This window comes from Lacerta agilis, chromosome 1 (genome assembly GCF_009819535.1).
Source record: "Lacerta agilis isolate rLacAgi1 chromosome 1, rLacAgi1.pri, whole genome shotgun sequence".
Lineage (NCBI taxonomy): Eukaryota > Metazoa > Chordata > Lepidosauria > Squamata > Lacertidae > Lacerta > Lacerta agilis.
This window is the reverse complement of record NC_046312.1, coordinates 108,525,752-108,669,930: the sequence shown is the minus strand read 5'-3', so window position 1 is coordinate 108,669,930 and position 144,179 is coordinate 108,525,752. Positions and strand designations below refer to the sequence as shown.

The window sequence follows — 144,179 nt, the reverse complement described above, 5'->3', positions numbered from 1 at the left end:
AAATCAGTCAGTTACACCACCACTACACCACGACTGTGGTGTAGTGGTTAGCATGTTGGACTAGGACCAAAGAGACCCGGGTTCCAATCCCCACTCAGCCATGAAACTTACTTGGTGACCTTGGGTCAGTCACTCATGCTCAGCCTACCCCACCCTCATTTATGAGGATAAAATGAGGAGGAGGAGAACTATTTATGCTACATTGAGCTTCTGGAAGGAAATGTGGGGAATAAATGCAATAATAAATAAATAGTCTTCAAGGTGCACTAGAGTATTTGTTGTTTTTCCTGTAATGGCTATGCTTTTGAAAACAAGAGACTCCTCTAAGCATTCTCTATAGCTTATTAGATGTGGCAATACACATACTTCACTTCATAGGCCTGTTCTGGCAAACACTGACCACTGCAATCAACACAATCTAAATACATACATTGCAATAAGTTGGACTAGATGACCCTCAGGGTCCCTTCCAGCTCTACAAATCTATGATTCTATGTTTGCTCACTGATTTCTCACCCAGAAATGCTTTCCATACAGGAAACACATCTGAAGCAGCCCTAACTTAAATATACTTACCATTTTATTTCATAAAATGCCCCCCCCCCCACTGAGCAAGGCAAGTGGTGAAATGTACTCACATCTGGCAAGACAAACTAAAAGAATATTTACCCTATTCTTTAATACTTTCTGTAGTCAACTTGAATTTCAATGTTGGTGAAATAAAATTATATCTTGGCCTTTGATTTTGGAAGATATTGTTTCATAACTGCAGGTGCTGAGTTGATGGCTTGGTTTCCTTGAAATTCTGTCTATTAAAAGGTTGCAATTAACGAGCTATGATCAGCACATGCAAAACAGATTGGCTATTAGATGATTAGCTCAATGGTAGGCCCACATGAAGCCATTTATCAAGGTAGATTTTCCTGTCAATTCTCATGCATTTTCTGTTTGCAGAAGCACAAAAGAGGTGGCAGTGTGACTGACATCCAGTCCAGTGCACGTAGTAATTTTCCAGTGGCTGACAGCCTAAAGACACGGTTTCACTGAAGTGTTTTCTTTCACAGAGCTCCAGAGGAAATTTAGTGAGATTAGGAGAGACACAATGAACCCATGGGAAGGTTACTGACATTTTTATACCAGAAGCGCATTACGTAAACAATAGTGACATCTTCTGGCAATGTATAAGTTTCAAACAAACAACTCTTCATACAGCTTTTCCAAACCAGGATGCTCAAGTGGCTAATGCACATGGCAAAATGCCACAGAACAGCAGCAAATAGGAGTGGCGTAGGATGGATGGAAGAATCCATCAATTTCAGTTTCTCGCAGTTTCTATTTTTTCAATCTTAATTTGCCCCGCTGTTGCATCGGTTTCCATTTTTTCTTAAATCCTCATGAAAATTCTTCAGCATTTTAGCACACATTTCACTTTATATACACATTTTTGGATAACATACACATCCCCCTAACACAATGTATTTTAATATATTATTTGAATTAATATATACATTTTTATGCACGCTTTCTTGTTATCTGTTTTTGTACACATTTTCTGCTTAATGAGCTGCTTTGCAAAATTGCAAATTTCAGTGTGAATTAGGTAGGTTCACATAAAGAAAAGCAAACCAAATTTCTCCCTCATCCCTACATGGAGGCTTTTTTAAAAATGCTGTTTGTTCAAAGAAACTAAGTTGCACTTAGTTTCCATTGAAATTAATGGAACTTCTTAAAATCATGACTAACTTTTCACATTGATTTCAAAGGGACATAAAGTCCAATTTAACAATGGGTTGGATCCAGTTTAGCATGTAAAGAGAAAGAACATAGGTAAAGTCTCAGGGCACTCCAGGAAGCCACATAGTTACTCTAAGACAGCCTTCTCCAAGCTAGTTCCCTACATAGAAGCATATGTTGCTGAAATACAACTACTGTACCATCATCCTCAGCCAGCGTGATCAAATGGATAATGGGAGTTAGTCTGAGGTATTGGGAAAACCCCAGTTTTTGAAACTTCAGCTTCTTACAGGAGTGAAGGCATTCTTCTGTCAATCCTTGAATATAGCATCTGCAGTGGTACCTCGGGTTACATACACTTCAGGTTACATACAATTCAGGTTACATACTCCGCTAACCCAGAAATAACGCTTCAGGTTAAGAACTTTGCTTCAGGATAATAAAAGAAATCATGCTCTGGCAGCGCAGTGGCAGCAGGAGGTCCCATTAGCTAAAGTGGTGCTTCAGGTTAAGAACAGTTTCAGGTTAAGAACGGACTTCCAGAACTAATTAAGTACGTAACCAGAGGTACCACTGAATTTGTTCATGCTAGTCCACACACATCTGGGTATGTGTGTGTATATACAGTATACAATGAGAGATTTTCTCAGCACCTAGTCATTCACAGCTTAACGTATGAGCTAACATCATGCTTCTACTTATGCAAGTTAATATGAAAATTCTGTAAGTGAAGGTTGAGCCTACAATGGTTCATTCACCCATGCAAGTCATCCTTCTCAAGCCATGAACATACACATGCTGCCTGTTATTTTCTCATCACAAAAGTGGCAAAAGACCCTGCTTTTCTAGTAGTAAATCTATTATGAGGCCAGAATTCCAAAAGATAATGCCAGAATGTTGTTTTTGCCTTTTTTCTACTTTATTGACATTTTTAAACAAAATAAATACATTGTTAACCTCGTAATGCAGTTTAGCCAGTATGCAGAGGCAGAAGGAAGCTTCGATATAGCTGGAAGCATATCATAAGCCAACAGATGCACCCCTAGTGCTAGCTAAATGTCAGTGATTTTGGCTTAGCACCTCTTCCAGTTTATAGGTATAAAGATGATTTGCATCTGCAACAATGTAATTGTTTACAGTATCCAATCCCATGCTGGACTTTTTTGCCTGAGAAGCAATTCTTGTGCAACCATTAATTCTTCCATGCTTTTCCCATTCAGTTTCTAACAGCTATAACAGCTGCCTGTGCACATTTATCATGAACCCACAGGAGTTGCTGTGCAAGAAAGAAACCAAATTGATTCTGCTTCAGAATCAGCTCACCAGCATCATCTGCATAAACTAACCAGCATACCTGCTTTTAACCAGGAGAAGGAAATGTTGCTCCTTAATGTTGCATTATACAATTATTTGCTTTTTCTCTAGTCTTGCTTTAAGCAATTTATAAGCTTCTCTTTTGCTTGGGCCTATTAGCTTGCTCATGCAGATGTTTCCTTTCCCCTGTACTCCTTGCTTTTGATTCAGCACAAGTAGCTGTCATTTATTTATGGAGACCTCTGGATTAGCTTCCTCAGGAGCTGGAGGTGTTACCTAGTTAGAAAATGCTTTGAGGGAAAGGATGTTCTCATTCTATGCCCACCTTCTCCAATCTGATGCTTTCCAGATGCTGTCACCCAACAACACCTGGAGGGTGCTAGGTCAGAGAAAGCTGCTCTGCACAATGGCCACATCTATGGCTGCACTAACTGCAGTTAGAGCAGATGACACCAGTTGCCATTTTGTTTCTAGGCTAACCTAGAACCTAGCTCATTTAGGGTTGTAATCTTAAGGCTTGCCTTCACTCTTATGAACTCAGTAGAGTGTGAAGTAAAAAAAACAACAACCAGAAGAGTCTCTGAGATACACTTGGCACAGCCAGCATACAAAGTCAAGTCCATTCTGATGGTTGGGCAAACAGCAATTCACAGAGTCAAACAATCCAGAGGTCAGGGAATGCGATGATCATGAAGCCAGAGGTCCAGATGGAGAGCAGGAAGTAGCAAGGTAGGACCAGGAACCAAATGTGTTGTTTCCAACATCTGACTACTGCTGAGAGCTGTTTGAGAAGACTGAAGTCAGCTGGTTCTCATCCATGCCTTCTCTGTGTCCTTGAAGGTTGATCAGCTGCAGGTGGAGTCACTCCTCCTTCTCCCCCTTCAGGCTGATGTTCAGCAAGGGCCAAATATGGCCCTTTGGGGCTTTCTGTTTGGTCATTTCCAGGCCAATCCTCCTCTCCCCAAGCTACATTATTCAGTGGTCCTGCTCCGCATCCTCCTTGAGTGTTTTCTCCTGGCTGGACTGTGTCATTGAACTGTGATGCTTGTCCAGATGGAGGAGAGAGATGTGGTGGCAATATGTAGAGACCTCTGACATTTAATGTACAAAGGTAAGAGCCATACCTGTTGCTCCACTTACATTTGTCTCTGGTGCCACCCATCACTGGCATGTGACTCCCCGAAGGTTGCACATGAGAGAATGCACCAGTTGGGCCAAAAAAGGCTTCACACTCCTGTCTCAAGCAGACATTTTGCTTCCATCTGTTTTGCACCATATTTGTAAGGCATTCCAAGGCTACCATGCATTGGCTTGAACTTCCTGTTTCCTCAGCTCCTTCCGTTGGCCTGAGTTCCAAATACTCATTTTACTCCTCTGAAATATCTCCAGCTGATATCATTCTCAACCTATTCAAATCAATGCCAGCCAAGTACAATGCAACCAGGTTGCTTTTAACACAACCCTCAATGCTTGTCACCTTTTCCTGCCTTGTCCTTCTTGACTATGCTAAAGTTGTCAACAGTGCTATCCCAGTCATGACAATTATCTTTGATCTTCAAAGGGAGACTGTAGGGCAATCCTCTCTTAATTAGATTTGGAAATGCTCCTTAAATAGTGTCAAGGAAACAATGACAACAATCACATTAGCAGCCCGTAATAATTAGAAGGGATGTTATTAACATTTCAGAAAGCATTGAAAGAGAGAGAGGACATTTGTATCTCAATATGGAATCATGCATTGTCATGGTTACCTTGATTTCCCACTATATGAACTAAGAAAATAAAATTGACTTGAATTCTGCTCCTCACATGGAAAGGACAGCGGGTGGAGGCTTCTGTTGTGCTGGGGCTGTAAAGCAAGGCTGTAACATGTGATCTTAAGGTCCCTTCCTTATCCCACAGGAGTATGCAGCATCCAACATGCATATGCCAGGATCAACAGTATCTTGCTCCCAGCAAGTTGGATGGGAAGGGATGAGAAAGGGGAAGCTGGGTTGACTTATCCCTCCCTTCTTTCCATACCCTTATCTTTCTGCCACTCAAAATGTCACTCCATAAGTAGGGGTAGGAATGTATAAATCCATCCATTTTGATTCTTTCAGTTTGTCATTTTTTCCCAATCTTAAGTTCAGTTCTCTAAATCGCCACATCATTTTGCAATGTTTCATCATGATTTTAATGCAAATTTATCCTAATATGGCATTTCTGTATTTTGCCTAATACACATACATTTTTGCAAAGAATATGTATGTTATTTTCACTAACATTTTCATCTCATGCACACTTTACCCCAGTATGTGCATTCCTGTCCTCTCACTCCCGTCAGCAATCATGCTGCAGCATTCTGCAATAATTGCAGGTTTTGAACAAATCACAAGAGAGGCCACACAAAGAGTGCATTGCAGCAATCCAGTTCCGAAGTTACCAATGCCTGGACTACTGTGGTCAAGGTATCCTGGTTGAGGAGTGGTCACAGTTGCCACACCAGTCAAAGCTGGTAGAAGGGGCTTTGAGCCACAGAGGTCAACTCCTAGACTGCATTACTGTTCCTTCAAGTGGGCGATTTCTCAGACACAGGAACCACCCAGCCACAGTGCTTCTATATTGCCAGGATTCAATCTCAGCTTCCCACCCCACTCCTCATCCAGTCCATCACTGTATCCAGGCATTACCCCAGAGCTGAGTGTCATCAACAAACTGAAGGTACCTTGCCCCCAAATCTCCTAATGACTGATCCCAAAGGCTTCATACAGATATTAAATAGAAGTGGTGATAAAACAGTGCTCTGTGGTACTCCATAATGTAACTGCCAGGGGACCAAGAAGCACTTTCCCAAGCTACTCTCTGAACGTGATCCCTTAGATCAAGAACCACTGCAAAGTTAGCAGTAAGCATAGTGCCCTAAACTTTGAACATGAAAATAAAATAAAATAAAATAATAGGGAGAGAATCTTAGTCACACAATGAACTGGGATATTTAAGTGTGAATAGCACCATCACTTCCCTACAGCATTTCTTGCCTGTCTGTCTAGGGAATGCCAGCATTTGGGGGGTGATAAATGGAACTGACTATTCATTAAGAGTAGGTGTTAAGGTTAGCTTCCAGCATCAACGCTCAAGTAGGTCATAGCCTTTGAACACAGGAGAGTGTGAACGGCTCAGTGTTGCAGGTCATCATTTAGCTGTAGTGTTGGAACCCCCTAAAGGGGAAGAGGGACAGAAAGGATGCAGAGTTAATTGCTAAAATGTAGCATCTCTAAACTACTTTTTTTTCCTTTGTAAGCAGCTACGAAAGAGTTTCATTCCGCACCGCCACTATGCACAAGGGATGGATACCCACCACACTGTACAACTGAATAGTGCCTATAGAATCGAAGTCATCTGATACCCAATCCTTGTCAGCATCCTATACATGCAGCAGGATTGTATACATTCTCAAGAGAATGAGCATATTCTCTATGTTTCATACCCTTTTCGTTTCTGTCTCTAGTTCAAATGTGAACAACCCATTGCCCACAAACTAGCTGCAGCTGTCTAGTTTTATGCAATGTATGTTGACCCCTCCCACCAACCAGCTGAGCAACTCAGAAAAGAGGGTGTGACTGCAGCCTCCTTTTCTCCACTGCTCAGCTGTTCCCTGCCAACCCTCCGCTCTAAAAAGTGGGAAGCAGGAAGGGATACCTTGTGCTATATCTATCTCTCAAAGCAGCACAAAGGTGGACACACGTTCTTGAATACAATCATAGGCAAGCCAGGAGCTGCATCATCCAATAGTAAAAAAGGTAACCCAAGAAGACTGCCCTCAGCTTTCAAGGGAGCATTCTCTTGCAGAGCGCCCTCTTGACTGTAATCAGAAAAGTGCTAAGACACTTCCCATGGCACCAGCTGCATATTTGGTAGTTTTAATGACTCTGACCTGGTTTCTTTTCTAAAAAAATAATCAGTGTCTTGATTGATTTTTGTATATATCTTATTTGGGAACTTCCTTTGCACAAGGTGCTATGAACACATTCTTTTGACCTGCCTACAACACAATATATTAGATTGAATTCTGACCCTGCCCACCTTTAGCAAACATACTAAACTTTTAATTAACTACTAAATGTGATTTGTTTCCCTTTGGGTTTCAAGTCGCTCAGCAGATCAGAGAACCTTTTTGTTGACTGTGGATTGCGGAAGTAACTGTGGGTTAATTGCATGCCTGTCTTTCTGAATTAAATACAACCAAACACATGGATAGCACTCTGATCACAGAAAATGCTTGATGGTGGCCTCCCCACCACACACATACCTCTAAGCTAAAGGATTTAAACCAGGGTTCAGAAGCACATACTATGAATCAAGTTTGTCAACAGTAATTAGTCCTCTGAGGAGACTGTTGTAAAGCAGGCTGTTGGATTATCATGCAAACCGTAAGAGAACCACTGCGCAACCTTCTCCCAAGTGAGAATTCATTGCACAATTCAGCAGCAATGCTACATGATGCAGGTAGCTGTTTCCCAGGCAATATCACCATCTCTCCGATACCAACTGCTTGATCAAGCTGACCCCCAACTCAACAGGTTAGTTGTCATCTTGATTTGTTTTTGTTGTGATTTTGTTGCAAGCTGCTCTATGTTCTTTTGGGTGGAAAGTGGTATAGAAATGGCTAAATAATTAAAATATTGTGCCTAGTTTCACTGAATTATATTTCTGTGCTCCCTTACGGATATCAGTAAAGTAAACTGCTGTTGCATCTCTCCCATCCATCCAATCTTTTGTGCTCAAGGTGTTTTTCTTCCACTTTTCTTCAGCTGTGCAGTTGATTAGCTGCTTGGCCAAGAGGCCACGAGCAACATACAATTACAGCCTTACAGGTACAAAAAGAAAAACAACTCACAGTCCTACAACTCCATAAACCAGGTGTAAAACAAGGAAGGAAGGAACCTCCATGAACTTGGCAAGAGTGTTTGGATCAAACTATTTGCCATATCTAAGATCAGGAATTGATTTTTCTTTCTCTCCCAATGAGATTTGGGCTGCAACCCTGGGTGGCTTGTTTTGCTTTTGGCCTTCTGAAACAGAATGTGGCTTAGAACAATTGCTTGCAGGACTCTCTGTTCTGTGTGTGGCAAACATAAGATTCTAACTATACACTTTTGTATTGTGTTGTTGCACATTTTAATTCTGGAGGTTTATTTTAATGTTTTGATGGTCGCGGACACTTTTATTGTGTACAGTGTACACTTTTATTGTGTACAGTGGTACCTCGGGTTAAGAACTTAATTCATTCTGGAGGTTCGTTCTTAACCTGAAACTGTTCTTAACCTGAAGTACCACTTTAGCTAATGGGGCCTCCCTCTGCTGCTGCCGCGCGATTTCTGTTCTCATCCTGAAGCAAAGTTCTTAACCCAAGGTACTACTTCCGGGTTAGTGGAGTCTGTAACATGAAGCGTCTGTAACCAGAGCTACCACTGTATTTTGATGAAATGTGGGGGGTGGGTGTTGTTCGTTTTAAAGGTTTTATCCTTGTAAACTGCTTAGAAGCCGCCTTGGCAATTAAGCTGTATATCAATTTTTTATTATTATTATTATTATTATTATTATTATTATTATTATTATAACCAGGATCCAAGATTAAGAATTCCGAAGGCTTCCTGCTGAAAGGCAAAGAAAGTAAGAGGTAAGAGGTAAGAAAGAAAGACATGGCAGCTAAAAGGAGCCTCTGCAGAGCAGCTATCTCTTGCTGCTTCTCTTCTTTGCTTCCTCGGTTCGTCCTTCATCCAACTGCTAGGGCAGTGGTGGGGAATGTGTGGCATTCCAGCTGTTGTTGAACCAACTCCCATTGACCCCAGCCAGCATGGCTAATGATCAGGGATGGTGGAAGTTGGAGCCCAGCAACAGCTGGAATGCCACATGTTACTCATCCTTGTGGTAGGGGAAATTAGCAGCAGAGAGAATAACAGGGATGTAAAGAAGGAAAGGACACAGCCAGCATCCCATCCGATTTCAATCTCCTCCACCTTCAATCATCTTTGCTGTTGGCATGGAGACTTCAGAATCTTATCAAGTCCAGGCTCCTTTTCACAAGGTAAGCATAGAGTGTGTAGCTAGGTCATTATTTAATCACTCCTCCACCCACCTCTTGGTACAATAGAATTTGGTTTGAATGGATCCCACAATTCTAATGAGTTGGGTAAAAAAAACCAACCCACCCATTTCTCGAAAGGCTGGTCAATTCTAAATTGTTCTTACAGGGCTTGGAATCAACAGGCTAGTCACAGACTCTCAGCCTCAGTTCTTCACCCATAATAGGAGTGAACTTTTATCACAGTGGCAAATATGACAAAAGTATATGAGCTATGAGGTGCATAACACAGTTCATTACCTCTAATGGAATGCTTCTGCAAATATATTGATATATATTCAGGGTTTGCACAACATTTGAATTCTCTAAACCAGGGGCAGGGAACCTGCAGCCTTCCAGATGTTGCTGAACAACAACTCCTTTCACCCCTGCACAATGCCCATGTTGGCTGGGGCTGATGAGAATTGGAGTCCAGCAACATGGAGGGCCACAGGATCCCCCATCTGCCCACTCTAAATCTTATTAAAGACAAATCTCCAAATCAAGCCTCCAAATCTTGTGACGTATACAGCCCGCCCCATGTGCACACATAAGCACACTGTGGGGGTGATAAGTATCTGGTTTTGTTGCTTGCCTGGGACTGCAAAAACAAGAGTGGGTGTTCAGGCAGCCCACAGGCTGGTGGGCTGTATGTGGCTTGGTGATTGGCAGCCTATGGTCCTCAAGATGTCATCAGTCTCCAACTACCATCAGCCTCAGCTAGCATAGCCTATTGTCAGGAATAATTGGAACTCAACCCAACATCTGGAGGGCTACAACAAGTGCATCACCTCTGCTCTAAATAAAGCTTGACTCACAGCCTTGCAAGTTAGTCCATATACATTTAGTATTAAAGCACCCACTATATTTGCAGAGTAGCCGGTGTCACTGCAAACCCTTCCCAACATTTATTACAACTGCAACTTCCGCAGTGGCATTTTATATGGACTTAACCGACATCGCCGACAACTCATTAGCCTTTCATCTTCTACGTGCACACATTCTCTTGTGCTCCTGTAACAGATGCATCTATTTTCCTTCTGTAATGACAGCATGCACCAATGTTCATAGGATGCTCCTCGATATCATGGACATTGTTCGTTGACATTTTCCTGCTCACCCTTTGACAAATGAAGCAGTCCCGAGATGCTAGAACAGGGTAATCTAGACAGATTGTAGCCAGTCATGCTGAAATATATGCATAGACATGCAATTGCATGAGCAAGCAAAGAGAGGCCTTGTTGAATAAGTGGGAAGAAAGCTTCAGCTGGATAGGCACTTCATCCTTAGCTCAAGGAGATTAAGCAAGGGATTTAGATGAAGGATGCAGGTAAGGCTGGCAGCAGATGATGGGACCACGCATTGGTCCAATCCATATGTAACACTTGAATCCCAGGAACAGTGCAGAAATGACACTGCACATCCATATTGCAGAAGTATTGTAATGAAATGGGATAATGCATTTCCCCTGCCAAATTGAGAGGCTTCTTCTTATGGTAAACTAGGAGTCTACAATTTCCCATCAGGTATACACAGTTTTGACGACACACACTTGGATGGATATTAATGCCTACTTAAGGGTCAGTTCATACTAGCTGGCAGATTCTAACAACATATTCTTTTTAAAATAATTCATCTGTAGCTGAACACACAACTCTCTATTACTACTTAGTAAATTAATTGTTCAGTTCAGGTACTAGAAATGTTTGTGCACAAAATAGCACTCTTTGGGTCATTATCATTAAGTATATTATAAGTACATGGAAGTTAATATCAAGTTAATTAACAAATAATTCACTTAATTTTGAATATAATCATATTCAATAATTCTAATAAAATTGCTTATGAGTTCTTTCCCTCTCCTTTTCACAGCACTCCATTTGGTTTATTTTAAAGGGGCAGTAACAAGTATATTAACAAGTAGCAGAAGGCAAAGCAGACAACAGAATTAGCAGGAATTTCAGTCATACTATTCATACCACGCTGATCACTACAGCATTTTTTCTTAACATGTTGAAGTCCACCCTCCACTTCTTTAAAATAACGATGATTAAATAGCAGTCTACAAATTGAGTGTGGTGTAGTGGTTAAGAGTGGTAGACTCGTAATCTGGTGACCCGGGTTCGTGTCTCCGCTCCTCCACATGCAGCTGCTGGGTGACCTTGGGCTAGTCACACTTCTCTGAAGTCTCTCAGCCCCACTCACCTCACAGTGTTTGTTGTGGGGGAGGAAGGAAAAGGAGAATGTTAACCACTTTGAGACTCCCTGGGGTAGTGATAAAGTGGGATATCAAATACAAACTCCTCTTCTTCTCTGGCTGAAAATTGCAGTCAACAGCCTCCCACCTGGCAAGCCCCCACCCCCCACCCCACCCAGCCATCTCTGAACCAGAGAAGCAAACTACCTTGCACACTGCTGCTTAAAGACACCCCAAGTGCTTTTGCATGGTAGCACCCAAGAGAGTCAAGGTGCCCTTGTCTCAATTACTGTGTCACTGCTAAGATGAATTCTGCCTTCCTTTGCAGCTCCAGATGTAATAGAAAGGCTTGGAACTCATCACACTTGCTAGAGGGAGGCACCACACTTGCCATGGCAAGTGGAGTTGTTGAAGGCCGCATATAAGATCTGCCTCCTCTACCCTCTCCATCTTTTGATTCCTTTGTACTCTAACGCTACCCTAGGCTCCTTTGAGAAGAAGTATGGAATATACATTTGATAAATAATAATATAGAAGGTATGTAGCTGTTAAACATTAAAAAGCCAGATGAGGAGTTGTACATGGGCCCAAAGTGCTCACGCTCTCTACACAAATACTTGAAAGAGAAAGCTAGAGTGAAATGCCTATAGACTAGGGATTGGCAGCATGGGGCCTATGGGCTCCAGTGTGTCTGCCAATATGTCCTATGGCACCTGCAAAAAGATGGTGCAGATCAAAGGTCTCAATAAATATCCCTTCAGAAACCCACAATGCATGAGGTACTGTTTTCTCTTCCTGCTCGATTCCTTCTTGCATTGGAACATAGGAAACTGCCTTCTGCTGAGTTGCATCATTGATCCATCTAGCTCAGGATTTCCTGCACTGACTGGCAGCAGCTTTCCAGGATTTCTGACAGGATTTTCTCCCAGTCTTATCTAGAGATGCCAGGGATTGAATCCTCTTCTGCCTGCAAAGATGATCTACCTCAAAGCTAAAGCCCTTCCCCAAGGTTCAGCCTTTTCTACACATGCCCTTTAACATACCCACATTTCATAATTTATTATATTACATTTAGGATACATCTGAAGGCAGTGCTGTATAGGGAAGCTTTTTAAAGTTTAATGTTTTACTATGTTTTTATATATGCTGGAAGCCGCCCAGAGTGGCTGGGGCAACCGAGTCAGGTGGGTGGAGTACAAATAATAAATTATTAAATTATTATTACTGGCTGCCAAGGCTGGATACTCAGCCATTGAGACTGAAAAACAGGTAAGTGGCCAGCAGGAGCTCGCCATCACCATAATAATCACTGAGTGTCCAAAAATATATAGGAGGGAAGGAAGCAGATCTATCTTGTTCAAGTTCCTACAAAATCTGGTGCCAGGAAATGTCTGCACCTCCAACTAAAAGAGCTGATGCCAGGAAGTGTCTCTACATCCAACAATAAAAAGCAACTCAGTCAAACAAGATATTGCCATTACCTTACAATGGTTTGTGCTTCCAATTGGATCCTGTCTCCCGCTGACTCAGCATTTACAGAATTGCAGAAGGAAATCATTAAACTTAATTTACAGCCCTAAGATGCACAACTCCTCCTATCTGCATGTCATTTCAAGAGAGATAAGCACTGAGAGACTGTAATAGGTTCTTATATTTGCTTTCAAATATTGCCCCTTACAATATGCAACTTCTTCACTTTTCCTAACAGCACAATCAAAATATTTTTACTTACCGGTACCCAAAATTTGCTGCAGGGACTAGTACATCTAAACTTTACATTTTAGATACATGTGTGTGAGCATACCTGTATAACATCTTTATTAATCCTGTGCTTAAATAATATCCATTCTAGCAGATATTTCTAATAGTGTGAGAGATTTATATCATTTTCACAGCTAAGCAAATCTGTGCATATAATTTTTTCCCCATTGAAGGAATCCAGTGCCTCTTCGTATTTAGAAATAATAGCAAGAGCTCCCCCTACTGAATCAATGTATTCATTTTCTCTGATACTAGCTTGTAAGGTACCGGTACACCCTAGAACTTAAGAATAAAAGGACCTTCCCTTCCAAGAAAGAGGAAAAAATGGCCGAGTAACGTGATCTGTTTAGCACAAGACTAGGCAATGCAAGGCCAAGGCTGTAACCATCCCATCAATGCTTTCCCTTTAGCCCAGTGTTAGCAAACATGATGCTCACAGAAGTTGTTGGACTCCAACTCCCATCATCCCTAAACACTGGCTCTGCTCGCTATGGCTGATGGGATTTGGAGTTCAACATCGACTGGAAGGCTACCCATAACTTAGTCCATGGAAAAGCACATAACTGCTATTTTGATATTGTTTGAGGGAAGTCCCCCTTATCAAAACTGAACTCAGAGCTTCATAAACCATACTTTTTCATCCCCTCTCCCTCAATTAAAATTTGGAATGTTCAGATCAGCTTTTTCTAGAAGCAAAGAAGATTCAGAATGCAACACAAATACACGTGCCAACTATAGAAATCAATTTCACTGCAAGCTGGATCTGGTCCCTATGAATTCCACTGTTCACACAAAAATAACTTCCAGTTTATGTAAACCAAACTGCTAAGGAATATCATCAGTGAAAATAACTGATGAATGTGAAGAATAAAAACTAAAATTGAGTTTTCCCAATTGCTTTAATTGAGATTACATTGGATTAAATACACTGGTATTATATAGGGTTAAGCCACAGAGCCTAGGGCTTGCCGATCAGAAGGTTCGAATCCCCGCAACGGGGTGAGCTCCCGTTGCTCGGTCCCTGCTCCTGCCAACCTAGCAGTTTGGGAAGGTAAATGGCATTTCCATGTGCTGCTCTGGTTCACCAGAAGCGGATTAGTCATGCTAGCCACATGACCTGGAAGTTGTACATTGGCTCCCTCAGCCAATAAAGCGAGATGAGCGGCGCAACCCCAGTCGTCCGCGACTGGACCTAATGGTCAGGGGTCCCTTTATCTTTTTATATAGCCTTTTCACTGCTGAGTAACACTACTACACATCATTGGTGTGCAGCCCAACTGTTTCAAGTAGCATGCTAGGCAACACTCTGCTTGTATACAAGAAGTCCCTGACCAATCATTCCTGGTCTGTCCTCTTCCCATTTTTCTCACCCAGGATGGCTGCACACAAAATACACTGTCTGCAAATGAGACTGGTTGTGGTTTGGCCAAAGCAGAGAAAAAATTAAAGTCCATGCCATCTTACTGGTAGCACCATGTGTCTCAGCCATTTCACTGCTTGATTAAGAAAAGATATGTCACTTTTTCAAAAACATGTCTTCAGATAGCTCAAAAAACAAGGAACAAGATTGTGCCTCCCATAATTAGCTAATGTTCCTTTTGACATCAAAGACTTAATGCAAATATAATTCATTGTGTCACAAAGCCAAAAGAAAGAAATGTGTCCGGCCCCAAGGGCACAGGAGTAGAGGGCACGATCAACAGAATTCTAACCAAGGTTAAAAGTTCTTGCCAAAAACTACTTGCATGGCAACGTATTCACATCTACATGTTAAAAACAACTAAGTAGCTGCTGAAATTTGCTAAATTACTTTTCCCCACCCCACCCCTTAAGAGCATGGCTTTTGCTTCATGCACCAACAAAACACTATTTTTTCTTAAGTAAGGAGATTGAGACAGACAAGCTCCACACATACCTCTGAACAGCCTATTGCATCCAGGTATGACAGCTTGCAATTACAATGCAGCAGTTGTCAGAGGGAAATTGTCATGCAACGAAATGCTTCCATGTAGCAATTACAGAGGCTCAAAAGGAAGCATAATTAACAGTCCTCTTACAAGTTTAATTTGCTACATCAGATACTGTTGTTGTTTCACCAACCTGAACATGAAATAGAGCTAATAGGCATCCTGCTCAATTGCCCTTTTGTTAGGACCCCATTTTCTTTAATGGTGAACATCTCTTCTGAAGTGTTGAAAAGTGTTGAGTCCCCAGCTCATTTTGAATGCATCAGTGCTGCAATTCTGACACTTAAGTTCTGCATATTAGCTCTAAAGGTTTCCCATAATGCTACAGAAACCTCCACTTGCACCTGGCAAGTTACTCCAGAACACAACATATACTGTTTATATACAAGGCAGAAGTGGAGACAGATACCTGGTTATAGGACTCATATAAGATGTGTCTTTTTGAAATAAGCATACATGTATCTGCACAGGGAATATCTTCATGTATGGTATTCAGTACTGTTTTATCTGCTGACAGATTGATGCATATAGAGAAACTATACGCATATAAGACTATTGAATATGCAGGCAATAACCCTTTCACATTTGGATAGATGGTATGCATATAGTACAATTTAGTATCCAATCAGATGCACTTATGTCAGAGTAAGTCCCATTAAACTGATGGGACTTGCCTTTGAGTGGATATACTTAAGGTTGGGCTGTTGAGCTACTGTAAAAAAATTGTTGTCGTAATAGTTCTATAGTTGCCTAAATCATATCATGGCTGTAAGTGAGAAAACAGGTGCAAGTGTGATGGTTCCTTGAACACACAGAACAAGTAGTTGGTTTGCAGTAACTAGAAACTTCCACCTGAGTTAAAATTGCAGAATCCAGACACTTCTCCCAAACACACATGATCATATGGGAAATCACTGAAATCAGTTGAATGCATGTAATACATAGAATATCCAGAACTAGGACTCAATGTATTCTCTTAGCTCCTTTACCAAATGACCTGGAATTGGGTGAAGAGAAAATATTCATCCTGGATGGACAGAATCTTTTGCAAATGAGAACTGGAACTTTTAAATAAAAAAATCTAATAAACAAAATGGTAATTTTTGTTAACTGAGGTTTGAAGAATGAATTTTAAATCAGGCAAGTTCCACATAAGTTTCATAAGAACTGGTGCATGCAGAACTGGGGATAATAATAATAAAAACCCTTTATAGTGAAATTCCTCTCAGGCAGCAGGGCTTTCCTGTCTCCTCCTTCCTGCCTCAGCTCATTAAACTCACCACCCCAAAAGTCACTCATGGGGGTTGGGGTAATGGTTCCATCAGTTATTATCTGGATACAATCCAAAGCCTGTAGTGAATTGTTTGTTTTAATTTTTGCATAGCTAAATATGTTCTTGACAGACAGAGGAAAATGTGGAGAAGTGGTGACATTTTCAAACAAATTACAGAATTACAGAATCTGATTCGACTTTGTTACTTGTGAAGAGAACATAGCGCTGGAGCAATTGATTTCATACAATGAAAAAAATGCTTTGAAGAAAACCAAACACAGCTATTTATGGCTAGTAAGTAGAAAGAGATTCCTAGAGCTGACAACAGCCTTGACAAACTCCAGCCACAAACTTCATAAGCTAAATATCAAGCAGGTAAAATAACTGAAATTCCCAAAACATGTAGCAAAATGACTCTTAATTTACCTGTGTTTGTATTCAAAGGAACTATTATTTTAGATGATTCAAGCTCCCTGGGTATAATTCAGTAATTTTGGCAAGCCTATGCTTACACTGAAGACCCAACCAGTGTGGCTCCTGCTGCCATCATTGCCTTTCCAAATATCATTACTGCACTACCACCTCCAGAATATATAAACAACCACCTCCTTGACAGTACATCGAAGTTTAGCAGTTCTTTGCAAGGTCCAGGCAGCTGCCAGAAATTCATATTAAACAGGAAGATTAAAGAATTTGGATTCAAAATGTAATTTAATTTTGATTCCAGACCAGGTGGCTTTTGAAATCTTCCCATTACCAAATGGGGCAATGCCAAGTTGGTGGGAGGGGGAAAATAAATGGCATACAATTGTTGAATTCATCCAATAAATTGTAAAACTGTCCATACTCTCCCATCTTCTCCACATATAAAGAGATGTACTGTAACATTTGATTCACCAGCCTTGCAGCTAGATCCCAATTGGAAAAACAAAATTGGGATCAGAAGGGTTTAGAATATCATTCTTCTTTTTAAACAAGAAGCTACTGAGAAATCTATGAGCCAACACCCTCCAGCATTGAAATTGTCACACAATGTTCATGAATATTCTAACAAATGTTTATTCATTTTACTTCTCAAGACCTCAGGACTTCCAAACCCTCAATTCAAACCCCAAATACAAATTCCAGGATTTTGACCTAGCAAGAGATTAATCAAGTCACCAAAAGCAGTCACAGTCCTCCAAGCATGACCACTTTGTAGATACTTCTGTCCCATGTACAATTGATACTTTGATTAACTTCAGTTTGGAGAGTTTTCAGTCAAAATCACTGAAAAATCAAAGGACTGCGACTGTGGAAATTAACCCTGTAATAGCTCCACTAATTGAAGCCTGCCAAGCCAATATTCCTGTTCAAGGACCAGTTCAAAGAGATGTTCTCCACTTAAATGGTGTGGTGTGTCTAGACTCTTCATTAGATCCAATCACCTTAGCTACCCAAAGTTTTGATAAGGAATTTGAATTGTGCAAGATAAAATGGGTAATAAGCTAAGTCTTTTTGCTAAACATCAAGGGCCTGGGATTTGTCATTAAGCACTCTTGTATTGAACTGCTGATTTGTAAAGAGCACCCAGATGTCCTCCTTTTGCAGAAATCCCAACTGATTAATTAAATTAAAGGCAAACGGATTAAGTATTATTCTTGTTATCCTGGATCTTCAAAATCAAGGGGCACTGCTCTTATCCTCATACAGAGATGCCCTTTCCGAACAATTGATAGATTAACAGTCTGTAGAGGTTGATACTAAAGGCACATTGGACCCAAATCACCTTACTATTGGCTCTATATATGCTCCAAATGAGTTTCTTACAATGCAGTTTCTTACAATGGTGTTGGAAGTGAAGTGATTATGGGTGGCAACCTAAACATCATGCCTGATACCCAATGGGATGTCTCTGGGTCCCATGCATCAAGGTATCCCCCTTCCTCCAAGTTGTCCAATCATACTGCTAGTCACACATTTTGTTATATGTGGTAGGCTCTGCATTCTCACAATTGATACTATCTGTTGTTTTCAATATGCAAAAAGACTTAGTCTTGTATAGATCTAGTCCTCCCCTTCTCTTCACCGAAGAGCTGCTTTGAAACAGCAGAAGCAGGGTGTATCACAACGTTAGCTCACACACCAGTGTCTATACCCTTGTCAATGATTGATCATGATAGAAGTGTTTTTTTCCTTTCACTTACACCCTGTGCTTTTGACTGATTGGCTAGTAAGGAACAACTAGAAAAGGGCCTAGATGAATTCTTTCAATTTAACCATCTTCCTGAGACATCGATTGAACTGTTGTGGGACTGTGATAAAGGGAGCTTGTATTAAAGAGTCTTCCAGACTGAAAAGATTGAGTAGCAGCCCGAGACTAGCCTTTGTTAGAAATTGCCATTCTAGAAGCTGAACATAAACACACTGGCAGCATTAAAATTTACCAAAAACTATTGAGCAAGAGAAGTGAATAGGTTGCTGCAGACACTAGCAGAGGAAGAGGAGTGTGGGGGAAGTGCACCACCCCCAGCAGTGCGATCCTGGTGGGGTGCCATTGCAGCTTCCTCCCGCCCACTCTGGGCACCACGCCCCTGGGACGCGCGCCAGCCCCACCCCCACCTGCTCTCCGCCCCCCGGTGCTGGAGCATGAAGCTCCACCACTGGCTGCAATGATTCATACAGTACACAAATCCATAGGCTAAGATGTACTGTGAATTTGGCAATAAAAGCTCTAAGCTTTTAGCCAGAACATTATGTAAAAACAAAATCACTAGAACCCAAGTCACCAAGATTCAGAATGCTAAAAGCGAGATGTGTTATAGAAATAAGGATATTTGACAAATGTTTGCAGGATATTATACAAACCTTGGTACAGGGCCATATAAGCAAATGAAACAGAGAGCACTTCAACATTTTTTTAAAAAGAAAGCTCCTGGCATTGATGGATTTGGGGAAGAGTTTTCTAATGTGTTTAGAACCAAGTTGATACCATTTTTGTTACACCTTTGGCATTTTTGAGGAAGTGGTGGTCCCAGATACATTGCATCACTCTAGGCTGTTATCCAAGCTGTTATCACTCACTGGGCAGATAAGAGCACAGACAGCTTTCAGAATACACATCCTTTTGGAACCATTTCATGCTGAGGTTGCCACAAGACACAATCACAACCATGCAGAGAGTAGAACAAATATATCACAGCCGATGTGCATTCTGCTCAGCAAAGTGTTTAGACAAATGAAAGGGAAGGAGATACAGCAGCTACGTTCTATGTACTACATTGTGCCAAGTCTTTGCTTTTCATCTATAATGATAAAAATCTCTCTAGGTGCAATCTGATATCTTTAAAAAAACACCATTGAGTGTACCCAATTTCCAAATCATCAGAAATAAATAATCAATCTCCACAGAGGCTACCTCCCTTCTTCAATCAGGATAGAAACAGCTGCAAGTTGGCATCAATGTTGTGGGCCCAGAACCCACTGTGGAGTCAGAGTGGGACAACTCTGAAGCTGTTATGCCATCAGCTGAAGCGCTGGGCCACACTCCGGACAGTGAGCCTGAACTCACCAAATGAGGAACGTCACAAGCACCTTCCCTTGAGATAGGAATAAAGTGTTTCTGGCACTGCCATCTGTGCCCAACAGACCAGAAAATGCATGCGGTGCAAACAACTATGCTCCCAAACATCTGTAAGACCACCTCCTGCCCTACAGACACTCTTGGGTGCGAATATCAGTAGTGGGAGCCTTCTTAATTGTTCCATCTCCCCAAGAAGTTCAGGGGAGTGGCTTGGGAGACAGCACTCTCTACGGCAGCCCCCAAGTTGTGAAATTCCCTCCTTCCCCACAAAGGCACAGCAGGCTTCTTCACATACAGTTTTGTGTGAATACTAAAAATGCTCCCCTTTATCCTAGCCTTTTGACACTTGAGATGTGTGTTATTAGGACCCACCCTATTCCTATGACTGTAACCTGTTTATCTGTTTTTTTATTTTAAATTGTTGTAACCTCCCCTGAAATCTGGTGGTGAAGCACAAGTAATACTAACAACAACAACGTACCTGTCTTGAGGCCAAGCATTGTGCCTCTTAAGAGCTTCCATTCTTTGATCAAGTGGATGGAGTTTGGGAAGGGCAGGCTGGCGACAGAGGCTCATAAAGCCCTTGCCAGAACAAGTTGCTCACTCTGAGCTATCCATGGTACATTTATCAAACATGCATATAAAAATGTGTTTATCAGGAAAAACACACACTAAAATGCTGAAGGGTTTTCATGAGGCTTTTTTTTTTATAAAAAAAAAGGTGAATAGCAGCAGAAATGTGAAGAAACAGAAACCAAAGCTTGACAGATCCTTCCATTCCTACCATGAAATAAACCCCACTGAACTCACTGAGGGGTTTGTTGCTGAAGAGCTCCCAATCAACTGTAATTATGTTACCTGAATTAGCCAATATGAGTAAATCCCACCCAAAATTGTGACAGTCTGGAATTGCCCTGAGGAGAGAGGCATAAGACTGCACTGTGGGAAATCTGCACTAGCCGAATCTAAGGCCCATTCCAGATTGGCATTTTATCATGGGTGAATTCTGCAACATGTCATTGACACAGTAATAGCACATTAATAGCATATTTATTCTGCTTTAGTTTGTTCTGCGATGGTTTTCCAACACTACCACATTTTTGGTAGGGGCTACAGAGCGACAAAAGTGGAACAAAAATAAACCAGAGTTGTGAGATTTTAGCAGGAAATTATTGGATATGCCCTGATTGGAAATGAAGCAATGGGGCAACCCCAAAACCTTTGAAAATGATATTGAAAGCAGGATCACCTGGGACTGCCTCAATAGCATTTTGAGTACAAGCCATCATGAATGTGCAATAAAAAAGATGTCTGGAGGAGTCCAAAGGTGAGTGTTGCCTATAGATGGCACAAACAACCATTTCCCCCATATAACTGCTGTGCAAATGTTCTCTTAAACTTGTAAATGGTTGCAGGCCAAAGATAATACCATTCATACTAGAACTGACAGTTGAGCATAAGTTTTTCCTCTCCTTCTGAATTCTTGCGTGTTCAAATCATCTGATATTTTGTTCACAAAGAAATTCTATTGCCGAGTGCTCACATTTTTATCTTGACATTTGTCCCTTCAAGCTCCCGAGCATTTCCATTAAAATGGGATTGCTAGATTGCTAGGTAAACACATTTTTATGAAGCCACATCCTGTTGAAAATCAAATATGGCCTCAACAAGAGCACCGTTCTACATTGGATCAAACTGTTTCACAGGGAAATAGCTCAGGGGGTGGGAGAGAGAGGGGGAGAGAGAGAAAGAGAGAGAGAAGAGTGGCCTTTCTATAAATAGATGTAACATTCTGGTGTATTTCCCAGTAGGAAACTTAATGTAACCCAGCCAGGATCAATTTGTTTAAAATGCCTTTAAAGTTAAGAGAGTAACATTTAAATCAGAAGCCTTATGCCAGAGGTAGACATCTGAAACAGCTTTAGCACATGAATATGTCCTGGCTTTTTTGTTGCTGAACCTTTTGGAGCGTAGTCCTTTGTGGAGCAAGCACACGCAGAATTCACTGAGCTCAAGTGCACTTATGCCTAGTGGTTTCAGTGTGACTACTTCACAAAAGATGCTTCCTAAGGGTCAAACCACACAGGGTGCTAAACACATCATTTGCAACTGTCAAGTTATTTGTTTATTTAATAGCATAAAAGGCAATGCTTATTGGGACTGCAGCATGTAAGCAGGGGAGATTTAACCCTTTCCTCCTTGGTCTCAATCCCATTCCAATTCCACACAGAAATCAGATAGTGGTGTGTCCCCCCCCCCATTCTTTTCAGTGAATCCCATCAGGGGACAGAAGGAGCAATCAATCATGTCATTGCCACATCAGAGAATAGAGACAAAAAATATAGCAAAGAATAGATAAAGTATTATCATTTCTCCTTAGCACTGGCTACTTTAATAGTTACCTGAAAGAAAGCAAAATAGCTGGCGCTGGAAGAAGCATATCTGGCAGTAGAGTTCTTGCCTGTTGCTGAGTGGTACATCACCGGATTTGGTTAAACTATCCAAAATGGAGAGCAGCTACTATTCAGAATCATACTACTCCTGATCATGGAGGCAGAGCATAGCCATCATGACAAGTAGTAACAATGGATAGCTTTATTCTCCAAGTGGAATGATGCCTGAAAACAGGGCAACAGAATTCTGCAGAGGCCAATGCTGTGTAGTGGTTGGAGAGTAGGGCAAGGACTGGGAAAATCCAGGCTTAAATCTCCACTTGACTTTGAAGTTTACTGGGTGATCTTAGGTCGGTCATCATCATGGGAAAGACTGGCATTGCCTCTATTTTGCATACAGAAGATATATCCAATCCACAGCACCTCAAGGTGGAGATGGGAAAGATTCCCTGTAGACAGTACTGAGAAGACAGGCCAATAGCCTGATTCATCATAAAGCAGCTACCTAGATTCTACCCACAGGTTTCTTGTAAGGATCATATACACCAGGCATGTCCAACAGGTCGATCGCAGGGGCATTCCCGGTTGCAGGATCAAAGAGATCTCCGTGGCACTCCTGATCGATCCCTAAACAAAGCTCAACAACTCTGAGCAACCCTCCACCAAAAACTCTTGGCAATGACAGTGGATAGATCACTGCCAGTATTTTTATAGTGGGAGTAGATCGCAGTCTCTTGGGAGTTGGATGTGCCTGATATACACCATCATGAACTCTCAGGATGCATATGCACCATACATTTTAAACCCATTCTCCAAAGAATCCTGGGTACTGTAATTTACCCCTCACAGAGCTACGATTCCCAGTAATCTTCACTAACTACAGTTCCAATTATTCTTGAGGGGGTGCTTTAAATGTATGTGTACATAGCCCTTAAGGGAAAGGTTGGGCATGAACATTAATAAACAAACATGTGTAACATGCACAGGATGCTGCATTTTCCCTAGTAACCATTAACAGTTTTGAGGAGTGGAGACAAAATTCCAGACACAGGGTTTTATTTAGCACTGCCAGATAAAATGAAGCCAAGATATAGTCTTCTCCACTAATAAATGTACTTATGCAAACATTTATTCTGTGTTGTAACCTTACTAATGGGAGCTTTTACACTTAGATAAGACAGTCCTTAAGGAGGGGGGAAAGGCTCCGGTAATTTTCCACAACTCTAATCCAACATCTTAATTATGGCAGCCAAAGGGATGAGTTATATCAGAGGAAAATTGTTGAAGTGTGCCTGTTGTCACTCTTGTCCTTATTCAGACAAAGTTCCCATTCCATCCACTATTTAACTGGACCATGATTGAGTTTCTATCAGCAGCAGCAGCATTTATTAATAATTATTATTATTATTATTATTATTATTATTATTATTATTATTATTATCATCATCATCATCATCATACAACCACCACCATGACTGAATTTTGAAGTTGCTCTTATAGTGACAAAAGACAGACATTGGTTAAAAGCCTCCATTTAATGAGATGTATGATCTGAGAAGTATGGAGGAGCAGAGGGAGGACAATCCTGAACAGCAGTTTCTAGAATTGGAGACAACATTAATTTAAGACTGCCACCCTCCAGATACAAGATAATACAGTTGCCAAGTTGCATACACACATAAAACTATTGATTACTATTACAGCCCAGAAACATTTCAGAGCAGTTTACAGTTTAAAAGCTTCTGGAGAACTTTTAAGCTTTCAAGTAGAGAAAGAGTACATACATTCCTATTCACAACATAAAGACTAATTGGCATGCTTCTTACCTAAAATAAAGTTTGGCCAGATGCTGTAACACCTGCCAAGATTTCCAGTTTTCCACACACATGTGAGCGGGAGGAAATCCAAAGCTGTGTAATAGCTTCTGATTTTTGATTACCTAATTGCAGGGTTGTTAGCTTAAGGAGAAAGCACATAAAAAGAGTGTCAAGGTGTTTTTAGCTGCACATCATTGCTAACTATCATTGGCTCCTTCTCAAATCACTGTTTCCATGTTGAGTGGCAACTTATTCTCAAGCTGCAGATAATAAAATAAAATAAAAATAACCAATAGCTCTCCAATGCTTTCCTCATTCAAGCCCTTCACCCTGAACTCAGAGCAACCTCAAGGTTCCCACCAAGACACACTGACATAGCCCAAGCTTGAACCAAGTTCAGAGAGTTGAAATAGAGAAACAAAACTATGCAGTAAACATACCTCACACCTTCTTCCTGTTCTCTGTGTATATATATACCTCTTGCTTTGGAGTACAGACTTACATACAGTACTAGTCAGTGCATCTGACTTTTCCAAGCTTCTCAACATTCAATATTATTTCACTAGTATGTTATAAGAGAAAGCTGGTTAGGTATTTCATGAATAGCCCCTCCCAAATAGTTATTTTAAAAAATCATGAGAAATTAAACTTTACTGAAAGATATAGTCTTGAAAAATGTATAGTATTCCAGCTGGAATAAGAATAATATGCTTTGGGCCAAACATTGCTAACTATGAATTGATAGCTTGGGATGTCACCTATTTTATATTATTAGAAGTGCAATTGGATTTAATAAAGAAAGCTGCCAGACTTGTACCTTCACTTCTAAGCGCACATCCATGCGCACATTCATCACTCACGTGAGAGCACAGCGCCAAAAATGTGTGTCTTTCGAGGTCGCAATCTCACAGGAGCCAGGTGACTTGCACAAGACCACAAGCCCCCAAAACAGGGTGTTCTGCTTAAATCAGGACAGTTGAGAGGTATGTCATTAACCACAAAACATACCCGGTAGGTAGTTGATCTGATTAACTGGAAAATAACATACTGGTAGTATTCACAATCTGTTGGTTAAGCAGATCAGTTAACTTTCTATTCCCTCTAAGAATGTCCCCAAAATTAGAATATTAATTTTCGCCCTCTCATTCACATTAAATGTCATAAAAATAAATATTCACACTTTTTTTTAAAGACCTAGATTAACTCTAGGTAAGGGCTGTCCCCATTAGCCATATTTCAGCGATGGGCAATGTCCACTGCAAGTAGTACCGGTAAGTCAGACCTGACACCTCAGCTAGGGAAAAAGAATCTCCAGCCAGCAACGCGTAATGAAGAATTGATTTAAATGTCCAAGAGTAAGAACAGATACAAGTACTGCAAATATCTGCTTCGATCCAAAATCATTCTTCAGAACTATGACTTTTCAAGTGAATTATTAGAATACTGTCCCTGCTTTTTACCTGGTTACGTTAAAGCAGAGGGTTCTTGCATAACAAACAGATGTCACCTACTCTGTTATTTTCTTTCTTTAGGAAGGAGCAGTTTGCAAATGAGAAAATGCCATTCCTGCATACAACAGTCTACTACTGCATTATTCGTCTCTCCCCTTGCAAGATGTCCCAAGGAAAAGATGTCAGACAGGTAATGATTTTTCTCCCTCTAGAGTCTGTGCCTTGTCAGATTCCTAAAGCATTTAAATTGGTGACTTAGAAGGCTCCTCCCCCCCCCCCCCCGAAGAACCAGTCTGTGACATGCTTTTAAACTTCTGATAGCCAATCAAGGTTACTTTGTCAGAGGCAGTTCTTGCCCTTGATGCTAAGTGACTGCGCATTTTTATTCATTTGCAAGCAAGGCCCCGCAGAAGAAATTGTTACATCTACCAACAAAATTGTGTAGGCCTGAAAATACGGTATACTTGCATGAGTTAGTATTCACTGGAGCCTGAGATGAGAATGCTAAGAGGCCAAGTATGGCATTGTGACATAAAGATGTAATGGGTTTATATTGTATATAAAATGTTAGAGCCTCCTTGACTGCAAAATAGCCTTCTTGGCAAAACAAACCTGCACCGGAGCAAAAAAAAAAAGTGAAGCTTTCCAAATTAAACTGACTTTTGTTCCAGCAATACACATTGTGAAACAATTAACACTTATTCTATAGTTTCTGTTTTGAACTGAACTCAGTTTTGTTTGGTTTGCCAAGGACTAGCTAATTATCTTAATCAGCTCTCAGCTGTTCTCTTTCCTTCCCCGCTCCCCCAACAAAAGCAACATGAGAACATTTCACAAGGAATTTGGCCATTATTGACTCAGAAAATTATTTATTTAATATATTTGCACGCCAACTTTTATAAAATAGTAAGGTGGCTAACAACAAAATCAAGAAATAATTTGATCATTTAAAATACCAGTTACAGAAACATTAAAACAATAGTTTTTTGTTTTTTTTTAAACCTATCAAATCAGTAGATTAAAGCTAATTTAAAAAGTTGTCTGCAAGCCAAAATCCTTCTTAAAAGGGGAGGGGTTTTTTGCCAGATAACATCTAAGAGGGGCTGAGGCATGCCTCCCAGTTGAGATGGAGACCCAAAGTCCAGATGCAGCCACAGAAATGACTCTTCGGTTCCAACCATCTTAGGAGATGTTGGAACACAGAGGAGATCTTAGGATGATCTCAGTAGGTGGGGAGACTTGCACCAGCGATCTGTTCTTTCCCCCATGAGATTGCAATAGAACACTAGATTGAAGTTCTTGTTTCTGTTTAGGTGTGCCTAACCAAGGTTGGAGGTCCATAATTTACATGCCAGGTTGACCATTTCTATGGGCCGCTGTAGAAACCTGATTTTGCATATCTGGAGTTTAGCTTATCACATGTAGGAGCCACATCCATTGGACCACACACTATTGCCTCTAGCCTTGCTCACTTTTGCCTCTGGTCATACCCACTATTGCCATGTGTCCCCCCCCCCCAAAAAAAAGGTTATGCATGACAGAATGTGACTCCCAGGCTATAAAAACCTGGGAAGTAGGTACAGCAGCTCTTTCTTTTCTCAGCTCCACAGCTGTTGTGCCTTGCTTTCCTTTGGTCAGTGCATCTCCTCCATCTATGATGGGACATACCTAAAGTTTTGCATGCTATAGCAGGCAGAAAAAGGAGAAAGGGTAAGAAAATCCCTTTCTCCCTAATGTCTCAACAAACAAAAATGATGTGTAAAAATGCCACATGGAAAAATGCAAGAGAGACATTACATATACCTTTGTAAAACAATAAAATCAATAAAAAAGGAAAGAAAATCTAGGGAGCATAGTAGCTTCATATTCTTTCTTCGTACCCCAGAACTTTTAAAGAGACATGCACCATCTCCGAGTGAAGACCTGGCAGTCTGAATTTGTGCTAAGTTGATTGAAGGTATCTGATACAAATCCATCAACAATAGTTAATGTCTTGCAGTGATTAATTGGAAGTCCTGTGCCCCTTTTTGCATAATTCTATCTCCCAGCTACATATGTGCTTCCTTTGTGATTAATGAATATAGAACAGAGAGATGCAGTACATCGTGCAGATTTTGCCTTCTTCTGCCAGTTTCATCTCTACTTAGCCATTCTCATTTATTATCTCTAAATACAGGATGCAACTCAATGTGAGCCAGGACACATGCATGATATAATTAATACTATTGATCAGCATTTCATTAAATCAAGGCCTCTCATTCTTCTTAGGAAATGAAACACATTTTCTGGAGATCCAAAACCACTAGTGGCAGTACTTTAAGAAAACAGACCAAATGAAATTGACAAACTAGATTTGTGTCATATTTACGAATGAGCATACCATTAATAGGCAATATTTGTAATTTATCACAGTCCAGATTACAGTAAACAGAGGATCTAATCATCACAGCCTTAGGGAGAAAGAGAAGAAAATATATGCTAGCTGGCAAACATATACCATAACAGATTTGCAAAGAACAATCCAATAAAGCAATTAGGAATAGCAGTGGCCACTAGGAAGTCCAAAGACACCTTCCTGAGAAAGAGGCTTACGGCAGCAGGAAAGTTGTGCCTATTGGTGAAGGGGACAGTTCCCTGTTGCTAATTATTCCCTGTTGTCAATTCTGTGTTGTGAATGCCTTTTAATGCTTTAATGCTTTCTTTAGCTTGTTTAAATATAGTCTTTAAATATATTTGTGTATATTCACAGCACTACAATATATTTCTCTGTATTGCTTAATATTACAAGCCTCCGTAAAGAAGAACAGTTTAGAGGGCCCCTTTCTGGGAAGCAGGCCAAAATCGGCCGAGGTTAAGAGATAAGCGATGTCTGGAAGAACAAAGAGCCTTAGAGGAGTCTTGAGTTGTCTATTAATACAAAAATAGCACCCGGCCTGTGAGACAGAGGAAGAGGCCCCTTTGAAGAATGGAATGTGTCTATAATATTGAGCCTTATGAGTTAGCCTTATTAATCAATCATATTATAAGCATCATGCTTGTTCGAGTTATGTACCTTTGTTATCCTTGCTTTATTGATTTATACCTTTGTATTCTAAAGCCTAATGCAATGAGTTTATTGCCAGTTAATTGAAATTATGCTTTCTTTGTTGATTGGCAGTCACACATGTCCTATGGATAGACTCAGTCTTCAATAGACAATAGGGATCTGTGTGCTCATTACCTTGGAGGAAGCTTGCCAAGAACAAACTCCCTTTGCATTCTCAGACAGGAGGGTGGGCTCTGGGAGGCCGGATAAGTTTCTATTTTCGGTTTCCTATAAATCACATGATTTCCCGTAATTCACGTGTCCTAATCATGAATTAAGTTTCGAATTCCTATTATCATCTATAAAAAGAATGCACGCTAGTCTCTCAGCGTGCAGTTGGCGAATTATTCCCCTGCACCATTTCTTTTGCTTTGCCTTTGCTTTGCATATGCAATTCAAAGTAAACCTGTTGTATCCTGCATGGTGTTTGCCTCTTTGTGTTCATGCTCCAGCACTCAAGAGCTCAAGAGCCCAAGAATGGTCTTACATTGGGCCTGTATTTCCCTATTACACCTGCTGCTTCTTGATTTTTACAACAGTCATTCTTCTTGTTGCTTTGCCAATCAGTCACCATTACGCTTTTTGCCCTGGGAAGCAAGTATGTAGCGCAAGATATTTCTGAGACATCTGACAATGTCTTCTAAAAGTCTGGTAGTTGTTTTTCTCTTTGACATCTGGTGGGAGGGTGTTCCACAAGGCGGGTGCCAGTACCGAGAAGGCCCTCTGCCTGGTTCCCTGTAACTTGGCTTCTTACAGGGAACCACCAGAAGGCCCTCGGCACTGGACCTCAGTGTCCGGGCAGAACGATGGGGGTGGAGACGCTCCTTCAGGTATACTGGACCGAGGCTGTTTAGGGCTTTAAAGGTCAGCACCAACACTTTGAATTGTGCTTGGAAACGTACTGGGAGCCAATGTAGATCTTTCAATACCGATGTCATGTGGTCTCGGCGGCCGCATTCTGGATTAGTTGTAGTTTCCGGGTTTAAGTGAGGGAGGGATCATATTCTGGGAACGTTTGACAGAGGGAGGGCATATTATAGCATGGGCATACCCGGGGGGCAGATGTCCCCCTAGAAGCAAGCTGCCCCCTCCTAGAAGCAAAAATGATCAGCGTGCGTCGCCGGGCGAGACGAGCCGCAGCCCGGGCTGCAACCAGATCTCTGGCTCGAGGCCTGTCTCAGCCATAGAGCCGACTGGCGCAAGGCACCAGGGCGCCATGGCCTGGAGGGCGCCTCAGCCACGCCGTGGAGAGTGCCTCCACCCTCCAGCCCCACCGGCAGCACCCTCCGGCTGCCTGGCGGAGCGCGAGCTGAAGCCGTGCTGCGCCCTCCGGCGGAGCATGGAAGCACGAGATGGCTGGCCGCACCGCACCCTCCAGCTGCCCAGCGGAACGCGGGAGCGCGAGATGGCCACACCCTCCGGCTGCCCGGCGGAGCATGGGAGCGCGAGATGGCCGGCCGCACCGCGCCCTCCAGCTGCCCGGTTCTGTTGGGAAGGTTGCCACGATCGCACGAGCGCCTTAAACCCGCCTCCCAGCAAGATGGGGCGGCCCGGAGGGCGGAGACTCAGAGCCGGACCTCCCATCCGCCCCCACCTTTTCCGTGCTGAAATGTCACAACCTGAACGACCATGGCTTGCCCCTCCCCCCCCGGTTTTGATCCTGGGTACGCCCCTGTATCTAACAGTCTTAACGGTTTCCTGTAACGCTACAAATATCTAGAGCTAATGGGATACAAGCCCTCTCTCCTCGTTGATGGTAATGGATCAGGACTGCCACCTCATGGTAAGCAGGACAGTTTAAGATGAGGTGAATTGCAGCAGAGCATTACAATGGCTTAAAGTGTTTAAAGAGGGATAAACTGAGTTTTCTTTTAAAGAAAACTTTGCTAAGCGTATGCCCTAAGAAAGTAATCAATGTAAATTTGCACATTTTAATTCCTAAGGAAACAGACAGGTTTGTGATTAATATAAAAGGTAGCATAATATGCAGAGTCTACATGCAAATTTATTGCACAAAGCTTATGGCAGTCCCCGGGCTTCTCCGGCAGTTGTAGATTAACCACTGGCCTGACGCACCAAGCAAGCAATTAATAGTAAATGCATTTTCTCCTTTTAAATATTTAGTAAGTTTCTTGCCAGTAGAATTCCCTCATCAGTTTGAAATCACCTCTGGAGTCTGATAGCCTAAAAGTGCTCACCTGTGAAGTCTCCTATCCTATGATAAGCCTTAGTCTACCTCCGTTTCTCATATTACAAGAGGCAGAAATCGTTTAAACCCTGTGTTTACTTTGAGTCCTTGGGACTCTGTTTCCTGTGAACTTGGGGCAGAGGGAGGGAGAAATAAAAATCTAGGTATTCAATAGAGGAGAAATTGCTTAGCCTATGACAGAGTAATGGAAGACATTTTAAAAAATCAAAAGACAAACCGTTTTTACATTGGGAAGCAGTTTAAACCTCTGTTGGAATCTAGCAATTAGCTTGTATGCATAATCAGGATTCAAGTTCATTTCTGTGTTAAACGAACTTGAAATCCACATCCTTGTCAAATACCTTGGTTTGTTCAACAACCAACCCTGGGGCCCTATGACCACAAGTTCTGGAGTGAAGGTAACCACTTAGAGCCAGTTTACTGGCCATGATATTAAATGTGTGAATCCAAATGATGTTTTTATTTATCCAAATAAAAAAAGCAGTCATGTGGAAGACTGAGCAGCCTTGGGATTATATAGTGGGCAAGGGGGGCAGGGAGAGATTAAATCTTTATTTCCCTCCACAGTCCTGACAAAAATGGCCTTTCCGAAGGTACTACTGGTACTTGCATTTCAAGAGAAGTCACTATTGGCACCAATGGAAGCTTTCCTTGAAATACAAACAGCAACTTCAGATAGGGGACTTTTTGTAGCGAGGTAAGCAGGACTAGATCAGGGAAATAAAAGTTTCACATCATGGAGAGGCCAATCTCCACAGCTGCTGTGCCTGCTGCCCCTACCTTGCCTCCTTTAACGCAAAAAAGCTTGCAGGTAACAAGTGTGTGTTGTGCCCTGGTTTAGTGCTGAAACCCGCAAGGAAAATAGGACAGCTGGCAGACCACAGACAGCTCCAATTGAGCAACTTGAAAGCTCACTGAGACTTTGTCTGTCTCCAGACTACCTCCTTCAGGCTCCACCCACTTGAGAAAACTTCAGAGCCTTAAAGGGCAAACCATCTAGCCTGAAGATGGGCTCCCCTCCTTTGTTCCATAGCTTCCCTCCCAGTGGTGTTGCTAGCCGCTCGGACAGCACAGAGCTTGCAGGCAGTCCGCCCGCCACCTCCCCCTCAGTTGTAGGGCAGAAGCCTGAAAGGGAGGCAGGAGGCAGCAGGCAGATGCAAGGCACATGCTGTCCTTTGGGCAGTGCAGAGCCTGCAGGTGTCCAAGCCACCGTGTCACTCCCAGGAGAGACGTGTGGCTCGGGTGCGCTGCAGGCCCTGCAGCAAGTACTGCCCCTGCGGTGTGGCGCCCAGTGCCTCCCCCTAGCTACACCTCTGCTCCCTTCCTGATGCACTCCTGGAGCTGCTGGACTGGTCATGCGTGGTGGGGGTCATCTGGTTCTTCAGGCTCAGTGGAAGATGTTTGCAAGGGTCCAGACTCTGGCCTTATAGGCCCTGGTGGTCTGAGAGGCTCCTCTGGGAGTTCTTGTCCAACTGCCTCAGGAACAATCAATTCCCTATTTTCCACAGTCAGTTCCTGGTCTTGACCCAAACCTGGCTCCCATCTTATGCCTCCAACTCTGTGTCCAGATCACTGCTGTATACAGGGGGTCATTACGCCTTGGCTATGAAGAGACCACAGAAACACACCCTGCAATCTGACACACAGCATTCACTCAATTATTAAAAGCTTCAGTGCATCCACACTTGGGTAACATGTGATTTTATGTTGCATATTTTCCCTTTTCAGATTATCCACAGATCCGGAAATTCTAATTATTTGGGGGAAAGTGCAAGTTGCCACTTGGATGAAGAAAACACAATGTGAACATCGGAGGGGGGAAAACCACAAAACCATACACACACAGGATGCATTGTATTCACTTTAAACTGCCTTGTATCCATGCCCTTAGTGTTGAAGGGCCCATAGCATCACAGGTGTTTAAAAACAAATGGAGGGTGTGGAGTCACTGGAGGGACAGATGTGGCACAAAACAGGGAGACTGCCCCAGGAACCGAAATCTCAAATTCGGGCACTAATGTGAAATGAACAGAAAGATATGGGAGAGTGCTATGCTAAGCTAGTGGCAATCATGGATTTAAAAGCTGGATGTGTTAGCTGAGCAAGGTGGTATAAAAAACAGGATGTATTGCTCATGGTCACACTAGTCTTACCTTGTTTGAATCACAAAGTGTATTTGTATTGGGCACAGAAACAAAGAGCTGCAAGTTGCTATTTGCAAAGAGACAACATTATGGTAATAAATTAGTAAACCATTTTAAAAAGAGATTAAAAAGAGACCACCGATTTTTTGTTTCAATAAGTCTACTTCTACAACATGAAAATCTATTTCATTTCATGATCAAACAAGATGTGTGCATTCATTATACACATTTCATGACAACCTACTTTGAAAATTAACCCACAGTTTCAAAAGTTCTAAATAACCTTAATTAAGAGACTGAGAAGGGATAGCTCAGAGGAGCCATTACTAACATTTTGATCGAGTAGCTCATTAGTTATCATTATGTAACTGGTCCAAGTTTTGCTCCAAAGGGCATAAATTATTCCATAGCTGCCTCCAAAATGGAACCTAGACTCACTTTTTCAGGCTTATCTATAAAGTATTCCAAAACCACAATTCCAAAAAACCAGAGTGCAGGTATCACTGTAGCAAGTTAGTACTCTGGACTTAAGACTGGTGGGGAAGCACCAGTTAATGTGCCTACAAGCTAGAAACTACCATCAGGTACGTTAGACTTTGTCAAGGTCATCCTAAAGCTTTCCAGCTTGTAGGATGACCTTGAAAAAGTTAACCTACCTCACAGGGTAGCTGTGAAGATACAAGGGGAATGCTACCTATGTATGCCAGCCTGCATGCCTTGTAGAAAAGGCAGGATAAAAGAACATTCAAGGAGAACATATTTAGGTTTTTAAAAATTACATCCATTATGTTTAGCATCCCTTGGCCAGTAACGCGAGATGAGCACCGCAACTCCAGAGTCGGACACGACTGGACCTAATGGTCAGGGGTCCCTTTACCTTTACCTAATCCAAACCTTAGTACAATATTATTTAATAAGAATTTGATTTCAGACTGGGAAAGCTACCAAGCTTTATTTCGAAGTACTGTGATACCTCGGGTTACAGACGCTTCAGGTTACAGACTCCGCTAACCCAGAAATAGTACCTCAGGTTAAGAACTTTGCTTCAGGATGAGAACAGAAATTGTGCAGTGGCAGCACAGCGGCAGGCCCCATTAGCTAAAGTGGTACCTGAGGTTAAGACAGTTTCAGGTTAAGAACAGACCTCCAGAACGAATTAGGTTCTTAACCCGAGGTACCACTATATCACTAACATTATACGTTCTAGTCTTTAATAATCCATATCTTAGAGCACACTTTCCCATTCTGGCGGCTTTCAGATGTCTTGGACTACAAAACCCATCACGCTTCAGCAATTGCCATCATGGCTGGGAGCCTGGGGCTAATGGGAGTTGCAGACCAACAACTTCAAAAGGGCATCAGGTTGGGGAAGGCTGCCTTAGAGTAGGAATGACTGGCCCTCTGGTGGTATAAGAGCTGGTTCTCGGCCCCAAAAGAGGTTTTACCTGACCCCCCCCCCCTCAGTTTTAAACATGGTCCAAAAAATGCACACATTTGAAGTTGTGTGAAATAAAGAAATCCTATCTACACTTTTAAGATTACAACTCCCTTTTGCATTTTGTATACAATATGTGGGACTTGCAGCAAAAAGTCCCAGCATGGAATACTCCAGTTGAGGGTTCCAGCTAGCTAGCTAGCTAGCTAGCTAGCTAGCCAGCCAGCCAGCCAGCCAGCCAGCCTTCTTTCAGGATACTCCATTCCATTTCCCAGTCCCTCCTGGTTTTCCATTCCAGCGCATGATAGACATCAGTATTCTGTGGCCACTGGGCATGATCAATTCCTACTGGACAGCATGGTTGGTTGTTTTTCCTTCTTCCTCTTAAAATTTTATTTTCCCTTAGAGTTATTTTTTCCCCCTGACTCTGCTCATATCTCTCTTCTTTTTGTGGATACTAGTGTTTTGGCTTCATTTTGAGAGTGAATATTGTATATTCTCAAGCTAGGACTGAGGATTTGTGCTGTACTGTACTTGACAATGGTGTAGTTCCGCTACAAGGTGCAAACTTTATTATAGAACCTGACCGATGATGAAGGTGTTGGTCTTTGCAGCAAATGTTGTAGCATTGGACCCCTCCCTGGAGAACTGATCACCCCGGTTTATTTTATTTATCAGGCAAATTCATAGCCTGCTATTGAAAAATTGTTCTCCATGCAAGTTAGACTTAAAGAAAATTGCATGTCGACAAAATTATTTCAACAACCAAACATAACAGTGAGCTTTAAAATAGAAGGCAGACATGAAAACATACACTGCAATCCTATACACAATTATCTATAAATAAATCACGCTAAGACAACAGGGATGTACCTCCGAGAAGGCTTGCACAGGATTGCACTGCAGAGAAAAATATTGACAGCTCATTTAAAAGTCTCCTGGATCTACCAGAACTTGAAGATCTTGGTTATTCCCAGAGGTTGAGCTGTGACAGGGTGGTCACTACTCAACATCAAAACTATTCTGTTCCAGAGCATTCAGCACAGCTATTTCACCTTCTGCATATTTAAAAGTAAAAAAGTGACTGCAAAGTACTAGCACAGTGTTTTTCAACCTTTTTTTGGGCAAAGGCACACTTGTTTCATGAAAAAAATCACGAGGCACACCACCATTAGAAAATGTTAAAAATTTTAACTCTGTGCCTATATTGACTATATATAAAGTAATTTTCCCACGGCACACCAGGCAACATCTCGCGGCACACTAGTGTGCCACGGAACAGTGGTTGAAAAACACTGTACTAGCAGACTCCAGACCATGGCTAAGTCTTTTCTTCAACTCTTGCCCGCAGCATGAACTAAGTAATTGGCTTTAGCTAAGCAACTGCCCTGAGCCTTCAAATGCAATCCTGAAATATCAGATTAATACTACTGACCTATCTTATAAGATTGTTGTAATGATCAACTGAAATAATGCATGAAGAACATTTTGAATTGTAAATTGCTATGCATAGCAATTTACAATTTTTGAATTGTAAATTGCTATGCAAATGTTAAATAGTATAATCTTATTACTAAAAAGCTTCTGAGAAAATTCTTTAAACTACAGAAGAGTGAATCCATACCAAGGGGGGGGGGAGGAACACTCCCAAATAAAACTGTATGATATAAGGGACCTAAAGGTTATTTCACTAAGCAAATCCCCAGCTTTTAGATTAATCTCTTATACACAAAGTAATTTATAAATATCCAGATACGGGAATGTCTTAAAAACTTTCCTCCTTTTATTCTAGCAGTGTTCATAATGGCAATCATTTGCTTTTCAAACAAGCATTGAGAAGGAAAACACATTAAAACGATCACAATGAAGCCGCTAGAGTATTATTGCTACCATTGGAATATCAAAGAATTTCGCAAGCACTGAGGATTTATTGTCATACGAAAACATTCAAATGTTAATGATACCAATCTGCAATAGGATATTCTCCCTTTGATTAGATGCCATGCATCAATCTGACACCCTTAATACTTTTCAGTTAGGCTGAAAAATGAAATCAATTTTAAATTACATTACACAGTATGCCTGCTGGTTAATTTAGAAATAAAATTATTTCCTTATAAATCTTAAGACGATCAACTAAGCAAGTGTAAATAGCCCAAAACAAAAGTTTCTCCAGGGGTTGTACTTCTCCAGGGGTTGGTGTATTCTCTTTAAAATAGTAATAGTGACACTTCTAAGCTCAGAAATTGGGCATTATGGGAGATGTGTGGCTGCCATAAATTTTGCAGTGTGCTTCTCCAAACAAGATGACCAGAAATACACTTATTAGGGGAAGAGTTGCATAAGCACCCACATATTGATGAAAACAGCACAAAAATACATTGTATGGTGTGGGGGTGTAATTAGCCAAAACTACACAGGAAAATGTGTTTATTAAATACTGGTGAATTTTTAATAAATTTTTTGATTAAAAATGCACAAATTGCTACAGAAATGTGGAGAAGTGAATTTAAGATTGGAAAAATGAGGGACAGATTTGTCAATCCCTCTTACTGCCCGAAAAAAACAGGTGATGGTCATTGGGAGGCAGCAAATATATAAGGAAGTTGCAGTTGGGACTGGACGATCTTAACTGAACTAATTAAATTCCACCCTAAGAGGTTGTGCTGTTGATCATTCCCTATTGCTAAGCATAGATAATTTATGTGAATACTTTTTGGGCGCAATGTGCAAAATGACATTTCTGCTGAATTGCAGTTCTGCCTCTGCTTTGATCTATAGGGCTCAGTGTGTGCAATAGCTCTTCAGAGATATACAAATAGACAGTCAAGTTGCAGGAAGATGACACATAGCAAAAGTTATGTCGATTAAATGTAATTACCAGACACACATTTTACTTTAGTCGTTTGGAAACGACGGGAAGCGGCTGCAAAATTAAAGCGAAGTTTCAAAAGAGAGGAGTGGGCAAAGAATCTCAGACAGCTGGGCTTTGCTGGCTGAACCATTACAAGATATATCCCAAGCCGTTTCCTGAAGATCAACACAACTCGCTCATCAAGTCTGCAGGAATGAGGCACTTCATTTCTCCCAATTTGAATCAAGTTGTGAAAAACGATGTGCAAAATCTTGTATGTCCTTAAAGGAGGACAGCTAATGGATAAAGTTGCTACCTTCCCACAAATGATTCTGGCATCTGCTATTCTGAAGGCTAGAACCGAATATAATGGCATAAGCTTATTGTCCAGCTAAGTTACCATTGTGCCTCCACCGATACAAGCTGATCAGTAGCCTATACCTGGCTAGCACCGCCATCAAACCAGCTCTGTTATAAGATTAAAAGAACTCCAAACAAAGCAATAATAGCACACCCACTGCAAAAGCCATGGCAATTGCATGCTCCCAGCAGTCATAATGTCATACCCTGATAATTCCGCAAGCAATTGCCAAGGTTACTATATTGTAATGTTACCTTTTTATTAAGGGAGCACTTGACCCACAATTGCCCTAAGCTTATTTTATGGTTCTTTAATGCACAGAAGGCCTGTTTAGCTGTTCTAATATCTCACACAACAAGCAAACCTTCCAGGATTCTAACATGTGTGGTAGGAACATAAGAGGAGCCCTCCTGGATCAGCCTGAAAGTTTATATAGTCTAGCCTTTTCAAAGAATCATGGAATTGTAGAGTTGGAAGGGACCCATGGGTCATCTAATCCAACCCCCTGCAATACAGGACTCTCAAATAAAGCATCCATGACAGATGGCCATCCATCCTCTGCTTAAAAATCTCCAAGGAAGGAGAGTCCAACCCGCCTCCCGAGACAGTCCATTCCATTGTCCAACAGCTCCTACTGTCAAAAAGTTCTTCCCGATGTTTAGTCAGAATCACCTTTCTTGTAACTTGGTTCAGGTCCTACCCCCAAAGGAGAAAACAAGCTTGCTCCAGAAGTCCACAAACAGGAACTGAGGGTGATACCCCTCTCCCCATTTGTGATCCCAAGCAACTGAAATTTCAGGTCAGTGTGAACATACACCTTCATGATGTAACCAAAGTTCCTTCTACGCTATGCTTTTCCTTTTGAAATAGCCATCCTTAATAAAAAAAAAAAAAATAGAACATCCAAATGACACTGTTATGAGCCTACTGATACTTATTCCAGTTGTTTTTGTGTTGTCCTCTTTTTTTTTCTCAGGCTCCACAGCCAGTGATTTTTTGGTAATAAAATGCAGCTGTGGCACTATTCAATCTAGTATGGACAAGCAAAACATTTAAGGGTCATTTTCCTTTATTAAACATTTGCAGGTTCAGTCCATTTTATTGCCGATGAATGCAAGAGGGGCACTTCTTAGTGACAAGCAACTTCTTAATTTCCCCTTGAATAGCCTCCCTTAATTGCTTTGGTGCCAGTTTCTGTTCCTATGTACTAGGGACCTTTGTTATTGGTTTCCTCTCATTATCCCTCTCATTTCTACAGTGAAATAGTGCTTTTACACTACAGTCGTACCTCTACTTATGTATCCCTCTGGATACGGAATCTTCGGGTTACGGCCACGGCAAACCTAGAAGTGTATACTTCCGTGTTTCGCTGCACGTGCATGCCCAGAAGCACTCAATTGAGCCAAGCGCGTGCACAGAAGCGCACCTCTATTTACGTAATTTTCAGGGTGTGAACGGACCCCCGGAACAAATTAAGCTCATATCTGGAGGGTCTACTTTATCACAAAGTTGGAGCAGGAATAGAACTGAGGGGAAGCTCATAATTTCTCCCCTCAAGAACAGAAACTGACACTGGGGTAATTAAGGAAGGCTATTCAAGAAGCTCTTTTAATCAGAAATTTCCCACCTGCAGTCAACAGGAAGCAGTAACACAGGCCAAACCTACAAGGAAGTTTTTTAAAACAACAACAAAGAAATGGAAAGAACTAAATAGTAATTACTTTTCTCAAATAGTGTAAGCAGATCTAGACCAGGAGGGGTCCACAACCCAGCATCCATGGGTACCACTGCTACCACAGAGATCTACCAGGGCACCTGTCAAGCTCTTTAATCCTCACCTGGACACCAGCCACAAATCCAGTATGGATTTCATTCTCCTGCCCACCTTCTAGTTTAATTGGCTAGCTGATGTGGAAAAGAGGAAATAAAACTGTTCTCTCTGCTGGTGACATCCAATTAGAAGAGAGAGGGCAGTTCTAATTGGATGCCACCAGCTGAGAGGACACAGAGAGAACAATTGTAATTGGAGGCTGCCAGCAGAGGGCAACAGCTCCCAGGACAGATAGCAATAATCTAGCAAGCTCTTCTTCATCTCAGTTACAATTCCTCTTCCAGACCATTGTGGGAAAGCAATGCATCAGCTCTAGTGTGAAGCAGCCAGACATCTTTTTGCATGGATCCCAATCAGAATGTTTTAGGAAGAAGAGGGCAGAGCTCAGTTTAAAGGTACTTTTGTGATGCCCCCAGGGGAACCTTCATTCTGTCCTTGGTCAGTAGCCATGAAACAAGATTGGTGCTCCATCCCTCTTCATCATGTTGTTATACATTTACTGCAGAGTTAATCAAATACAACACACAAGTCTGCCTCATGCAGAGGGCTGATATCATCCAAAATTGCCACAACATATCAAGCAGCTATATATCAAGCAATATATCCAAGGCCAAATGTTAACAACAACGATGATTAAGGATTTTGTAAACCTGCGACTGCAGATCTGAATGAAAGGATACTCTGACATCTGCCATTAGCCGGGAGACCAAGGCCTCCTTGGTTGTATATGCGTGCACACATAAAGGAAGGGGGGTCCACCTGCCCAGATCAGACAATACTTCAAGAATTTGTGCCTGAATTTGCTTATTTACCACTTATTTACCTACATTTTCCCATTTAATCCAGGTTTACAGTTTCCATGGAAAATCTGGGCAATTAAGCAAAAACAACATGGAAATTGGAAATGGAACAGGCCCTTTCTCCCACCCTCACTAAGCAAACTTATATTAAGTTTGGAAACAACAGAAAGCACCTCAGTAGCTGAGTGAAGTTCTCAAGTGATTCTTGAGGCATTCTGGTCCCAGATCATTTGGGCCGTTAAAGGATAATGCCATCCTAGCACTTTGAACTAAATCTGAAAACAATCTAAGAGCTAGTGACATATAAAAGGTATAACATGAACCATTCTGCGAGTCTCTGCTATCAATCTGGTTCCGTTTTGAAGCAACTGGAGGTGCAAGCATTCTTTTATTAAATTTTTTATAAACTGCATTTTTAGGTAAAGTATTACAAAGCACTAGAAAACAACCCCACAAAGTTAGCATTACGCTAGCCCAAAGCTCACGCTGTACATATGTCAAGGTTGGGAGAGAACACTATATGCACACACATACATCATCATCATAATACATAACCTGCATTAGTAGGTGTGGCAATCACACAGGGTCCCCGGACCTTTCACAGTCTATTGATCCCTGTGCCACCACAGCGCTTCGCTGCCACCAACCAGGATCACCCCCCTGGTAATCACTGTCACAGTCAGGGTTTGGATTTGAACAAAATAATAAGTGTTTTGGCTTTTGGCTTGGAGGATGAGATGGTTGGACAAAATAATAAGTGTTTTGGCTTTTGGCTTGGAGGATGAGATGGTTGGACAGTGTTCTCGAAGCTACTAACATGAGTTTGGCCAAACTGTGAGAGGCAGTGAAGGATAGGCGTGCCTGGCGTGCTCTGGTCCATGGGGTCACGAAGAGTCGGACACGACTGAACGACTGAACAACAACAATAAGTGTTTATTTTAAACATCAACAAACTTAAGACATTAGTTACATTGGTATCAGTATCAGTATCAAACTTTATTTGCGTAGCCGACTGGCCATAGCAGGTACATTGGTATATATTTATTCTTATCTCAGCCCTGTCTTGATCTTACACTCACCACTCTACCTCACCACCAACCCTCACAATCACCAACCACCCACCAACCGTGTCAGTCAACTGCCCTTAACCAACTGCCTAATACCAAATGACTAACTCCAACTGCCTTTTTTCAGCTGCCCCTAGCTCCCCCTCCCTCTGTTTATTGCTCCGCCTAGGGTCAGCCACTTAACCCTTTACTTACTCCTGCACATTCATATATTCTCCAGGAAGGGCAAACGCCACAGTAGGCTCTGGTCTTATGATCCCTCTGTTTTGTAGCTGATGGATCACATTTATAAAACATACAGAAGGGTCTTGATTCATGCTGAAACTCCAACACACAATATGAGAAAGAGTTCACAAGCCAAAGTTTGCTGTGAAGTCGTGTCAAACGGACAGCATACTCCAGCCTTTTTCAACCTTTGGTCCCCAGATGTTGTTGGACTACAACTCCCATCATACGTAGCTAACAGGACAAGTGGTGAGGAATAATGGGAGTTGTAGTCCAACAACATCTGGGGACCAAAGGCTGAGGCAGGCTGGCCTACACCAAAAGTGAGGAACCTGTGATCCAGTTGTTGGACTTTAGTTTCCATCAGCCCCAGCCAGCATGGTCAGTGGTCAGGGACAGTGGCGTAGGAAGGGCGGGGCAGAGGAGGCAGGGCGCCCTGGGTTCCAGGGGAGGGGGGTGACACTCAGCGGCCCCTCCCCAAACTGAGCCCCGCCGCCCGGCACCCGCCCATACTGTTTTACGGACAGCCGGGGCAGCCCCATGACCCACCACTCACTCTGCGGCTTGCCTGGTCATCACAGGAGCAGCAGCACCAGCCCGAATGAACTGGGCATGCCCGGATTTCCAGGCATGCCCAGTCCATCCAGGCTGGCGCTGCTGCTCCTGCGGCAACCCCGCCGAACAAGCGGTGGGTCGTGGGGCTGCCCCGTCCGTAAAGCAGCACGGACGGGGCAGCCCCACGAGCCCCCACAAGCTCGGCGGCTTGCCCGGTCGCTGCGGGAGCAGCAGCACCGGCCCGGGTGGACTGTGCATGCATGGCATTTCCGCGCATGCGCAGTCTGTCCGGCGTAATGACGTCACAATGCCCCCCCAGGGGGGTGCTTCCCCGCTGCAGTCCCACGCAGCCAAAAGGCTTCCTCCACCGCTGGTCAGGGATGATGGGAACTGGAGTCCAGCAACATCTGGAGGCCTGCAAGGTTCCCCATTTGTGTCCTTCATGTATATGTGAACAGTTTCAGTATATGTACGCAATGTGTGAAACCTGGGACCAACAGGGTGGGTGACTCAGCTTCAGCAAAGTGGAGGGTTTTTTTGCGTACTCTCATCACAGGTGTTACATATAACTGCGAATGCATGTGTTGAAGCAAAATGCACACAAGCCTTTTAGTGTATAAAATATTACACTTATGACAAAGTGTTTAAAAAATACACACACATCATAGCTGTAATCTTAAACCTTTTAAAGAAATGAAAGTGTTAAAAGTTTCCTACTTCAGTTGCTTTCATTCTTAGTAATTACCCTGAAACCAACCCCCACAAAAAAAAGTGTAAAGAAGAAAACACAATAAATTTTGAACCATGTTCCTTTCATTCTGCATATTTAAGGGTGCAATTTAGCTATGTGGACATTGCTGAATTCTTAGGTTATTGAAATAAAGCAAATTAAAAATTAACACTTTAGGATACAGTTATCCATGTTCTAACAGAATGCTGCTACAGTACTTACAGCAGGTTTGGACTGCCATCTTCTGGGATTCTGGAAAATTGCCCCATCTCCTGCTAGACCTAATGCAGTGTTTTCAAGGGCTGAAAGTGATGGTTCTACATGTTGTGCAGAATCCGGATTCACAATATAGCAGTAGAATTATTGACTGTGCTTTAGACTCCAAGTAGAAGAGTCATGTTGTTGAGTGCTCCCACACAAACACACTTCTTGTAAACTAACACATCTAGAAAGATTTTCTATATGGGGCAGCACTCAACAATATAACCTCTCCACATAGAGTCTGAAGGGCAGAGTCCAACCTCATTTTGCTGCTTCTATACTGGAGGTGTAACAGCCATCACAACCTCACATTTTCCATTGCAGAGGTAGCGTTAAAAGTATTGGGGCACAAGTAAGGTGGTGAGGGATGTCAAAGACCAGTCCTCTATCTAAAAGGCTGGTGAAAAGATAAAGAACCATATGATGGGAGAGTCGGTGCAGGCCTTTCTGGAAAATAAATCAGTCTGGGAGAAAGAAGGGGAAGCAATGTGGGGAGACACCAGCACGAAGCAAATTTGGGGGGTGGGGTCACACAACAAATGCAGGCTGTCTGTCTTCCATTGTCTGTCTTTCAAGAAAATAGATAGCATGGACACTACAGGTAGATATAGTTAGAAAAACATTTAGAGGTATAAGGTGACTTGCACTTATGCCCTGTAGTTCTCTTCGTTGCTTTCACAGGGGGTGCAGGGGGTTTTATTGAGAAAGCCTCACTAGCTTCATACATTCCAATTTAAAAAAAAATAAAAAACCACAGAAATGAGGGAGATGGCTACTATCCCACAACATCACCCAGGCACCTCCACTAGCTTCTGCCTGCCAACTTCATCTGCTAAGTTCAGCCTGCCAACTTCCACGGGTTTCATCTATTCATGAATATACACCAGTTTCTTTTCACACATCACATTCATGCACATATGCACACCACTAGCCCCAACACCTTTCAAAATCTTACAATCATGCACACAAGCATACACCAGAATACCAATGGACACAGCCACTCATATTCCACTCACCATTTATTCATATCCATTGCCCAACTTCAATCCACAAATATCCACTGGCTTCTGTCAATCAGCTTCCAAAGGTGAAGTTCAACCAGTTTACATCCACAAATATCACTGTGTTTCAGCCTTGCAACATCCAAATGAGAACTCCATTGGCTTCCACCCACCAACATCTGCCAGCTTCTGCTAGGTCCACCACTAGACATCACACAGCTTGAACCATGGATATCAGCTGCCTTCAAGCAACAATTCCACACTGCAAGTGAACTTGCCTTATTATTGCTCCATAGCATCCTACAGCCAGATGATCATCTCCATCTGCCTATTCACCTCCTCCAGGTGGAAGAAGACTGAACGTCACAGCTGTTGCTTGCTGTGTTCTGTTGGGAAAGAGGAAAGGGCCCACCTTTATATCCTCTCAACTGCCATGTACTATTGTGATGTCACAGGTAGTCTGTAGCCAATGGCAACAGCTGGAGAGGCATCATTATAATCTCTGCAGGCCTCACAATTGTGGGTACATCTTAGCAGTGATTTATTTGTATGCTTGTTTATTGTTAAAAATATTTATAGAGACCAACCTTCATGTGTACTGATACCAGGGAGGAACATAGCATAAAATGGTTGTAGGAGTCCTTTTTCAGCACAATGGTCACATTTCCCTGTAGGGACCCTCGCCACACACACACATCTAGGTACAGTAGGCTTAATTCCAGCTGTGTAATGGCCAGAGGCTCCCACCCACCCACTGACAATCCTTCAATCTGCTTAAATAAGAAGCATGATTGAAGTTCAGGAAAATATTCCAACCAGGCAAAAACATTTTGAGGGGGTACAGCTGGTGAGGGGAATGACCTAGAGAGAGTCCAGTGGTCTGCTCTTGACTTGCGGACTGGACTTCCCCACCCCATAATAAAACCCAAGGATTATAGCCAGCATTATTTGCAATCAGATGAGACCTCTTGAATCAATAGGGTTAATAACTTAAATCCATTTATTTCAATGGATGTACTCCGAGTATGAGATATTTGGATATTGCTCCAATTATTAAAAACACCAGCACACAAAAACACTTAAAAAGGCTGAACAGTAGGAAAGGGTAAAATACTAGCTTCACAGTGAGGGGCCACAATAGTTACCCAAAACGGACAGGACCAAAACATACAAATGCACACACAAAACTACATACTATATTCTCTTTCTCAACACACACAAGCTGCATATTTGCATGTGCCCACATCCACCCATATCTCATTCACACATGCATTACACATGTTCTCACACATAACCATACTGCACACTTAAGAATGGGCTCCCCTCTCTCAGCTTGACTTCATCATTATGTGCTGTATCACTTGCTTGCTCCATTTCTTTCCCATGTACTGAGACAGGGGCTCCCTTTTTTGAGTGTGCAGCAAAGAAGCAGAGCTTAGAAAAGGGAAGCACAACAAACACAGTGATGCGGGGAATGCTTTACTCTAGTGATTCAGGGACATGGTGCTTTTCTTTGCCAGCCCACTCAGTTTCCATACTGTCAAAGGACCTATTCTAAAATGCACGCTCCTGCACTAGATTCAGACCCATATCAGAGGCGCCACACACATGGGCGTACCCAGGGGGGGCAGGGGGCAGCTGCCCCCCCCAGAAGCAAAAAAAAAATTAAATGGTTATCGGCAGCCTAAAAGGAAAAAAAAAAGCTCAACGACTGGTCTTTCTCCCCCTCCCAAAATCTCAATAACAATTGAGCTCTTGCCAACTTGCCAAGGCACAGTTGGCCACTGTGTGTGTGTGTGTGTGTGTGTTGCGCCGGCTGTTTCCCCCTCCCTCATGCCGGCAAAGAGCTGGCGTGCCTATCAGAGACCGGATCCTAGCCTGCACCCTGCTTGGTCAAATGGGGATGCAGGCTGAGACTTGGGCAGTGTCAGGGGGCGAATCCGAGGGCTGACCATCATGGGCGTACCCAGCGAGGGGCAGGGGGGCTGCCCCCCCCCAAGAAGCAAAAAAAATGCCCATGCATGCCTCTGCGCCTTTCCTAACCCAAGCCCCGGCGCCTCCGTCGCAAGAAAACCCTCCTTGCCCCCCCCCATCCTCCCCTTAGGAAAAGAAAGAAAAGAAGTCGCCTCGCGCTGCTCCTCGGCTTGATCCAAAAGCTAAACTTAGTTGGAAAAAGTTAGCAGCGAAAAGGTCAGAGGGAAAGCGCAGGGCGGATTCCACCAGGATCTGGTGCTGCTGCGTAAAGCCGGCAGCCAGACACATACGCACATCCAGAAGGGGTGGACTGTTCTCTCTTTTAAAAATAAAAATACGGTAAATGAGGTGTCCAATGTTTATTTAGGAGGTGGGGGTGTATGCATTTTTAGCTGAGGTTCAGTGCCAAGTCTTGCAGCAAATTAAACAAAACTAAAGCCTTAACATGCAAGGATTTATTTGTTTAGAATCCTGTCCTCTATATAGCAAACCTCACTTTGCTTGGAAAACCCTCTCAAAATGTGGCAAATTTATCTTAAGGGTATTTGGCATAATCTTTATATGCATATATTAGTATAATATGTGTAACTAGAATAAAAATGTAAAAAAAAATTCAAGCAATTAATTGTAATAACTACCGTAATAAAGCACTGCTATAATTATATATAATTTTCTTAAAACTTTGGTTTCATTTGCCTTTTCCGCACTGAAATGTCACAACCTGAACGACCATGGCTTGCCCCCCCCCCTAGTTTTGATCCTGGGTACGCCCCTGGGCACAAAAATGAGAACGTGTAGCCTGAACCATGTAGCTACGCTTTTTGAAGGGAGCAGTGTCTTGCTCCAAAGAAAGGTCCTTGTCATTTATACAAATGGCCACAAGGTGTCAGCTGTCTGTAACTTTAAAGGGGAAATCTGCATTAACCTATAGCCAGAAAAAGGTGGGTGGGGGAGAGGACCAAACAAACACAGATACACACGCACACACACACACACACAGCACAATTCTATGCATACAGTACATGTAGTAAGCACCACTAAACAGTGATCGTGGGTGTAGCCAGGATTTAAGCTATGCACCTATCTGTCGTCATCCTGGCTCTGTCTAGCAGATTCTAAATGAAATGTATCAACAACTGTTGTTTTAAATTACTTTCTTTTGACCGCAAGTGCTCAGAAAAACCTGTCAAAATCTTTCTGCAATGTATACTTTTAGTTAAGTATATATTTTTTACTTATTTACTTGATTTAGTGGGGGGGACACTTGCCCCCCATGACTGGGATGACTACCACCTCGAACGTATAACAAGGGGGGGGGGGGTTGCGCCGTGTGCGTATTTCACCAAAATATTAATTTTCTGCTTCTCTCTATTACACCATCCTTCAAAACTTTGGTAGCTATTGGATTCCATTAACCTTGTCAAAGAATAAGATAGCAGCAGCCACAGACGACGCATCCCTTGTGAGGCTGGATCTGCTGCCACTGTGGGCCCTGCCGCCTGAAGCAGCCGCCTCAACTTTGCCTCAGGACGTTTTCAGATCGCTTTAGGAGGGCCGAAGTCATACTTTTAATAAAGAAGGCTTCCAGATATTTTGCTGTCCTTAACACAAGGCTGTATATTGTCTCCCTGCTTATTTAACTTATATGCAGAATTCATCATGCGAAAGGCTGGACTGGATGAATCCCAAGACGGTATTAAGATTGCCGGAAAAAATATCAACAACCTCAGATATGCTGATGATACTACCTTGATGGCAGAAAGTGAGAAGGAATTAAAGAACCTTTTAATGAGGGTGAAAGAGGAGAGCGCAAAATATGGTCTGAAGCTCAACATCAAAAAAACTAAGATCATGGCCACTGGTCCCATCACCTCCTGGCAAATAGAAGGGGAAGAAATGGAGGCAGTGAGAGATTTCACTTTCTTGGGTTCCATGATCACTGCAGATGGTGACAGCAGTCACGAAATTAGAAGACGCCTGCTTCTTGGGAGAAAAGCAATGACAAACCTAGACAGCATCTTAAAAAGCAAAGACATCACCTTGCCGACAAAGGTCCGTATAGTTAAAGCTATGGTTTTCCCAGTAGTAATGTACGGAAGTGAGAGCTGGACCATCAAGAAGGCTGATCGCCGAAGAATTGATGCTTTTGAATTATGGTGCTGGAGGAGACTCTTGAGAGTCCCATGGACTGCAAGATCAAACCTATCCATTCTCAAAGAAATCAGCCCTGAGTGCTCACTAGAAGGACAGATCCTGAAGTTGAGGCTCCAGTACTTTGGCCACCTCATGAGAAGAGAAGACTCCCTGATGTTGGGAAAGATCAAGGAGAAGGGGACGACAGAGGATGAGATGGTTGGGCAGTGTTCTCGAAGCTACCGGTACTAACATGAGTTTGGCCAAACTGCGAGAGGCAGTGAAGGATAGGCGTGCCTGGCGTGCTCTGGTCCATGGGGTCACGAAGAGTCGGACACGACTGAACGACTGAACAACAACAATAACACAAGCGAGGGACAGAGGAAAAGAAACGGCGCAACGAACGTTACAGCAAGTTGACCACCGCAGACTAACAGCCTCTGAGGAACTTGTGAGAGGCACTCCGAGCCTTTCCCCCTCCCCTTTACCCGGCGAAACCGAACCCTCAACGGAAACCTAAGCCCCGCCCCCGTAACGCAAGCGCACGCCGCGGGGGGGGGTTCTCTGACGGGTGGGGCTTAACTAAGCTCCGCCCTTTGCCTTGTCGTGTCAGGGTTTCGCAATGCACTGTGGGAGCGAGGCGATGAGCGACGAGAGCGGCGGCGGGCCGGGGAGGGAAAGGCCCTTGCGCGCGTGCGCGCTCTCTCGTCACGTTCGGCTTTTTCCTCCTCTCTTCCCGTTCCCATAATGCTCTGCCGCTTCCGTCACTGACGGCTTGTCGCAAACGCGAAGCCCTCGTTCGGCCGGTGGTGGTTTCCATCAGTCTCCCCTCACAGCTTGCCCGCCGCCACCTCTTCACCCAGCCGAAGCACCCCTCCGCTTGGCGGTTAAGCAAAGGCGTGGGGGGGGGGTCCGCTTTTGCTTCTGGGCCTCGGCGGCGTCTTCTTCCCTTCCCTTCCCCCCCACCCATTCTCTTCCCTCCTCTTCCTCCTCCCCCCCCTTCCGAAATGCCCCCCAAAAAACAGGCACCGGCAGCAGCGGGGGCGGGTAACAAAAAGGCAGATCAGAAAAAGAAGGAGAAGATCATCGAGGTGAGACAATTTAGGCCCAATTATCACGCGGGGTGGGAGAGGGTCAAGCTCTGTTTTGGGGCTGTACCTCTAAGGACTGCAGGGAAAGCTTTTTAACAACGTGGCCTCCAGACCTACCCAATGTGTACCTTGCATGTAGAAAGCTAACATTTTAGGGAGGGGAAAGTTTCAGCTCCTGTCATTTATCCCAGACGTGTTCTGGGGTGGTGGGTGTTTTCATCTAGAGAACCAATAAACCAGGAGATCACTCCCCCCGCCCCACTTGTATTGTGATTTTGTGCGATCCAGACACAGAAGTAGGCAACTTTAAGCAGGGTAATGAAGATGCCACCTCTCTGTAATTACCTGCTTCACTTCCCTTGGCTGGACTTGGCACCCAGTACAGGTTTCAGAGGCTACACTGATTCTAGTCCTGAGCCGAGTCCAAGATCCTCAGGTGGCATCATAAACTAGTATTGCCATTCCTGTTTATGTGCTCTCTGCTCCTATTAATTATTACATGGCTTTAAAGCAGGGCTGGGGAACATGTGGCCTTCCAGATGTTGATGTATTATCACTCCCATCATCCCTGACCTTTGGCCAGATTGGCTTGGGCTGATGGGAATTGGGAGTCCCAACAGAATCAGGAAGGCCCACAGCTTAGTCACCTGTTTTAAAGAAGCTATAGGTACTGGATATCTTTTAAACAATGCCAACTTTGGAGTAATGCACAGGACTATATGCCTCATATTTTTCTATCAGTATTATTTTTCAGAGGGCATATTTCAGTATTATTTTGAAAGTGGCATGGTAATAAATAAAAAGGCTGAGCCCAGGCATTTGTTTCCAATGCCTGAACTTAACTTCCTTCTATAGTCAGGTCATTGATTCATCTAGTCTGGTATTGTTTACATTGGTTGGCAGCTGCACTTTTAATGAGGTCTTTCCTAGCCCTACATATTTGCCAGGGATTGAACTTGGACCCTTTCTCATGCAAGTCATACAAAGCATGTACTCTGTACACTGAACTATGGTGGTAAAATTCCTACACATCATTATTATGTGAAAGGCTTCCAGATTCCTGATCAAAGGGTCATGTTTTCAGGTGGATAATCCCTCCAGCATCTCTTCAAAAAAGTAAAGTACTAAAAGGTACAAAACGATTTGTAATGGTGAGATTAAAAGAGCTGTGTACATTTCGGAGTAAGACCCACACAATTTTGTCTGGTTTATTCCTGAGTGATCATGTTTAAACTATCTGAGTCATTGAACACCCTGTTGGGTTTCTACTTCTGAGTGAATATGCATTTGTATGGAATTGTAATGCTAATAACCATATGGTGGTACCCCTTGGTAGGATTCTAAACCAGATGAAATATTGAAGTGAGACTGATAGATGGATTTTGAACCAAAACAAAAATATAATATTTTCCTTGATATTATTAATATAATAATATGATAAAATAAGTGTTCTTTAGACTTTAACCCTGACATTAAAATAATTTAACCAGTACACATGACACACCATATTAAGTTATGACAGTGTTAAAAGTGAAAGGTGAATTGCTATGTTACTTTGCATACATAAGATCCACATGATGTACATCTTTTAAAACTTTTAGATGAAAAGTGTTGGTTCTTTTAACAATTTCAGTTCAAAAAAACTTTCTTTTTTGAATGAATAGGTATTCCTGTTTAGCAGTTCTATATTTCTTAGTGAACAGATATGAATTCAAAGAGAAAAGGCCATATATGTTATATGGGGCAAAATTAATATTGCAGAAAATTTGAAATTATAATTATAAATGTACTGCTATTACAGTAGCAATTGGGACCATGTTACATACACAATATTGTGCCCAAATCAGTTGTATGTTGTTATCAGTAACGTCCTCTGCATGCAGAATATTTTCCTTCCATTTTAATTGGTCATCTAAACATGGTTATTGTAATTCTAAATTGTACTTTGTTCTAATCCATGAACTCAGAAACCTTTAAGTTCTTTTAAAAAGAATTATCACAGTCCTGTAGTTACTAAAATTTTCTTGATAACTGGGGAGGCTCACCCTCCTTTATTTGCATGGCTCTATTGAATCATCAGATTTTATCACTGAAGAGATATTAGATACACATTGCAAGACATGCATATGATTTAAACTGACATGTAAAGAGCTTTCATAGGAGATTTATACTAGAATTGGTGTTTTTTGTCACTAGATAGCAGTTAAAATGTATTTTCTAACAGAGTTAAAAGTAAAAAGTTTTTATTTAGAGTTTTAAGTGTTTGACTAAACAGATGTGCACTAAAAGTGAATGAGTGTTAAACTACATTTTCTACACATTGAAAAGTCATGCTACCTAATAACATTCCTACAAACCTTTGAAATTAGGACAAAACCTTTGGCTTAAAGAATAAGAAAGGAGCAAAACAGCAAAAGTTTATCAAGGCTGTGACCCATCAAGTTAAGTTCGGTCAGCAAAACCCACGGCAGGTAAGTAAATGTTTACTTGGCTTCACTGTTCTCTCTTTGCGCTTGTTATAATGTGATTGCTTTTTCTATTATGTTGCATCTTAAGAGTGTGGAGTGGGACAATTAAGTTAGGTCCTTCTTTATTGGATAGATTTGTGTTATCGGGCAGCCATTATGCTTATGGGTGTATTGTGAGGTTAGGCCATACTCACAGCAGAAAAAGAGGTGACGGGCTATAGATAGCTCTTGGGCTACATGGAGCAGTTTGAAATATATTAATGTGTCTTTTAAAAATTATTATTATTATGTTTATTTATATCGTCTTTTTCCCAGACTGGGACTCATTGTGGTTTACAGATGAAATAGAAAAAGCGAAAAACAAAGAATAATAATTGAAAAGTAATTAAATACTTATACAATTAATATATAATATGTATACGAATATAGATAATGACAACAATAAAATGTCAAAATATGGTTAAAAATGAAAGAAAATGCTTTCAAACTCCTCACAGCTGCACCAGAGAGGAGAAGGAAGCACACAAGCCCAGGTTATGCACAGGCTCGTTCCGCTTATAATGTCTGGTAAAAGGTCATTATTTATTATGTTTTATGGATACAGTGGTACCCCGCTAGACGAATGCTTCGCTAGACGAAAAACTCGCTAGACGAAAGCATTCGTCTAGCGGGAGGCTGCCCCGCTAGACGAAAAAGTCTATGGGGTTGCCTCGCAAGACGAAAAAATTTCGTCTTTTTTTTTTTTCGTTTTGCGGAGCGCGGCTCCCATTGCCGCTCCGCAAGACGAAAACCCCGCTAGACGAAAATTTTCGCGGGACGAATTATTTTCGTCTAGCGGGGCACCACTGTATTGTATCATGCACTTTGTCTTAAGAGTTGTATGCACTTATGCACTCCCGGTCGTCTTTTAAATAAATACCTGTTCTGTGTGTTCTTTTAGGCTGGTCAAGCAGAAGGTGACAAGAAACTAAAAAAAGATGATAAGAAGAAAGAATTACAGGAGCTGAATGAGCTTTTCAAACCTGTGGTTGCTGCACAGAAAATCAGTAAAGGCAAGCTTTCTTTGGATGACTTCCATTTTCTCAGTGCACCTCAGATTTATGTATTACTTGATCTGGAAAGGTACTAAATAATCAGCATATGTTGCAGGTGCCGATCCAAAATCAGTAGTATGTGCTTTCTTCAAGCAAGGGCAGTGCACAAAAGGAGACAAGTGCAAATTTTCTCATGACTTGACTTTGGAGAGAAAGTGTGAAAAGAGAAGTGTTTACATTGATGCCAGAGATGAAGATCTTGAAAAGGGTAGGTTACTTCTTGAAAATTGCAGACAATTTGTTTTTCTGTTGTGGTTTTTAGAACAAATCATTCAGTTTTTATACATACTTATGTAAACGACAAATTGCCTGCATTTCTACAGATTCACTGTCGTCTGTGCTTTCAATTTTTATAAGCATTTAAACCAGGGTTAAAATTGGTTAAAATGAAGAAATGGAGCTTTTTGATCTGGGATGGTGACTCTCCAGCCCATGAGCCAATCTTGTCCTGCCATGGGGTCCATCTTGGCCAGATAGGCCATTTTCCCCATATCATCACCACAATGGGCAGGGTTCAAGGGAATTCTCCCGCAGGTAACCAGAGCTTTCAAATGGCACCTTTTCTGCCCTCATCAGTTGATGGGGGGGGGGAGAACGAAGCATTTTGAAAGCATCGCCTGCATGTGGGATTTTTTTCCCCTTTGCAAACAGCAAATAGGCTTTAAAACAATGCTATACTGGTTTTGAAGTCTCGAGCGGTTGGGACTTAAAAGTGCAGCATCAACTGGCATAGTGATGTCATAACAGCTGCATTCACCTGTCACATTTGGCCCACCAGGATGTGAGGAGACAATGTTCCCTGCCCTTGTCCTAGATAATGTTATCTCTGGGCACTGTCTCATGCTTTTACTCTGGGAGAATGAATGTAAAATAAGAGAGTTGCAGATTGATCAGTGGCTATATTTACAAGCATAGTACTTAGGAAAAGACTCCTGTGAACATGCTTCAGCATCATTCAGACGCAATGCCAAATTATGGTTTGGTGTTACATGAACAAACCTGTGCAAACTTTGGGCTCCTGCACCCAACCCCTTCCTCTGGTGTGGCTAAGAGGAGCAGTTTAGAAGTTTTTCTTCCAAACTTGTAAGTTTGGACTTACTAGTTAGTTGGTTTTGATACCTGAACCCGGTTTTCTAAGGTAATTATTTTGATCTTTCCTTGAATTCATTCATTACTCTTGTTACTTCATCCAAATATTTTTCTGTTTGTCTTCATCTTAGTCCTGCCTCCCTTTGCACTTTTGATTCCTTCTGGCTTACATCTTTTTATATGCCTCTTACAGTATAAACACAAAGGTAGAATTGAAATATTTATATAGGAGAGCTTTGCTGGTGGTGTTGGACAAGCTTTGTCCCCTGCTTCCCTTGTATAATGAAATGTTTTGCTGCTATATGTAGACACAATGGATAACTGGGATGAAAAGAAACTGGAGGAGGTAGTGAACAAGAAGCATGGTGAAGCTGAAAAGAAGAAACCCAAAACCCAAATAGTATGTCTGTCTTGTTTTGTATTGGAATACCTAGTTTAAATCTTATGTATTACAGATCTCATTTGTAGCAGAAAAAAACAGTTTATAAAATGACAGGATATTCTTATTGTGTGACTAGTGGCTGAAAATAAGCTGTGATGCAAGTAAGCTGAATTGTTTAAAAAATACTATGGCAACAGCTTGAACTTTTAACGACAAAATAGCTCAGGGACCATCTGGTGACATTATATGATAATGCCATGGTACAATAAACAATACTAAATAGAATGAGAAATAGCTCAGAGATGTAATTACTTTATGTAGTTATTAGTACAATATAGGTAAAATCCAGTCCATAATAATTACAAGTTTTGAAACTATACTAGTGTTGATCAAAACCTTATGTGTGATAATTAGTTGCATCAGCAAATGGAGACTGTGAAAGTCCAGTTTTATAACCCATTACTATTAAATTTGAGTTATAAGGTGTAATTGCTGTTCACTGTATAGTACAATGACATATAGATGGTGTCACAAAATTATTTCATAGACTGTAATCTCAAACTTGATTTTATTTAAAAGTAGATATTAACCGTAACCTGAAAATCAAAGAACAATGATTGAAACATGATACTACTTTCCTAGGTAAAAATTGTTCCACGGAGGTCTTATTCTTCCAAATCAAGATAAATGTATACTTTTTTGAAGTGTTGACTAAAGGTAACCTTTAAACCAGAGAGCTAGCTCAGATGTACACAAGTTGTTGCATACACTCATTGGGGATTTTACCCTTTGTTGAAATAATGGGCTTCCTATGTCATTTCACCAATTCTTTTTAACTCCTTGAGTTTTTGAAAATGTTTGTCATACAGCCAGAGTGGTAAGGAATGCTGCTCTATACAGCTGAATGTACAGACTCCTTAGGGTTTTTTTTCTGAATTTGCTGCCAAAGTCGAGAGAACTTAACATTTCTCTGTATTGTGCCAGATTCTGCTATGTAACCACTGCATTCAGTCATGATTGATTTATAAATGTCATACATTTAGGGGTTTGGAAGAAATTCAGTGTTGCGCTAGGGTAATAGTTCCATCAGGGCAAGCATTTCAGTTTGCCAGACAGAATGATTCCCCTCTCCTTCCCTTACATGCTGTTGCAGGGGTTCTCTCAGTCCCAGTTTCTGGGGATGCAGTAGGGAGGGGGGATGTTTGTGCCCCATTGCATAAGTAGGTTGTTACACAAAATTTCCACTTATAGGACTCATTGGTTGAATCTCGCTCACTGCATCTGATAACTTTAAAAATAGGTACAGTTGCTGTGTGGATGTAAATTTAATGATCATACTATGGTAACTTCATCCAGTATGTAGTGCAGCATTTCCCAAACCTGGGTCTCCAGCCGTTTCTGGACTACAGCTCCCATTATCCCAAGCTAGCAGGACCAGTGGTTTGGCATAAACACCAGCAAATGTTTGCTTCTAATCTGGGTTTGGTGAACAGAGCCTAAGATTCATTCTGCCTATTGTGTCTATAAAATGAGGACAATGTGTGATAATAAATGTTCCATACAGGTCTGCAAGTATTTCCTCGATGCTATTGAAAACAATAAATATGGATGGTTTTGGGTCTGTCCTGGTGGAGGAGACAACTGTATGTACCGCCATGCGCTCCCTCCTGGCTTCGTACTCAAGAAGGACAAGAAAAAAGAAGAAAAGGAAGAAGAAATTTCTTTAGAAGATCTAATAGAAAAAGAGGTAATGTTGTAGTCATTTTCTCTATAAAAATACAGTAGTTTGTCACTTTGATGTTGTGAGGTTATTTTAGCAATGAGGAGTCTTTAGTTAACTGGATTTTTGTATACCTGAGCCTTAATATGGACACTTTAATTTTTTTAAAGGCTTATTTCAGTAAAATTTAGCAATTTCTGTCTATTGGAGTAGATTTATTGGATTACAGCAGATATTTTGTAATACTCTAGTTAGGTTTTTTTTAAAAAAAATCAATTTCTGCAACATCAGGAATCAAATGAAGTACTGAATTCTTGCCTCCAAGGCACAGCTATGTTTACTTTTTTAAAAATGTGTTCATATATTCAAACTGAATACAGTGTAGCACTTAATGTTAAATATCTGATTACTAATGAATGTGGCTTGTCATGTACTTGGAAAATGTTTACTCAGATAAGAACATTTATGGGTATTAGTGCATCATCTAGTCTTTTTGACATTAGGTAATTCTTTATTCTGACTGTATTTCATGTTTACTAGTTCCTTGTAGGCTTGGAGGAAACTGAGAACAATAATGGAGACTGTTGTTGAGATTCATAGAACAAAAGCTTCTGCCGAAGGACTGTATTTAATTGCTTTAAGGCTTTTTCTTAATGTACTGGAGGGGAAAAAATTGAGTCTTCTAAAAGCATGCTCAGTTAATAATGTTTTGTCTTACAGCGTGCAGCCTTAGGAGCAAATGTTACTAAAATTACTTTAGAGTCTTTTCTGGCATGGAAGAAAAGGAAAAGACAAGAAAAAATTAATAAGGCTGAGCAAGATATGGAAAGAAGGAAAGCAGACTTTAAGGCTGGCAAAGCACTGGTGGTAAGTTCTGTGTAGCCTGATCTATAACATTAAAGTAATGTAATGACACACAGGCAAACATTTTTCAGTGAAGCGAAATGTTCCGAACTCTCAAATGTATATTACTGTTTCATATTGTGCTCTTTCTCTGTGGCTAGATCAGTGGGCGTGAAGTGTTCGAGTTCCGGCCAGAGCTGGTCGATGCAGATGATGAAGAAGCAGATGACACCCGTTATATTCAAGGAACGGGTGAAGATGAGGTAAAGGAGATCCAAGAGTATTGTATGCAATCTCAAGACAACCAAAGAATAACCTTATTTCCATGGTTGAGGGACTTCAAGTTACCGGTACATAGTGAACTGTAGCATTAGTAGTGACCACTATGTACCAGATGCCTTTTGATCACAGCATGATCTACTGTGGGTCAGCTGCACGGAATGCAGTGGGACTTAAAGCCTACGGTGATTCTGCTGTAAGTAAAATTAAAATAACTTTTTCTCCCCTTTCAGGTCGATGAACAGGTGGATGTAAATGATGTGGACTTGAACCTGTATGTTCCAAAAGCCGTAGATGAGACTGGAATTACAGTAGCAAGTCTGGAACGATTTAGCACATATACTTCGGCTGAAAAGGATGGTAAGATTTGTGTGTTCTGTGTTCTTAAGATCTGCAGTAGTATTTAAATTTTGAAAGTTACAGGTGGGTAGCCGTGTTGGTCTGCCATAGTCGAAACAAAATAGAAAATTCTTTCCAGTAGCACCTTATAGACCAACTGAGTTTGTTCTTGGTATGAGCTTTTGTGTGCATGCACACTTCTTCAGATACACTGAAACAGAAGTCACCAGATCCTTAAATATAGTGAAGTGTGCATGCACACGAAAGCTCATACCAAGAACAAACTCAGTTGGTCTATAAGGTGCTACTGGAAAGAATTTTCTATTTTGTTTAAATTTTGAAAGGTTATTGATATATTCAGGATTGTAATTGATATATTCAGGATTGTAGTCAGTGAAGCTGTCATATTTATGCAAGAACTTGCCCTTGTGCATTGGAACTGCCTTTCCATTCCTCCTCCACACTCGCTCTGATCCTTTCTAAGGGTTCCCCCAACTCACCAGAGCAGATTTGGGGGCAGAGGGAATTCCACTGTTAAAGTGGAAGTCCTTGGCACAAATGGAATTCCGTTATTAGATTCAACCTTTAATGCATGGGTGTAGGCAGGGGAGACAGCTGCCCCCTAAATGGAGTAAATCAATAAAAAATACTTAATTAACTGAAGGTCTGCCCCCTCCAACATAAATCCTGGCTATGCCATGCTTTAATGTTTCGTGCCCAGTGTGTGATTCCTCCTATGTTTTTAATTTATCCTTGCAGTTTGTATACGGAATAGATTGCAAAACATTAACTTGGGTAGGTGGTTATCCCTTTTAAAAAGTTACTTATGTATCTTTCCTGTACACAGACATGTGTAATGATATATAGCATTGTATCCATTATGAGCCATCCATTTCTGTGACGTTTACTTCAAAATAAGGGTGGTTTGATCACTCTGGGAAGTATCTAACAAAGTAGTTCAATTAGCACACAAACTACCAGCTATGGAGTGGAATTTCTCCTCCCTCTCCCGTCCCCACAGACTTCCTAAATCTGTTTTGGGGTTTCCCCCAACCCTTGAGCACATTTAGGGAGGGCACGTGAGGAGAGGGAAGAAATGTTTGATTGCACAAATGGAATTCCTAGTGCTAATAGAGTTCCTTCATTGGAATCCAATATATATTTTTCAGATACATCAGCCTCACTTTCTAGAGTTGTGTAGCCAATTTTCTTAGCCTGCTTAACATCAGCAGGAAAAATAGGTTGGTGTGTTTAAATGGTACATGGTACAAATTGTTTTCACTTTCAGATAACAAGTTGAGTGAAGCTTCTGGAGGTGGACTGGAGAATGGAGAACAAAGTGATTTGGAAGCTGACAGCGACATGGAGGGCACCCAGGAAAATGGAGTAATTGATGCAGTCCCAGTTGATGAAAATCTTTTTACTGGCGAGGATTTGGAAGAACTAGAAGAAGAACTAAACACACTTGATTTAGAGGAGTGAACAAGCAGCATCACACATGACTTTAAATCTACTTGACAACGTTAATACTATCTCCATTCTTATGTGGAGTACTCTTGGTTCCTCACATGATTCTGGAAAAAAAAACATTAAACAGAAATATCTTTCCCCCCAATTTTTTCCTGATTCAGTCTTAACCAGCTTAATAAACTTCCCAGATAGTACACTGAGAAAGAACTCTCTTAATGTACAATGACGTAATGAAATCCCCGCCAAAAGTAGGAAGTCGATCACTACTTTTCCAGGATGTGTGAAGGGGAGTGTTGCTACCAAGTCCAGGAGGAGGTCAAGAAATCCTTCAGTAGAACTGCATTTGAAATAAGTATTTTGAGTGATTAAGTTTGTGCTACAATACTGTAAGTCGAAGTGATAACTGGTTGAAATGGCTTTGTTCTTAAAAGTGCTGGAATTGCTTTTGATTATTTGACCAAACAGATACCTAAAGTAGAGATTCATAAAATCACACAAGTATGGGCCCTGCTTCTAAATTTTAAAGTTAATCCACCAAGGTGTAAATAAAGACTATCTGGTTAAAAAAAAACACCATGTTGGTTCTACATTAGTGTACCGGTATATGCATGTTTTGCAAATATGCAGTAGACCTAAACAACAGCACTTCTGCAAGTATGATTAATTGCAGCTTAAAAGTGTAATTTATAGATTGCCTCTGTGTGTGAAAAGGCTTATTCTTCTGCCTGCTGAAAAATCCCAGTATATGCAAAATGTACTTGCCATGACTTCATCATTCTTTCTGGTATTCAGGCATATCCATTTGTATGTAGTGTAAATTTTGTGAGATTTGGGAATTAGTAGTACTGGAATTCTGCTTTAAGCAATCAAAGCAGGAGATTCCTACATTCTTTAGACTACAGAGGCAGATGGATTAAAATTTAGCTGTAATGTTGAAAAGACAAATACCATATTACAGTGGTATTTTTAAAAAATGTGTTAGCCCAGGTAGTTCAACATTAAATACAGCAACTTGCTTTGCATTTTTTGTAGCAAAGTTTAGAAGTTTTTCTGGCAGAATAGCTTGCAAACCAGTGATGTGGAGAGAACTTTCAGATAAATGTTACATTTCATGTGGCACAGACCTCTGGCTTAGAATGTGAACATAGCCTCGTTCATTTCAAAAGTGTTTTTGTCCCATATTTTAGTAAGAATGGGATATGTTGCTATATGACACAAGTACGAAAATCTAGAAATTCTAGATAGATTTTTTTTAAATGGAAAATTACTTGGAAGGGATATTGTGAACACTGGAAACTGAAAATACCTTGACTAATCTGTCCATCTGGAGAGAGGTAATGCTTCATCCAGTACTGGGGGGGGGGGAGTTAAAACATAATGCTAAATAAGATAATGCTGAATAAAGATTTGTAGAATTGAATGTTAATGGACTAGCCATCAAAGTTCATAGAACCTTTCCAGCCTGTGGCTGGATTAAAATAGAAATACTTGGATCAGCCTATACCTAAGTGGGATCTGTAGGGTTGCTTAAATATTTTATGTGTACTTTATTTTTCACCGTCTCCTTCGTTGATCACTTTTTTTTCATGCAGACCTCTTATTGAGTTGAGATTCATTTGAATCACAGCGTCTTGCTTATCTGCCTTAATTTTTCCAGAACCAAGTAGAATTGTGGGCTTCTGTTTATCATACATCCTGCTTTTTATTTTAAAAAAGCACTTGAATTATTTTTTTTAGCACTGCAGTAAGCTTGTTTTCAAGGAAAATGAAGAGTAAATGTTGTTGAGCATCTTGATGTTATTCTCTCTCTTTCAGAAGTTTGGAAAACTTTCCTCTCTAAAATGTAGACTGAAGATTAAACAGCAGACCCAGCCATTTTTAGTTGTGGCTCATGTGACCTGCTTATTTTTGAATTAGTAATTCTTACATTATTACTATGCCAAACAAACCTTAATAAGACACAAATGACTTATTAGATTCCTCTATCCTAAAAGTGGGTTAGCCTTTTGAATTGTGGATGATTGTGTTTATACTTGTGCTATTACTTTCCAAAACACATTGAATAACTTTGTATTCTAGTTCAGTTATAGTGAAGGAAAAGACAAGATCATGTTGAGATTGAATCCTCTGTTTAATTGCAGTGTGCAGTGAACCACATGGAGAAAACACATCTAGATCATATAACATGGGAATTATTATAAATCAATGGCTCTGCAGCTTTAAATTTTCTCATGTGCCGTGTGTTATGAAATGTTCTCTTCCAGAACTATAAAATGTTTCCTGACTAAATATTCATTTCAGCCATATTCCTGCATTTGGCAGTGTTTTGTAAAATTATAAATAGCCTTGGTTGAAAGATGACTCCCCCAAAATTTCTTACTAAGTAATATGGTACAAGACATACTAAACTGGGGGAAGTCTCACTAAATTTTAGAGTGCTTGAAATTTCTACAAGTAGTTTAGCAAAATAGTGGCTTTCAAATTTTCATGAAGCTTGCTAGATTTTGTGTTCCCCCTACTTCAACTGAGGCTGACCTTAAGGGTGTTCCCACTGTTGTAAACTTAATTTCCACTAATGATATTTTCATTAAGGGATCCCTGAGAAGCTTCCTAGGTACTCCAGGATTCCCTGAAATATAGTTAGGAAACCACTGCAATAGTCATCTGTTCATATGCGTCCAAAACTGTAGGGATGGGAGATCCCAAACTTAATCTAGTCAGGTGGTATGGTGTTGTATATCTTTCTAGTCATGTTACAGTCATGACTTTGCTTTATGGCCCTTATCTTTGTGTTTGGTTGTTTTCTAGAGATTAATGAATTTTTAACCGTGCCTAGAAATGTTTTGTCCCAAGTGGATAATTGGGAGCTCTAGTCTGATAGTTCACAAATGGTAGGATGGGATCCCCTTCAGGTTTGAAATGAACGAAGAGTGGGTGTAAAGACCTTTAGACGCAGCATGTCTTACCCACCGCCCAAAGTCCTGGATAGTCTGCAGTGGACATAGCTGTGCTTACACAATTTTTGTAGGCCTGGGAAGAGGAAACTGACTCTCCAGTTGCTCCCATCATCCTTGACCATTGACCAAGCTGCCTGAGGCTGCTGGGAGTTGGAATCTGGGGGAACCACAGGTTCCTCACCCTTAGATACGCATGGAGGAGATGATTGACACTTGGGGAGTGGGGGCAGAAGATGTAAACTTGGAAAGGGAGCTGAGCTGGAAAAGTTTGAAAAATTCTGCCTTAGTTTGTTACAAAGGGGCAAGAGAACCTTACAGATGTTGGTCATCTGTATGAGATCTGTAAAGGAACAGCACTTGGCCTACATTTTTCACTAGAAAAGGTGAGTGAAATGTCCTCTTTTTGTACATAATGTGTGATGTAGAAATCATTATTTACATCCTGCCTAGCATATTTACTCTTGAATGTGTGTATGTATATTGGGTGGGGTGATCCACCAGTGATCACGATCGGGGAGGCGGCTAGTAAACCAATTCCTATCGTTCAGCACTGAAATCAGTGCATATTTTGCCTGGCAAGTAAACCTGCTTATGTGGGTTTAAAAAATGGAAATTGTGATTTTGTAGTCCTCTGTAGTTACGGCAAGGTCTGAATGCAGTGTAGCCCCCTTTGTTGTGTGGTCTTCCAAGCTCACATACTCGTAATAAGGGAGATGCAAAGAAGATAATTTCACTAGTGAGGGTACTACTCAAATACAGAGCACAACTTAAAACACTTGGTGTCCTAGAATAAGCATTGCCTAGCTACTGTGCAGATCTAGTACATCAGCAAATGGATGCCTTTTGTGACAAGAAAACCAGCTGTTACCTATATTTAAAACCCTGTTTAAGTGCTCCCATAATGTTTTTTTCCCCAGTTAACTGGTGGGCATTGCTGGCAGGTGGTGATGTATATTAAATTAGTTGACATGGAAATAAGCGAGCCCACAAAATTGCCATTTCACCATCTTCTCAAATTTTCACAGCCCTCTAGTGGCTATGGTGGCTCATTTACCAGAAAGTAACATATTTAACAATGACTCTGGAAGTATATACTTGATTCTGACCAAACTAGGCTCTTTTGGTATATTTTGTAACCTACAATAAATTAAGCCAAAGATATTTGGGAAACAAGTCACAAACCCTATGTACCGTATTGGCCCAAATAAAAGCCGCACCCAAATATAAGCCACACTTTTAAAATTCAAGGTGGGGGAAAGACAATACCTGAATATAAGCTGCTTCCTTAAAAGTCCACAGGCACTCACACTCGTTCCGTTTCACCATATGTCTGTTTCAGCAGCAATAACGTAAAAGCGAATTTTTGTAAGGTCACGAATTTAAGCCACACTTTTAACTTTTCACAGTCAGAATTGGGTAAAAAAAGTGAGGCTTATATTCAGGCCAATAGGGTATATACTGCATATGCAGAGCCAAGATATGTGCAGGAACACCTTCACCCCATAAGCAGCACACACAGTTCCCAGTTAGGAAGGGAGATGCATCCAAACTCCAATTATGTTGTTGGTCTCACTTTAATAACCACCTCACCAGGTTTGCATACCCTGTTCTGTTATAAATGCTTTCTTTAGTTTAATTATTACCTGCTGGCATCCAAGAAATGAACTGTTTCCTGTGTTTGTTGCTTCTGCCTCGAATGCTGTGAACTATTAATGAAATGCTGGAGAGAGTGATGTTGAATGCTCATAGACTCGTAGATTTCCTCCTCTGCTCTCAATTCATGTTATGTTATTATCAGAGTGGAAAGTACCCACGGCACCAGTCAGATGCTTCTTTGCCATCCCTGCTCCTTAAAGGGAAAATAACCCTGTGAGCCTATACTGTATAGTTTTACCAAAAAGGAGTTTGAAGCTTCATGTACACAGGAGATTTAAGTCTGGATTCTTGTGCATTTGTTTTACCCCATGCAGTCAAAGTGCTAACAGTTTTATTGCTGCGCCATCCTTTTAAGGCTCTACCATATTATCAACTATTATATTGTTGTAACCTGCCCCAGGACTCCAATGATGAAGAGTGAGTAAGCAATCTTATAAATAAGTAACTTTCGTCTGAGCGTAACCCAGTGCACCTTTGAATTGTAGGCTGTATGTTTTCTTGAAGGCACACACACACACACACACACACACAGAGAGAGAGAGAGAGAGAGAGAGAGCTATCAGCCCCTTTTAGAAGTGACACCCACTTTTGTGGATTCATCCCATAGTGCAGGGATGGCATAGCTCAGGACCAGAAACTGAATGCTCCTCTTGTCTGGCCTTTGGAGTTCTCAGTCCACACTCTCTCCGGCCCTCCTTCATAACTTCCTTGAGTGTTTTTGTCTGTCTGGACTGTGTCGTTGTTGTCTGATCATGCCTCTTGCTCAGAAGTGGCCTGTCTTGTTTCGCCACCAGAGGCAAAAATGGAATGGGCCACCCCACAACCACCACTTCCATTGTGCACCGGAGTACGCCTCCTCGCCAAACTTGGCAAGAGTGAGGGGGCGTTCTGCAAAGCCTTAACACTCGTCTCTGCCCCAGGGGCAGAGAAGACAAGCAGCAACGCCATGCACCAGTACAACCCCCTCTCACTGACTTTGACAAGAGGGGGACATTCTGCCACTGGTGGCAGAAGCAGTGGGGCTTCCGAAAGCAGTGCTTGGCTGGATAGAAAGGTGTGGGTGTAGAAACAAGCACGGAAATCACGGGTAATGTATGGCTTTTCTTATCTAGTGACCATTGCAGAACAACCAAATTCAGTAGAAACATTTGGGTTAAAAAAGAAAGAAAAGCTCAAAGCCAATGACAACTTGCCCTGTTGTTGTGTCACAAAAGTGCTATAACTGTCTGTAGATAACATGGGTTTAGTCTTGTGGTGAGTGAACAAGTACTCCTTGAGGTAGGCATGTATATCCTGATGTGGATTATGGTTCTGGAACTGCAAATGTGGAAACAAAGCTAATCCCATTTAAGATGTCGTTTCTATCCTTTAATCTGTTCAAAATTACGATGCTAAACTACAAGAAAACAGTGACAAAACTGGTGACAAAGTTTTAGAAAACAGAATTATTGGTTAGAGTCAAATGAGTAAAGGCAGATGTAATCCAGAAACGGAAAACAAAAAGGGATTCTTCAAACTTTGCCATCTGCATACCAGACTGGTTTAGCCACCCGTCATGTCTCTTCTCCCATGTTAAAGGAAGCATGCCTTGCTTTTAACAAATCAATGTGTGTTTTAAAGCATCACATGTACATTTCTACTTTAATAACCCTGACCTTTATTTTTTTAAATAGGCAAAACTAATTGCCAAAGGCCCACTGCTATAATGCAGTTTGTATCCACTTTAAAAGTAAGGTTGCTAGACAATTTCCTCCAGCATCAACTCTATTTGTAAAGGCTGATTGGTGCATGGATTCTCTGCTAAAAAATACAGCCAAGTAAATGCATGTGGGGCTATCCCATTGATCACTGGAGAGGAAAGTACCGTGGATGATTTTGGAAATCTACCTGCTATAGCAACTAAAGAGTGCTGCCCTTATATGTAGTTCTAGTCTAAAGCAGCCGAATGTTGTTTTGTGTGAACCGTATGTCTGCATGAAATTACCTACATCTGGACAGCAAAGAAATCATAATGCATGTACATAACTTGGCCCAGCTCCCAGAGTGTGCAAGCTGGAAGGAAGGTAAGTATACATGCCATTTCCATAGGTACTGATTGGTGGGAACGCCAAGCTCCACTTGCTTGGGGATGGATTTTCCATTCTAGTGCAGCTTACCATGCTACAAAGGAAAAATGGGTCATTTGATGTCATAAGGGTGTCAGGTGATTGGCCCACCTGTAAAAATGGCCCATCAAAGGTGGGGAAATCCAGACCAGGTCCAGTTCACCACACCTCTTCTAGGTAGAGACCTTAGTCCTGGTCTCATCCTTGAACTGTAGAGTGTAATGTATGAACTGATAAAAGTCTTAGCTTTGTCCATTCGTGGCCCATGACAGATCAATGATGATTGAATAAGCTTGTGGTACGTGTCTTGCAAACTAACCAGTATTTTCACTGTATCCCATATCTACATCCTGTCCAACCTGAAAGCTCAAGAGGAGAGGGAAAGGGAAAATGACTGTGAAACGGGATACACCAGCCCTTGCGATTAAGTTCACATACATTTTCACCACTTGAGTGTAAAGAAGAAGAAAATGTTAAAGCTTCCATGTTTGCCTTTTTGTATTGTTTATCATAGATGCCAGAGGTAAGTGGTTGTTTATAAGCTTGGGATAAGTATTATATGGTGATAACAGGAAAAGTTTAGGAAAGGGGCTGTAGCTCAGTGGCAAAGCTGGATTACCCGATAGGCAGAGTAGAAATGGGCCTATGGGCTCCAAACCTTTTAGGGGCCCCACAACATAGGATCAAAATATTGATTTGATCTTGCAAGAAAATTACAAGAACATATTAGGAGATAATTTGCAAGGAGGCCCCTGAGATTTTGACTGCTGAGGAGCCTCCACAGTGTTTAATCTGGCACTGTACAGTGGTAGGGCACCTGCTACCTGGTAGGACTGGGAATATCCTGTCTGAAACCCAGTCAACGTAACAATACCGGACCAGTGGTCTAACTTGATATGAGAAAGTTCCTCCAATATATGCCACTGTGAATCCTCTCCCACTATATTCCCTCACACATTTTTTTAAAAAAGAGGAAAGAAGTACAGTATACGTGTTTTTGCTAAGATGTAATCAACAGTGTGTGCATGAATGTAATAGGCTGTGCTATGCATTTGGGGGGGGGGTGTTCTTAGCAAGCCAGAATTAATCGGGAAAAGGGATAAATGTGGGAACAGTTAATATGACTCTCAGTTGCCATGTATTCATTAACTTCAATTCACTAACCAAAGAAACAGCCCACAAAACATTTCTCACTCATTGAAATTATGTGTTTTGATTTGGATCTCCTCTCTACTTGTCACATTCATCACATTCCAAGATAATCCAGAAGCAGGAAAGAATATATCCCATGTTCTAATAAATAACTTGTGAAATATACAAGGTTACTAGAAGCAGGCCGTTTTCTGTCGGCGACCGAGAACTTTGTACAGCAAAAAGAACTTGAGACATCCACAAATATTTTCCCTCTTGGAATGGATGCTGGCTGTTCATATATCATTCCGTTGCTATTTTTATACACATATAGGAAAATGCCTTAATGTTTCTTAATGCATTTTTAGATATCTGCATAATAGTTCCTCAGGGGGGAAATGTTTGCTAAGAGTTCTGCTGAGCATCATTGTTCCATTTTAGAGGATGGTGGGCTTCCATGTGAGTCTGAGTGTGCCCGGCCCTACTTGGTGGCAAAGTTCTGGTGAGTCTTTTATTCGTTAGAACAAAGAGGAAGGAGGAAGGGCGAGACACCATTGATTCTTATCAATATATAGAGATTGAGCAGAAACTGAAACGAGCTTTCTGCTCAAACAACTAACCCTTTAGGTCTGCTTCTTGAACTATATATTGCTTTTCCATAGACCAACCTGACGTCCTACAGTTTTTAGACTACAGCTCCTGTAATCACTCACCATTGGTTATGCTAAAGGCAGCTGTAGCCCAAGACATCAGGGCTGGCATAGACCATTAACACTTTGGCAGCCAGGCAGTTCTATTTACCTTCTACCGTGTGGCAACTACTGTATAAATATTTGGGGAGGGAGGGCAGTCAAAAAAATCAATGTGTTGAGATCTGTAGGAGGCCCTTGAGCTTACAGTCTAAGCTGCTCTTCCAGTCGGCATTGCTGAGTGCCCATCTCTCCCACTACCATTCACTGTCTCCCCAGGCTGGTGGAGGTGGCAGGCCTTCCCAGAGACTCGGTAGAGCATATTCCCCCACAAGCCATCAGACTCATTTCAGTGCTGGAGGATTCTGGAACTAGTCACTCCATTCCCACCACCAATGAGAGAATATGCTTTGCCATGGCCCCCAGAGGCACCACTGCTAAGGCCCACATCCTTTTCTTGCCCTCTCTAGGTTTGGAGAACAGGGTGGCAGCACGCCCAGGATCAAGGCGTGAGTAGGTCCCCGTTTGCTTCCATGTTGCTTGCAAGTATTCAAAAGGGGGCCCTTGGTTACAACTGTCATAAATGAATAACTATGAAGAATGAGCTGCATCACTTTGGGCATCAGTTAGGAAACCCCCTAAACCCTTTGGTCTCTGCTTTTAATCCATGAGCTCAATTGTGCCTTCGTGCCTGTGCCATCTATGAATCAGACTACTGTCCTCAAAGAAACCCCGAGTTACCAGAAACCATGCCGTCTCCAGAGTAAACACTGCCAGGGCTTTGGTTTTCATATTAAATCACCCTCCCATAGAGGCTGCTTAATCAGATTAATGCTGGAGCCTTGCTTTTGCTGAGTTCCGGGCCTGCCCACTCAACCACCTACCACTCAGGGTCTTTTCCTTTCCTTTAGCAATCTGAAAGGGAGAAATGCTTTCGGTGGATTTGCTCAGTGAAGCTTTCTGAACCCGCCACAAGCTAGTGTCATTCAAGAATTTGGAGCCTGAACTGTCTTTTAGCACCACAAAACCACCTCTGGTTTTCTAATAAGTTTCCCCCTATTTAATGAATTTATTGCAAGCTGCTTTTTGAGAACATGCTGCACAAAAGCAGCTTTAAAACAAAGATATGAAACTACCACCATCTCTTTAGGATGCATCTATCAATGTCAATTAGTCCCGACAGCTGTGTACGACCACCATAATATTAGGAAGTTGCCTGAGACAGAGACAGAGCACTGATCCACCATATTCTACACTGACTTGGAAGCAGGTGTCCAGGGTTACAGGCAGACTTTCCAAGCCCTTCCTCACGGATGTGAAACCTTTATCAACCTTCCAAGGGCCACATGCCAGAGGTGGGAGCGGGCAGGGGCAAAGGAGCTGAGGGGAGAGGATGCAAATGTTACCTTTGTGCTGTAGGTTAGTTTCTACACACACCCCTCTCTACGCTCCCTCTGTGCAAGAGGAATTCTCAGAGTCACATCCAAGTCAGACAATTACAATAGCATGGACCACTCAGTCAGTTATCTAAGGCATTGGTTCTGTTCTTTGGCTGGCACCAGACTGGTTGTCTGTAGGTTCTGAAGGTTCTTGTCAATTCGGAGGTAGTTTTCAGTGAAGAAGACTGTGGAGATTTGAGTTTAGCCCTGTATTGGGAAGTTTTTTAATGAATGATAGGAAGGCTGGAAGCTGATATTGGGGGGGAGGCACAGATTGTCTTTTGTTTTTTTGTTTACTGTTTTACACATAACTTTACGTATATATGTATACGTATGTCTCTTTTTGTAATTGTTTTAGAACTCAATAAAGCTTTTAAAAAAAGATTTTTTTGCAAATAATAAAAAAGAATGACATTTTATTATGTTTTTATATGTACTGGAAGCTGCGACGGGACACCAGCGAGCGCAACGGCACTTAAATATTTCCCCCCTATCGCCGTTGGACCCGCTCTCACTTGGTTATGTTGCCCCCACCTCTCAGAACAACCATTAACCCGCAGGCATACAAACGTTCCCAGAGCATAATGTTGGGGTACCTTCATGAGGGGAAAACTAAGCATTGGAATCTCAGTTGGGTTTTCTTTTTAAATAAACAAGAACGCTTTATTTAAATGCAAGGTAGCGTAACAACATAAGAGGGATAAAACTTAGGTACTGCTTTAGAGTTTGGCTCCTTTCCAGGGTTGTACTTTACTTCAGGCACACACCCCTTTAAACAGTCCTGCTCCTGAGGTACCTTCCGTATTACACTCAAAGTGGATGTTTATCTTGAACCAACTCTCTCTCCTGACAGTCCCAAAATCTCCACCTATCTCCCTACCTACCTAACCTCAATTCCAAAACCCACCTCCGAACCAACCAACCTCACTCCCTTTCCCTCCTCACACCAACCAACTTCCAACCAACAAACCAACCCTCCTTCCCGACCAACCACCTGTTTCTCCAAAATCCTTTCCTTTTATACTTTTCCTCCTGGAACCTCAGCCAATCAGAGGCTGCCGTGCGTTAACCCCTTTAAAACTAACTTTTCCATCACAGAAGCCACCCAGAGTGGCTGCGGAAACCCAGCCAGATGAGCGGGGTATAAAAAAATTAAATTATTATTATTACTATTAAGAAAAGTGGTTCTGGAGGAGTTTCTCTCCCACCCCCCTTACCCGCCCTGTGTAGGCCTGACTTAAGACAGACAAAGCTATCTGTTTTATTTCTCCTGTTCCTGTCTTCAGTAAAGTGTTTAGTTTATTCTCTCTCTGGACTTTTGTATGCTCTATTCCCGTCACTCTGCACACAGGGATGATGAAAGGTAGAATTTTTAGGGCCTGACAGAGAAACTTGGGGAGCTGCATATGCCCTGCCCCTAGGCCTGAGGCTTCGCAACCCTGCCTGGACAGGCATTTAGGGATTCAACCTGGGACCTTCAGAAGCAGCATCACACCACTTGCTGGGGGACCATGAGTAGTGATGTGCTGTTGCTCTCACTTCCTGCTTGCAGGTATCCCAGACGTATCTGGCTTGCTACTGTGGGAATAGATTACTGGAATAGATATGGCACTCAGAACCAGCACTCGGTTAGTTGTCTTTAAGATGCACAAGCCTTTTTTTGTTTCAGTCAGGACAGGTTTTCTTCTCCCACCTGTTTGAAGAGATTAGCATTTAGGCTATACAGCCCCAAGGCAGAAGGAACCACAGCTTTGGCAGGATGTAGTTATTTATTTACTGCATTTATAGACTGCCTTTCAGCCGTAACAGCTCCCAAGGCAATTTTACAATTAAAAAACAGCAACACAGTTCCTGTGTAAATAATTTTTTTAAAAAAAGTAAACCATCTTACAAAGCCATGCCCTCACTTCAAATGATATTGCCTGAATCCAGGTGAAGAATCAGAAGCACAGCAGGACCCATGAAAAACAGTGCTCAGGGCCCAGAAAAATGTGGCAAAATGGGTCAGTGCATCTGGCTGTTAACTAGAAGGTTGCTGGTTTGAGCCCCCTCATTTCCTACATTACAGGAGGTTGGACTAGATGGCCCTCAGGGTCCCTTCCAACTCTACAATGCTATGTCAAACCCCTAGCCGTAACATGTCAGGCTACGGCTACCCATTTGCCAGTCCGTTAAGACTGAGGGTTTGGAATATCTCAATTGTTTTAATGTATGCTGCCATGATATTCTTACGAGTTGGCAGTTTACACATATCCAAATAAATAATCAAATCCAAACCACCACGGGAAAAAACAGCTTCATAAATGGGTGTTTTTATCAATGGAAAACTCAGGTGGAATTCAGCATTGCACTATTGCAAGCATCCCATCTGCACCAGCATATCTGTGGTGGACAACTGGGCATGAAAGGAAAATAGCGTTAATCGCAGGCTGTGCACTACTTAAAACAGGTTGTGTGTTGAAGTATTCTTGTGGCCCACTCGGTATGAGGGGTTGAACTGCCCTGCTGTAGATGATGGTCATACTCCAGCTCCCATCAGCCCCGACCAGCATGACAGATAGTCTAGTTCGGATGATGGGAACAGAAGTCTGGCAATACCTGGAGGCGCACGGCTTCCCCACCCCAGTATAAAAGGTTATTCACATTTCTCTGAAATCCAGTAATGAATCTTCCAGCTAGGGAAAGACAGAGATTTAAATACATAGGCTTAGTTATAACCACATCGACTTGTTTTCCCCTCTAAAACACTGCTGAGGTACCCTATAATCCTGCCCAGGAACATCATCTCAGGTTTTGGGGGTTGAGAAGATTAATCCAGCATGGAAAGAGAAGATTGAAGCTGGCTAAGAAGTTTATACATAGTTTATAAAAAGAAGAAGAAAGCAAAGCAGTGTTTTTAAAGATAATTAAATATTAATCCCAATTCTATTTAATGTAAAGTGTGGTGACCTTAAACCACTGTGCTCAAATTAGATTAGATTAGACTGATTTGTACTGAGACATTCAAAACAAAACTTTAATAGGATAAAAGTTCACAAGGGAACATCAGTAGAAGTTAACTTGGGCCCCAAAGAACTAAAGCACAAGCAAACTTAAAACAGCAAATTTCCCTGGCTAATCACAACATGCCTCTTTAAAAAGGAAAATAAAATGTTCCGCTGCAGTGCTCATATAATGGGATATGACAGGAGTGGACTACATAAGAGTTCTTTTTTTATGAAGGGCTGCATCTGATGAAGTGGGCTTTAGTCTATGAAAACTTGAGCCGCCATAAGGCTGCAATCCTGGAAGCAACCCATACTGAACTCAGTGGGATTTACTTTTGAGAAAGCATGCATGGGATTGCATGGGAGATCTGTTAGGCCCCATCTGCACTATGCACTTAAAACCATTTCATACCATTTGAAACAAGTCACGGGTTCCCCCAAAGAATATTGGGACCTATAGTTTATTAACAACAACAACAACAATTCTTCTCACAGAATGGTTTAACAGTCAATATCTCTTCTTAGGGAACTCTGGGAATTGTAGCACTGGGAGGGGAATAAGAGTCTCCTAGAAACTCTCAGCATCCTTAACAAACGACAGCCCCCAGAATTATTTGCGGGAAGCCATGACAGTTTGAAGTGGTATGCTGTTTTCAATGTACACTGCAGATGGGGCCTTATACTCTTAAAGGTACCACAATACCTTTTTTTTTTTTTTTGCTACAGCTGTGTAACATAGTCATTGATCTTGCTTCTTTTTTTCAATAGCTAGAAAAACATTACAACATACCAAATAAAAGCCTCCACTCCTTACGTCTCCCCTTAATTGCCACTTTTGGATGGGTATCTGAGCCTAACACCAAAAAACAAGAGCATGCCGGCCCATATTTGTTTACCATCTGGAATCTGATTCTAGAGTTGTTCATTTTGCAGCTGTACCCAAACACTGAGCAAGCAGAATCAGAAGTACAATACCATGTTTTTCACTTCTCGGCGAGATAAGGGTTTTGTTCACCAGAACACCACTCAGTCACAAGTCATTCTCGTCTATTCAACCTAAGGTGTTTGTAATCCTTTGTTAGCCATAAATCAATCAGATTTAGTCATTCATTCCAAAAGGCAGGAATTGTTTTGCAGCTGAATGTAATACATTATCTTGTTGGCCTACACAACCATTCCTCTTTAGTCATATTACAAACTAGTTAGGGTACACTCACATTTCCTAGTTCTGGTGCCCTTGGGGATTTTTTTAAATAATTGTAGCCTGGGGGGGAGGCACATTTCCATATAAGGATGTGTAGCTACACCCTGAATATGTCTAGACAGCTAGAGTTTTGTTTTTTGTTTTTTGCAAGGCCTGTAGGGACTGAAGTCCATACAGTAAATGACTCTGTGACTTCCTTTCCTTTGAGATGACTCAGCGTGGTAGGAGGCAGTTTGCTGACTTGGCAAAACAACTGCCTTAATTAACTCAGTTGCTGCCCTTCGGACACACATCAAAAAACAAGGAGGAAACAAGTATTACCCGGAAGGATTCTTTTTAAAAAATCCAACAATGGTGGGAGTATGAGGAAGAGGGATAATAAACCCAGTAACAATTAACTAACTACGTTTTCTTCAGGTCTAGGGTTTTTTTCTGCTCAGTTCACTTTTCAATAAACAGGATGCTAAACAACTACTTGATGGGAGAAACTATTTAAATCAGAAAGAAAATTCTTTTTGATTCAGCCTTTAGACTATGGAACTGAATATGTCCCGGTTCAGAAGTAGCAACCCTGGTCCAGCAAATTCAGAGTAGCCAGATGAAGAAGAATACAGGGTTCCTACAACTTTCATTAGTTGAGTAAGGAAAGGAAACGGGTTCCTGGTTTGTTCTCCCCAGATAAGCTGGGAACAGTAAACTAATAACAACCCTTCATTACAGAGTGAGACAAACCAGAGCCTTGGTTCAGATACAATGCGAAGTGAAACCATGGTTTAGAACAGCAGTAGTCATACCTCGGGTTGCGTTCACTGCGGGTTGCGTTCGTCATGGGATACGAACACGCCGAACCTGGAAGTACCGGAATGGGTTACTTACGGGTTCGGCGCTTCGCACATGCGCAGAGTCACTGAATCACGCTGCGCACATGCGCAGATACGGCGCTTCAGGTTGCAGACCTTTCAGGTTGCGAATGGGGCTCCGGAACGGATCCCGTCTGCAACTAGAGGTACCACTGTACAAGAAGGAGATGAGCAAAACGGTGTCCGTTTTGACGCGGGTGGCGCTGTGGTGTAAACCAATGAAGGGAAAGAAGAATGTTAGCCGCTTTGAGACTCCTTAGGGTAGTGATAAAGCGGGACACCAAATCCAAACTACTCTTCTTCTTCCCAGCTCCTACCAACCTAGCAGTTCGAAAGCATGTAAAAGTGCAAGTAGATAAATAGCTACCACTCCGGCGGGAAGGTAAATGGCGTTTCCATGCGCTGCTCTGGTTTCGCCAGAAGCGGCTTAGCCATGCTGGCCACATGACCGTTTGTCTGTGGACAAACATCGGCTCCCTCGGCCAGTAAAGCGAGATGAGCGCTGCAACCCCAGAGTCGTTCGCGACTGGACTTAACTGCCAGGGGTCCCTTACCTTTACCTTACCCATTCACTCACCCATTCATGCTTAAGCAAGGGACCCTCCATCCAAAGCCATGTTGCCTCCCCCCGCAAGGTTTTCTGTTAACCGCACCTGACCGCTACAACCCCCATTTTACAGGTGGGCATGCTGAGGCCCAGCTCGGTTCGCTTTGTAGTTCGAACTTCGGGTTGTCGGCGCGTTTTCCAGGATATGATTCGGCGCTCTCTCGGTGTCTATCCAGCCTGATCGTGCACACGACCGAGGCTCTCCCACCTCCGGCCGGACCGAGGAGAGAGCAGCCCCTGCAAGCGACCAAGGCCGCCTTTCCCTAGTCCTCGCATTCAAACGCACGCTGCTCCTCCTCCTCTCCAGACAGTCACATGATGGCGATGATCCGCCTTTCGCTTTCTCCTCGCCCGGCCCCCTTGGAGCGATGGGGGCGGTTCGACGGCTCAAGGCTGGCGGCGGCGGCGGCGGCGCCTATTTCCCCGCCCACGACCCAGTCAGTGCCCGTCCTGGAGAAACAGGGAACAAAACAAAAAAGGAAGTGGTCAGTCCCGCCGGCTGGCTGTGGAGTGATTTTCGCAGCTCCCTCTTCGCCGTTTCGGAACCGGCTCTCCCGCAACGCTCCCTTGGCTGGAGAGTTGGGGTGCCAGCAAAGAAAATTAAAATAAAATCCCAAGGGGGGGGAGCTTGGAAGGACCCGTCTCTACAGGGCATCTGCTGGGCATCGCTTTTGCTGGCCATGGCTGGGCTCTGGTTGTTTTTGCTCGTGGGCCGCCTACTGGCGCCGGGCAGCGCCTTCAACCTGGACGTGGAGAGCCCGACTGTTTACTCCGGTTCCGAGGGGAGTTACTTCGGCTTCGCGGTGGATTTCTTCGCCCCGGATGGCTCCTCGTAAGTATAATCTGTCACTCGGGCGCATCCACCCCGAAGCGGGAAAAGGCGCCGCGCTCCTTCGCCAGGAGGACCTTGGGATCTCTGCAGTCTTTATTTTTATTTTTATTTTAAGTTAATTATTAGACGCCAGAAAATGCTGGACAAGCCCCGGGAAAGTCCTTGATGGTGCCCTGCAAGGGAAACTGAAACGCGCCTGTTCTGATCTCCATTCTGAGCACAGCTCCGCTTTGGAAGCGAGTTTCATTGGAATGAATGGAACGGAACTTCCGAGCAAAAGTGTGTCTGGAATTGGGATAACAGAGTAGGCTTCCCTCCGCGCGCCTCTACGCCCCGGTTAGATACCCTCCTCCTCGCTCAGCTATTCGTTCTCCCCATCTTCTGCCTCTCCCAAATCCCGCTGATTTCAGTGGACCATAAGAAATGCACCACAGAGCGAACCTCCTCAAAAGTGCTTTGAGCTGGACTTAACTCCCCAAGCTTTTGGGAGCCCGGATTTAGGAAGGAATCCCGTTAAATCATTGGAAAGCTACGTGCATATAGGAAGATTTGGCTAAAACCCAAGTACTGAAAGTCTTAGCTCACATTCCTTCCCCCTGATACAAGGCGAGATTGCCTCTTCTTATCCTGGCCATACAAATCCGTGAGGGACACTTTGTATCAGGAGATGACAGTGGTGCTATGTGATCTGAGCCATTTTGATGCTGTAATTGCTGAGGAGAGGGGCGGGGGAGGGGAGAGAAGGAAACATGTAAATATTTTTCCTTATTCATAATTTCTTACCTGCTTGTCCCAGATTAATTAGAAGCAGCGGACAATGTCATGTTTATATCCTGCCTTTTAGAGGACCCCCACCGACATTTTTATTCATATTATTACTATTGTATAAATGGAGTAATTATGGGCAGATGCTATGTTTCATAATTGTATGCGAAAATGTATAAAACTGTAGAAGATGAATCAATCAGAAGTGAACCTCTCTTAAACCCACCCATCCACTGAATCCTAAGCAATGCTGTCTTGAACTTCGGATCCGTTACCAGGAGTAACACAAACTCTGTGTCAGGATATTTGCAGCCTGTGAGCCAGTGTTGCTGTATGATTCAGATATTGTCATCCATTTGAAAGCACTTTTGTCTAATAGGCTCTAATGTGGTCTGACAGCTTTTCATTTTGATTATGGGGATGAGGGGAGCAGAATCATCCAGATTGCACAAACTTTGCTGTGTTAATTCTCCCAAAACGAGAGGGTCAACTGGTCCTGGGCCTGTTTGTTTCTGTTATGGCTAAACTTAATGCTCTGAAGCCAGGGGTGCCAACTTGAATAAAATCTGGGGGTAACCCTTGCCCTGCATAATCAATCACAAGACACAGCACACACACACCATTAGAAAGGCAATGCCCATCAAGTGGGGGGGGGGGCAGTAGCCTCATCAGATATTTTATTGGGGAAGGGCGAAGTCACCTCAGCCCCTAGGAGCTGGTTGCTATGCTCTGATGCGTATTCTCCCAGTCTCACTGTGACTTTCTTTCCAGATAGGTGTTTGTGGCAGAGGATATACATTTTGAAGGTAACTGAGGTGCTCCAAGTTGGTGCAAAGGTTGAGGATATGCTGCTAATGTCATGTAGTACAGCTGCTATGTGTGTTTTTCCTAGAGGAGGTCCCAAGAATAAGTAGTAGTCTAGGCCTGCAGTGATAAAACATCAAACATTAAAAACTTCCCCATATAGTGCTGCCTTCAGATGTCTTCTAATAGTTGTAGTTACTTATCTCCTTGACATCTGGTGGAAAGGGGTTCCACAGGGCAGGCACCACTACTGAGAAGGCCCTCTGCCTGGTTTGCTGTAGCTTCACTTCTCACAGTGAGGGAACCTCCAGAAGGCCCTTACCAGTTTGTAAGCCCCACAGAACCCAAGGCGTATACTTTTGGGTAAACATGAGTACAATTGTTTTATAAGACTGTTTCAAATATGAACTGTCTTTATGGATCAAACCAAAGGTCTTTCACATACAGGCCTCTGACCAGATATGGCCAAAGAAGTTTAGGGCCTGAGGTAGGCTTGGGCAGGGCTGTCCCTACCATTAGTCAGAGTGAGGTGGCCGCCTCAGGCAGTGAATGCTGAGAGTGGGGGTGGTGGCAAGGTGCTGGAGGACAGAGCTTGTCCTGCGCCCCCCTAAGCTAGCCTGTTGCCCTCAGGTGTGGCAGGGAAAACTGACACGTGGCTAGTGTTGAAGTAAAATTCAGCTGTCAGTCCCCAGGCAGCTTCTGTATGTGCCAATGGGAGGAGAACCATCTTGTCTGCCTCAGGCAGCAAAATCTCTTGTCTGAGGAGGGGCTGCCTATGGGTAGATAGGTTTTAATCCTTTACTCCAGTACATAGCAGTATGTACTGATCAATCTAGCTCAGTATCACCTGCTCTTGGTGTGTAGGTTCCTCGCTTTCATGATTTATAAGCCCTGTATGATCTGGGTTTGAAATTATGGTGGGCTTTGTTCTACAGACCTTCCCTGCATCCCGTGGATGGGGGGGGGCAGAGCCAGCAGGGGAGGGGATGTGGGGCAGGGTCAGTGGGCTGGGCAGGGGTGGAGATGGTGGGCATGATCCTGGTGTCTTTCTCCATGCAATAAAAAATGCCCAAATAGGACTACAGTGGCAATGGGGAAGAAGTAGCGTATTTTTCCGTGTATAAAACTAGGGTTTTGGGGTTTGTTTGTTTTTTACCAAAAATTAGGTTTAAAATTGGGGCTCGTCTTATACATGGGTAGTGCTGAGGGATGTTTTCTTAATTTGGAGTCCCCCAAAACAGGGGGCATCTTATACATGGGGGCATCTTATAGACGGAAAAATACGGTAATCGAAAATTCTTTCTAGTAGCACCTTAGAGACCAACTGAGTTTGTTCCTGGTATGAGCTTTCGTGTGCATGCACACTTCTTCAGATACACTGAAACAGAAGTCACCAGATCCTTAAATATAGTGGGGGAGTGGGGAGGGGTATTACTCAGAAGGGTGGTGGGAATGGGTGATAGGCTGATAAGTGTGGAAAACCTGTTGACGACTCTAAACGGCTGCAATTAGTCTTGCAGGGAAAGGCAAGGGGTGAGATGGCTAAAGATGGCTTTGTTATGTATAATGAGATAAGAATCCAATGTCTTTGTTCAAACTCCCCCACTATATTTAAGGATCTGGTGACTTCTGTTTCAGTGTATCTGAAGAAGTGTGCATGCACACGAAAGCTCATACCAGGAACAAACTCAGTTGGTCTCTAAGGTGCTACTAGAAAGAATTTTCGATTTTGTTTTGACTATGGCAGACCAACACGGCTACCCACCTGTAACTGAAAATACGGTAAGTGTGCTCACATTCCCACCATACATTTAAAGCAGTCTTATGCCTCATTAACAGCTATGGTTTCCCCCCAAGGAATCCAGGGAAGTGTAGTTTGCTAAGGGTGCTGGGAATTGTAGCTCTCTGACAAAGATACAACAGCTCCCAGGATTCTTTGGGGGACGCCGTGACTTTTAAATGTGGCATAAGAGTGGTTTAAAGGAACGGTGTGGATGTAACCCATGAGATGGGTGTGTATTTGGACGCCTATAAGCTGTAGGCATCTGCTGTCAGATTGCACCCAAAGAGGCACATGAGTAAGAGCCAAAAATAATATAAGCCATGATAGGTACAATATCAGTCAGACTTGAATAATAATTTTAAAAACCCAATGAAGTGTTTATGAAAACAGCACAGCTGTTTCAACCACATCCTGGAAAACCAGCAGATAATGCCTGCCATAGTTCTTAGGTGGTGATGTGAGACTGTCAGTGGAGGGAGCAGGTTAAACTTGTCTGAAAAGGGGCGTTCCAAAATATTGGCATCACCATGGAGAAGGCACAGCTCTGTGAACTCAGCACCTTTGCCTACAGTTGCCATTGTAGCTGTGCCTCTAATGGTGGCTTGCAGCGCAGACCTTAGAAGGTGACCCTAACATTGCTATTTTGCTTGCGCAAGCGTCAACTTGTACAGCAGAACTACCCCCTCCTCTCTTTTCCCTTGCAGCCCCCCCCTCCCCACCACCACCTACCCTCAAAATCTGCTCCAGAGCCTTTGGGGGACCCTCTGGAGCAGATTTTGGATGAGGTGAAGGCACAGGGAGAGGAGAGGAAGTCCCATTGGGCGAGCAGAATGCCAGACGCCTAGCATTGGAGGCAACCCAATATTTATGGCAGCACTGTGAAAAGCTTCGCCTGCTCATGGCAGCACATCAGGTTCTGGTTCAAGGCCTAAGAGCAGGAAAAGCCAATTCCCCGCTCCCAGTCATTCTTTTTCTAGCTGGCTCATGGATATATGGGAACGAGGAAGCAACTTCCAGGTAGAGATGCAGGTAGAAGAGCAGTCTGGGATGAAAGTGGGTGTTAAAAGTCAAATAAATAAATATGCCACATTATAAATAAATTTCCATGTTCCGTACTGTATAGATATCTAAAATGGGGGGGGGGGGGTTGTTAAAAGCTATATCATGGATTGAATTGCAGATCGTAGCATCAAAGAATAATAGAATTGTAGAGTTTAAGGGACCCTGAGGATAATCGAGTCCATCCCCCTGCAATGCAGGAATGTACATGTGTCCCATACAGGGTTCAAACCTGCAACCTTGACATTATCAGCACATGCTCTAACCAGCTGAGCTATCCAGCTGATGCATTATACACACACACACACACACACACACACACACACCGTATTTCTCCGTGTATAACACGCCGCCATGTATAAGGCGCCCCCTATTTTTAGGGATTCCAAATTAAGAAATCCCCACCATTCACTATCCGTGTATAAGACAACCCACAGTTTTCCACATGATTTTTAAGTAAAATAAACCTAGTCTTATACATGGAAAAGTATGGTATATATTTAAATCCCACTGGAAATATTACAGCTTCTGTTTTGTGCTTTACGTTCCCGGAATTGACTAGCACTTTTAAATATATATATATATATACAGTGGTACCTTAGGTTAAGAACTTAATTCGTTCTGGAGGTCCGTTCTTAACCTGAGGTACCACTTTAGCTAATGGGGCCTCCCACTGCTGCCGTGCCGCCGCCGCACGATTTCTGTTCTCATCCTGAAGCAAAGTTCTTAACCCGAGGTACTATTTCTGGGTTAGCAGAGTCTGTAACCTGAAGCGTCTGTAATCCAAGGTACCACTGTAATTTTAAATTAAGAATAGCATGAAACAGTACAAAGAATGGTTACTGGTCACCTGGTACAAAGCAAAATACAATCATGATGTGTGAAAGGCAGGAAATAGTAGCAGCATGTTAAGCTAAATAACCAGGCCAAAATGATGCATGAGTTGCAGGTCTTAGCTTGCTCAAGCTGACAGCTAATAGAGGAAATAAATCTAAATCATTCAGCATCAGACTGCCCATTTTTTGGCAACCATTGTTACTGTCCTTTGCCCCTTAGTGTTGGATACCTAATATTCACATTAGAACAATATGCATAGGCAGGGTGGATAAAAATCAATTATACTATTTTTTAATTGATTTTTTAATTTAAATCGGATTTTATTAAATCAGATTTTTAAAATAAAATGTTTTTGGAGGAAAAATCTTTCTAAATATAGTTTTCTATTTAAGTTACATTATAGTCCAAAGGCTATTCATTAGGAAATAAGGATTTGTTTTAAGTTTTTCATGTGTGCTAAAACTCAGTCTAAGGTGTTTTTTAAAAACAAAAACAAACCCATATAACCACATCAGTTAACAAACATGGATACATATGCTACAATGTTATTGTTTTAGTTAAATAAATTGTTTAAATTGTTATTAAGGAAATGATTATTTTTCTCCTTCCAGTAAAGTACAGCAGAAAAGTCCAAATATAAACAGTTAACTCATTAAACCTCACAATAATTTCATAATTATCTGTCAATGTATTTCTGATGGTATAACCAAATCAGTAATTTTTGATATAAGTGTAAAAACTACTCTGAAAATTTATTACAGTATTCCAAAAATGAAACCTTCATCTGGTTGTAAATATTAAGATTATACCAGCAAGAACGAGTCATTCTGTAAAAGAGAGAGAGAGATTTAAATCAAGTCTTACTGACTAGTGGTTTAAATAAAGTCTTACTGACTAGTGATTTAAATCGTGATTTAAATCAAATCCACCCTGTGCGTAGGTTTCTACCTATACAGTAAAATAAATATGTGTACATTATACACATAATGTAGGCAGGAAGAAAGCTATGCTTATGACCAAGTAGGATGAAGGAAAACAGGTCAGTAGCAACTTATGCTTACAGTAGTTTGTTCTGCAGAAACTCAGGAGAGCAGTTTTGCATGATGAATTGCAGAAGGAATTCAGGAAATTCCCCGAAACCTTGATGTATGGAACTTGGTATGCCTGGGTAGTACTAAGAGCTTGCTGTCTATCATCTTGAGATGCCGCAGGACTGGAAATAGGCAAATGTTGCCCAAATAGTTAAAAAAAACAGGGCTGGGAAGTGGGTGGGTGGGTGGGAGAGAGGAGAAGGATCCAGGAAATAACCGACCTGTCATTCTGACATCAGTACTAGGGAAGATCCTAGGGCAGATGATGAAGCAGTCAATTTGCAAGCATCTTGATAACAATGCAGTGCTTAGCAGTGGCCCCTCAAGCTGAACCTAGTCCATCAACCATGTAAGGGCGCACCACCAGTGGTGAGATAAATCACACCCTTATGCTTCCTGCCTGCAAAACTGGGGGCCAGGATTGGGGAGGGGAAGTGCCTGCAGCTCACAACACATGACTGTTGCCCTGTCTTGGGCTTGGTGGATTATAGCTTGAATAGACCTGCTTTATCTTGACAGAAGTCTGATAACTTACAATATCTGATGGTTTAATAAGTGGCAGTTGTGTTGATTGTGGGCAAATCCCCATCTAGTGCAGCTTGTATGAATCATTCAAAGAAGGAGCAGGGAGACCTCACAAGGATTAGATAAATTATTGGAAGACAGGGCTATCAGTTGGGCACTAGCCTTGATTGATATGCTCAACCTCCACTGTCGGAGGCAGGCAGCAATGCTTCTGATACCAGTTGCTGGAAACCACAGGAGGGGAGAGTGCTGTTGCGTTCAAGTCCATCTTGGCTGTGAGTCCTGGAAGACCTCCACCTGGCATGGGAGGGCGCGGCCTGGACTGACTCCAACTACAAAAGCTGAGGCTGCTGAACAGACTCGTGGGCTGAGGGGTTTTTTGTTGTTGTTTTTTGAGGGGGGGTGCTGTTGGTTTTTTGTAACTTTCTTTTAGTTTTTGTTGTGATTTATGTGGAAATTGTTCAGTTTAGTTTTGTAACTTTTAATGTTTAATTTATTCTTTAGGAATGCTGTAGATAGGGCTGGGTGATATCTGGTTTTCAGCATTGCGATAAATCATCAGCTGAACACAGTGGTATATATATATATATATATATATATATATATATATATATATACACACACACACACTCGTACCTCGGGTTACGTCTGCTTCGGGTTACGTTTTTTCAGGTTATGTACTCCTGTAACCCAGAAGTGTTTTTTTGCGGTGTGCGCATGTGCAGAAGCGGTCTGCGCATGCGCAAAGCGTGATATCGCCATTCGGGTTACGTACTTTTCGGGTTACAAATGGCACCCCGGAACCAATTAAGTATGTAACCCAAGGTACCACTGTACCAATATATCACGATGTCTGAAATAAGGATGTAACTATGTACAGTGGAACACCGGGTTACGCACGCAATCCATTCCGGGTCGCTGTGTGTAATGTGGGCGTGCGTAATTCAAACACACGTGTTTTTTTTAAAAAAAAACGGAAGTCATGCGATTTGAGGGCTTCTGCGCATGCATGAAGTGCGCAGAAGTGTTCTGTGCATCCGGCGGTCGCATGCGCTCCCGCGTGCTCCAGAAAACACTTCCGGGGGGAGTGCTTATCCCGAACATACGCAACACAACATACGTACACAACATGAGGTATGACTGTAGAGGCAAACAGGATAATGTCCTGGCAGCTGCTGCTATTTAGGGCAGAGCTTTCCAAACTGTGTGTTGTAACACATTAGTGTGTCGGCTGCAGTGGGTAGGTGTGTCATGCAAACGCTCCCCGCTCTCCTTCCGGGGCTGAAAAGGGGTTAGTTTAACCTCCGTTTTGCTAGTAAAACTGAATTACTGTATCATGAAATGATGTGTGTCTAAAAAATGTGCCACCAACATGAAAAGTTTGGAAAACTCTGACTTAGGGATCTAAAACTGATACATTTTTACTTACCTTTAGCATACTGTTAAAACTGCTATTTTATAAGCAGCAGGGGCAGCAGAAATCATGAGAGAAGTTATGACCGGCTCCACAATTTCCCCCCATCACAATTTTTTATATAGCACACAAACACACACATCGTGATTTGCAATATATCACCATGTCAGATATTATGAAACCATTATCACGATAGGGATAGGGGAAACCGATAGGGTTTTCCACGATAGGAAACCCGATTTTGGGTGATGTATTGATACATCACCCAGCCCTAGTTGTAGTCATTTATGTTTTTTTCATGTTGGAAGCCACCTTGAGCATGGTTTGAACTGTGGAAAGGTGGCATATGAATAAAATTATGTATGTATGCTTGTATGTCCTGCTTGCTGGTTTCCATGAGCATCTGGCTGGCCACTGTGAGAACAGGAGGCTGGATTAGAAGGGCCTTTGCTCCTGATCCAGGTGGAGGAGTCTTATGTTCCTACTTTGCACAAGCTTGTTGGATGACGACTGACCATTTTGCTTCACTGTTTCTCCTCGTGGACGTTGCTCCTCCTTTTGTTATTCTTCAGATGAATTGTGCCCCAGGCAAAAACGAAATGAATGGTGGTATCCGGTGCTATTTGTACTCAGGGTAGAAATTAACAAACTTAACTAACTAAAGTCCATTGATTTCAATGGGTCTACTCTGAGTACAACTTAGTTGGATATCATGCTCTTAGAATAGTTGACTTGCCTTGTTATATTTAGTACAGCATGACTCATTGTATATATAATTTTCCTGGACTCTGATGCCAAGGAACAAAGACTTGGAAATAAGCTCTATTCAAATAATTGGGATTCATCTACAAGGCTGGGGATCCAGTGAACCACAGAACCATTTCTACATGTTTAACAATATAAACATGCCCAAGGTATAAACTTGACTAGCAATCCAAATAAGCAAGGCGTGTACATGGCACAAACTTACCAGTAGTTGGATATTTGTCTACACACAGTTCCCATTACTGAAGACGTAAGCCATGGTTTCAGTTTTGCAAATTCAGCAGTTGTTAAGAAAGAAATAAGAGGAGGAATCTTATGTTCTGAAAGCATGAAAATACTAATTCTGGGATAAAAGTGAAACAAATTGAAATATGGCAGGAACAGAGGGGGTGGACACTGTTTTCCAGGTGCCCTTTCGCTATCCCTTTCGCCCTATCTCTGTTCACATGTTGGTAAGCGAACTGTACCTGTGGAACTTCTGACTTCTTCTGAAAGAGAGAGGAGCCATAATCCTTTTGGAATGTGGCAATCTTGTGTTGGCACAGAACACACTCTGTGGCTCACCACTGCATCTGCTGATATCTGTAGGATCAACATGCAACACTCCAATCCTAAACATTTGTGTTGGACAGCGTTGATGTCCCTGGCAAAATGTTGCACTCTTAAGGCGCTGCAGTGGGTAGAGCAGTTTATTTGCCATATGTTTTGCATTTATTTCCTGGCATAGTCAACATCAGAATCGGGATATTATGGTGTGTGTTTTTCGTTTGGCTGCTTCTTTTCTATTTTAAGCTGTCATTTCAATACTGTCATGGCCAAGATTTGCCCAATCAAAACATCAGAAGTAGGTGGGACTGAATAGCTGGGGGTATTTGTTCCGGAGAGTAGATTTGAGCAGAGATGTTGTGAATTAAGGGGAATATGCCTGATGATTTATAGAGGCGTGTTGCTTGAAGTGGAAGGAGCGTGGGAGAGACTTTCCTTGAGTACAAGGAACATGATATATTCTAATGACTGCAGGAGGCTGTTTGTTTTATTTTTGGAGTAGATTTGTTTGCGCTTAAAGTGTGTTTGCTGGGCGAGGAGTTGAAGGCCAGAATAGCTTTGGAATATGTTGAATGACATGGAATTTAAAGACTCATTCCCTTCAACTTAGAAGATCACTAAGCCTCATATGCTGCTGGTTACTCAAACACAGCACATGGAAACATCTGCTGTGTGGAAACATCATGCAAGGCTCATCTGCCATGTAGACTTCTGCTTTGTGATCTGTCTACCTTCACTGTCAGAGGCATTATGCCTCACAATACCAGGTGCTGGAAAATGCAGACAGGCAGAGTGCTCATGTGTAGCTTGCAGACTTCCCACAGGCATCTTGTTGGCCATTGTGAAACAGGATGCTGGACTAGATGGACCATTGATCTGATCCAACAGGCTTTTCTTACGTTCTTGTGTCTTGCAGTCCAGCTCTTTACAGTTGCATACCTCGGAAGTCGAACAGAATCAGTTCCGGAAGTCCGTTCGACTTCCGAAATGTTCAGAAACCAAAGCGCGGCTTCTGATTGGCTGCAGGAAGGTCCTGCAGCCAATCAGAAGCTGCGGAAGCCCTGTCGGACATTCGGCTTCCAATAGAATGGTTGAAATCCGGAACACTCACTTCCAGGTTTTCGATCGTTTGGGAGACAGAACGTTTGACTCCCAAGGCGTTTGGGAGCCGAGGTATGACTGTGTATCGTTTTGGTTGAGGTGGGGTAAGCAAGTTGTGGCTTCTGCCATTCCAGCACATTTTGAGCCTAGGTCAGAGAGAGAGAGAGAGAACCTCAGGCCTGGTGGCCTTAATGCAGTCCTCTAGGCCTTTTAGGTAATCTGGTCTTTGGGCTTCAAAGGCCATATGGCTCACCGACTGGAATGTGTCCTTGAAGTGTGATAATGCCTCTTGCTTGCTTGGATAAGAGGTGGAGATGTGTGTGAGAGCAGAAACCGCTGAGCTTTGTTTTGCTAGAAGGTAGACTATTGCCAGTGCCAGATTTAGGGCACTGAGCACCGTTCCCTCGCACAGGGCTCTGAGCCAAGGGTGTGCAAAATATCAATGGCAACAGCAACACGTATATTTATACGGGTACCTACTGAGAAGATCCATTTAAAAAGCAACTGTACCAAAAAGACTTACAGTATTGTGAAAATAAGAAATATTGGGGGGGGGGGTGTGCCAAATTTTGTTCTTGCTCAGGTTCCATATTACCTGCCCCTGATACTGCATGGTAAGGTTCACATTCATTGCTCCACTCACTTTTTGCCTCTAGGCCTGCCCACCACTGATATGTACTCCCTGAGAAGTTCCCTTAAGGGAATGTGGCCCTCATGCTGAAATCTTAGCTGGTATGCCTGTAAACAGGGGGGCCAACTTGAATAAAATATTGTGAGGACCCAGGAAAGCCCCATCCCGCATAATCAATCACACGATGCAGTGCACACACAGCTTTTGAATGGGAAGGCCCATCAACTTGGCAGGGGCCCAGCCCCCTCAAATATTTTGTTGTGGAGACCAAAACCCCCATGGCCCCTAGGAGTTGTCTCGTATGCCTGTAAATATCAGTTGTTGCAATTCACAAGTGGGAAGAGTACTGCTGTTCTCATGTCCTGCTTATGGACTTTCCATAGGAATCTGGGGGAGAGTCACACTGGCTCTGAAATATTTTGTGGTGATAGAAAATCTCATGGGACAAGACCGCCCTAATGGTGACCCACCAAGATGACTACAGCCCATGAGCTGTGTGTTCTGCCAGGTGATTGACCCCCACTCCAGCCATGATTTTTCTAGTCTCAGCTGGGCAGCAAAACCAATGTTTAGAGGGGCTAGACTCTCACACATGGCTGGTGGGGTAGCATTTGGCTCGGTGGACCACAAGTTGTTCTATGCAGCAAATCTGATTATAGAAGGAAGAACAAACAGGGCCTCCATCAATCCCACCTCAGTCTTTTGCTTCTACGTGGTCCTAGCTATGGTTCTAGCCCTACCTAACATTACAGTAGCTGCCACACTACACTCAAATTCATTTCCTTCAGTGGAATAATGAGGATTCCTAAACTGTTTGCTTCTTCATTTGTTTCCTGCAGGATGTTTCTCCTTGTGGGTGCTCCAAAGGCAAACACAACTCAACCAGGGATTGTGCAAGGAGGCCAGGTGCTCAAGTGTAACTGGAACCCCAACAGAAGAAACTGCCAGCCGATTGTATTTGACGCCACAGGTAATATAGCAATATTGGCTTTTGCCAACCCATGGGATCTGGACTAATTGCAAGGAGGAAAGCAAATCAGCAATCTGTTAGAAAAGATTTGGAGCAATACAGGTCATCGTACACAAGGCTCGCTCTGTCGGCCTGTCTTCATGCCATAGTCCAGGCATAGGCAAACTCGGCCCTCCAGAAGTTTTGGGACTACAACTCCCATCATCCCTGACCACTGGTCCTGTTAGCTAGGGATAATGGGAGTTGTAGTCCCAAAACATCTGGAGGGCCGAGTTTGCCTATGCCTGCCATAGTCATTCAAAATGGCCAAGGTGCTCTTAGCTTAGTGTCGTGAACCATCTTGAGAGCTCGGGTAGTGATGCATGTTGTGGTAGGCCTGCCGACATGCATAGTATGCCATTGATTTGGAATGGTTGTGACAGGCAACAAGTTCATTGTTGAACAGTTTGGATCCTGGTGACAGAATCAGCAGGATGGAAGGATGTAGCTTTCCCATGCGATCTTTGGAATCTGTACTGCTTGGAAACCAGCCCACATCTCCCTGCCATCTTCTGCTTGTTTCTGGCAGCCCCTCAAGGAACTGCAAATCCTAGAAGATAAAGTTTCTCTTGGCGGAAGTGCACAGGATTTGCAAATGTAAGGGAGGGAATGGGGGCCTGTGATGAGAGGTAGGGTATAAGCCAATTTGAAGACATCTCTAAACCATCACTGTTCGTTCTTGGCAGTTTCAATGTGTTAACATAGGCTGGCTTTCTGGTGAGCTGGAATCTTTGTCGCCGGAATTAAATAACTCTCTGCTTTACAGTGGCAAAAACCATTTCAAAGTGCTTTTTCTATGCTGGCTATTCCAGCAAAGGGTACGTTGATTCCTTGTCCAGGGCTTAGGACAATGTAGGCATAACATAGAGGACTGGATTCTGGAATTTCACGGAGGGAGGGGGAGGTTTCCTGTCCCCCTCCTCTCCATCGCAGTGATTTGCACCCCCAATAAAAGCCTCTTTGGAGGGCCGAGGACCCCTCCTGAAAAATATGGGATGTGGTGTGGTGGGCTGCTGTGAGAGGGGAGAATTGCCCCAAATCAGATTTGAACCACAAGGGAAATTCTAGTTCCTGTTCCTAGCAGCAATCTCATGCCCTGTCCCGCATTGTTCATGAGCTCCCTCCCCAACCCTTCAGAGAACAATACTAGGGGGGCTCAGGTGGTGGCAACAGGTAAGAGGGGATGGGGAACTTTTCCGTTCAGAAAGTTTCTTAAATTCACTTAGCCTGAGGCACCAAGTCAAGAGGTCCTGAAGTGGCAGATATGCTCATAAAGCTAGGCTTGAATTCCTGTGTTTATGAGTTGCAGATTACTCAATCCCTCAGTCACTCCCACTAAAGCTAGATTTAGTTATTTATTTTTTTAAAAGGGAAGCCATGTACACAGCATGACTTTGCACATGCAGCCCCACAGCCATCTGTGGACATGTGGTGGAATCCTGGTAAGCAGTCATTTAAGGCATTTCTGGAGCAGGGCTGGGCTTGCGGTTACACTAGCTGCAGGCTATCTATTCAGCTGTCTGTTCCACATTTGCAATTATGCAAATGGTCAGTTTGTAGCCCAGTTTTCTTCATGCTACACCCAAGGCAGCTAACAGCAACAACCACTGAAAAACACATGGCATGAATGAATGAATGAATGAATGAATAAATAAATAAATAAATAAATAAATACAGGTTTACAGACATGTTTGTCATCTGGCTGCCAATTAGTTTCCAGATCCAATTCAAAGTGCTTGTTTTGTTCTATAAAACCTTAACTGGCTCAGGACTACAACACTTCAAAGACCGCCTCTTTCCATATGAACCTATCTGGACCCTGAGAACATAAACTGAGCCCTGCTCCATGAGAGGTCCAGAGGATGGTAACATGAGAGAGGGCCTTTTCGGTGGTGACTCCCTGTTTGTAGAATGCTCTCCCCGGGGAGGCTACCCTGGCACCTTTCTTGCATATCTTTCGGGGCCAGGCAAAAACATTCCTCTTCTTCCAGGCCTTTGACCAATTAATCTATGGCCTTCAGTCTAAAAAAAAATCTATGGGGTATTGTTTTTGTTTGTTTGTATGTTAGTGTTTTTATATTGTAAACAGACCTGTGATCCTCAGATGAATGGTAATATAGAAATCATCTTCATCATCATCATCTGGCTAGGACTAATGGGAATTGTAGTCCAAAATGTGTAGAGGGCACCAGGTTGGCAAAGGCTGGATTAGATCCACTAAAATCAATGGGGCCTAAAGTGGAAATCTCAACATAACTTACCGGTACCTGGGAGTGAGCCCTATTGAATTTAACAGGACGTACTTCTGAGTAGTTAGGATTGTGCGGAAAGTTGAGTCCCACTGGTTTCCTCCAGGAGTTGTTGGACTACAACTCCCATCAGCCCTAGCCTGTAAGGCCAATGTTCAATGGGGACTTTAATCCAGCAACATTTAGGGGCACCAGATTGGAGAAGACTGGACTACATTAAGCATATATAATAATAATTTATTATTTATACCCCAGCCATCTGGCTGAGTTTCACCAGCCACTCTGGGCGGCTCCCAATTGAGTGTTAAAAACAATACAGCATTAAATATTAAAAACTTCCCTAAAGAGGGCTGCTTTCAGATGTCTTTTAAAAATAGGATAGCTGCTTATTTCTTTGACATCTGATGGGAGGGCATTCCACAGGGCTGGTGCCACTACAGAGAAGGTTCTGTAGTGTCTGGTTCTGTCTGGTTCACTGTAACCTCACTTCTCGCAATGAGGGAACTGCCAGAAGGCCCTCGGCGCTGGATCTCAGTGTCTGGGCTAAACAATGGGGGTGGAGACGCTCCTTCAGGTATAGAGGACCGAGGCCGTTTAGGGCTTTAAAAGTCAGCACCAACACTTTGAATTGTGCTCAGAAACGTACTGGGAGCCAATGCAGATCTCTCAGGACTGGTGTTATGTGGTCCTGGCAGCCACTCCCAGTCACCAGTCTAGCTGCCGCATTCTGAATTAATTGCAGTTTCCGGGTCACCTTCAAAGGTAGCCCCACGTAGAGCGCATTGCAGTAGTCCAAGCTGGAGATAACTAGAGCATGCACCACTCTGGCGAGACAGCATCACTAAGGCTGTGTACACACTGCTGCTTACTGCATCCAGTGTGCTCCCACTGCTGGTTTGGGAAGCGATGTACACACAACGTTGGCCGCAATCCATATCTATCCTGTCGTTGCTTATGAAATACTACGGTTCCCCCCCCCCCAAAAAAAAATCAGCTTCGATCGAAATTGAGAAAAAGAACAACCTAGCTGTGTTTTAAGCTTGCAATGTGTACATGGCCAAAGTCTGGATCCATCTCAAAGATTCTCCCTCTAGCCTGCACACAAACACCCTATAGAAACAGGTCATCTGGCTCCAGCTGTAGCCTGACAGTTCCAAAAAAACCAGCCCATGGGCTGAGATTGGTCAGCTGCAGTGTGATGCAAGCCCAGTGAATTCCGCTCCCCTTCATCTGACTGTTGAAATGTTCGCCAGGAGAAACTCTGCAGCTCTTGTTTCATTTCTGATGTGCTTGGAAGGGCAAGCATGGCTTTAAAAAAGAGTGCAGAATTCCCTTTTCAGGACAACAGAGCCACGTTCCCTTCTGGTTATTGTGTGTGGGCGATCCCTTCGCCAACAATGGAAAGCCTTGTTTGAGAGCCAAACGACGCTATCGGCCAGGCATGGCCATTTCTGTGACCCATTTAGCATCTGGCATATTTAAAAGGGCCTTGCGTAGCGCCGTCCTCTCAGCATTCTCCAGCTCAGGAGCTGCTGCCGGTGCCGAGAACTCATGCGGAAAATGTGTGCCAGGGGTCTGGGAAGGGGGGAAATTGGTGGGGAGCTGCATGCCGACTTCTCTCGGCGTATGGCAGAGGAAGCTGGCAGAGACGAAGCTGAACTGATCCAGCGTGTCATTGTTCAAAGGCTGCGTTTGGGGGCGGGGGGGGTCACGGGAAGGTCCTTTTCCTATTTATAGCTTTAGTCTAAAAACAACGTCTTGCCAACAAGCCCACAAAAGGCTCCTGTGGCAGCAAAAGAGCAGATCAAAATATAAAACCCCAACGAAAACGTTTAGAACACAGAGTCCACTACAAAACGTGAGGGAAAGAGGAAGTCCATCAGGCTAATTTTGATAAAATAATATTAGGAACAGCTGATTTGACTGAAACCCTTTGTGAGCAGGAAAGTATTCATCACCTTCCTGTGATGTGAGCCTCCTTAGGTAAGTGTTCTTCATCCTTAGGTCCCCAGGTGTTATTGGACTACAATTCCCATTGTCCCCTGCCAGTTTAGCCAGCAGTCAGGGATTATGGGAGTTGTAGTCCAACAACATCCGGGGACTGAAGGTTGAAAAGTGCTGCCAGCAAGGCAAAGAGCTCAAATCAAGGAGACTCTTATCTTCACTGCCACCCAGCTTAGACAGTGGCAGCAACAAGAGAAGTTCATTTAGAGGTTTGACATGGGATCAGGCATCCTGGACCCAAACAGCACAGTCCTCCACATCTGGATTGGATGGTGGGAAAGGATTATCTCTCATAATACTAAGAACTTGTTAAATGAAGCTAGCATTGGAAGATTCAGGGCAGTCAAAAATAAATTATTTATTCACCAGATGCATAGTCGAAACTATGGAATTTGCTTTCACAAGATGTTGTGATGGCCGCTAACCTGGATGGCTTTAAAAGAGGCTCCAGTTGGGTTTTTTCCCCCAAACTTGGGTCTCCATATGTTTTTGGACTACAGTTCCCATCATCCCTGACCACTAGTCTTGCTAGCTAGGGATGATGGGAGTTGTAGTCCCAAAACAGCTGGAAACCCAAGTTTGAGAAAACCTTGGTTTTGACCAGTGATGGCGAAACTTGGCCGTCTAGCTGTTTTTGGACTACAGCTCCCATCATCCCTAGCTAACAGGACCAGTGGTCAGGGATGATGGGAATTGTAGTCCCAAAACAGCTGGAGGGCCAAGTTAGGCCATCACTGGTTTAGACCAATTCATGGAGGATAATGCTATCAGTGGCTACTGGCCACATTGGCTATGTTCTGCCTCCATTTTGGGAGACAGCAGGCCCCTGAATACCAGTTGCTGAGCACTACAAGTGAGGAGAGTGCTGTTGTACTCAAATCCTGCTTGCAGACGTCGTGTGGGTAGCTGGTTGGCCTCTGTGAGAACACAATGCTAGACGAGATGGGCCTGTGACCAGATCTAGCACATAGACCCTTCTTCTGCTCATAACTTTACTCAAAAGTAAGTCCTGCTGTGTTTAACAGGTCTTGTGGGTGTGTTTCACGATTTGGGCCCTTGTGTGTCTGAGTTTGATATTCTTTACTAATGTTCCGCAGAAGGAAGCAAAGGATGGACAAGGGCCCCTTTAGCAAAAGGAACATTGTAGTTTCTCATTTCTTGGAGGGCCCTGCCAGACCTCTCCGCTGGTTTAATTTTACAGTTCAGATCAAAGCTTTTCGACACATGGTGAAACAGGATATGACATTTGTGCAAGGAGCGTGCTTCTTGCAAAACTCCCGGCCTATTTTGAAAGGGTTGCAAGTGATACATGCTTTAATATATGTTGATTTTTGGAGTGTCTATGACAAAACCTTTCACTGAAGCTGTTTAAAAAGCTGTTTTTGAAGCTATTATGAAACTACAGTCAATATACAACAAGGAAACAGTATAGAGGGAGCGAGCCGAAGATCCTGTATTTATTACTATTATATTTATATCCCACCTTTCCTCCAAGGAGCTCAAAGTGGCATATATGGGTTCTAACCCACTCCATTTCATCTTCACAACAACCCTGGTAAGTAGGTTAGCCTGAGAGACAGTGGCTGGCCAAAGGTCACCCAGCAAGCTTCATGGCTGAGTAGGGATTTGAACCCAGGTGAATGAGACAGAGCACCCTGTAGAAGAATTAACAAAGGATCCACGGGTGCTTGCTCCTGGCGGTCAATGTTCTGTGGGCCTCCCCCAATATATATATATTTGAGGGGGCTGGGCCTCCTCAATGTTCAGAGGGCCCTGCGTGCGATATCAGGATGTCGTGTCGGGCTCCCTCAATCCTCTGGAGAAGGTGGCACCTCTGAAAGGATCTAATATAGCTAGGAAACTGAGACACAAAATGGTAGGTGGATTTAATTGTGGATATGTAAAGTGGCACACCCATGAGAAATATCTTGGGCAAACCAATCCCAACCTCTGATCATGTGCTTTGGGTGTTAAGATACAGAGGAAATTTCATGAAGATAGCCTTCTTTTTTGGCAATCACTCGTAGCTGGGTAAGATTGTCTTCTGTGAACACGATCTTAACAATGAGTCCGTAAGTGACTGTGGAGGCCAATTCTGGATCCACACGGCCTTCCACAGTGGGGACATAGGTTTCTGGGCAGGAGTTGATTACGATGAGGATTTGCCAAATGTGCCTTCCTCTTAGCTTGTTTGTCCCTTTTGTCCTGAATTTGTGCTTCATCAAAGCCCACGAGGTAGAGGCTGTTCTTCAGCTGGAGTGCTCGCAGGCTGATGTTTCCCAATTTTCTGTGTTTATACTGCATTTTTTAAAATAGATTTGCCTTGAGAGCGTCTTTAAACCTCTTTTGCTGTCCACAAGTATTTTGCTTTCCATTCTTAAGTTGGGAATAGAGTAGTTGCTTTGGAAGACGATAATCAGGCATCTGAACCACATGACCAGTCCAACGAAGTTGATGTAACAAAACCAGTACAATGAAAATGACTACAGATGGCATACATCTGAATGCCTTCAGAATTTCCTGTTTGTTGGTTTGTTTTTTAAAAACATATTTAAGCTGCGGGAATTTGAGAAACAAAAACTTTACGGTATGGCTTACTGGATGTCAAAATTATGTTGGCAAGTAAGTACTTTTGTGCTTTCTTTCCTTTACACCCTTCAGAAGTGTCTGGAACAGATCACTGTCAGAAGTAGGATGTGAGGCTGAGGCAGGTCATTGACCTGACCCAGTCAAGATGCTCTTTTTTGCTTCAACTTCCTTATTTCCCAGTCTTCCTCATTCAGATTGGAGCCCCAAAGTGTATTCTCACAAACTGATAGTGGTGCAAGTAAAAAGAAAACACTGTTGGACATGGGAAGGGCTGTGGATCAGTGGTAGGGCATCTGCTTCGTATACAGAAGGCCCCACGTTCGATCACTGACAAGTAGGGCTGGGAGAGCCCCCAGCCTGAAACCTTAAAGATCTGTTGCCAGCCAGTGTAGACCAGTACTGAGCTAGATCAGTGTTAGGCAACCTAAGGCCCATGGGCTGGATGTGGCCCAATCGCCTTCTCAATCCGGCCCACGGACTGTCTGGGAATCGGCGTTGTCAGGATCTTCCCAATTGTTGCTCATGAGTAACGACAGAGCCTTCAGTAGCTAAGACTATTTATTGTGCAATGCTATTTACAGTGTAGAGCTAGTTCAAAACATGACCGCTCAGTCACTTGCAGAATCCGGAAGTGCCCCTCTCCGGTTTCCCGCCCAACACCAAAGTCTTGGCACCCTAAAACGACATCTGCGGTGCCTCCTGACCCCCCCCCCATGCTGTGCTGGCGCCGGAAGCGGCAGTTCTCCCTCAACTCCTCTCTGGCTGGCGGTGCTGGGTCTTTGCCCAAAGTCTCCAAGCCTCTGCAACTCCCCCTCCCTTGGAGAGAGCTCAGGCGAAAGGCTAGAGGAGGAGGAGGAGTCCATCGACAGAAGCGGCTGGGGTTCCCTGTAACATAGAGAGCCCTCCTCTCGCGAAGAGCTGCTCTCCCAGTCCTCCTCCCAAGGAGGACTTCTTTCCCTGCTTTCCTCCTGAGCAGGACCTCCAACCAGCCCTTCCTCTCGAGTAGCCCCGTCCCCCGTCCCCTCCTCCTCGAGAGGAGGATCTCTCTTCCCTCGTTCCTCACAAGGAATACCTTTGCCCCGGCTCTCCCCCCAAGTAGGACCTCCCCTCGCCCTCTCCTCGAGAGGAGCCAGGCAATCCCTGACAGGCATGTTTTTACATGAATAGAATGTGTCCTTTTATTTAAAAGGCATCTCTGAGTTATTTGTGGGGCATAGGAATTCATTCATTTCCCCCCCCCCCCACATAGTCCGTCCCACCACATGGTCTGAGGAACGGTGGACCGGCCCACGGCTGAAAAAGGTTGCTGACCCCTGAGCTAGATGAATCAATGGTCTGACTCATGGCACAGGTTGAACATTTGGTTGAAAAACACCTGGGCTTCATTTTGGTTCAAGCAAGTTGCAGTGTATACCTATATCCAGTATACCTCATGCAAAGCTGCAAGGAAATAAGCTCTGCCTCTTTTCCACCACAGCGTTCAATCCCCGGCATTAGTCATTGTGCACACGGTTAAGGAGATTCCTGCTCGGATAGTTTTAAACTGTGTTTACTCAAGTCGTAACTAGATGGGAGGATAAAGTGCCTTGCTCATACTAGCCAAGATAGAATGGTTTATTTGTGTTTTATTAGATTTCTGGAGGAAGAAGCAGTTCTTTGCCGACCAAAGCAGGAGCTGTGCATTTCCAGCGAGGGCCAGTTGAAATGTGGTTGGTGCTAGTAGAGCAGTGGCAAAGCCTGGGGCGGCCTTGACTGCATGGCCAGTGTTATTGTGAACATGCCTACACAGCAAACCAACGCTTGTGAATGACTTGTCGGTTCTTGGAGATGTTCCGTGCTGCCCAGCGGGAAATCCCGAAGAACCAGTTCATATATTTATCCTGGGTAACAATATATCCTCACATGCTCTCTCCCCTCCACAATGCATGTCATGTTGCACATTGTGCAGGTATCCTTCTCCTTGGATGAGCACCATATTCCCCTTCCTCCATCCTGCACAAATCGGCAGAAACCTGATGTGATCAGCATGGCAGAGGGGAGGAGGGCCTGCCTGCTCTTTCAGCACACACTCCCTCCAATATTTATCTGTTGAAAATAAGGGTAATAATAATAATAATAATACCCCACCCTTCTGACTGGGCTGCCCCAGCAACGCTGGGTAGCTTCCAACATATATAAGCACATAATCAAACATAAAGCATTAAAAAAAAGCTGTCCTATACAGGGCTGCCTTCAGGTGTCTTCTAAAGGTTGTATAGTTACTTACCTCCTTGGCTCAGGGGTCGCTTAACTTCACATCCTCCAACATTTCTCTGATTAAAATAGGGACGTCCTAAGGAAAAGCGGTATATTCCGGGATCAAATCAGAAACCGGGACGGCTTCTGTAAATCTGGAAAATACAGATACTTGGAGGGTGCATCAGTATGTAAGGGCTATTGCCACCTGAATGCATGTGAGGGTGGCAGGCCTATTTCTTTGAAACTGAACCTGTCGCAGTGCAAAGTGCAGGGGCTGAGTTGAAAGGTAGGGCATCTGATTCCGTGCAGAAGGTCCCAGATTCAGTCCCTGGCCTCTCCAGGTAAGGCTAGGGAAATACCCCATCTGAAACCCTGGGGATCCCCTGCCCACCATTGTAGGCAGTACTGAGGTATACAGTATAGTCCAATGAACCAACTCTGTATAAGGCACTCTGGTGATGGTGTTGTATCCTTCCCCTGCTCCAGAAGTCACTCCCTCAGCTGCTTTTTATTTAGTTATATTTGCTTCCACTATTAGAGCCCTCCAGGGGAGAGAGAAAATGTTCTTGGGAGGTGAACTGCAGGGGTGAGCTTGGTTGGTGGGTGGAGAGATTTGGCATTCCTGACCTGCTCACCTCTTTTGCTCTTTAAATTGCACACCATCCCACACTTTACACTGGATTTAGGCTGACTCGCGTTTAAAGACGTGGATCAGTCAACCCACAGGCCTTCCGCCTCCCTCCACCCCCTGCCCTTCAAAGACTAGCATTTGCTTTCATTTATATAGTGTATGTTGCAACGACTCCTGTGCTAAACAATGTGCTCTGGAGATATTAACATTGGAAGCCCTCTAAACAAACTGAGGAGGAGGCAGCAACATCGCAAGCCGTCTTTTCTTGGCACAAAAGCAGACGAAGCATCTCTGCAGATAAATGATCCCTCTCGAGATGCAATAAATCTGCGACTTCTGCCTAGGCTTCCCACCCCATGCAGTCCATTCCTTCTTAGATTTCCTAGCCAACCAGACTCTGGTTCAGTTTTTTGCATTTTTGACGCATCTGAACATGAAGAGAAGATAAATGCTGGGTCACATCTTGCAGAGTGCTGTTGCTCCCAGGGCCTGCTTGCAGGCTTCCCATAGGCAACTAGTTGGCCACTGTGAGAACAGATTATTGGACTAGGTGGGGCTGGATGACCCTTGTTTCCAGGGGTCCCCTATTGCTGGACTGCTGGACTGCAACTCCCATCAGCCCCAGCTAGCATGGCCACTGGTAAGGGTTGATGGGAGTTGTAGTGCAACAGCATCTGGAGGGCACCAGGCTGGCTGCCACGGTTTCCCCTTGTCAAAATTACTAAGAAGTGGTGTGCATTTCCCCAACCGCTTTAAGTGGCCCGGGGCTGAGAGAAGCTCTTGGCGAAGAAGAAGAGTTTGGATTTGATATCCCGCTTTATCACTACCAGAAGGAGTCTCAAAGCAGCTAACATTCTCTTTTCCCTTCCTCCCCCACAACAAACACTCTGTGAGGTGAGTGGGGCTGAGAGACTTCAAAGAAGTGTGACTAGCCCAAGGTCACCCAGCAGCTGCATGTGGAGGAGCGGAGACGCGAACCCGGTTCCCCAGATTATGAGTCTACTGCTCTTAACCACTAAACCACACTGGCGAGGCCTCTGCAGCTTGTCCCTTTTTGCTGCCTGCTCCCAACAGGCTCACTTGTGTGTGGGTGTGTGGTTATTACCAAGGTGACACTTTTGGGAGAGAAACTTTTTGTGGGGGAGCGTAGAACAGGGTCTTTGCTTTACTGTCCACCCCCCCAAGATGTGAAACTCCTGCTGCAGATACAGCCACACACCCTGTTACTTGTTTTTAGACATCAGGTTAATATTTCTTCCTTCAGGCCTATGGCAGATTTTAAGATTTGGTTTCCTCTGCTGGAGGGTTGCTTTTTAACATGCTTACTGGATTTATGGTTTTTACTGCTGCGTATTCCAATAAACTGTTTGGGTGCTACCTTGAGTTTGGAGACTGGGTTATAAATTCCATAAATAATCGTGACTAATTAAGATTAATCAAGTGCTCTGGAAGTATTGGCGTTTGAAGCACCCCAAGCAAACAGCTAAAGAGGCAGCTGTGATGCAGGCCACTCCCCGCCACTGACTGAAAAAGCAGGTGAAACATATTGCCTTGAGGAACAGGTCATGTCTTGCCTTTCCATTAGCTGAAGAGATGCCTTTGAAGAAGCACCTTTTTTCTTGCTCTTCAATCATCAGGCTTTCTTCCAATAGATGTGTTGGTTTTCAAACTCTCCCAGGGAAACCAGAGGTTCCTCAGCTGGGGAGTTAGCCAGACAAACTTCCCCAAACTAAGGCTGATCTTTCCCTATAGAGCCAGAAGGGAGTATGAAGAGTATGTAACACTGAAATCTCCAGCCAGAAAGCAATACGGTATAGAGTAAGGCATCGAATCATAGAGTTGGATGGGACCCCAAGGGTCATTTAGTCCAACCCCCCGCAATGCAGGAATCTCAGCTAAAGCATCAGTCCACACTGGGGACAGGAAGCCTTAAGCCCAGACCTAACCAGAGCTATGCATAAACTGAATGTGCAGCCCAGGACATGTTCAAGAATCTTCCTCGGGCGCTGTGTGACTTAAGATTCCTCAGCTAAGAGGCTAGTGTTAAAAAAAAAACATTACCTTTAGGCAGAAAATCTGGAAACTATTGCAATGTAATCTTACATTTATGCCAAGATTCTAGCAAATTTCAGTTGCACCTTCTGGTCTTAGGTACAGAGATTTTGTTTTTACTTGCTTGCTTGCACTGAAACATTACAAGATCTTAAGTTCGGAAGCCAGTGAAAAATCGTTCTTGAAATACTAAGTACAAGCTATTTTAAGTGCTTCTGTCCAGAATAAGCACAGAAGCCTCATGGAGATAATTATGTATACCGACCATAGATAATAATAATAATAATTATTATTATTATTATTATTATTATTATTATTACCCTGCCCATTTCTGGGCGGCTTCCAACAGAACATTAAAATAATCTATTAAACATATGCCTCAGTATGCTCCAGTTTATCACACATTTTTACTTAATTTTGCATGCACACACGCATGCACACACATATCAATTAGTGTACAGTTTGTAAAGTAGCAGGCTCCTACAATATTATATTAAGAATAGGAGAATGATAACAGTCCACAATGCACTTGTGAAGAAATGCCACCTTTGAGGTTATTTTATTCTGTTTCACTTCCTCCCACCTTATATAGCTGGTCGCCAAAGCTGTATTGTGGCCAAACCCATCACAGTATTACATACCGAGGCAAATTAAAACAAGTGCAATCAAGGAAATGCATCTAGAAGACAGTAATAAGTGAAAATCTGGCAATGGCAATTCAGACCATTGAGGCTGCAAACCTGTACACACTTATCCTAGAAATTAGCCCCACTGAGCATTATGTCCAGGGACTGACTGACTGACTGACTTCCTTCCTTCCTTCCTTCCGAATTGTGCCGTAAGAACTACAAAATCTTTATTAATCTAGCATCTTCTACAGCCAGTTCTGCAACCTTATGAGTAAACTTCCTGCATTACAAACAAATCACCTTATGATTAGATGGAGATCTTTGCTTCTTGTCTGAAAAGACCCTCAATAGCTCCCTGCTAGAGATTTTGTACACATGATGGTGTGGAATGTAAAGTGGTAGATCTTCACCCATCCCTTTGCCGCATGGTTATAAAATCCTACTAAGATTTTAAACCAACTGTTATTTGTTTCGGCTTGCCAGCAAAGACGGAAACCTTTCTCTCCAGGATTTCCCGGACAGGAAGCAATAATATGCCTAAAGAGGCAGAGATTTCCTTACAAGGTGGATAGCATACAAAGGAGTTTAGATTAGTCGCCAGCAGTTGAGCTGAATTACAGTGGAGCTACTGACTCGTGGAAGAGAGTATCCTTCTTAATCATGGCTCTCTTGATTTAGTGAGAACCATGATAAGTGGTGCTTGCATAACCTTTGCAGATGGCCTTGCTTTGGGTTGTATTCTAGCAAGGCCATCTTCATGGACAGATGCGATACTGCAGCCCTATTCTTTCAGAATATCCCACAGAATATTATGTGGTTTGTGTCCAGAGAAATGTGAACACAGCTTAGCTAATAAAACAGTGCCAGAATTTGTCAACAAGGCTTTGGAGCAGGTGAGATCTTCTCAACTTCAGGCAGTCTTGGCTTCAGAATGGTTTTGGGGGGGGGGAATTGACTTGGTCACCCTGGTGGATGACATAGAGCAGGGTGGGAAGTGCAGTGTTGTTAGTCAAAAGCTAATATTTTGAGATAGATTACAAAAATTTAAGCTGATGTAGCTGGTGAGTCACACAGACATCTGCCTTGTTGGCCAAGCCTGGGGGTAGGGTGCAGGTTCTGGAAATATTTATTGGCCCTCTTGATGTCTTCAAAAGATACTGTGAATGCAGAGTTCAACAGGCCTAACAAGGTCCTATATTTATTCCTTTTCATTGGGAAAAGTGGTGATCGTTAACCCCTGCCTGAGCAGCAACTAAGGAAAGTTGGAAGAAAGGTTTCACAATCTGTCTCCTAAATTGGGTAGATTCTGGTTGGACTGTTATGAGAACACACTCAGAGGCGTAGCAAGCCCAGGTGGTACCCGGTGCAGAATTGTTTTTGTCACACACACCCACGGTGCCGGCAAACCATGCGAGCAAGCCGCGAAGCGACGCAGCCTCACTCCTCAGCTTGCTCACAAACCTGCTCACCACTCTTCCTCTCCCCCCCCCCACGCCACCGCCAAAGCCGCCGCCGGCGTGCTCTGCTTTAGCAAGCAGAGAGCACTGGCAGCAGCGGCGGGGGGGGGGAGAGCAGCCCGGGCTGCTCTTCCTCTCCACCGCCACCGCCCAAGCCGCCGCCAGCGCATTCCGCTTTTGCAAGCGGAGTGCACTGGCGGCGGCAGGGGGAGGTGACCAGAGTATCACCCCCTCCAGGGTGGCACTGGGGGCGGCAAGCACCCATCGCCCCCACCTTGCTACACCACTGAACACACTCCCTTTAGGGTGAAACCATAGTTCAGTGGTAGCACAGCACATGCTTTGTTTGTCAAATTCAACCCCTGGCATCTCCTGTTAAAAGAATGAGGTAGTATATAATGTGAAATACCTCTGCCAGAGACCCTAGAGGGTTCCCTAGAGGATGGGGAACCTAGTACCCTTCAGATTGGATTGTAACTCCCATCATCCTTGACCATTGGCCGTGCTGTCTGAGACTGGTGGAAGCTGGAGTCCAGTACCACCTGAAAGTTCCCCATCTCTTCCTTAAAGAGACATTTGCATGAGAGTAAACAGTATTGGTGTAGATCAGTGTGTCCTAAACTTGGGCCTCCAGCTGTTTCCAGACTATAATGTCCATCATTCCTGACCACTGGTCTTGCTTGCTAGGGATTATGGGAGTTGTAGTCCAAAAACAGCTGGAGGGCCAAGTTTGGGAACACTGGTGTAGATGACCAAATAGTCTGATCTAGTATAAGGCATCTTCCTGTGTCCCCAGCATGGTGATCAAGTTATGAGGGTCACTTCGACCAAGATAATGAGGGCCTTTAGACTGGAGCCATATCCTCATCTCATGGAGACCTTGTCCATTATCACTGGCACCAGACAGCTAGGCATAGCTTCAAAGGTGCCATTCTGTCTTTGAGAAGATGCAAGTCTTTTAACAGATACCATTTTATTCAATGGGTGATTCAGGTCTTTGTAATCTAGTAGGCTGACAATGGGCCACATTATCACTTTTGATGAATGCATGGTTCCTTGGTGTGCGAATGAGCCAACTCAAACACCACAGATAGGAGAACTTCAAACAGTTTTGCAAATGCTTTGGGTGGGTGCTTCTTCACACATGTGAATAAGCATGCTAAGCTCTGCCACCTCTACCACACCTGGCAACCATCCCCATTACCTTTCACAAGCTGGAGGGTGAACTGCACAATTTAGACCTCTAGATTCTAAAGCACACAGAGAGCCTCTGCAAGTGCAGGAAATTCTGAACTGCATAAGTTTGCTCTGCACCTTGTGGAAGATGGGGTGGAGACCTAGCACTGTTCCCTCTCATGTGTTTAATCAACACATAAGTGGAATGCTTGAATAGGGTTACATGTGCACCATACATTTAAAACACATGGGTACCACTTTAACAGTCATGGCTTTCCCCCAGAGAATCTTGGAAACTGTAGTTTAGCTCTTGAAGTGCTAAAATTCCCAGCACCTTTGACAAACTACAGTTCCCAGGATTCTTTGGGGAAAGCCATGCGCTTTAAATGTGTGGTGTGGGTATGACTTGGGCTCCTATTTTTCAGTGGAACCTGTTCAGTACATTGCAAGACATCAAGAGTAGAGTAATCAAGTAAGGGGAAAGCTCTCTTTGATATGGACAGAACCGACATTAATGAACTTCCTGTGACAGCTGAAGATGCACTTATTGGGTCAGGGCTTTGCTGGGTGTTATTGCTGTGTAGCCTTTTCGTTAATTATGATTTTAGATCTACTGGGACGGCTGTTAACGGAGCATGAAAACTAATCTTGTAGATAAATAACACAAGTGATGCATGGATACATGATGTGTAACTCGGTGCAAGGGACAAGCCTGCTTCAGACATTATAGCACTCATTGAAGTGTTCAGATGTTGCAACATTGCAACGTCATTTTCATAGTTCCATGACGGGGTTGTTTGTCTTCTAGGCAACAGAGATTTTGCGAAAAACGATCCTCTGGAATTCAAGTCCCATCAATGGTTTGGCGCATCGGTGAGATCTAAAGATGACAAAATTTTGGTAAGCCTTCATGCTGTTATCATCATATCTATTTATGAGTCAATCAACCAATCAATCAAATTGATTGAGTATCAGTTAACGTCTTCGTACACCACCTACTCATAAGAGAGTAGAATCAGCAAGCTCAGGGTAAATGCAATGTACAAAAAAATCAGCAGAATTGTTTGGAGGGGGGGGAAGAATCCACTCAAACTGTCCCATGGGGTGTTGAGAGACTGGGGGGGGGGGGAGGCAGCCTTTTAATTAAGTAGGTGGGAGAAGATAGTGTCTGAAAGGTCACTTCCTGATTCAAATGGAGAAGATGTCCATAGACATCAATAGAGAAATTAAAGAATTGGGGGAGCGGGGGACCCAAACAGCCCAACAGAGACTTGGGATGCTCAGTGGGCCTAAAAAGGCAGACTCACTATTTGATTGTGGTGGTGGAAAGCAGGGTGTTCCCAGAGAGATGGCCTGGAGTAGCTAGAGCCCTCAATAGAAGCACTCCACGTTGCAGCGTTTTGTTGCCGTGCCACATCTGTATATACTGTCAGTGATCTCTGTGAGTGCCCATTCTTACACAGCCAAAACAGCACCATTCTCACATAAAGAGGGCAATATCAACAGTTTTGGAGGAATTCAAAGGCCCCAACATAGGTTGCATTTTTTAGCTATGTTATAGCACAGAGACAGTCGACGTGCCCTCCAGATGTTGCTGGACTCCAGCTCCCAGTATCCCTAACCATTGACGGTGGTGTCTTGTGCTGATGGGAGTTGGAGTCCAACAATATATGTAGGGTACCATAGTTTGACAGACCTTTGGGCATTCCCTGGCCTTCAGATAGATAGAGTTCGCCCAGCTGCCCAGCACCTTACTGCGCAGTCAATGAGCACCCATTCCTTCAAGCGTTTGCTTGGATCATTTGAGCACCTCCATGTAGCAGCTGCTTAACTGAGCTACAGGCTGAGGCAGATGCTGACACAGCCTTGGTGCTTGGGTGGTGCCAGGAAATTAATGGCTAGGGCTCCCTGAAAGTTAGCTGATGGGAGGAAGGTTTTGCTTGCGTCATTTCTTTTCCTTCCCTTCTTGTTATTTTTTTTTGCAAAACTGCAAACAAGGCAGACGTTCTCTTCTCTATAGTTGGCTGAGTTGGTATGAGGCAAGCACCATTTGTTCCCTTTTTGAAAGCATCCCCCCCCCCATTGATTCGCAACCTCTCTCTGCCCTGTGTATAATGCTGGACTTTTAAAAAGAGCTTTCTAAATGCTGCCATTTTGCTTCCCCCGCAGGCATGCGCCCCATTGTACCACTGGAGAACAGAACAGAAAGCAGAGAGGGAACCTGTGGGAACATGTTATCTTCACGACGGGTCCAGAGCTTTTGAATACGCTCCCTGCAGGTCAAGTATGTGGAGAATGTCTTGCTATTGTAATTACAGCCCTGAATCTATTTTCTGTGTGCTGTTGTATTATAGGCACAACTTTAAGGTGTGTGGAAGAAACACACCCACATCCACATCTTTGCAACAGTGATTTAAGGCAGCCTTTTGGGGCCCAAGGGCAATATATAGAAATCTAAGAAACTCTTGTGGTCACCACAAAATGAAAAACTGGCGATGATCAGAACCCTTCTCCCACAAAACAGCAGGAAAAAACACCTAGACACACTCCAAAACAAATACAGCACAAAAGCAGAGAAAGCAGACAATACCCTCCCCAAATACACAAACAACCGAACAAACAAAAAGTTTTTCAAAAAGCTCATTAAAAAACAAACAATCAGAGGGGCAGGAAACCTTGGCAGGCACTTGAGAAGGGGGTATCTGAGAATGCTATGGTGTCACATAGAACGAGGGTGCGTGGTCATAAAAAAACAAAACCTGCGAGACGATAGGATCCACTGCAGATCAATTGAATGCTCAGTCTGGTTCCAAATTTCACAGCACGTAGAAATTTCGTAGTGATCTGAAGATAGAAGTGGAAATAAGATGATAGCAATGATCTGTTGGGCTTGATTCTCTCTTTCATTTTTAATGCGGAGTCACTGCGATGGGACTGTGCCAAATGACTGGGAAGGCTAAGGGCCAAATGACGTGTGACATTATATGTGTGGTTCAGAACTGTATCTTTTTTTTTAAGAAAAACAACAACTATAAATGGCAGCCTCTGTTGAAGGCTAGTCATGACCTTGGTGTGTACGGAAAAGAACAAACCACAGGGGTACTAGGACCACTCCTCCACCCTAAAAAAAAAACAACAACCATTTTTTGGCAAGGTAGGAAAGTTTTTACAATCAGGAGAATAAATGTTTAAATGCTTCCTTGCAAAATAATAATAGCAAGCCCCTTGCCTATGTAACAACTGGTAGGTCTTAGAAAAGGTTACTGGTCTGTATGTACAATATGTGCCGTTGTTTTTTACACATGGAAGCACCCAGCAATATGTTCCAGTAACAGATACATCATGCAGAGCTGCTGATCATATAGCTTGGCTCCAACAGCTGGGATGTAAGCTGCATCCTGTTTGGGCAGAACAATCTACTACAGCCCCTGTGACTTTCCAGGTCACAAAAGGTTATTATTCCAGCTAAGCTGGAACAGCAAACTTGGATATCCAGCTGATTTTGTTTAAAAGGGGGGGGGGGACCCAGTAGGTCCAAATTACTTCCGAACTAGAACAGACGCACTTAGTCCATCCCCAGTGGGGATCAAAATTAACCCTCCGCCCCTGTGTGCACATGCATACTGTCTATTTAAATAGCAAGAGCCCAGAGAGGGAGAGTGCATTCCAGAATCATTCTTAGGATCAAAGGGGCACGGAATGCCCTAAGTGAAATGCGCATTCTGTCGTACACCGCGATACCGATAAGAGACTGTTAGCATTTCTGTTATAAAGCTCTGTATTCAGAGGGATTAACTACATCATAAAAAAGCCTCCTTGGGCTGTCTTGTGGCATGCGAGGGATTAGCTCTGGAATTCCCTTTCTTTTCCTGTTTTAAAGGCAGGCGACATCTCAAAGCTGTTTGTAGGTTGCTGATCTGTAAACAGAGAAGAAAAGCAGCATATACTCACCATGCTAGATTTCGCACTTGACGTGTTTAGAAACAGGCAGCGTGCTTTGAATCGATTGTGTTAGCCTTAACAATAGTGGGGGGGGGGAATATTCTGTTCTGACTAGCGTAGGTCAGGCCTGCGCAGATTATGAGACCCAAAGTCAAATGAACCATATCAGCAGGCCAGAGCCCCACTAAACCTCTTTGTGCTGCCTGGCTGGACTGAGGGGGGGTGGGGAATGGCTAAGCCACAATGGCAGGCCACAATACACATAGCTCAGTTGCATCTGGTGTGACTGGGCAGAGCTCCCCTTCTGATACTGGTGCTTACCCCAGATTACCTTTTCTTTCAGGGGATTGCAGGGTCCCTTCCAACTCTACAATTCTATGGGTCTGGGGTGGAGTCGCCACTTTGGGTTGGGCAAAATACAGGACAGGTCAGGCAAAATAAAGTACGCAGCGGGGTGGGGATTGGGGGGGGCACACACATTTCATGACACCAAATCCTCCCCCCCCCACTCTTTGTGGAGTGGGGGTTCCCTGCATTCTGCCTCCTGACCCCCTCACCACCCAGGCTCTTCCCTTTGACTCACATAGATAGGCAGGGCCATCGGGGGTAGACGGCCAGCTCTCAGGGCGACTTGAGCCACAGCTCGAACCTCTTGCCCATGCTGGCGTAGAAGAAGAGGAGGAGTTTGGATTTGATATCCCGCTTTATCATTACCCGAAGGAGCGACTAACAATCTCTTTTCCCTTCCTCCCCCACAACAAACACTCTGTGAGGTTAGTGGGCCTGAGAGACTTCAGAGAAGTGTGACTAGCCCAAGGTCACCCAGCAGCTGCATGTGGAGGAGCGGAGACGCGAAACCGGTTCACCAGATTACAAGTCTACTGCTCTTAACCACTACACCACACTGGTGTAGGAAGACACTCAAGTGGGGAGGGGGAAAGGAGATGTCAGGGTGGTGGAGGGGGCCAAGCGGCAACAGACCTATGCCATGCTAGACCAGTGGGCAGTGGCTGAGGAGGAGCACCAGTGAGAGAGAAGGAAGGAGGGGCAAAGGAGGGAGAGGAGGTCTCTCCTTCCCCTTCTCTCTATTGTCACTCGCTATTTGTGGCGAAGGGAGGACACTCAGGAGAACCTCTCACACCTGCTTGCTTGCTCAGCTACTGCACAACAGCCCTGCAGTACTTCCAGCTGTGTCTCAAGATACGGTACTTGCTGCCCCCAAAAATGAGCCAGAGCATTGTGGCTCTAAAAACTGGACTAATCCTAGCCTATCCATTAAAGATAATACTTCTAGTCTACATATGAGTAGGCAGTGAGGATGTTCAGCTTCCTGGTGATAGAGGAGCCCACCTGCAAGGGCAGCTCAGCTTTTTAAAGGCTCTCTCTTTTGAGGAAATGACCCCTGACTCTTTCTGGCCAATGGGGAGCCAGCACCAGTTCACCAGGTAGGGCATCTCCCAGGTAAGCATCTTAAGTACCTTTTTTTTTTTAAAGAGAAAAAGAGGAAGTTATGTGACAGCTTGGCTTAGAGCAGTGGTTGGTCCAGATCAGGGTCTTTCTTGCACAGGGATTTGTGTTAAACATCTTCACCATCTATTGTTTCCCATTTCTCTTGTTCTCACAGCAAGCATTGACGCTGAAGGACAGGGCTTTTGTCAAGGTGGATTCAGCATTGACTTTACTCAGGTAGGGAAGCTGTAACTGTATGTATTCCTTTTTTCAGTACCTGACAGCAAAGGAGAAAGAGTCTGTAGAAATCAATTCTATAAAGGCATATCTGTCAGATCAGCTTTTCAAGGGGCTTCTTACACTTCGCTCCTGTTGGCTTAGATGTATACCGGTACTTCTGGAAGTAGCCTGCTAGACAGAAATCATTTATTCAGCTCAGGATTTCAAAGGGCATGTGAGCAAATCAGGGAAGAATTGGAATTAATAAGAAGGAGATGCTATCTCTCCTACTGGGTTAATTCTGCTACAGAATATAACAATGTATTTAAGAATTTCCATTTGCCTTTGTCTTTTAACAACACTAATTAGTCTGAAAATCAGAATACAGTGGTGCCCCGCTAGACGAATGCCTCGCTAGACGAAAAACTCGCTAGACGAAAGGCATTCGCTACCAGAAGGCTGCCCCGCAAGACGAAAAAGTCAATGGCTGCCTCGCAAGACAAAAAAAATTTAATTTTTCGTCGTGAAAACCGCTATTCTTCCTTGGTGCTTCGCTAGACGAAAAAATTGCTAGACGAAGACACTCGCAGAACGAATTATTTTCGTCTAGCGAGGCACCACTGTATATATATGGGTCTCTGTCATTATTTCACTGTGCAACAACAGGTGGAGGGATAGGGGAACTGTGGCATTTCAGGTGTTGCTAAACTACAACTCCCATCATTCCCAACCATTGGCCATGCTGATGGGAGTTGGGAGCCCAGCAACAATTGAAAAGCCACAGCTTCTCCATCTCTGACTTAAAGAACGGAACCTCCACACGCAGAAGCAGTATATCTGATTACTAGATAATGGAGGGGAAAAGAAACAAACAGGAATGATTTTTGCTGTCAACCTCAGCCAGCATGGCCAGTGGTCGGGGATAGTGAGAAGTTGTAGTTCTCAACATTCGGAGGGCATTGGGTTGGATAGCAATTTAAAGAGTTTTGAAGGGCACTGAATACAATTACTGTACCTGGTTTGGATATAGCGCTAAACCATAGTTTAGTGTTACAGGAACGAACCTGCTGGAACCTTAAGGTTTGACACTCCCTCTCCATTTCTGAGGCATGCCAGAGGAGGAGGAAGCATCTGTTTCCTTGTTTAAACTTGCCACAGTTTCTCAGTATGTCCAATCTAGGAACTGCGGTTAGGTTAATTTTTTTTGTACTAAATCATGTTTATGGTTTGCATTCAGAGGGGGATGGGGAGGAGATTGCTTGAAGTATGGAACGTTAAGGTAATTGTGAGGGAGTGTAGAATGACAGTTGGTGGTAATTTGAGCAGTCTGTCTTCCACCAGGCCGAAAAGGTCCCTGTCCCCTGTCTTAGATGTTACAAGAAAAGAAACTTACCGTACATATTTTTTGCCCAGCCTTACTTTTTCCTTCCACTCTTACCCTAGGGAGATAGAGTACTTCTTGGAGGACCTGGAAGTTTTTACTGGCAAGGTGAGACATGGCTGTTAAAAAGCTAACCATTCTATTTAATCTTCTGCTGTCCTCTTAAGGACACGAGCAAAATAAACCATATGCAAGAAGTTTCCTTTCTGGCAAGGTTAATTGAAGAGGGGATGATTTTGAGTGGAGAAGTGGTGACTTTCGCTGTCTGCTGTTTCTCTGCTTCAAACTGTCCCTCCCAGTTGCATTTCCCATTGCAGGTTTCCTGACCCTTGCAAGACTTTACCTTTGCCAGGGGCGAAACTGGGCTTTATTTCACCCAGGTCAAAGACCCATTATGGCACCCCACACACAAGCATTTGTGTACACACAGAGAGAGGTCGGCAGCCTCAGTGACTCCCCTCTGGAGGCTTCACCTAGGGCAAAAAACCCCAGCTTGCCCCCTGTAGCTACAGCACTGCCTTTGCAAGCATGTATTTGGAATTCTGTGGGGATGAAATGCAGCTGTGGGGCATTTGGAGTAATAGAAGGGGAAACCCCTGGCTGTGTTTCTGCTCAAATCCTAAAGTGGCTTTTTCTGGGATGGAGCAGGGTGGATTCCATTGGGGTTTAGTTATACATATTTGCATGTAATGTGTGGTTAGCTCTTGGTTCTTCATGTTGTTGATGAATTAAATGCCTGCCTATGAAAGCTTAAAAGGTAAAGGTAAAGGGCCCCTGACGGTTAAGTCTAGTCACGAACGACTCTGGAGTTGCGACGCTCATCTCGCTTTACTGCCCGAGGGAGCTGACGTTTGTCCACAGAGTTTTTCCAGGTCATGTGGCCAGCATGACTAAGCCGCTTCTGGTGAAACCAGAGCAGTGCACGGAAACGCTGTTTACCTTCCCGCCGGAGCGTTACCTATTTATCTACTTGCACTTTGATGTGCTTACGAACTGCTAGGTTGGCAGGAGCTGGGACCGAGCAACGGGAGCTCACCCTGTCGTGGGGATTCGAACCACCGACCTTCCGATCGGCAAGCCCAAGGCTCAGTGGTTTACACCACAATGCCACCCACTTATGCTGCCATAAATATGTTGGGGTTTGATTGGACTAAGTTGTTACTTGTTAGGAATGAGTTCTGCTCACTCAATGGGTCTCCCCTCTTCCTTACCCCACAACCCTGGAATCTGCTTCAGGGGATTGGGAGGAACCCCCAGAACAGGTTTAGGGGGAACAGAAGAGGCAAACACCCGTCATGTGAGCGCACCTCATTCCCCATGTGCATAACCCACCTTGTGCTATGTTGAATTCCACCCTCCCTCTTCAAAGCACCACAAGATTCCTTGTATTTTTTTTAATGCAGATTAATGTGTCTGTCATTATAGAATATTTCTTCTCAGTAACTATCAATTTAATAAAGAAGTTGTGTCAGGTTGCTTATTTTTACTCCCAGCTCCTTGCTTCCATTTGTCTTTTTCTAATGTGAACTAGGAGACTGCAAATATCGTCTAATAGCTCCGTCTGTGTTTTTATGTCCCCTCCTCTTCTTGGTACCCAACAGGCCAGCTCATTTCTGATAAAGTGGCTGAGATTGTGTCAAAATACAACCCTAAAGTCTACACTACCAAGTATGACAGCCAGTTAGCAACGCGGTCGGCCAATGCTGCTTTCGACGACAGCTACTTGGGTAGGTTACTTGAGAGTAAAACACTAGTAAAAATTGTGTTCCTAGTAAGACTAAGCCTGAGGTTCTTCATTCCTCCCTCCCCATCCAGTGATGTTAGTGAAATCTAGTGGCAGGCAGATGCCAAATTGCCCCTAGGAATGACAGTATGGCCTGGTTCACCCATAATGCAAAGCAATTGTTTAAGCCGTGGTTTGTAAAACAAATCACGAGTTAATGATGAACTGTGCCACAGATGATCAGGTAAACCATGGCTTGTTTCTCCAAAGTTTGTTTTGCTTTCTAGCTGCTCTTGCCTCACACATTGGTGGTTTGGTGAGTTTCTAGGGCAGAGCTTTCCAAACTTTGCATATTGGTGACACACTTTTAGGCATGCATCATTTCGCAACACAGTTTTACTAGCAAACCAGAGGTTAAATTCACCCCTTTCCAGCCCCGGAAGGAGTGCGGGGAGTGTTTGCACGACACACCTACACACTGCAGCCGACACACTAACGTGTCGCGACACACAGTTTGGAAAGCTTTGTTCTTTGTTTTCAACCTTTTTGAGTCCATGGCTTCCCTAACCAGCTACATTCTGCCTGCAGCACCCCTGAGGGGCTCACCCCTTGCCTGCGAAGCCGGCAGCCTCTCTGAGCCTTTCTGTCCCTGGTCTCTGAGCCACCAGCACCTCCTCCCCCCCCCCCCCATCAAGCAAAAGTAGGAAGATCGGATTAGCTAATTAGGATGGCTTAAATTTAAGCAGCCAGATTGACAGACCTGAATAGATGCAGGGAAAACTGCCTCTTGATATTTATTTAAGGTTGTAATAGGTCATGTGCATTGATAAGTCATGATTACCCCTTTCATGTTTGACAGGTTATTCAGTAGCTGTGGGAGATTTCAGCCATGATGGCATAGAAGGTATGGCTTATTAACTTTTGCTCCCTGTTTGGTAAGATTTTGCTTGCCCCAGTTCCATTATTGATTGCCAGTATCTCACCTCTCACCCCTGTTTTGCGAGTCTTTGGTAAATTTTAAGCACTATTTAGTAGGGATTGTGGGGCTTCTGCACAGCTCCTAGCTCCATCACCTAGTCGCCTAGTTAAAGCTACAGTCTTGCAGCTCGTTGCTAGAGGATAAAGTCAAGAACCAGGCAGAGGGCCTTCTCGGTAGTGGCACCCACCCTTTGGAACGCCCTCCCACCAGATGTCAAAGAAAAAAAACAACTACCAGACCTTTAGAAGACATCTGAAGGCAGCCCTGTTTAGGGAGGCTTCTAATGTTTAATAGATTATTGCATTTTAATGTTCTGTTGGAAGCCACCCAGAGTGGCTGGGGAAACCCAGCCAGATGAGCAGGGTATAAATAATAAATTAGTAGTAGTAGTAGTAGTAGTAGTAGTAGTAGTAGTAGTACAACTATTGGCAGAATGGCGGCCTAAATGGAAAATGTTTCTGAAGGTCATTGACTACTATCCATACAGGTCATGTCGTATTTTTTTATTTTCAGATTTTGTCTCTGGGGTCCCAAGAGCAGCAAGAACTTTGGGCATGGTAAGGAACTTACATAATATACTTTTAACAGCTGGTATTATCCCAGCAACTTCTAAAATATTGTGCAGTGCAGATGTTAAGTTATATCTTTCTCATGCAGGTGTCTATTTATAATGGAGACACCATGGCGTCCATGTATAACTTTACTGGAGAGCAGGTATGGTTTTCTCTGCAATGTTTTGATTTACATTACCTGCCTTTGGTTAGTGGAATCTAGGTGTTATAAATTCACAAAGTAGCCTACAGCAAGTCGGAGAAGGTGGATTTAGGAGTTGTTTTTAAGAACAGGGAATCATATATGGTTGGTGACCAAGTGTGCCTGAAATCAGTGGGATTATTTTGAAATAAAGAGCTGCTCTTTGGTTAGAGAAATCCTCTTTCATGATTAATTATAGGGGGGGCATATTTTAGCTTAAAGGGACCACATGACAGTTGTGGGTGGAGCCAGAGGCAAAAGTGGCAGGAGTAATCCAAAGCCTTTAAAGAATCCATGGCAAGGGACCTTTTTTAAACAGTTTTTAAAAAAAAAAAAAAAAAAAACACCATCTTTATTATAAGAAAGAAATAATATTCCAAATTAACATATACAGTACAGCTAAACACATCCCAGATGCAAGTGAGGAGAAGCAAGGGAGCTTTTATTGAGGGGGCAGTCACTATTTCCAAAATATCTTTACTGAAGTATTTACATAAAATGCAACATTTTCCTGTTTAATCTTGTCTCCCAGATGGCTGCATATTTTGGATATTCTGTAGCTGCCACAGATATCAATGGGGATGAGTAAGTGATGCTTTTTTTTCATTCTTCCTGGAAAGAATTGCTTGCCTTTAAGAAAAAAATCTTGTTTAGGATAAAAATAGAAGATTTGAAAGGAGTAATTGAAAGCCAATGACGCACGCAGAGTTTCTTCTGCTGGCTTGTTCTGCTGGGGTCCCTGCATGCATCTTATCTGAAGTGCTTGGTATATAAATCTCTAAACATTTCATGCATGGCTTAATCGTCCTGTGAAGACATTGTACATAGTACAGCTATGAATCCCTCGAGAGTGGCGTGCTTGTAATTCTAGAGGTTCCTAAGCACAGATCTTGTCTCATCATCCCTTTCTCCCACGCAACTCCCTCAATTCTTTATCTCACTTCTTCCTTTATTTTCCCTTTCCTCGCCTCTCGTTCCTTGTGTTAGGTATATCTGACAGATGCCCTTTTGAGAATGAATGACACAGCTCGTTTTGTGGGATAGATTAGCCGGTTTTCTTTTAAATCATACTGTGTGATGACACATTTAAATGTCTTCTGGCATTCTAATTGCTCTCGGTGTATTTGGGCAGAAAATTTTGGGTTATATCCATGGTTACTCATACTCAGAGCTGATCCCCTGAAATTAATGGACATGATTAACTTAGGCCCAGTAATTTAAACGAGCCTGCTCTGAGGTGAAATCTACACACATATAAAAAAACACTTTGAAATGTTTTTTTTTTAAAAATGATTTGAAAAATATAGTGAATTTGACATAGCTCAACATCACCACCTAGTGTCACATTTGTATAATGCACATTACAACACACTTGGAACGTTTTGTTTGCAGCTGTATAGCTGAGTCCTAAGTAGAATTTAGTTGGCTACAACCCGTTGGCTACGCTGCATACATGGTGAAGCTTTTCTACCTCCCCACCCTACAGAAAAGTGACCCCTCCAGAACGCCATTCCAGAAAAACACTACAGGCTGTCACTGGAGGGAAACTGGCAAAGCCCACACACCCCTTAACTGTGTGGGTGAATGGGTTCTGTGCATGCACACAGGACTTTTGGAATCTTCACTTTTTTAAAGAAGAGTTTGGATTTGATATCCCGCTTTCTCACTACCCGAAGGAGTCTCAAAGCGGCTAACATTCTCCTTTCCCTTCCTCCCCCACAACAAACACTCTGTGGGGTGAGTGGGGCTGAGAGACTTCAAAGAAGTGTGACTAGCCCAAGGTCACCCAGCAGCTGCATGTGGAGGAGCGGAGACACGAACCCGGTTCACCAGATTACGAGTCTGCTGCTCTTAACTACTACACCATGCTGGCTAAATTATTAAGCCAAAGGAACAAAACTAAAAACATACATTGGGTATGATCTGCTCAGCATTAGGCACCTGCAATTTTCATAGTTTTCAAACCATCAAACCTTTGAACCTTAAAAGTACTTCACTTGAACCTATAGTTCTAAGAATGTTTCTAGACAGGTGTTTATTGTAGGACTGGGGTTCCTCACGCATGCACATATTTTTCAGGATCCACATTACACTGTTGCTATCAAAATGCCAGCCCATATTTCTTTCCCTTTTAATCCGGATTTAAGAACATAAAAATAGTCTGCTGGGTCAAGCCAATGGCCCATCTAGTCCAGCATCCTGTTCTCACAGTGGCCAACCAGGTGCTTGAACAGAACAAGGGCAGATCATGAGCACATTAGCACTCGTGGGAGAAAATATAGTAAGTTGAAGAAACCTTTTTGCCAGTGACACATTTGTGATATCTCTCTGACCAGGTTGCACTCCTATGGAAGCACCTTCAACGTAGGGATTTTTGCAGTGACTGAAATACTTGATCTCTTCCCCCTCTCTCTTTTTCTTCAGTTACGCAGATCTACTCATAGGAGCCCCACTCTTTATGGATCGTGGTTCTGACGGCAAACTTCTTGAAGTGGGACAGGTTTCCGTTTATCTCCAACAAGCATCTGGAGGCTTTCAGAGTCAGGCCATGAAGCTGAATGGCTTCGAGGTTTTTGCAAGGTTCAGCAGTTCAATCGCACCTTTGGGAGATCTCGATCAGGACGGCTTCAATGGTAAAGCATTGGGTCATTGGGAGGAATTCGATATTACATTGTTTTGATCATTCTGTCAACACAAGCATATCTACTTGTCAGCTGGAATGATCCCCCCCTCTCCTCCCCCCTACATATGTTTTCTGGTGGGTTCTCCTGACCCTACAGAGTGGATTTGAGGAAGGAGTGGGAAAGCCTATACAGAAACTTCCTCCCCACCCCAAGGCCTCTAACCTTTAATTTTCAGACCCACAGCAGAAACCCTTTACACTTCAAATACAATTTATGTTGAAGCATTATTGCGTTTCTGAGGCAGAGATACCAGTGCAAGCCGAGCCTTTTTGAGGAGGTTCAAACACTCATTGACTCAGCGGTATTTGCCTCATGTTGCTGAGTCCATCCCAGTCGACCGCATGGTGCAAAACTGAATTGGCAGGAAAAAGTCCACGGATCTGAACAGAATACAAAGCCTTCTACTCAGTGGAGGCTAGTCCATCAGGGACGTGGGTGGCACTGTGGTCTAAACCACTGAGCCTCTTGGGCTTGCTGATTGGAAGGTTGGCGGTTTGAATCCCTGTGACGGAGTGAGCTCCTGTTGCTCTGTCCCAGCTCCTGCCTAACAGTTCAAAAGCTCCCCATAACAGTTCAAAAGCATACCAGTGCAAGTAGATAAATAGGTACTGCTCTGGCAGGAAGGTAAACGGCATTTCCATGTGCTCTGGCTCCCATCACAGTGTCCCATTGCGCCAGAAGCGGTTTAGCCATGCTGGCCACATGACCTGGAAAGCTGTCTGGACAAACGCCGGCTACCTCAGCCTGAAAGCGAGATGAGTGCCGCAACCGCATAGTCGCCTTTGACTGGACTTAACCGTCCAGGGGTCCTTTACCTTTACCTTTAGTCCATTATGACAAATGGAGCACTGTTCCACCAACCTGAGTCTGACCTCATTCAGCCATTCACCACGTTCAAGCCTTCCTCCTTACAACCAACTCAGGGGTGGAACAGTCACCTTCCTCTTCCTTTAGTCTCCGTGCTGCTCTTGTAGAACTCAACAGGGGGAGGGATGGGGATGAAACTGGAATTAGTGGGCTCTGCATATTATTGACTCAGGCTCCGCCTGTCATTGGTGGCCCTGTCTTTTGCCAATGGGCATAAGCCAGCAATACTCCCACTGACTCATATGTCTAGATTCAGGTAGGTAGCCATGTTGGTCTGATGCAGTCAAAATAAAAATAAATAAAATTGTCTAGTAGCAACTATAGACCAACTAACTTGACTCATATGTGTTACTGCAGAATCGTCTAGTATATATTTTGATTTCTTTCTATTTGGATATGCTAAAGATTCTTTTTTGTTGCTTGTAGACATTGCAGTTGCTGCCCCTTATGGTGGAGAAGACAAGAAAGGGCTGGTTTACATCTACAATGGGAGAGCTACAGGTTTGAACGGGATGCCATCTCAGGTCCTTGAAGGACAATGGGCCTCTGAGACAATGCCACCAAGCTTTGGATACTCACTGAAAGGAGCTACCGACGTGGACAAAAATGGCTACCCAGGTGATCTTTCATAATAGCAATGCCGGTTCCTGTATCTTGTAAACTAATCCCAACATTTATTTCACAGGGAGGAGCTCAATTCAGAACTGCGTAAGAAAAAGAGATTCCATGGGGTTTTGATCTTTACTAGGGATGAATAGATTCTCTCAGTTCTACTCTGTTAGCATCCTGACATTATGATATCTCTTGGATTCTACACCACTTGTATTCTGGGGTGAATTTCAGATTTCAGAATATCTGCAATTTCAGAATATTTGCAAAATCCCCCACCATTTGTTCTCCTCTGGAAATATAGTGGAATTATAAAATAAAATAAAATAAAACAAACAACATCACTTTTAAAGAGTTTTATAGTTATATAAAAAACACTCCACAAACCTTAGCACTTTGAACAATTGAACAAAGAAAAATAATAATTTCAGGAATATTTGACGGAAGGAAGAAGAGTTTCTTTTCATTTTTCTATTTGCTTTTGATATATTTGTGATTGGATATAGGCAGGGAAAGAAGCAATAATTCTCTGTTCAATCAGCTTGCAAAATTCCAAAAACATATCTCTAGAAGAATAATGGATCTCTACCTTTTTGTGTTTGTATAAACATGTCTGGCAAAGCAGCTCCTTAAAATCTTAAGACAGAATCCAGCAGATTTAGGTTCCATAAGCATTCCCAATCTTATCCTTTTGCATCCATGTTTAAATGTTTACCTACTTCAGCAGAAGCACTTGCTCATGTACTAGAGACCTGTTGCTAATCAGAGAACTGTGAGCTTTAACGTTAAAAAAAAGTCTCAAATCTAAAAAACGAATTATTTTATTCTATTTCCAGACTTGATTGTAGGTGCTTTTGGTGCTGACAAAGTTGCCTTATACAGGTAAGTGCTCAAAATTAAATCAGAATGGAAAAGCCCAATGATATTTTCATTTTACTGAGGAGTGAAGTTTGCTTCACTATTAGAGGTGTTGCCTTTCTCTAGCTTCATGGTCTCCACAGGAATATCAGGGTGAGGAATGGGCAATGGCTTGCAAGCAAGGGGCACAATGTTCTGTTCTCTGGGTGTTCTGTTATTTCCTCCATGTTGCACACAGCTACCTCCATGCATGCCAGCCTCTGGCCAGCAGCTGAGCTTAGTAGCAGCTACCAACTAGGCTGCAATCACAAATCTGGGTTTAAGCATCAGCAGCGTGAGTGGTTTGCAATCAGCCGGTTTGCAATCATAATCCCTGATCCATAGGACTGAGTGGACATTCTGCCTGTATGTCTCCAGTGACCTTCACCAGTGGGGGAGCTCTCCCACCATGAAGGCCCCACTGCAGCATTGGAAAGCGCAGCAGTAGAGGAAACACCACCGCCAGGGGTGGTCAAACTGGGAGTAGCTACTATAAGGTCACTGCTACAGTAGTGGGGCAGTGCAGGCTGGCCAGTCTGTTCCCTGCAAAAGGGCCCAATTAGGACCCCAGGCTGATGCAGATGTAGCAGATAATCCACCAGCCCCAGTTAGGACAAGTCTACTCAGAGGTAGGCCCCACTGAGCCTAAAAAAAGAGGACAAGGTGGTTCTTTCATGCAGTAACCCTGTTTTGCTTACTATTTGGTTCTTTTCAAAGGGCACGACCAGTCATTACAGTAAATGCTGGACTAGAGGTCACCCCAACCATTCTAAATCCGGAAGACAAATCCTGTGAACTGAATGAAAATGGCCAGAAGGTTTCGTGGTAAGATGACTCGTTTGTATTTTGAAATGGAATCTCTAAATGTTTTTGAGCCTCTTCAGTCAATCAAAGGAGGCCATGAGAGACAAGGGGAAAAGGGAATGTGTTTCCCCACACTTCCTGGCCTTATCCAAGGGAGCAAAGGGCACAATTTCCTCCTCAGTGAGGTCCATAGCGTGTGGATGCTCCAAAGAAGCAAGCATACATACAAATCCTTCCTTGATGTTTAAGAAACGGTCAAAGGCTCTTCCCAGGTGGGAAACTTAAGTGGATTCATTGTGTAATGTTATACGGTCCCATCGGAAGCATGGACAGCTTTGCAAACATGTCATATTCTAAGCCCTTTCCAAAAGCAGGAAGAGCCTATCAACAGAACCAGCTAAATGGAAGGGTGTTCACCCCATTGGGAGAATGTACTCTAGCCGTCCCCGCCTCCATGGACAAGTCCTGGAAGGATGTGGAAAGGAAGTGAGTTGCTTGTGCTTCGTGTCTTGCCAATTCTTTTGAATGGCCAACATAGTTCTTGCACTCCTCCAAGTGCAATTTTATGGGAAACTCCATTTTGCCTTTATAAGAGTGAGGACCGACCTTACTGGTATGGGGGAGGCATACCAGTAATGGGCAGCAACAATGAGGTGTTGAGGAACATAGCTTTGTGTGCTACACAGCCTGCCCTGCGCACACACACATACACACATAGCCAGGCTAGCCTGCTGCCTTCAGATGTGGTGCTGAAATGTTAAACTGGCGATTTAGTTGGCCTAAGTACATGGAATTTGGGAAGCTTCTGCCTCAGGCAGCAAAAAGTCTTGGACCAGCCCTAATTAGAACTCAGTTATAGCAGTAAAATCTTACCAAAATAGATAAACTAAGCTCTTAAGAAAGTATATTTAATAACCAGGAGCTGAAGGAAGCAGTGGAGGGAACTTTTTAAAGTTTCTTTAAACCCAACAACACCGACCAAGGAATTTGCACATGCAACTAGATCTTATTAACAGTCATGAAAGGGTAGGTCTGGAAGCTCACTTCTGCTAATCAATAGACGTAGCTTGAGCTTCAGGTACAAAATGTGTTTTGTTTTTAAATGTTCTCTAATTTTCCCCAACAGTTTTAAAGTAAAGTTCTGCTTGAAAGCGGATGGCAAAGGAAGTCTTCCCAGGGACCTCAGTAAGTTCCTCAGTTGATTTACTTATCATGCACTTCAGATCTGCTCATATTATCAGCAGACGTTCAGTGGCAATAATTTAAATCTTTGGCTGTTCAAAGCCCCATTGGTATCAGACACATGCAAAACCCGTGCCCCTTTTAAATCTTCTGGCTCAGACTTCACACCGCTGTTCTTCTCATTGTATGGGAGGCAACTTTGTATTGGTCTGCTAGCTGGAAAAACCTCCTTCTCTGATGAATTGGTCAGAGAATCCCGGAAAATGGGCCTGTCTGGTCTCAAATATGGGGTTCCCTCGGTGGTTTAAAGAAGCATGGAAGTATCAGGGAGCACAGCAGTAAGTTACTGGCTGGCAAAGTTGTGAAAATTGTGTGGCACACAATGAGATGAGAGTTGAAGAAGACTAAGTGACCGTTGATTGCATCCAGTGGAGCTATCCTGTTTGCACAGAGACTTCCACTTGCTCTGTGGAACTTGCCCTCCTTCTCCTTCCCTTGTGAGTCCCCCGCCCCAATCTTTGCTGGGGTTCCCCCAACTCTCCCTAGCAGATTTGATAGTGGGGCACAGGGAGTGGAGAGCAAAGGGAAGTTCAGCTGTGCAAGAGAAGTCCGTGTGCAAATAGGATGACATCATTGAGTGCAACCCTTTATGTGTAGTTGCTCCTGGGTCTGGAGTGGGGCACATTTTGCACAGATGCCATAGTGCCTAAGAAGACCTCATTTCCACAAACAGCAGCTGCAGTGATAAACCTGTTTCTGAGATGCATCACTCTAAGCTGCAGTCGAGATTTCACATGATGAGTAAAACGTTCCTCTGTCCATAATGAATTAAGAAAAAAATGTTTAAAAGTACTCCCCCCCCAAAAAAAAAAACAGAGTCCTTTCTGTTGGGGATAATTCAGACTGAAATTCCCAGGTGTCAAAAAAATGTTATTTATGTATGCTAGTACTGCGGCCCGTGTTTTGTTAGCCCAAAAATGGAAAAAGAGCAAGTTCCCAACCAAAGAAGAACGGCAACTTAAGTTGACAGAATATGCACAACTTGCAGACCTAACATATGGAATAAGACAAAAAAAAAATTCCTTCCAGTAGCACCTTAGAGACCAGCTAAGTTTGTTCTTGGTATGAGCTTTCGTGTGCATGCACACTTCTTCAGATACCTTCGTGCATGCACACAAAAGCTCATACCAAGAACAAACTTAGTTGGTCTCTAAGGTGCTACTAGAAGGATTTTTTTTTTTTTTTACTATGGCAGACCAACACAGCTACCTACCTGTAACTGGAAATATGGAATAAGAGAACAAGAAGAACATACGTTTAGAGAGGATTGGAAAACGTTTATTGAATATATGGGAAATAATTGTATACAGCTGAAAATGCTGGTTGCATTGAGATAAATTCAACAGTGTAAGAAAGTTTTGATGGATGCAATAATGGAATACTGAATAGTATAGTTTTTGTAAAATTTGCAGGGATTTATGATATGTAAAATGAAACATGGAAAGAGAAGAAGGGAAGTCACTGATATCTTAAGGATGTAAGACGAGTATTTTAAATTGTAAAACAGAAAATTCAATACAAAAATTATATAAAAAAACAACGTTCCTCTGCAGAGGAAAAACCATTTGCATTTAGAAAAAGCTAGCATGTTGGGATAAGGCTAGGCTAGAATGAACCACCTCGTATCTGGTCTGTGAGAACAAGCCCTAAGGGATTGTAAGACATGCTGGGAAGTTAAGAGACAGGAATGGAACATCCCCACTGAGCAACAGTCAATCCAGGAGACCTGAGACAGCAGTGGAAACAAAGAGCAATGAGAGTCAGTGCCATGCAGGCGAATAGTTGCTGACTAGCTGGCAGAACTGGGTAGTGGTATGGGCACTGAAGTTAGCAGCCTGTGCTGGCAGTCTTTGTCATCACCCCCATTCCTGGATGGTCCTGATTCTCTAGGCCACTGCTCAGCCACAGCATCTCTTCCAGCTCAGCATCCTGCCTTACCAGCTGCTGCTGCTGCTGCTGCTGCTGCTGCTGCAGTAAGGCACGGCAAGACGTGAGCATTGCTTGACTAAATTGCCTTTTCCTTTGGTGGCAGCTTTCCATGTGGAGCTGCTGTTGGACAAACTGAAGCAAAAAGGTGCCATCAGGAGGGCGCTGTTTCTCCACAACAGGCAACCAGTCCACTCGAAGAACATGACCGTCCCCAAAGGGGGTCGAATGAGCTGTGAAGAACTTCAGGCATTTTTAAGGGTAAGAGGACCGCAACCCACCCACCTCCTGCCTTCTTGCTGTATGTAGGGTTAACGTTATTGATGTCCAGAATCGGGGAGAGCCCTATCTGGAGTGACAGGAATCGAACTTGGAACTTTCTGCATGCAGAGCAGATGCTCTGCCTCATGGCTACAGCCCGTCTCTTTTCTCCAAAATAATTTACAAATTTCTGCCCCTAATTTTCTTGTTGTTGTTGTTGTTGTTGTTTAATTCCATCCAATATTGTTTCCATTAAAGCGGTAGATAGCCACAAGCCTTCCCAGCAGATGTTTGATTGAATTTCATTCCAGTATAATCGTGCAGTTTTCGTTTTCTAAAAGCAACTCCATTTTTGTTCTCCCTTAGGACGACTCCGAATTTAGAGACAAGCTTACTCCAATCACCATATTCATGGAATATCAGCTAGATTACAAAACGGCTATGGACTCTACTGGCTTGCAGCCCATCCTCAACCAGTTCACTCCTGCAAACGTTAGCAGACAGGTACAGCGCTGAGAGATTTAATGGCAAAACGTACTTTTGCATCGGCAAGTTCTCCTCAAGTTAATTTTCACGGTTGTTCTTTTAAATGTTTGAAAACACACACACACAAGCACAAGTTACTTTGTTCCTTGGATGTGGCATTGCAGTGAAGTTTAAAATTCATTCTCCATAATACAGAAGAATGTGTTCTGTAACAGTTCCCCTCTGTCATTTGCCCTTTTCAGTGCCGGATAGCAGGTGTATGCTGTTCAAAAAGCAAGGAAGCTGCAAATTTGCCCTTTGCTACTCTCCCTCTTTCATAGTTTCATGTTCGTAGTGCTAACTTTCCCACATAGGGTAAAAGCATGGCGTATACAATGCATACATATTCTGATAGTCTGAACAATTCAAATATCATATACGTAATTATTACTATTGTTATTTACATATTTAGGCTCATATTCTTCTGGACTGTGGCGAGGACAATGTCTGTCGTCCGGACTTGCAAGTGGCTGTGCACAGGTAGAGTCTAACTCTTCTGCAAAATGGACAATTAGTACAGTAAAGACATTTGAACCAGTTCAGACAATCTCACTAAGATATGAGCAAGCCTTTCTCCCACACGTGCAGCCCCATTACTCCTTCTTTTCTGATACGAGTATTAAGGAATCTTCTGATTAACCATGGTTTCCTGTTCCACCTGAACCAAGAAACCGTGGCTGCTAGCTTCAGGAAAAAGCTAAGACACTGAACCAACTTCAAACCATGGTTCAATATCATGGCTTGTTCTAAAGCCAGTAACCATTGTTTCATGGTTTCGGCAAAATGAGAAACTTTGATTAATTAGAGGTTCCTTGGTTTGATTGCTTGTGCTGTGAAGGTCAGAACAAAGGGACTGTGCACATGGATGGGCTCTTCCATGTTCATAAAGATGGTGTAAAATTTGTTTCCCACATTAGTTACTGCTAAATAAAGGGGTGGTTCTGTGTCATTTTATCCAGCAGATGGCAGTGCTGTTTCTATACTGTACTGTATGTTTTGTGAGGCCTAGCTCTTTATGATTAGTTTACATCTAGGCAGGCCAAATACAATAGATTTTTGTATCTTTGCCAAGCTGCACGTACCCACAGTCCCTCTTCTGCGCAGCAAAAGGCCCTCTTTATGCTTTTGAGTTCTGAGAAGACTAGGTGATCCTCAAGAATCTACAATTCTGTGATTCTCTGACCTGTCTGTTTAGCTGGAAACAGCACGATACCAAAATGTTCAGTTGTTTCTGCACAGTTCTGCCAATGTGTAGCATGACCTTGGCAGTTTACAAATGAAGTTGTTCCTGGGAGCACCTAGGAGAAGTGTTGCCACAGGTTCTTTCAAACGTTTAATGTGCTGCAGTGGCTGGGGAGTTACAGCGGTGGGTGGGAAGGTTTCTGTAATAGGCCTACTCTGGTGTCGAAGAAATGTGCTTGAGTGGAGGAAACATTTTCTGAAGGATGGACCGTTTAGTTTGATATTTTTGTTCTTGGGGAACACCTGTTTTTGAAAAGCACTCTGCTGATCTGCTGAGTCCAATGTCTAGAGTGATGCTAGTACCTCACTGGGCCTGAAGTCTCCAACGTGGCACCCTCGGACAGACTACTTAGTACCCACGCAGGCCCCCTACCGCCCCATTTTTTAATTAGTTGGGTTTTTGTTTCGTTTTTTGGAAATTCTTTGGTCACAGGTGTCAGGTTCTTTTTGTGGGAGGTGAGAGGCCTGTTTTGTTTTGCTATGTTTTAGTTTTGAGCCGTTTAGATGTTTTGCGGTGGGGGGGCAGGGTTTGTACATCACCAGCTTTCTTCTGTGGAATGGGCATCTTGTGGTGCCTATAGGTTTATTCGTTTCCCAAATATGCCCCCAGACTCAATAAGGTTTTTTTTTGTGGGGAGGGGCTGTGCTAGGCTATGATTTTAACACAGCTATGGAAACACATTGATCTACAGCAGTGGTTCCCAACCTTTTCGAGAGGGCGACCCACAAGTCTAAATGTATTTGGCATGGTGACCCACTGATTATCACATGAATTTTGGACCTTAGACATTTGGCAGCTGTTGGTTTCGTGCATTTTAAGTCCAAGTTTTTGTATTTTTTAATAACCATTACTTGAGACATCCAAGCAAATAAGTACTTAATAGCATTTATGTGGGATTTGCTGAAATATTTATAGTACGTACAAAGTTACTCATAATTTTGTTTGTGGGAATGTAAGGACACCAACCATCTGATTGCAGGGTATTCAATCACAAGCTAAAAAAAATGTATTGCAGAAACAAACAGATACACAAGCCATGTCAGATGTAAAAAAAAACGTATGAGTGGTTTTGACAGTTTTATTCACAACGAAGTCCATCTTGGCAAGTATCAGTGGGATGGCTGAGCTTGCATTTTGCCGAAGAGTAGATCAATGTGGGGTTTGATGGTTGTCAGACATAGTCTCAGATCATTATTGATACATAGCCTGCTTCTGGATTTCGTCTTCACAGCAGTCATCGCTGAAAAGGCTGTCTCTCAAAGATATGTACTATCAAATGGCAACAGCATGGAGATTGCTTCATCAGCAAGCTCAGGGAACTTAGCAACATGAAGCCAAAATTCAGCTAACCTCAATTTCCAAAAATTATCTTTGAGGGTCCTCATACACTACAGTTCAGTGGGTTGTTATTTTGGAACAAAGGAAACTTCGTGGCATCAGTTGCAAAAATGGTTTTGCACATGCTCAGACTTCTGTTTCTAAGCAAACCTACCCTTTAACAAACCCTAGCAGCAGATTCAATCACTGTTCATCACAAAGTACCCATACAGGAAGGGTTTTTTTATGTGCTTGTGCATAAGATGCAAGCTGTAACAGCCATACCAAACAATTCCCTGTACAAGCACCTCACAGTGAGCTGTCACTGGATCTGCTGCCAGCCTGCAGAGAGTGGCTCCCAAGTATTAAAATGTCAGGCTTGAGCCTTTCAGACAAAACGTTGTAAGAGGTATTCATCAGGCCAGTTAAGGATTAAAAGCAAACATTATTTGGGGTTTATTATAAAGCCCACAAGCCGCTTGCGGGTTACGACCCACAGGTTGAGAAACACTGATCCAGAGGCCTCACTTTTGTTTTTTTTTATTAAGAATTTATTGGCATTTTCATAACAAAACATAAACCCACACCCACACCCACATATATAAATCAAATACAAACACAAATACAATTCTTCTTGTTTACTCACTTAAGAAAATCTTCTAGTTCCAAATCTTAACAATTGACTTCCCCCACCCTCTCTCCTTCGGTTTTATATCCATATTCTACTTTAATAACATCCTTTCTCTAAAAATTTTATTCACTTAATAAAATTCGAACCTTAAACCACAATCTTAATAGCAATTCTTTGGATCTTAACAAATTACTCTTATATTAAATCTAAACTATTCTTCTTCCCTTAAACTGCTGCTAATATCAAAAAATTTCAAAATATCCCTTTTCTTATTAAAAATTAAAATAAAGCTTACTGTCTTAACCCTCCGATTTCAGATTACCATAACAAAGCATTTATATTTTATACTTAATATAGTTCACCCTATCCCCCCCCCTGTCCAATGTCCTTCTCCGTCTTTCACCGGAACCGCTCCTCAGATTGTCCTCTTTTCTTATACGTCCACAGGACCAGACCAGCCAGACACCGTCCCCAACCATCCTTGCATCGAGCATCAGGATACACTGTTCCTCTCTCGGCTTCTCCCATTCAGTGCTGCATTCTTCTATTTGTAAATATCTTAATTTCTTGACCATCGCTCCCGAGCTCACACCTCGGGGGCTGGATATAACATTCCTAGCCGTTCTCGAGCTGCCACCACCGAGAAACGCTCCTTTTTCCGGGGGTCGCCGTGCCAACTCACTCAATTTTTCAAACAACTCCTTCAGCTCTTTGCCCAGACATTCTTCCATAGTATCCAGTATCTGGAAGGTCTCCTCTGTGGGAAATAGATTTTCCTTCAAATCCCCACTCAAAACCTTCAATTTCCGATTAATCAGTTCCAGTTCCAGTATAATAATCCTTTCTTCATCAGTTAGTTCAGAGTCCAAAACAGTTTCAAAAACAAAGCCCAGCATGGTGAGGATGGGCATAGGTATCAAATTTCAGTTTCTATTTCAGTGTTGTTCATCATATAGCAGTACTTTTCCACTTCGGTTCAAAGTTTTCGCGGCCATTTTCTCTGAAACCGGGACGCAAAGACTAAAACTTTCCAAAGGAATATTTTCCATCCTCTTCCTCCCCCAAGGGAGATCTATAAAGTCTCACTCCTCAAAAAGTCTTAACAATATATCCATCCAATAGCAACAGCATCACAATCTGTTATTCTTCTCAGCTGCGAAGAGAGACAGGCAGTCTGCCTTTGTCTAAAGCCTCCAGGGTCGTTAAGTCGTTAAATCTTTAAACTCAGCAGTTAATCCAATTAAGTACTTACGACCTCCAGCTTCTTTTCCTTTCATCTCTTTCAGGTAGAACGTCTCGCTCACCACGGCCAGTTCTTCTTTTCCGCCCGGTTGGGGCATTTCCCCTAATGGCCCAGCTCCACATTCCCTTCACCCCCACTCCCCCTTTACAGGGGGAGCGAGGGAAGGGCGCGTAGCTTAGCGGGCCCGCCGGGGAGCCCGAGGCACGGGACGCTCTTCCCGGCCTCACCGGAGCCCCGCGTAGCGGTGGCAGGGCTCCAACCCCCGGGCTGGACTGGGTGGCCTCGCAGCCGAGGCAACCCAGCGACCGCCCGCGATGGCGACCTCGCCGGAAGTCCCCAGAGGCCTCACTTTTGTTCCATTTTTGTCTTGTGCAGTGATCAGAAGCAGATCTATATTGGGGATGAGAATCCTTTAACCCTAGTCGTCAATGCCGAGAACCTAGGAGAGGGAGCCTATGAAGCTGAACTCTTTGTTACCGTCCCACCTCAAGCAGACTTCATTGGCATAGTTCGCAACAAGGAGGTAAGTCTAGTGAGTGCCCTATGAGCAGGGTTTATTGCAACAAGTTTGTGTTTATGTTATTGCTGCATTTATATCCCTTTCCTCCAACTCCGGGTGGCATACATGATTCTCCCTCTCCTCATTTTATTCTCACAACAACCCTGTGAGGTGGGTTAGCCTGGCCCAGGGTCACCCAGACAGCTGCAAGACTGAGTGGGGATTTGAACCCTGGTCTCCCAGGTCCTAATCCAACACTCTAACCACTACACCAAACTGGCAATGCAGTGGTGTAAAATTATACCTGTGCTAAGTGTCAAACCACGTTCAGAGTGTGTTTTGGACCACAACTCATCATCCCTGACCACTGAGAGAGCTAATGGGAGGCCCAGCAAAACCTGGAAGGTACCAGTTTGGGGCAGTTTGCTATGGAAGTTTACTGCTATGGGTTTGCATTATGGTCTGCAGTCCTACCTACCAGTCCTGTGGTGGCAAGTCTGGTGTGGGAGACAGATTATTGTACTTTGAAAGAATTTACATACACAAGTCCCTGCTTAGCTGTGGAGCTACTGTGTGGCTCACTGTCTCTCGGTATCAATTGCTCATCTCAAAATGAAAAAAGGCAATACAAATAAGATCTTGGTTTAGCCAGCGGCGTCCCTGGGAGGGCGGGCCGCCCCGGGTTCCAGGGGAGGGGGATGACACTTAGGCCACCCCGCCCCGCCGGCAGCCCCCGAGCAAGCTGCAGAGTGAGGCCGCTCCGCCCTGGGGCTCATGCGGGGCCCGCCTGCCGGCACTGCTGTGGGGCTGCCCCGCCCCTGCTGCATGAGCCGCCACGGAAGCAGCAGCGCCAGCCCAGACGCGAGTGCGCATGTGCAACATTTTGCACGTGCGCACTCTGTCTGGGCTGGCGCTGCCGCTTCTGCGGCGACGTTGCGAGCCCGCCAGGTGAAAAGGCGGCTTGTGGGGAGCTGCCGATCGCGGGCGGCAGCCCCACAAGCCGCTTCATCCTTACTACATGATGCTTGGCTCATGCGGCTGTATTTCAACCAATTGATGTGGGAAGCAGCAATATGTGTGGGCTACTCACATGATTAGAAGATCTGTATACAGTGGTGCCTTGCAAGACGAAATTAATTCGTTCCACAAGACTTTTCGTCTTGCGAGGCACCGTTTCCCATAGGAACGCATTAAAATTTAATTAATGCGTTCCTATGAGGGGGAAAGTCCGGGGCCCCTTCCGACTGGCACCGGAGCCGCGCAGCACCGCATTTTAAGGTTGCAGCGAGCGAACAGCAGCGCTGCTGTTCACTCGCTGCAGCCTTAAAACACGGCGCGGCTCCGGTGCCAGTCGGGAGGGGCGCCGTCCAATCGCACCCGCCCACCCAAGATGGCGGGCGCAATCCGACGGCGCCCCAACCGGAGCCGCACGGCGCCGCGTTTTAAGGCTGCAGCGAGCAAACAGCAGCGCTACTGTTTGCTCGATGCAGCTTTAAAACGTGGCGCGGCGCGGTCCGGTGCCGGCTTACAGTGGTACCTCGCCAGACGAATTCGTCTTGCGAAAAACAGCCATAGACGAATTCGTCTCGCGAGTCAACTAAAAACTCGCAAAACCCTTTCGTTTTGCGAGTTTTTCGTTGTGCGAGGCATTCGTCTTGCGGGGTACCACTGTATTACAAATGGGACAACTACAGTGAGCTTTAGACAAGACCATTCATTGAGCTTCAGGCTCCTAAGCATGGATTTGAACCTGGGTCTCCCACATCCCAAACCATAGTTCTGTCTACCATGTCACACACTCTCATAAAGCGCTAGTTCAGTGTAGCCCAGACTTTTACTTGGCGGGGGGGGGGGTGCTTTCTTGCCGCTGCATCCCAGTTCCTTCACGATAGGCCTCAGTAATTTCACATTATAAATATAATCATTTTCCTTCATTCAAAATGTCTACTTGGCATTTAAAGTAAGGAAGCTGTTAGGCAAAGCTTAAAAGTGCCACCTTTTGTGGCTATTTTGCTTCATCCCTTTTAGTTGGTCATATGGTGCTGATGAACAGTGTGGACCTGCCAGCTGGAAGATAAAGCTGGATGATCTTCTCTTAAACTGGGAGAGAGGTGTCTTGTCTAGCAACAGTGAGCAGTCTGTACAAAGCGAGCCAGGCTGCTAAGGCAAATCTATTTCTGTTGAGGCGCTTAGAGCCACACATTTGGTAATTAAATTAATTCAGGCTCAGCCTCTTACACCTTGGGAAATGAACGGGGCGATCCCAAGGGACTGGGATAAGTGCCTTAGCTGTTGTTGTTTTGTCCCTAACATGGCAATAATTAAGACTGTACAACTCAATAAATGCACCACAAAAAATCTGATTGGCTGCAGGAAGCTCCTGCAGCCAATTGGAAGCTGCGGAACCCCCATCAGACATTTGGGTTCCAAAGAACATTCACAAACTGGAACACTCACTTCCAGGTTTGCGGCGTTTAGGAGCCAAAACATTTGACTTGGAAGGCATTCGGGATCCAAGGTACGACTGTACTATTGCCTAAGTAATGGAGCTGGCCCGCTAGAGTACTGATGAAATGTCACTGCCTTAAACAAAGCAGCATTGCCCATTTGGAAGCCATTTTGGTGTTGTCAATACAGCTCCGAACCTGGACCTGGGTTCAACTCCCTCTTTAGTCATATGCACAATGGAACAAATCACTCTTTCCCCCTCTTACTTCTAGATAAGTGTGTGCTTAGAGATTGCAGCCTGATAATAAATTATTTTCTCTGGACTTGAAAAACACTAGTGATCTTTGCACCACACTTGCCAGCGGAGAGACAGGTTCTGAAGCCTAAAATGTCATGTTTGATAAACTGCTCATAACCATTGGGAGTGCCAAAGAATTCAATGTAGACAATAAATATCATTATATGTCAGAAGGAGAATGTGCTTAGAGAATGATAAGTATTGTGCTCTTCTCTGAAAACAGTCACCTTTGTTTCACTGTAGGATTTGGCGAGGCTTTCATGCGCATTTAAAACTGAGAATAAAACCCGGCTCGTTGTCTGCGACCTTGGGAATCCAATGAAAGCAGAAACAAAAGTAAGAATTAACAAAAACAAAGGAGAACCCTATGTCTACAGCAGTAGGGTTTGCTGGTTTGGGAGGCAGCCTCATACTGACTGCCTTTTGGTTAATTGGATGAGCCACATGACGGGTTAAACCAACCTCTTTCCAACTGTCACATGTTAAATCCTGTACATCTTCTTTTGTGTTCAAGCTTTCAGCCGGCCTTCATTTTAGTGTTCATCAGGAATCTGAGATGGACACCTTTGTGAAGTTTGATCTACAGATTCGTAGGTATGGGGCACTTAGCACTGTGCACTCACCTGTCTAATAACTGGGGCTGCTATTGAAACGGGGGGGGGGGGAACAGGCAGAAATGGAATTAAATTATAAATAATAATAGTAATATTATTGCCTGTAAGAATATTAAATTGCAACAATGTAATTATATGGTGCATATACACATACTCACAGAAACATTTCCAACTTAATACCATCGACTTCCCTTTTTAGCCATTTTCTTAATTTATTTAAATGCATGTATGCTTATCTCACATATTTCAGAAATCTCCAAGCACTGTGCAGTCTAAAAACAAACAATATATCATTAAAACATTTTGCCCGTTAATGTCACAAATGAAATCTTGTTTGAGGATCTTCTTGTACCTGTGGCCTTTTGCATTTAAAAGGCCGCTGCCTCTCTTCCAGAATCTATTGTTTTAAAAACCTGCAATCTGCCTAACATCAGTCAGGACTGCATTGCCAATATATTACATTTAACCGCAAAGACTGAGATATTAGTCTACATACGCTGTAAAAGGAATGTATTGATTTGCGCATCTCCAAAATGGGATATACAGAGTGAGTTGGAGAGAGAGAGAGAGAGAGAAAGAAAGTGTTTATATTGGATTGCGTTCCTCTTTTAAATGGCTGTCCATTTAAAGACCAATGAAACTTCTGGACAGAGAGAGCCTGACACATTTTGTTAGCTTAGGCAGAAAAATCCAGAGGTTGGCCCCTGCAAAAACATGCAATAACTAAATTGACAGTTTGCTGCCCTTTAAATGCAGAGATAGGAAACCTATGGCCCTCCTGATATTGTTTCACTCCAACTCCCATCAGCCCCAAGCGGCATCACCAGTGACTAGGGAAGATCAGGGTCGTAGCCCAACAATGTCTGGAAGGCCACTGGCTTCCCACCTCTGATTTAAAACAATGGTGTAATGAAAGGAGAAAGTTCTCAGGAAGCAGCCACTCTACAGGCATTGCAGGAAAAGCAACTCACTTGAAATGGGCTACTGAACTGAACCGTGTGCTTTCAGCGCATGCCGCTTGTAGGGTAGAACCTCCTTCCTTTTACCTTTGCCTTGACTCGCGCATGACTTGACTCGCTGTGCCTTTCCATTGTTTCACAGCTCTAACATGTACAACAACCTAAGCCCCGTGACATCTTATCAGGTGGACCTGGCCATCTCAGCAGTTGTCGAAATCAGAGGGTAAGTGATGGCCTTGGTGCCATTTTAGCTAGTGCCTCGTTTCCTTCATTTTACAATTACGCGGCTTATGCTGCATGCGCACGGTGCCTGGTGGTTATTGTGCGCCCCTTGTGTAATTTAGGGTTTCTTCTCCGGATCATCTTTTTCTCCCAATTCCTAATTGGCAACCCAAGGAGAATCCAGAAACGGAGGATGACATCGGGCCTCTGGTTCAACACATCTACGAGGTAAATCTCTGCTCAAGGCTGTAACCAGAAGGCCATGCCTGCTAGAATCATGCCTTACCTCTTGCCAGAATGGTAAACAAATCAGATCACCTTGTGGGCTGCAAACCTGCAGAGTGAGGTCCACCAGGCAGCTTAGTACTGTATGCAGGGATGTCACACGTCATGGTGTGTTCATGCATTTAAGGTACTGAGACCACCCTTCTGCCCTCCTCTCTCCCCCAGAAACAGAACAGAAAGACTTAAAAGCATGCCTGAAAAATGTGTTACCTGCCAAGCCAAACACAACCCATGAGTCACTGTACTGTAGCCTGCCAAGTGCTTCAAAACCTTTGGGCGGTATTTAACATAACAATTATGCATTACAGCATTACACAAGGGCTTTTGGAGAGCTGAGGAGTGGGGCGGGATTTTCCGTTCTAACATCTGTAGTGGCAGGTGCCCCAGTTCTGAACCAATGTCACACAGCTTTGAGATAGGTAAGAGCAAAGGGATTTGCTGTGGTCAACCCGATGTTGGCCCTCCAGATGTTATTGGACTGCAGCTTCTATCGTCCCCAGCCAACATGAGTGGTGGTCAGGAATGAGGGGAGTTGTAGTCCAACAACATCTGGATGGCCTTTAAAATAGCAGAGAACTTACGCCCACAGACAAGTTGTTGGGGCATTTGTACCGGCATATGCTACAATAGCCATAGGAGGGGATAGGATTGTATTGCAAGAGTGAAAATAGCATCGTTCTTCGTGCTCATTTGTTTTTCCTGCCTCTCACTAGCTCAGAAACAATGGTCCGAGTGCTGTCAGCAAAGTGATGCTCAATCTTCAGTGGCCTTACAAGTATAACAACAACACCCTGTTGTATATTATGGAATATGAAATTGAAGGCCCCATGAACTGCACTTCCGATATGGAAATTAACCCGCTAAAAATTAAGGTAAGTGGAAAGCATCTTCAGATTTTCCCGTGTGCGGAGCAATCCATCTGTCTTGAATGTTTAAAGCAATACGAATCATTGTTAATGGTTATAATGTTAAAGAATATTCAACTTCATTGTCATCAAAAGGGGCAGCGGGGAATCCAGCGGTTGTTAGCTTGTATCTGCCCAAATGCTTGGGCAAAGAGGTTCTTCTTCTGCAAATGTTGAGCGAATTCGTTAGGGAAGAGAGATACAGGGAGAAATGGAGTGACCTTGGGAGGGTGATGATGCAAACATACTCTCATCTCGTCTGCTCAGCAGCATAGACCTTCCCTACTAAAGATCTGGTTGAAGTCACCTCACTCCCTAACCACCCCATCCCCTCGTGGGCTCACTTGACAACAGCAGTTCCCTGAATGTGGACAGGGCAAGTGACCATTTCAAAATGGCCATGGGCTTTTTGGTATCTCGTTTACCGCTCTCGGTTTCCAATGTATGCTGCTCACCCATCCACAAAGTGTTTAGGGATGTGTCACCAACCCGTACTGATAATCGAACCCTTCTTGACGCTGTAGATGTCAACGCCTCACCAAGATGAAAAGAATGAAACAACGAATGGAGGAGATAGCCGCAGTCACAATGTCAACCGGAGGGACCTAAGCGCAGCTGAGGGAGATGTACAAACTTTGGTAAAGTCTGTTTATTGGTTTGTTTGAGAATCTTAGGTATGCTTCATGTGTCCCAAGGGATTGCTCTGTAAAGCAAATTCTGATATAGATGCATAGCCCTGATTGACCATGATGGACAGATTGATTAGGGAAACCCTGAGAAAAGAGGTGAGCAAGCTGGTTGGATGGTTGCCCAAACCTTTGGCAGCCTGCCTCTGTCTTTAGGTAAAGATGCCTAGGCCCTACTGCCTCACTCATGGGAGATCGAAATTGATTGGATGCTTTTTGATGAGTAGAGACCTGCTATATGGTACCTATGTAATGCAAGAGATCCTGATTAACACAAAACATGCAACATGGTGTATTTGAACATCTCTCAATGTAGGGGCAGGAGAGGCTGATTAAATTACTGTCCAAAATACTGGAGAACCACTGCCAGTCAACATAGACGGACAAATGATCTGACTCAGTATAAGGCAGTTCCTATCATTGAATCAAGATTTGATTTGGACTAGGGGAAGACTGTTATGGGCATGCATCACGACAGGAGAGTGTGTGAGAATGAGAGAGAATATGTTACATAGCTCCCATAGGATATTTAGCAATGCAAGTTCCCCTTACCAGAGATGCCTGTGAACTGCAGATAATTTTGCCTTGGTGATGATTATGATGATGATACTTTTATTATTTATACCCCACCCATCTGGCTGGGTTTCCCCAGTCACCCTGGCTGGCTTACAGCATATTTTAAAACATAATAAAACATCAGGTGTATGTTTCTAGGTGTGTAGTGATGCTTCTAGGTGTATAGTGCCAGGTGTGTTGGCTCAGCACTATTTAAATCTGCAAATTACATGGGTTTTTTATCTAAATTCCCTTTCTGAAGGAGCTCAGTGAATTAAGCAGGGTTGCAGAATCCAAATCGTTGCGGACCCCACTCTGCAACTTTGCACCTCTTCTTTTGCAGGCACTGTTTTTGGTTTGGTCCTAAATTGCACACCAGCAGAGGTTGCCACCAGGGGTTGCAATAAATGGTCAGCCAGGACTGTACCAGCCCTAAGATTCATAGCACTGTAAGGTTGGAAGGGACCCGACTGTATGAAAAATTCCTGAGGGCCATTTTCAAGTGACCTTAGCATATATTGCTTGCTAGGTTACATTTCTGAAATTCAAAACCTTTTAAAGCCTGAGTATTGCAATTCTGGTTCCCTGGGGTGTTCCACTAGCAATGCCTCTGACAAAAAACCTTATACGGAATGATTTATAACCACTACAACAACTTATTCAGACTGAGCATGCTCAGCTCATTTGGAGTTCTCAGAATAAGTGGGTGTAACTCATTTACATGTGTGTAAATACTTTGCATGGTACCAATCTAATCGTACACATGACTTGGATAACCCAGAGCCACAAAATCCTAACATGGGACACACACACACAAATGGTGCACATCTACACCCTTTGCCACTGGCATATTCCCCCATCCCCTCTGCATTTGGGTGACAGCAATGGCAATTTGAAATGCAACATGCATGCCTGCAGCTGCTGCTGCTGCTGCTGCAACATTTCCCCCATGATCAGGAGGAAGAGGTTACAGCATTACATCAGCCACTGCAGGGTAGCAAATATTGGGTTTTAATGGCCCTAGCAAGAGATGATTTAATGCTGCATGTTTATTGCACTTCAGATGCCTGTGATATACGAGGTGAAAACCTCTACAACTGATTTGCCAGCTTGACAAATAACTCATTGCTCCAAGCCTTTCTATGAATGGAAAAGTCAAGGACAATGGGATTCTAAAAACCATGTGCTGGTGACTTACCTTTGTACCTTGTGGTTTCACAGTTCAAGGGTGCTGCCTCCTGTGTTCCAAAAGGTGCTTTATTATTGGAGGTGTGATGAAAAGGAACGCACAAAAAAGAGGCACCCTTGTTCTTCTCCACCTTAAATTTTGCTTGGGTGTGTTCATGAGAAATGGACATTTTTTTTTAAAAAAATGCATTTTGAATTTCCATGGTGTCACTTAACAAAAAATAATTCCATCCTATACCGATGGAACTGTTTCTGTTTCTTCTCTCTGTCTGTCCACATCTCATCTCAAGTGCCCTCATTCATGGAACATTCATCTCTCCCCACCCACAGCAATAGATAAGACCTGGAAACATGGGTAGAGGAGGTGCAAGCAACACATGAGATTTCTTCCTGCTGTTTCTTTGAAGCATCCAGGGTAGCTTTGACAGTCTGTTCTCTAGCTGAAGAAACTGGAGCAGAAAAGGGAATGAGATAACAGGCAGAAATGTCGTTTCATGCCAGTCTGCTTACATGAAATAAACATCTTCAGGGGAAAAACAAGTTGCTGTCAGTTCCCAGACATTTAGGTGAATGCTATAGTGGAAATGTATGTAGGTGAATTTTGCCAGGGAGATCTAGCTAAAAATGGTTCAGGAGCATATGCTTTGAATTCACACTTTACTCCCTTTACCCAAACTTCAACATTTGGTATGAATATCACACAAGTCACCAGCACCGTAATTCAAAGTCTCGCTGCAGTGGTGCCCAAGCAGGGTGTAGTAGTTGTTACACCACGAAACATGTTAGGTCACCATTGTAGTAATAACAGCATATACAAGCAGCTCTCAGGAGGTGGATCCGGTGCATAAGAAATAAAACAAAAAGTAAATGGAAGCTCTGTGCTACCAGTTTCCTTTGAACATAACATCTGAAAACTCATGTACAGCTCTTCCTCTCCTATTATTTTAACCCTAGGGCTGTGGAACTGCAGAATGTTTAAAGATATTCTGCCAAGTGGGTCGCCTAGAGAGGGAGAAGACGGCAATTCTGTATTTAAAATCTCGCCTTTGGACTCAGACCTTCATGAACGTAAGCCTCCATTGCTGTTTCTACGACATCTGCCTGCCCCTGAATAATATGGGTTCTAATTTGACATTTTCTTTCCTCTCACTCCCATCGCAGAAAGAAAACCAGAACCACTCCTATTCTCTCAAATCATCCGCTTCCTTCAGCGTTATCGAGTTCCCTTACAAGAATCTTTCCTTTCCCGAAGATGTCCACAATTCTACAATAGTAAGCTATTTGATATTCAAAATTAGCGCGACCCAGGGCAACACAATTAAGCTGAAAAGAGTTGTCAAAATGAAACACGCATCTGATCTGCTTCCAATGTTTTTACTGTGCTATATTAAATCGTGGATTGTTGGGCTCATTCAGTTTTATCGCATGCTGCTGAAGCTTTTAATTAAATTTTAGCCTTCAATTAAAAGCTTTAGATGCGGCCTTCACAATGCTGCTCCAGAATGGGCTCATGTCTGGCGCTGGCATACAGAATAGCATTGGAATCGCTTAATCACACAATTGCAGACCCAATCCTATGCATAGGACATATTTGTTCTATCAAGGCTTATTTCCATGTAAATGTGTACAGGATTGCAGTTCTGAACTTCAGCAAATTTATCACCATCAAAGCCAGCAATATTAAGCTAGACAGCGTGGAGGCTTCAGTGGTGTTTAATTGGCCCTAAAAACTTCCCCAAATGGAAGGACTACAGTCGTACCTTGGTTTTCGAACAGCTTAGTTCTCAATCATTTTGGCTCCCAAACGCAGCAAACCTGGAAGTGACTGTTCTGGTTTGCGAACTATTTTTGGAAGCCAAACATCCGATGGGGATTTGCGGCTTCTGATTGGTTGCAGGAGCTTCTGAGATTCCTCCAAACCTCCACAGCAGATTTTCAGAGGGTGCAAGGGGCTGCAGGGCAAAGGAGAGTACTGATTAAGCTTGCCTCTCCCACTTCTGCCATCAAGTGTCCTGTGAATACCACTCAAGCATATTCCCATCAGTGGGTGCAACTCAAAATCCAAGCCAGTGAAGCCATGCAATCATCTTCCAACCAGAAGCTACCTTTATCTTACGAGCAATTCAGCAAGCAGTGCCAGATTCTGCTCCTGCCAAATCACAGCATACACACCAACATAGGCCAGGAAAACCATCTCTCCTTCCCTTTTGTTGAACAGTGTTTGTTTCTGCCCACTGGTGTGCCACATGCAAGTGAATCGTGAAGAATTTCCAAAGCATATCCCTCCAACACTCTACATTGTTTCTGTATAAAATATGTTGTCATCTCCTCCTCTTTAGGTTACCACGAATATCCTGTGGGGTATTCAGCCAGCACCCATGACCGTGCAAGTCTGGGTAATCATACTAGCCGTCTTAGCAGGATTATTACTTCTGGCACTTCTAGTCTTTATAATGTACAGGGTAAGTGGTGTCTTTAATGAATCATAGAATTGTAGAGTTGTGATTAGCTCCCATTGAACTTGGTGGAGCTTATTTCTGAGTAGGTTCAACCTAGGGGGGGAGGAAGCCTCTAAATCATGGGTGGGGAACTGGATCCAGTCAATGGGCCAGATCCTTACCTCTGCCACAAACAAACTTTGAAAGATGGGTGGGGCTGACCACCTGTCAATCCCCCGAGATGACCTCTCCAGAGGGGTTCACTGGGCACAAATCCGCTGATGGGCACTGGCAGTATACCCGCAAAGGAGATCGGCTGATGGGCACGAAGAATGTGCCCTTTTTGATTGCAGACAGGTCTGGTTTCAATCAAAATGGACCTACGGTATTTCCTCTGCCAGCCTGTTGATTGGCTGCATTAGAAAGTTCTCAGTGAGGCACTTTGTAGTGCAGCACATCCCATCAACATCGGTATATGCCCTACACTTGATGTCAGGTGCAGGGCAAGAGGCTGTGGATTGGGGAAACAGTCTAACTGGGATAGCCGAAGGTTCCCCAGTTCCTCTAAATTGACCTACCTTTTGTGTTCCATATAAATATTTATGAAATCAAAGCCAGAAATCAGGTAGCCAAAGACAGAAATCAGATGAGTAATCTTTTGGGGCATTCAACATGGTTGTAGAGGTACACGTGCACAATCACATGAAAGCACAAAACAGGTAGAAGAACAGGGAGTTTGTCGATTTAGCTGCAGCTTCAGATAAAACACAAGGGAAAGAACTGAAGGAAACATGTTGTACAGCCTTTGAGATTTCTGTAGCGGTCGGCTGTGAGAGCTCTGGTTCTAGCTGATTCAAATGGACCCTCCCCAGCCCTTTTACAGGTTTGCTTATTTAGAGTATTCGTTATACCAATTTTCAGTCCAACCTCACAGAACAGGAGCTTGCATGGGAAATATTTAAATGTTTTAAAATAGTAACAATGACTCGGCTGCTTAAGATCTACGTCCAGATGTTTAAAGATCTGTTGTTGCAGAAGGCCTGGCTGAGTTCTGTTGGTGGCAAGAGGTTCAGCAGTAAATAGATTTTTAAAAGCGCTGTTGATGTGCTGAGTCAACTCTTAGGCTATGTATGTGGATGTTGTGCGTGTAACAACAGTAGCGTGGCATGTGGAAGTCCCATGCACGTATGCGGATTCTGTGCGCATGGTAAAATGTTTTTGAAATTGGGGGCTGCATTTGTCTACCTGTTGTGCAGATGTCTTAACTATTTTGATACCCCCATGAGTGAGACCCAGGGGTGTTTACTTCCTGTGTCGCTCCCAATATGCATTGTATTTCCTTCCTTTCTCTCTACAATGCAGGTGGGTTTCTTCAAGCGTGTGCGGCCACCTCAGGAAGAACAAGAAAGGGAACAGCTGCAACCACATGAAAATGGAGAAGGGACATCAGACGCCTAAGCAGTGTTTTAGCTGTGTCATTTACCAAAAGGTTCAGAATGGTCAACACCTTCCTTTTTAAAAAATATGTGTATTTTTTCTGCCTTGAGGGACAGACAGACTGTCTAGAATTGCATTGCAGGTGTCTTCTGGCATTTACAGTAGTCAGAGGTTAACTGCAAAATGAGAGCAATATATGTTAGCCTCCCTCCTATTTAATCCTGTTCACATACGTGACTAATACATGTGCACTGATGAGCATATTTTTAGTGCCACAGCCTTGCTTATCCAGCTCCAGAAGGCTAAAGACATAAAATGTGTTGATTGGTACAATTTGAACTGCTGACAAGAGTTTGAAGACCTGCAGCCACTACATCCGTTTAATGAACTTTGTGTACACTAATTGAAGACTGTCTGGGTTGGACCATTCCACGGTACTCACCAATCCTCAGAAGTACTTCACTTGCCACTACATTTTCAAACCAGAAACATCTAAATCGACAAAACGTACAGTGTTCTGCTCCAGTTATGTGATCTTCCGTGAGTTCGCCATAGAAGACAACTGTACTGTAGTATGGTACCAATTTCAGGAATCGCTGTCCACTTCATAGATGCAAAAGATTTATTTCTGTTTCCTAATATTTATGAGAGATCATCAGCCTTTTTCTAGACACTAATATACCCATGCTCTGGGAAATGATTGATTTGTGCACCAGACTTCTGATAACTTTTCTAGCCTTTCGTAACTTTTCCGCCCTTCAGAAAATTCAAAGCCTATACAAGGAAATGGAAATTCTCCATTCACAATACATTATAAAAATAATTAAGAATATCTGCTTGACCTTACTATGCATAATTTTACTTTTGCTTTCAAAATGCAAGTTTTGAAACAAAAGGGGAATTATTTCGAGCAAAACTAGGCTGTTGGACGATGAGCAAGAAGAGGAAATAGAGGGAACGAAGCAAATGGTGCTTAGATGAATTGGAATTGTAACCTCCTACAAGCCCACTAGAAGCCTTCATCAGTCGTGTCCCACAATTTCCAGCTCTTACCTGCAGCCTAAGGTAGAAAACTAAAGAGTTCAGAAGGCCACATCCAGCTCTAGATCTTGGCTTTGCAGATCAAACCCTTAGACATGTAGAGAAGGAATCCTGTTTGTACAAGTAAGTTGACGTGCGGTGGTAGCAGTCATGCTGTGCTGAACGTGTCCCAGTGAAGATACTAAGTGGCAATGCCATGCTGTCTCAAGTGGGAGCCCCTCATGGTTGCATTTGCCAGGAAGTTTTGTTTTGTTTTTTTAATCGCCATAGAGGAAAGCAGAGGAATAATGGAGGTAAAGCTTTTTATTCTGAACAGCTCGCAGGATGCATGTTGTGAAGCAGGAAAGAGCCTTAAAGGGCAGTTCCAGCGAATGGGAGTTCAGAGGATGTTGACTGTGCCTTCACTCTTTCTGGGATCATTGCCAGGATTTGATCTATGGAAGGAAGCTGAAACCTCAGTGGAGATAGTTGGCCAGGTATTCAAGAGCTCTCATGGAGAGCTTTCCTGGAGAAGAGAGACCATTGAGGCGATAATACACAAGAAAGCAAACGTGAAGCTGAATTGTAAGGTTTGGTCTTAGGTACTTCTACCTTTTCCTAAAATGGGGTATTGTAAGTACATTTAATGGGAAGGATATGCCTAGTTGCAGAAATAAAAAATGAGGACTATGAGAGCAATTGTGTGCCACGTAGATGAACTACCAAAATTGGGAAATGGGGTCGATTTATCAAAGCGATGTGATTCCGAATTGCTGATTTATTTTTAAAATCATCTCTATTTTCTGTGAGAGGAAAAATACAAAGGGACTCAAGTTTTAGTGTTTATCCAGGGCCTAGTGCACCACATGCATGCACATCATTTGATTTTGGGGGGATATTGATTACTGTACTCGATGACTATTAGCTGAATGTGTGAACTAAGGAGCAGCAGGAAAAATAGAGCTCTGTCTATGCCATGGTGCCAGATCTGATGGCCCTTTCATACAGGCAAGTTATCAAGTGATGAGCATGCAGATGTGAACTAGGCTTAAGACAATAAAGAGAAGACAATTGCTTCTGTGGGGCTCAAAGTAGCACTTTCCATACAAATGCCATACTGAAAGAGGCGATTGTTTGATAAGCATGAACTGCAACTGCAAAACACGACAGATTGTATCAGTTTCCACTTTCCACCCTGAGTTATCAGATAGTTTTGCTTTTCCACATTCACAGTGTGTTCTTCCATAAGGGCCAATAGCACTGCAACACTTTGTAAATAGTACTCTAGTTTATCCAAACCTACTTTTTCTTGGATATCCCCTTCTAGACCATTCAGACGAATGAACTTGTACTGTATGTAAATATTTTTAAAAGAAAGAATGTCACAGAAGTAGGCAAAATGAAATATATTAAGCATTTTATACTTAATAATTTTTTCATGAAGAATATATATTTTGTACACAGCAGAAGCCTATGCATCAAAATGTACAAAGAACGCTCCCCAAACCAAAACCAAATGGTTATGTCCTGTCACTTGAGTCTGCTTAATTGGATGCACATATGGTTAAGATAAGAGATAAATATTTTTTCTGGCCTTCCTTGTGGTTCTATTGGTCTGTATCTAGACATAGCTGTTACTGAAAGTATCCTTCTTAACAGTACAATCCTGTGCATGTTTATTCAGAAATAAGTCCCATTCTGTTCATTGGGGCTTACTCTCCGGTAAGTATGCACAGAATTGCAACCCAGAGTGAGTTATCAATCAAGTCCATTGTTGAATAGACACATCTTGGGGTCCTGTATTACAAAAAGCATAAATTTCCGAGTGGTTTAGCAATCTGCCAATTTATATTATTAACAAGAAATATGAATTTCTTTTATCCACAGCTTAACATACTCAGTGAACAAGCAGGTGTAGTCCTACCCTCCTACAGCTAACAGCTGCAACCCAGTGGTGTTGGGAGTTTTGGCAGTCTTTAAATTTAAATATCTGAAAACAACAAGATTTAGGAAACTGACAAAAATGCATTAATTAAAGACATAAAGGCAGCACTGGGTTTTTCAGTTCTGTGCGGTGTTAGGGGTGTGTGATAGAGGTTTCGTAATTTGAGAGGCATTATGTTGCAACATCAGTGCTTTTTTTTGCCAAAGTATACCTGTCACTAATATAGGACTCCCTAATAATCAGATGAACTATGTATAGGCAACCGTATTTTTTAAAAAATACAAAGTGGTATTATATACTATGATATTTCCTTCAAAGTTATAATACACAGCATTAGAACAAACCATAGAATCATAGAATTGTAGATCTGGAAGGGACCACGAGGGTAATATAGTCCAACACCCCGCAATGCAGGAATCTTTTACCCAACATGGGGCTTGAACCCATGACCCTGAGATTATGAGTCTTATGCTCTTATCAACAGAGCTGCGTTCTCTCATCATAAAAATCCCTTCCAGAAACCAACCACCCATTCTTCATAAGACACTGTCATTCTATTGCAGATAGGGATGTTATCTCTCTGTCCATAATGCATTTATGCTTTAATATTGGTGCACCACAGCTTCATTTTCATGGCATATTCTGAGAGGTACTGAGTTGATTGAATTATTTAACGGAATGTAATGTTATTATAACTGAATCAACGGGCTGGGAATGGGGCATGATGTTTTTCTGAGTTCACTGCTCTTTTTTAAAAATAATAATAATAATCAAATGCAATTCATCTTTTATAACCAGTTTTAATTAATTCCTTGCCAAATTATCAACATATACAGGCCTCACTAAGGGAAAACCAGATGCTGTAATTCTGTCGGGGTATTCTCTCCCTGTTGCACATATCTCTATAGTCACTTAAAATTCATTCACATTTGCAGGTTTGTTACATAATGTCACAGGACATCCAATTTTATTTATTTATTTTAAATGAGTTTGAGGTCATACGGAAACCTCTATCTGTCCTGCTTGACCTGTGATGGCTATTTCAAAGGCAGTATCAAGTGATTTTATGTTATGAATGTTGTGTGTGTGAAGTTGAAGTGGAATATCCTTGTTCAAATATAATACACCCAACGAGCATGCGTGAACTT

General features: G+C 43.2%; 2 protein-coding genes across 2 annotated transcripts; both read left to right on the top strand.

Moving 5' to 3' along the window:
* Positions 1 to 49,196: 49,196 nt before the first annotated feature.
* Positions 49,197 to 60,890, top strand: ZC3H15 (zinc finger CCCH-type containing 15). Its single transcript, XM_033166780.1, has 10 exons — positions 49,197 to 49,331; positions 51,701 to 51,802; positions 52,740 to 52,851; positions 52,949 to 53,101; positions 54,291 to 54,382; positions 55,929 to 56,111; positions 56,805 to 56,951; positions 57,089 to 57,190; positions 57,440 to 57,566; positions 58,834 to 60,890. Exons 1-10 carry the CDS (start codon positions 49,248 to 49,250, stop codon positions 59,025 to 59,027), a joined length of 1,296 nt encoding a protein of 431 aa, XP_033022671.1. The 5' UTR covers positions 49,197 to 49,247; the 3' UTR covers positions 59,028 to 60,890.
* Positions 60,891 to 75,227: 14,337 nt separating this feature from the next.
* On the top strand, positions 75,228 to 140,972 carry ITGAV (integrin subunit alpha V). The gene is made up of 30 exons (XM_033166765.1): positions 75,228 to 75,482; positions 87,643 to 87,773; positions 103,646 to 103,737; positions 105,007 to 105,121; positions 108,404 to 108,465; positions 109,891 to 109,936; positions 111,430 to 111,555; positions 112,411 to 112,455; positions 113,044 to 113,087; positions 113,188 to 113,244; positions 113,816 to 113,868; positions 115,708 to 115,916; positions 117,261 to 117,452; positions 118,280 to 118,325; positions 119,058 to 119,165; positions 120,271 to 120,329; positions 122,419 to 122,573; positions 122,940 to 123,077; positions 123,511 to 123,578; positions 127,908 to 128,055; positions 131,021 to 131,113; positions 131,292 to 131,371; positions 132,493 to 132,573; positions 132,695 to 132,800; positions 133,571 to 133,729; positions 134,287 to 134,400; positions 137,146 to 137,259; positions 137,353 to 137,463; positions 138,531 to 138,653; positions 139,992 to 140,972. Exons 1-30 carry the CDS (start codon positions 75,331 to 75,333, stop codon positions 140,085 to 140,087), a joined length of 3,123 nt encoding a protein of 1,040 aa, XP_033022656.1. The 5' UTR covers positions 75,228 to 75,330; the 3' UTR covers positions 140,088 to 140,972.
* Positions 140,973 to 144,179: the final 3,207 nt, after the last annotated feature.

Bases quoted from the DNA above. Each gene is read 5' to 3' on its own strand.
- ZC3H15 (XM_033166780.1), top strand. From the start codon at position 49,248: ATGCCCCCCAAAAAACAGGCACCGGCAGCAGCGGGGGCGGGTAACAAA. The intron at 52,852-52,948 runs GCAAGCTTTCTT...CATATGTTGCAG, and splicing joins TGCACAGAAAATCAGTAAAG to GTGCCGATCCAAAATCAGTA. The intron at 57,567-58,833 runs GTAAGATTTGTG...TTTCACTTTCAG, and splicing joins TACTTCGGCTGAAAAGGATG to ATAACAAGTTGAGTGAAGCT.
- ITGAV (XM_033166765.1), top strand. From the start codon at position 75,331: ATGGCTGGGCTCTGGTTGTTTTTGCTCGTGGGCCGCCTACTGGCGCCG. The intron at 87,774-103,645 runs GTAATATAGCAA...TTTGTCTTCTAG, and splicing joins GATTGTATTTGACGCCACAG to GCAACAGAGATTTTGCGAAA. The intron at 134,401-137,145 runs GTAAAGTCTGTT...TTTTAACCCTAG, and splicing joins AGGGAGATGTACAAACTTTG to GGCTGTGGAACTGCAGAATG.